The 109,978-nt window shown below is 26.1% G+C and overlaps 10 protein-coding genes and 3 long non-coding RNA genes across 22 annotated transcripts in view; 8 read left to right on the top strand and 5 right to left on the bottom strand.

Annotated features, from left to right (window-relative positions):
• LOC126905155 (hydroxymethylglutaryl-CoA lyase, mitochondrial) overlaps positions 1-6,125 on the bottom strand; it is an 8,663-nt gene extending 2,538 nt beyond the window's left edge. Inside the window, exons 1-2 of one of the 2 annotated variants that reach the window (XM_050684619.1) lie at positions 5,936-6,125; positions 3,542-3,619 (exon numbers count right to left, since the gene is read on the bottom strand). In XM_050684619.1, coding sequence (XP_050540576.1) covers positions 3,542-3,619; positions 5,936-5,959 — 102 coding nt within the window. In that variant the 5' untranslated portion in view covers positions 5,960-6,125. The remainder of the gene's footprint in view (positions 1-3,541; positions 3,620-5,935) is intronic. The other variant, XM_050684620.1, reaches the window with a different exon arrangement.
• Positions 6,126-7,056: 931 nt separating this feature from the next.
• Positions 7,057-9,294, top strand: LOC126905163 (uncharacterized). 2 transcript variants are annotated; one of them, XR_007703882.1, is made up of 3 exons: positions 7,057-7,267; positions 7,332-7,591; positions 8,617-9,294. It is a non-coding gene; the product is annotated as an uncharacterized LOC126905163 (long non-coding RNA). The 2 variants fall into 2 exon arrangements; XR_007703883.1 differs by having other exon boundaries at positions 7,057-7,591; positions 8,617-9,023; positions 9,080-9,294.
• A 4,435-nt stretch (positions 9,295-13,729) lies between these two features.
• On the bottom strand, positions 13,730-14,714 carry LOC126905158 (cofilin/actin-depolymerizing factor homolog). The gene has a single exon (XM_050684624.1). It carries the CDS (start codon positions 14,516-14,518, stop codon positions 14,072-14,074), a length of 447 nt encoding a protein of 148 aa, XP_050540581.1. The 5' UTR covers positions 14,519-14,714; the 3' UTR covers positions 13,730-14,071.
• A 1,307-nt stretch (positions 14,715-16,021) lies between these two features.
• Positions 16,022-18,465, top strand: LOC126905157 (translocon-associated protein subunit gamma). 2 transcript variants are annotated; one of them, XM_050684623.1, is made up of 6 exons: positions 16,022-16,157; positions 16,218-16,372; positions 16,456-16,583; positions 16,651-16,742; positions 17,229-17,360; positions 17,945-18,465. In XM_050684623.1, exons 2-6 carry the CDS (start codon positions 16,231-16,233, stop codon positions 18,009-18,011), a joined length of 561 nt encoding a protein of 186 aa, XP_050540580.1. In that variant the 5' UTR covers positions 16,022-16,157; positions 16,218-16,230; the 3' UTR covers positions 18,012-18,465. The 2 variants fall into 2 exon arrangements, with proteins under 2 accessions (XP_050540580.1, XP_050540579.1); XM_050684622.1 differs by having other exon boundaries at positions 16,054-16,372.
• A 1,740-nt stretch (positions 18,466-20,205) lies between these two features.
• On the top strand, positions 20,206-29,297 carry LOC126905154 (F-box/LRR-repeat protein 4). The gene is made up of 12 exons (XM_050684618.1): positions 20,206-20,666; positions 21,001-21,094; positions 21,841-22,054; positions 22,115-22,316; positions 22,375-22,485; positions 22,563-22,688; positions 22,764-22,888; positions 24,968-25,077; positions 25,183-25,341; positions 25,414-25,579; positions 25,645-25,995; positions 28,860-29,297. The coding sequence occupies exons 1-11, from the start codon at positions 20,403-20,405 to the stop codon at positions 25,985-25,987; spliced, it is 1,914 nt and encodes a 637-aa protein (XP_050540575.1). The 5' UTR covers positions 20,206-20,402; the 3' UTR covers positions 25,988-25,995; positions 28,860-29,297.
• LOC126905153 (protein white) lies at positions 27,944-40,461 on the bottom strand. The gene is made up of 13 exons (XM_050684617.1): positions 40,210-40,461; positions 34,156-34,327; positions 32,146-32,384; positions 31,910-31,981; positions 31,720-31,818; positions 31,398-31,636; positions 31,081-31,264; positions 30,872-31,021; positions 29,722-29,853; positions 29,420-29,648; positions 29,191-29,296; positions 28,854-29,025; positions 27,944-28,224 (listed from the first exon to the last, which is right to left on the bottom strand). The coding sequence occupies exons 1-13, from the start codon at positions 40,291-40,293 to the stop codon at positions 28,126-28,128; spliced, it is 1,977 nt and encodes a 658-aa protein (XP_050540574.1). The 5' UTR covers positions 40,294-40,461; the 3' UTR covers positions 27,944-28,125.
• LOC126905162 (uncharacterized) lies at positions 37,519-41,139 on the top strand. The gene is made up of 3 exons (XR_007703881.1): positions 37,519-37,847; positions 37,909-37,999; positions 40,875-41,139. It is a non-coding gene; the product is annotated as an uncharacterized LOC126905162 (long non-coding RNA).
• An 830-nt stretch (positions 41,140-41,969) lies between these two features.
• On the bottom strand, positions 41,970-74,185 carry LOC126905152 (uncharacterized). 3 transcript variants are annotated; one of them, XM_050684613.1, is made up of 18 exons: positions 73,943-74,185; positions 54,978-55,198; positions 51,515-52,913; positions 50,521-50,629; positions 50,065-50,147; positions 45,589-45,891; positions 45,393-45,531; positions 45,192-45,325; positions 44,998-45,099; positions 44,845-44,924; positions 44,584-44,761; positions 44,336-44,518; positions 44,084-44,255; positions 43,803-44,013; positions 43,311-43,576; positions 43,087-43,231; positions 42,832-43,036; positions 41,970-42,762 (listed from the first exon to the last, which is right to left on the bottom strand). In XM_050684613.1, the coding sequence occupies exons 2-18, from the start codon at positions 54,981-54,983 to the stop codon at positions 42,587-42,589; spliced, it is 3,891 nt and encodes a 1,296-aa protein (XP_050540570.1). In that variant the 5' UTR covers positions 54,984-55,198; positions 73,943-74,185; the 3' UTR covers positions 41,970-42,586. The 3 variants fall into 3 exon arrangements, with proteins under 3 accessions (XP_050540570.1, XP_050540571.1, XP_050540572.1); XM_050684614.1 differs by lacking the exon at positions 54,978-55,198; XM_050684615.1 differs by lacking the exon at positions 54,978-55,198 and having other exon boundaries at positions 74,089-74,185.
• Positions 74,186-74,864: 679 nt separating this feature from the next.
• Positions 74,865-78,510, top strand: LOC126905164 (uncharacterized). Its single transcript, XR_007703884.1, has 3 exons — positions 74,865-75,253; positions 76,612-76,637; positions 78,451-78,510. It is a non-coding gene; the product is annotated as an uncharacterized LOC126905164 (long non-coding RNA).
• LOC126905159 (uncharacterized) lies at positions 75,904-86,060 on the bottom strand. 3 transcript variants are annotated; one of them, XM_050684627.1, is made up of 4 exons: positions 80,693-80,757; positions 79,785-80,157; positions 76,356-76,487; positions 75,904-76,276 (listed from the first exon to the last, which is right to left on the bottom strand). In XM_050684627.1, exons 2-4 carry the CDS (start codon positions 79,819-79,821, stop codon positions 76,011-76,013), a joined length of 435 nt encoding a protein of 144 aa, XP_050540584.1. In that variant the 5' UTR covers positions 79,822-80,157; positions 80,693-80,757; the 3' UTR covers positions 75,904-76,010. The 3 variants fall into 3 exon arrangements, 2 of the variants coding, with proteins under 2 accessions (XP_050540584.1, XP_050540583.1); XR_007703880.1 differs by lacking the exons at positions 79,785-80,157; positions 80,693-80,757 and adding an exon at positions 85,930-86,060; XM_050684626.1 differs by lacking the exon at positions 80,693-80,757 and having other exon boundaries at positions 79,785-80,306.
• Positions 84,363-86,625, top strand: LOC126905160 (acyl-CoA-binding protein homolog). The gene is made up of 3 exons (XM_050684628.1): positions 84,363-84,506; positions 86,187-86,301; positions 86,368-86,625. The coding sequence occupies exons 1-3, from the start codon at positions 84,489-84,491 to the stop codon at positions 86,502-86,504; spliced, it is 270 nt and encodes an 89-aa protein (XP_050540585.1). The 5' UTR covers positions 84,363-84,488; the 3' UTR covers positions 86,505-86,625.
• Positions 86,626-90,469: 3,844 nt separating this feature from the next.
• LOC126905161 (putative acyl-CoA-binding protein) lies at positions 90,470-92,972 on the top strand. The gene is made up of 3 exons (XM_050684629.1): positions 90,470-90,659; positions 90,950-91,064; positions 91,651-92,972. Exons 1-3 carry the CDS (start codon positions 90,657-90,659, stop codon positions 91,791-91,793), a joined length of 261 nt encoding a protein of 86 aa, XP_050540586.1. The 5' UTR covers positions 90,470-90,656; the 3' UTR covers positions 91,794-92,972.
• Positions 92,973-102,335: 9,363 nt separating this feature from the next.
• Positions 102,336-109,978, top strand: part of LOC126905151 (probable chitinase 10) — a 20,263-nt gene continuing 12,620 nt past the window's right edge. The window contains exons 1-9 of one of the 3 annotated variants that reach the window (XM_050684611.1): positions 102,336-102,560; positions 106,321-106,477; positions 106,543-106,637; positions 107,104-107,268; positions 107,340-107,528; positions 107,591-107,868; positions 107,956-108,261; positions 108,325-108,451; positions 108,515-108,559. In XM_050684611.1, the coding sequence (XP_050540568.1) occupies positions 102,488-102,560; positions 106,321-106,477; positions 106,543-106,637; positions 107,104-107,268; positions 107,340-107,528; positions 107,591-107,868; positions 107,956-108,261; positions 108,325-108,451; positions 108,515-108,559 (1,435 nt within the window). In that variant the 5' untranslated portion in view covers positions 102,336-102,487. Of the gene's footprint in view, positions 102,561-102,766; positions 102,980-106,320; positions 106,478-106,542; positions 106,638-107,103; positions 107,269-107,339; positions 107,529-107,590; positions 107,869-107,955; positions 108,262-108,324; positions 108,452-108,514; positions 108,560-109,978 lie in introns of those variants that run through there. The other 2 variants (XM_050684610.1, XM_050684612.1) reach the window with 2 other exon arrangements.

Raw genomic sequence — 109,978 nt, 5'->3', positions numbered from 1 at the left:
AATACTGTGTTTTATTCGATTAATATACTATTACGGATTTTAAATAATTGGAAAATTAACGTAAATTAAAAATTATGATTTAATGTAAATCATTAGTGAATATACAGAATGATTGTTTTTTAACCATGACACACGCAATATCTTTAAAATATAAAACATAATATAATTTTTTTTTCTTCAGAAATTAATGGTATTAATAATATCCTACTTCAGTTTTTTAAATGGAATTAGTTATATATATATATATGTAGGTTTAAACAAACAAAAAAAAGAAAATGATATGAGAAAATGACCAGTCGTCAATAATTTTTAAACCAGTATTTTGGAAGTTATTCACACTACAATACTATGACTGGAGATGAAGCGCGGATCTGTTTATTTTTATCTCTAGACATTTATGAACCGCACAAACATTCATTGATTATTGCGTTAGCCATAGTTAAACAATCAGACTATACATAGATACTTATAAATAATACATGTATTTCTTAGCGGTTACTAAGATAATTAATTACAGAGAATTTCATGTACACTAATAGCTATTTCACCTATTGATATGTCAATGCCATAGGAATAATTAATATTTTTATATGAATAAGTAAAAATATTTTATGAAAAATAAAAGTCAGATGAAGGTTTAAGTGTTCAATAAAAAAAAAAAATTAATTCAAAATATTAAGCTCAACATATTGTTTACCGACATATTTGAAGTACTGGTTTATGCTGTCTGAAGAGTATTAAAGCTTGCGTCGACAATCTACATAATATATAAGTCAAAGAACTTTCAATAAATATAATGAAATAATAACACAGCCAAAATCACCGTAACCTCATTAAATATTATTTTAGATAAAATTTTCTGAATGAGTTTAAATTATTTGAGCTCAAAAGCTTAAAGTTCTTATTGACATATAAAACTAAATTTATCAACATTATATGCTAGTCAAAACAAAAAAAATTGAAGGGCATGGTGTTGATGTTATTTCAAATGTTTTCTATTCAATAGATAAAAATAAAGTAAATTCAACCCACATATGTATAGAGCATCACAAAACGTTTTTACAGGAAAAAACAAAACTGTTTTTTACTATTATAATGAAAATAACTGTATGACTTGATATATTTAAAATAATTACCATCTCAGTTCAAAAATGAGTATGTACTCTAAAACATTTAAAAAAATAGCTAAAACATAAACGTTACTTCATGATATTATTCATTGACATTATAAAAAACAGCTTTCAAAATTTACCATCTGACTTAAATTTATATAAAAAAAACTTGTATTTTTATACACATAGGCGAAAATCGGTGAAGAGTGGCTAGTCTACCAAATATTTAAAATTTGTATTTTATGTTCAGTAAAAAAATCTAGAGGGGGGTAATATATCTCACTCTTTTCANCTTGTATTTTTATACACATAGGCGAAAATCGGTGAAGAGGGGCTAGTCTACCAAATATTTAAAATTTGTATTTTATGTTCAGTAAAAAAATCTAGAGGGGGGTAATATATCTCACTCTTTTCAAAATTTTGTTTTATTTTCGTCTATGATTAAACAATTGAATCGTATATGATTGGTATTAGTTCATGAATATAAAATGATGTAAATTTATTTAATAAGTTAATATAATACGAATGAGTTATGATAATTATTTACCAAGTCACTATAATTTTTAATAATTAGTTAAGTTAATAATTTTAATTTACATTCATATTAAAAATTCGAACTAAAACACTATCAATTTTTTTATAGAAGTAATAAATTACCATATTTTTGACTATATTAACAATTAATTAACAATTGAACGTATAAAAAATGATAATTAATTTCTCGTAAAGACACATTACATAATTTACTAAAAGAAGTAATGATAAAAATAAAATGTATACATAAATTTATTTCAATGATATAAATATATATTTTGACTTCTGATAACCTAATTATACAATTTTTGTTTTAAACGTATGATAAAAAAAAAATTATGAATTACTAGCATCATTCCTGAGTTAATGTAATAGTCTACAATTTTTTAGTGTGTTCATCTAATTAAATATCTATTTAAATGATTGACATGGGTTAATTCATCATCTTTGATTGTTAAAGATTCTAAAAATATATATACTTTTAATTATATTTTTACATGGAATAGTCTCAGTTATTGAGAACAAATTAGTGTAATTTATTGGGTAGTATTTTACAAGCAAAGATATTAAACCATTTTTAACCGATTTTTTTCTTTTTTATAGTTATTTAAAAATTAATTGAACCTAAAGACATACGAAAGAATTTTTTCAACAAATTTTATTCGGTTATCTTAAATTTTAAATACCTCTTAATATAGATATTGCAAAACTTAACTTAATTTATTTAGCCAATTTTTTCAAATAGTTTGGTATCTTTGTCTTACACTTTATTTACTATGTAACACTTAAATTAGTTAAATGATTATTTATTATTACGCAAAAGTTCGTTAAGTTTTGGCTAATTATCAATACCTAAATATATCAATGTCACGTTGTAGGTAGGTAAGCAGCTAACAATTTTAACCTACTTGTTTGGGCAAACCTTAAGTACTTTATTAATTCTAGTTTATTTGTATTATTTATACATTTTACAAATATAAAATATATTTATATATGCATACCATCGTCTGCATGTTATATTAATATTCAACATGAAATCATCTAAATAACAATAACTTTAACACGATGTTGTAAATAATACCTCTTATTTAACCCGCTGAATCCTTGAATTAAAAAATGATGCTGTGTTAAATCATATCTAATTTGAATAACAAAATATTGACATATTTGATAATTAAAATGGTTTTTTTCATAATTAAAAACCATTTATTATTTTAAAATGTAAATTTTTTTAAATATTGAATTTAATTAATTATAATGTATTTAAAAACTAACATTTTTTCGATCGGATTTTATTTTAAGTTAGATATAGAGGGTATACGCGTAAATGCATTATGACCCTAGTTGAGAGTTTATACGCCTCATTACACATTTTTTTTACTTAAAATTAAATTAGATTTAATGTAATGGGGTAGGGATTATGTATTCAACCCCCTCCTTCACAATTTATACCTATGCCCTTGTTAAATACTACAATATTAGTTATGTTTTCAAGGTTTTTCTATAATTTGAATAGTTTTGATTATCTTTAACACAATTAATAGCATTTTAAACATAAATAAATGTCAATCCTCATAAAATTTTTAACTATCGTATTTTATATTTTATCACTATCTGCTTTTTTAAATATTGATTAATTGTCTGAAAAGTTCCATGAACTTAATAATGTTCTTTTTTTGCGTCTTTTGAAAATTATATGAGTTTTATAAATGAACAATTTGTTTTAAACCATTTATTATATTTATAGGATAGTTTACAGTTTTATTTCGTATTTAATACGACAAGTGATAGCAACAAAAATGTAGTAAATATTTTAGGCGACGAGAAGAATTAATTAATGTAAAAACATTTTCTTATCATTAAAATATTCAATATAATAATAATGAAAAACATACCCTTAGTCTGCTTGTCTCATTACTGAGACCGCCATAGAAAAATTTGGTCACATCATTGACAAAATGCATTTTCTTTCTCTAAAAAATGACAAAAGTAATGCAATCAATAACAAAACAGCAAACAAGCAAACGCGCTCGCGGAATATAACAAAACGAACTCAAATTTTACATAGAAAGATACGACCACACTACAAGGAATGCAAAGCAGTCACTGAATGAAGACTGGTGTTTATCAAAATTCATAGCCCATGTAGTTTATTACGCCTTGTAGATACTGACGGTCGACCGCCCGTGTTCCCCCAGACCGTTACCCTAACACTGAAATGGTGAAGTGCATTGTCGTCGTAAGCAACGACGTAACGTTCACAAGTACTACTTGTAAAACGACCCCTACATTGTCGTATACTTAATAACTGTAAGATGGACAGCGTGACATGGCTTTGCATATTTGTAAATATTTAAATGGTTGTCTGTTACATGATTATGCTGTTTTTGAGTAAACCACTTATAGTAATTAGACCGTATAGACGACTAGAGTAGGAAGGTGTTATTGTAAAACAGTTTTGAAATTTACAAGAAACAAGGTCGTTGTGCTCGAACAACAATCTACAGATAAACCACTAAAAGCATTATGTCTATTTATATTAGGTACCAATACACGAATAACTTTTTTTTATACAATTAGTAGTTAAAATATAATACGTTTTTTTTCCTAGTTGAATTAAACACTATCCAAAGTTAAATTAATAAAAAAAAATTGTAAATATTGATCGATTAATCATAAATAAATTGATCAAGTGCCTGATTGAAAGTCCAAAATTTATAAGGGGTACATATTTAATTAGAATAATTCTTATATTATACATTAATAGAAATTTAAATGTTTTTAGCAAACCATTAAATGAAGATTAATTTTTAAGATAGACAAAAAAATCATTTAGAAAAAAATTGTTCGTATTTTTAAAAATAATATGCGAACAATTAATTGATTTCAAATAAATTCTATTATAATTAAATAAATTTTTATAATAAATCATAAACAATAAAAGCTGTGTATAAATTTAATCCATGAAAACATTTAATCAACTAATTAACATAATTCATTATTATGGAATTTCATTTAATTATGCGGTCTTAATATATATTAGATAAATAATAATATTTCGATAAAAATAATTTTTAAATCCTACTGAAAAATAAATACAATTTTTCTGACATATAAATAACATAGCCATGTAAAACAATGTCTATCTTGATTGTTTACAGAAAAATAATATTAATCCTACATGAATCTACTCTCTTAAATCACGAGGCTTATGTGACCAATTTTGCTAAACTTATTTATTTGTTGTAGTCATAAATCTAGAGCGGAGGTTCGACTGGTATATCCTTAGCACCAAACCTGTGATTCTATACTTTCGGGCCGGCTTTTACTCATTTCAATATGTTATGTATTTTGTGATATATTTTTAAATAGTATTTTAAATAGTGTCTATACATTTATCACTGTTTTTTACATAAAATGTCTCTTTTTATGAAATTTTAGTTATAAAAATAAGTTAATATAAATTATTTTATTTTTAATAGAATTAAAAACTATAAAATTCTTTTGTAAACAAAAGTTTATAGTGAATTAAAATTTCATGCATTAAGCTATCATATTTAGTGCTTTTTAAAGTAAAATTTCTTTCGAGTGTTAGTTATCACATAAAAAGAAATGTTTTTGTTATATCATTATTATCACCTTTTAATTCAATATTTAAAATAAAAATTACAATAGTTTAGTAAAAAAACAATATGGTATTAGAATAATATAATAATCATTTATGTTAAAAATTATCATCACACACAATAAGATATCTAATAGTCATTTATACCGAAAGCAAATGAACAAATCTAGACAGGCTTAGAATTATTATCAAAATTAAAATCTAAATAAACAATGATCATACTTTTTATTTAAGAAAATTTCCTTATTTAATATGTTGAATAGCGATAATGTACTTAAAGAAAACGTTAGAATCTAATTTCTTTTCATAACTTTTTTAAATCAAAATAGAACATATTTTATTGAATTACACAACATAAATTTAAATCTTGAACTAAGTAAGAAAATCGAAACTCTAACTTGCCAAATAAACTGGACTCGGGACTTTTGTAACTTTGTGAAAAATAAGTATACAGTACCACAGGAATATTTTTTTTTGTCTGAGGGTAATTGATCCCCTAGGACCCCAAAACTAGATTTATAATTAATTTATACTGTTTGGTGTTAAAAAACATATACATGAATATATTTGTTATTAATGTTTTTGAGATAACTAAAATAAATCGTATAAATTACGTCCCTGGTAATAATAATAAAACACTGAACATAACCAATAATAAACTTACCTGATTTAGAACAATTCGTACCATCTTCAGTTTAATATCAATAACAGTTGATATAAAATTTATGTATATCTATTTTAATTTAAAGTCTATGGTTTTACTTTTAATTCTTTATAAAATAACTATTCAGACTTATGTTGTAATAAATAGCTTATCGTTTTCTTACTAACCACTAATAAACATGTCGTATTACAATATTATTTATACAGTAACAATATCTTATCTGGGATGTCTATTTGGTTAAATACTACTATTAATTTTTATCAGTATTTTTTTCATAACATAATTTTATAGTATGGTGTACAAACAAATCATCGACGTCAGAAGTTGGAAAAAGAGGTCATATATAAGTTTAATGAGTAGAAAATTCTGACGTAGTTAGTCCTAGTAAATTTTAAATCTATTGAAAGTTTATTAAAATTCTCGAAAACAGATTAAATTTAACCATCATATAATTTTTAACGAAAAACAACAATATGACAAGGTCACTTTACTAAATGTAATTTAACAATAATGATAAAAAAAACACATCATAGTAAAATTATTACCTTCTCAGCTTCGCATCTAAGCTAAAATCATGTAATATGTATTGTAATAATATATTATTATTACCTCGGGAGTTATTTTGAAATTTAGTTGCAGAAATTCGATTAGTTCCACGTGCTTTTTATCTAAAGAAAAATGAAATGTACTATTGCTGTTTAATATTACATGTAAATGAACAATATGCAATTTATTAATATGTTTATTACAAAATTTAAGAATAGACAAACGAACTATAGTATAATAACGATCTATAATTTGATCCATTACTTGCTTACAAATAACACATTAATGTATTTATATTAATATTTAATGTTAGAGTTAAACATATTTGTGGGCGAATGACATATTTATTATTTTATTGACACAACGTATTTAATATAAATTAACATTTTACAGTACAAAGACATGTATGAACCAGCAATAACAATTCTATTGGCAAAACAAAAATATTTATTTACGCAGAAATTATGACGTTTATTATTGATTAAAAACACTTGTAATACCAATTACACTTTTGATACTAACAAGTTGAATGATCTTAATAATTAATAATAACTAGATTATTATAAAAGAGAATATTTACTAAAAGATGAAATGAATTTGTCAATTGTGTGTTGATTGTTTTCTTATCCTTGACAAAAGTTTCATATTGTATGTCATTTTGTAAGTGGTTATATATGATTTACAAGTCAGCTGTCTAGAACTAATATTATTCGATTCGAATTTTTGATAGAACGTCAATAAATAATATTGATTTTCAATATGACTGTATTACTTTAAATCTGCCTGGTAATGTATGATAAAACAAAAATTAAAATATAAGAAGTTTTTAATTTTTATTACTTTGTTATAGTTTATTCATGCGTTAAATGCGTATAATTAGACGACTATATGATGAAATTCCAGCAAAACAGGTTCTTTTACAATAGACAAGAATTTAGCTTGTTTTTGTTACATTATTAATTAAGATAAGTCACTGTTAAAATAATACACGATTAAAACATTTTTATTCTCTAGCAATAAAATTATAATTAATTTCTATGAATTTAAATCAATGGGTTTTCTGTGCATCAATTCTGTGATAAATATAAGTTCATATAGGGATTATCGCAGGTAAGTACATAAAAGAATGATGAGTATCATTATTTATTATTCAATCCCTTTGAAAACAACAAATAATTTTTATTTTATGTTTTCAAGGGACAGCATATAAATAATATTTAGTTTAACAACTAAACATTATTCATAATTCCCTTAATAACGTTTTATCTTTACCGGGAATATATTATTGGCGTGGTGATAATTACTTCAATTATTTATATACATTTTTATTAATTTAATTAATATTATTAAAAAAAATATGTGATATACAATATTGTGTTGATTTTGTTTGTTTTTTTTTTTTAAAAATTGTATAATAATAAAATATCAAAATATTGTATGCTAATTAAATATTTTGGCATAATAAAGTTAATCCTTAAGAAATATTAAAAAAAATTAGACCTACAATGAGTTTTTCCAGTTTTCTTCTCTAGACTTTTTTTTACTTGTTCAACAGTTAAAAAACGAAACTTAAATTGAGTGTATATCATATTGATATTTACCATTAACTAATGATGAGCGTAATATAAGAAAAACGCATAAAATAATTATATTTTATGCCTATACCCTCAGTTCTGTATCACAGAAATTTTCACATTCCTTTTTTTGCGGCGCAGATTATACGCAACTCATTATACACAAAATCACATACAGTGCATCCAATATAATTATTATATTAATGCTTAGCGTCCAACTAATAAAACTTTTCGGCTATTAAGTTACATCTGAAGTAGTATTTTTATAATTTTTTTCAATAATATATAATTAATTGAATAATAGATGCGATTAATATGATTTATGTTGATAGCTTATTAAAAACGATTAATTTTTTAATTTCCTTACATACAGTTAAAATACACTTCCAGATTAAATTATGCAACTTTTCAATATTATCTTTAGCTATACCATTTGTTATAATTTTTTAATTATAAAAAAAAATATTTCTATGTTCAAGTTTTTTATTATAAGAAAAACTTAATATGAAAAAATTATGTGATGACAAATATAAATCTATACAGTATTTATTATTTAAACAGTTCACCAGTGGGGTTAACGGAGTTTTTCATAGAGGAGTGAATATATGTTTTAAGAACCTCGAATCATTATCCACACGACCGTCCATGGCAGTCTGTCTGTCCACAAATAAAATTCCATTTGCGTTGCTGAAACAAGGTTATTGTTGCGCAGTTTTCGAACTGCATTGGTATTGCTCATAAGTTTGTATAATTATGAACAACTGATTCATCATAGTCGAGACATAACACTTGAGTATTCTGTGACAAGGACGAATTGAAATGTTCAGAAAAGGAAATAATACTCAATTGTATAACATTAAATAGCAAGTTTACCATAAGTTAACTACACATTAGAATGAGTTCTCATTCAAGCCCTAGTCATGATCGAATAATAATATTTTGTATAGGCAGTTCATTAATACATAGAGGTGCTCTAACCTCCATGTAATATGAACTTCACATAATTGTTATTCAATTTTTTTAGACTATGCAGGAGTCAAAATATCATTTGCGGCATAAATGTTGGTTGACAGGCGGTAATCATATTTTCAGTGATTTTATTTCCAAGTCTAAGTCACATTCACAAAATTCGATACTCACACAATGTAGATCTAAATATTTTAGTAAATACCCTTAATAAGATTTTGTAAGAATAAGTTTTTTAGGTATTTCACTATTTTTATATCAGAAGTGTTTTTATAGCAAGTATTGTGTTCTTATTTTTATTGTTTTTGGATATTACATTTTCTATTTCTATTTTTACAGAGTAATAGACGTTCTCATTCAAATTGTGTTCAGAGTAAAACTTTATTTTAATTACATCATTAAACTAAAAACTACTCCCTACTTAAATACACTGATGCTTGTAAAAGTAACGCTGCTGCTCTAACATAAAACGCGATATTTATATATCGTTACTAAAATAGGTATCTAATTTTGAATACACTCTCTTCCAGCACACACATTTGCTACGCATAATACATGTGAAATAACATTCACAACTCACAAATAATTCATGCAGTATAATTGTAATAGAAAATAGAAACAAGTATTTAATTGGTTTTGCTTTTATGTAGTCAAGTAAACAAAGTTTACTTGCCAAGTTTTAAAATATAATATTTGATCGCCAAATAGACATTTTATATGATTAATTGCATTTTATCACAGTTACAAATTTTGTTTTATTTTAAACTGTCGTTTATTCGTATTTTCACACGAATAGAATATCGCGAGTAAAATGAGCGTTTGCCCTAGTAAAAAATTAAAAACTCGGGAATCTATCCAAAACTAAAGTTTCTGCAGTAACTTAGTGTTGTTTCGTTTGGTGTAAATAATTTACAGCAAAAATAAGTTAATATATACAAAATGATAACTAAAATAAAATCATTTGCATATACCAAAACTTTTTTAAAACCAATAGTATTGAATTTTTTTCTCATTACAGTACTTTTTTGTTTCAAATAATAGAAATTTGACTAATAAATAATGAACTGCCTTTCGTGTTGAAAAATAATATTTATTTCTCTTGTTATACGATGAAAACATCTCACCTATGTTGCTTATAAATGAATAGTGTCACGAGCGCAACTAATGAGGGTGTTACAGCACTCTCCAGTTCTGAATCAGCACTTTCAGAGTCATAAATCACTAAAATTATGTGAAAATAACTTTTCCTCAGTTTAGGAACGATTTTTTTGTATTAGAATTTGGCAAAAAATAATTTTTTTACTTTATTTGAAACTTTGTGGTTATTTATATAATAATAACTATTTTTAATTATAATAAAGCGAACCGACAAATTATATTAATATAATGGTTTATAAGAAATTTTTTTTTTTTTATTTGTTTACAATGACTTTGGTAAGTAATTATCTAAGGAACATTACTTAGGGGTTAATGAGGATAACATAACTTAAGCATCCCCAACATTTTTGCTTTAGTTGCATCAATGGAAAGTGTATACGTATAAATAACGAGAAACTATTTTAAATTCATTAGTATTATTATATGCTAGAGATGTTATTATTGAACAAATAACTTTATGAATATTTATACGCATAGTTATTCTTCTTAGGCTAGATTTTCAATGTAATTTCTAGTTTATTAAAGTAGTAACAACTTAATGTTGTCAACTTTAATGAACTCTTAAAAAATTAGTAACGACAATGTTTTTGCAAGTAATTAGTTTTAAAACCTTATAATAATAAAAATATTTTAACTTAATATAGTGAATACCTCGGCATTTTTTTAATATTAAGTTACGGGTGATATGTGGAATAAGATTAAATATTTTCATGAATTACTTTCAAAATAACAGTGTAATTCAGTCAAAAAATAAAAATTACCTTTCTTTCGCCTATAAACATTTAATCTAAATAATATATATATATATATATTTATTATTATATATATTATTATAGCAAAATATTATTCAATTACAATAAAACTTGATTTAATAAAAGTAAGTTAATACTTGACAGATAGTAAAATAGAAAAAAAAATTTTCATCACACATTACATAACTTTATGCTAATGTCTAAATTCGATATTACGTTATTTTTCTAATATTTTCAAGATTCTCACATAATATTTAAAAGTATAGCACAATTTTTTAGTAAAGATATTACTTAATTGAATGATTATTAGACTACACTCGTTTTTGAATTACAATTTTTGAATTAAAACATTTATCTTTAACACATGAATAGTTGGCATATTTATATTTTCATCGTTATTATAGTGCAAATGTTTTTTAAGCACAGTTGATGCAAAAAGTATATGACTAATAAATCTTTTTATAATATTCGTGGAATACTCATCAAATGTTGTAACACTTATTTCAAATGACTAATACTTATATTTTAAGAGATAATAATGTAAAAGTAGGTATAGAAAATATGTAGTGACAAAATGGTTTCATCGACATCAAACCAATACAAAATAACTGTACGCTATTCAAATAGTGTACACACAATTATACACTTGTGTCATACCAAATACGTTATAAGTAATATAGTAATATTTACTCTTAAAAAAAAAAACATTTCAGAGTTACTACAATAGAACATCCTAATTATACAAAATGAATGGTCCCTTTGCGGTCATTCTAATCAAACTTTCGTTACTAAGAAAATTATTTACTTAAAAATGAATTATTTTATCTTTTATCATTAACTGATCTAAACGTATGAAAGTTGTTCTTAGGTAACAATATAAAAATTAACATTAAAACAATTTTAAACAAAATTAATTAGTTTTAACTAAAATATTTTGTTATGCGATTATTGTTTTGAGGCGGTAAATATTTTGACATGTAAATTTTTTATTATTACTTTTTAAGCTAACAAATATTAAATTAAATTTTTTTTTTTTAAATCAATTAACATTATTTTGGAAATTAATTTTAGTACGTCACATTAAAATTATTAAAATATTATCAGGAAAATTATTGTATATAATAAGTTTTTAACAATAGGTTACCTTTTTTTTTAAATAATACTATATAATCCGTTTGAAGAGATGTAAAATCTTAATCTAATGTGTTTAATTATTCTAAATGAACTAACTTAGTTATATTAAGACGAAATACGTTTTTTGCAATTCACATACATTTATAATACCCAATGCAATTAACAACGTATAAACATTATCTACTAAAAGAAATTACTTTGTATTATATACTAAATTAGTATACAATACTTTATTAATAATACTAATAATGTTTCAATATAATTGTACTTAGTAAAACACTAAGCTTTCAAAGGTTAAATAATGCAGATAGCAACTTAATTAATTAAATTTTGTTTACACATCGGGATAATTTTGTTAAAGCTGTAGAAATTAATATACACGATTAATAAAAAGACGCAGGTAAACGATAAAATATTTATTATTTAAGTTGACAATTTTTTTTTTCAAATAGCAACACGTTAAATAGAACAACGAGTATATGACGTTGGCAGTATGAACTCATAAATTGTTTTAATAAATAATATGAAAATTAATAAATTTAATTTGTTTATTCATGAATAATTATAGCAAGCGAAACAAGTTATTTGAAAAAATTGTCGCTCTTTCATTTCTACTTATTGCTTATTGGATCAATCAATTCAGTATTAAACTTAATTTTTTTATTTTTAGCAAATAAAAATATTTTAAGTGCAGCATTTATTGAGATCATCGTATACATTTCATTAGTTAAGAATTATCTCAACTTAATTCTGTTAATATAAAATATATGTTATTTATTTCAGTTATATTTTAACTTATACGACATTTATAAAAAATAGTTTAGAATAGATAAGTTCATAATTTATATTAATAGTAGTTAATATATTTAATTTAACACACATTTATTAATTCATTATTTAATAGACCACCAAACAATCTAATTAATTAATATTTACGACGAAGAAAATTTGTTGAGAAGACACGAGTTTAATATACTGTGTCATTGAGTCCCGAAAGGCATTCTTAAAAAAAAAAAAATTATATTATATTATGTGTCGTTTCGATGTTCGTAGTGACTGGACCTCGTCCCTTAGTGTGTGGGATGCTCTTATTTTAGACTTGGTTTAATTTGAGATGCTGTGCTCGCCGCAGACTGCTTTTCCGGACCCCCATTTAAAGTGAATGTATAATAACTCATAAGATTACAAGCGAGCCGGCACACTATTAGAATATTGGTAGCACTGCGGCCGTATCATACACCGCCGTCGCAGTTACCGCTTATCAACGCGTCGCTCGGAAATCAGAACGCATCCAATTCACTCTTAATGTTTGATCTACCATTGAGGGATACAGAGGCGGCGGAAGACGGTCGGCGGGTAAAAAAAAAAATAACCAAATAAAATTAGCCAACCGTATATTATATATGTATCGGTCGGATGAGTAAACTCCGATAATAGATGGGACGGTGAAATAAATCCAAAACCAAAGTCCAAATCTAACAATGGAAATTTCAATCACAATCATATTATAAATAATAATTCACACTACACATGATTTTGCGATCGGTTCCCTAGTAATGCAGCTGGTCGAGTGACCGGCTACTTATGCAATTTAATTTAAACCATAAGGCTATTAATTTAAAGGAAAAGTTTACCACACTTGAGATGAATAAAAAAAAACGAAATAGAGAGCATAGTTTCTAATATGTATAATTTGTTCATGAAAAATTAAACACGCTTGCATTAATACTTAAAAATAATATGTAGGTATAAAATATATGTTCTTACAAGGGAACATATTGCTTAGATAAAAACAAAATGAATATTGTGATTATTTGGTTTTTATGTTAGTAAATGTATAAATTCATAATGTATGTTGTATATAGTAAACAATTACGTTGTGGAAGTACTAATTTTTTTTATTTTAATAATTTTTTAATACCAAAACGTAAAAGATGAAACCTTCACTTAAATAAATATATATTGGCGCATATATTTAGAAAAATATATATATATATTTGATATTTTTACTGCCTGTCGGTGGATCTGAGCTTTTCTTCGATTACCTCTTGGGAAGCTTCAGAATGATCGGTTGCCTGGAACGCCTTGTGAACACCGACCAATGATTTCTTGAGCGCATCGTAGCTGGACGAGTACACCATCTTCTTCTTTACTCTTGCAGTATCTGGACACCAGCACAACAAGAACAATTTTTGTTTCTTAGAGCTTTCCGATGTGCCTTGGCATTGATGAGTATATTCGAAGTCGAAAAGTCCATAACGGCACTCTTCTGGCCCGGCCTTTTGTAGGTCTTCTAGGAACTGATCATAGGTTGAGTTACGTTCACCGATCACCTCAATGTCGATTTGTTTTTCATCTTTAATATGAAAAACAACATACCTGTGTTTTTTATCTTTCTTAATTTCTTCATAGACCTTTTTGCAAGCGTCTGCAACAGTCACACCCGATGCCATATCGTCAAATGCGTTATATAACGAGCAACGTATAAACAATTGAACGGTAAACGCGTACGAGCGTAAAAAGTTAGCCGAACACTTAAATTAAACTTTTCACACGAAGCGCAGACACTCAGGAGCGGTGAGCAAAATTCTTGTCGAGTTTTTATAGTAGTACTACTTACTAGAGGATTCTTACAATATGACTCAGCTCGACTCCGATTTAAGCACACCTCAAGGAGTATATACAAAATATCATGGAGTAAAAAATCCTGAAACGACGCGTTCTTATACAATAATTTTATTATTGGTTGCACTGTGATTATAATTACAGTAGTTTGAGTTTGATAGATAAATGTAATTTTAGTTACATAATAATTTAAATATAATATTGAATAAATCCTTTAAGTAGATTAATCTTATTAAAAAATACAACTATGAGATTTAATTCAAGTACAATTTTTTTGTTGATTTTATTTCACTTTCACGACTTGATTAAATACTTATTTCACGGTTTTATAAGGGACTGTTATTATAATTGTAAATATAAAATGGTTCATTGTGATTTAATAATATAAATATATAGGAGATATTCAGATTAATAAACCACTTAATACCCATACCTGTATTAATCTATGATCAGCCTTTGATCTATTTAGGTCTGTTCGTTGGTTTAAGAAAATGCCAAGGCTTGTATAAGTCGCTTATAAAAATAAGTTATGAAATAGAAAAGTGTGTAGTATAACATGTTAAAAAGTATATATACTCTTTGTCATACACTTCATTCATTATTTATGATATATAACATTTATAAAACCGAGCTTAAGGTAGCAAAATAATGACAGTAAATGTTCTGTATATTCATATAATTTCTAAATTTTGAAGATATATTTAAGGAGGCATTTTTTAAGCAATAGGGTACTGAGTTTATACGCTTGTTGATGACCTTTAGTAAAATTAACTATAGGATAAATGATTCTCTCACACTTGTTATTTTAAAATGTTGACCCATTTATTAATCTAACAAGTTTAACTAAAGTTTTATAAGTTAATTATCCAAAAAATGTAACTTTTATAGAATTACACTTAAGTAACTATTATTCTAGGATCGAAACCAATTATTTAAAACGTTATTAGCTTACTAATTTACCAACTCAACTTGTTCTTTTACTTAATAACTTAATAGTTTACATTTTTTCTCTTTGCATATTTCATTTTAAAGAGCGGCCTTTAACTAATTATGTAATTAACATAATTAGTTAGTAAAATTAAAAACTTTCATAAATCTCACTAACCTACTTGATTTATTAGTAAAATTCTTTATCAAATAGTTGTGCGTTATAAAGATTTTTATAATATGGGAATTTTTATTTTATTTTAATTACATATTAATGCAATCCACACTTCCCATCATTTTAAAATATCGATTGAGTAACCAAGTTACAAGTAATTATTTTGATTTGGATGGTTGTATATTTATTTATATTCTGGTTACACTGTCATAACGAACACGTTGCTCTTGGTTGGTGATTTTGCGGTGAATATGTGATACGTAAACAAATCGAAAAAGTGAAAACATAACTGTTAAAATATAGCTAGACTTGCAACTTATATTGTTTCATAGGGTTACACGTCTTACGTCTGCTGTCGGGTTATAGTTAAATTTCGTTTTGTTACTGTTTTAATTTATTTGTATTATTTAATTTAATTTTTTTAGTTTTTCAAAAAACATGGGTAAAAAGGAAAAATCCGAAGAAAGCCTTTTCACTAAAGAAGAAGAACAATTGCTCTCTGATTTCAGTAGAAATGTTTCTGCAAAGTCTGCAGCTTTGTTCTACGGAAGTGCATTTATGGTTTCAGCACTCCCAATTTGTAAGTATTAAAAACTCTAAAATTTAATAAAAATCATTTACAAAACCTGCAAAAGAAGAAGACTAAAAGCTTACTCATAACAGGGCTTTACTGGAGAATACATATGATTGAAATGATGCCAGCTCTTGTTTGGTTTATTCTTGTAACTTTAGGCAGTACCTATCTTATTGCGTTTGCTTATAAAAATACCAAGTTTATTTTGAAACACAAAGTGAGTTTTAATATGAGTTAAAAATAAAATAATACAATAAATAAAAAACTGTTATTATTAATTACAGATTGCTATTAAAAGAGAAGAAGCTGTAACCCGAGAAATTACTTTAAAGTATGCTGAAGATAAAAAAATTAGCAAAAAAGAAAAAGATGAAAAGTAATATTTATTGTTATGCTAAAATAATTTACCTAATGCTATAGTTCAGTTGTCATATTAACTATATGCGTCATTTCATTTGGTAGAATTTTTTAAAAGTTATTTCAAATTCTTTGAACGTACAAATTTTTATATAAACAATTTGTTTGCAACATATTGTAGCTGTTGTCTAAACAATGACCAAGTAATTGTATTTTTCATAGCTTTTAAGAGTTTGAACAAATTAAAATAATATTTTAAAAAATGTATATTTATTTTTATTTCATTTATTTCATTCATTAGTTATTTTACTTAAAAATTAAAAATATTTAATTGTTAAAAAAATTTTTGAATATAAATAATATAAAATTATTCTTTTAAAAAAATAAATAATTTAATTATCATCTAGTCACTTTTTGCATAACAGCAACAATATTATATAATTTAATTTAATTAAGTATACATTTTTTAATATTACTAATTTTTTACTATACATGATTTTTTCAGAGCACTATTTCAGAAAAATGATGTTGCTGACTATGAAGCAACAGCATTTTCAATATTTTACAACAATGCATTGTTTTTGGTCATAGTTGTTTTATTAAGTTTTTATCTGTTGAGAGGCTTCTCAACCACAGCGTATCCTTTTAATACTTAATTCAAAAAATGAATTTTAATTATATTTATTTGAAATTGTTTATAGAAAAAAAACTATTCTATAAAATTTAAATAAAAAATAATTTTCTGCATAATGTATGGGGGGGGGGGGAAAACAAAATTCATAACTCAATTGTCTTTTCTATGAAAATGATTTTTTTTTAATATCTCTAGACATAGATTTACCACCTGTCTCAGAGTATTTACAGTTAAGAAACTTCTCCTCTGAAGAGGGTGTAATGGCCATATATAGTATTTTTAAGTAAATATGTTGTCATATTTGTGTAAAAGTTTCTATCTTGCTGTAAAAATTATGATTTTTGGCACTAAGCTAGTATTAAATAATTATCTTAACATGTTAATTATTACTTTTGATTATTAGTCACATTATGTGACTCACTAGCAGTCAAAATTACATATTATTTATATTAATAATTTATATATGGCAGTCAATGTGTTAAAAAAATCACATTTAATTAAATTTTTTTATTTGATCAGTAAAATTTTTATAATTTCACTAAATAAGAAGATATACATTTAAGTTTTCCTGAACTAGAAATTTTTAGAAATTATGTATTTTCTGTTGGTATTGCTAGTGGGCTTATTGCATTATTTTCCACTGGTACCCAGTGATCTAATTCCACTTACACTACATCAAAAAATACTGCAGTTAATCGGAATTAACTTTTCATGGAAGAAAATAAATTATTGTGCTTCATAAGATTTTTGTTTAAAATATATAAGTTACTAATGAATTATTGTTCTTGTAAAAAAAAAAAAAACAAATTTTGTGCATTATATAAATGTTAATAAGAATTAAATTAATGTTTATATTTATGTATATAAATACCATGATATTTTACCAATTATAAACAATTGTCGAATTAGAGTGTTGCATTAATAGTACACACACTGTGAAGAAATGTAAGCATTATTATTAATTATTGCTGTTAAAAGCATTTTTGTTGTAATATTGTTGTATAATAATAGTTAATTTGAAATATTAATGAGATAATAAATTTCCCTTTAAAGTCATAGTGTTAATATAAGCTTAAGTATGTAATAATAAATTTTTTTAACTATATTATTTCTATGAGAGTTATATTTCAAGGGCTACATTTTATTTAAAAAAGTAGCTTTCTATTGTTTTTATTTAAATAATTTATTTTTCCATTAAAATAAAAAAATGTTTAAAAAACCCAGCCTAGCACAGTTGGGACTTGTATAAATGTCAGAGAGTGAATAAAATCATTATCATGAAAAAATATTTCTATCCAAAAGTAACATAGACTCCAAATTCCTTAATTATAACCTGTGTACTAGTTTTATAGTATACAAGTATAATACATGAATAAATATGTATTATAGAAATTCAATTTAGTATTATATTGATATTTAATATAAACAAATAATTGAAAAGAGTAGAAATAAAAATTATATTAACATGAGATACGATGAATCTTTTAAACCAAAATAACATTTTCTTTTACTTTAGGGAAGATTTAAATATAGAAGATTAGGTGTCCGGGACTAACTGTTTAAACCTAATAATATGTAATATAAACTTTAATAAAACATATGTTTGAAGTTCGTAGTATTAACGAAACACTTTTAAAAGTTAAGTTAACTTTTCATGCAAAGTAATAATTTTGAATATTTATCAGTGAGAAGGTTAATAGTTGGACTTTCAAAAAAAAATGATTTATAAAAAAGGTTTATTTTGATTCATTTATTTTTAAAATATGACAGTGTTTTGAATGAAAAAAAAAGTAAAAAAAATATTGAAATTTACCGATTTAAAAAAATTTAGTAATTTTTGGGGGAATTTCTCTCATTTACGTGGAAAAAGGGAAAATTTTCCAATTTGTGATCAGTCGACATATCTTTTAAAAAATTGGTTCAATCATAGCTGATAAAAATTAATAACTGGCATAAAAAAAAATAATATATAAATAAACATACCGTAGTTAAATAAATTGTCAGTTTCGCATTGAAGCTAAATTTATATATTTAAAATACTGGCATAAGCTCGTCAACTTTTAGAATCTAAGATAATGTCATACTTCTTTTATATATTTTAGAGGGATGAAAAAATACCTACGGATTATCTTGCCTTAATTACCTTTTAAAAATTTTTTTAATTAACTAATGATTATCCAAGATAATTAAAAACAAAGGGACAAATAGTAACTAAGTCTTTTTTTATAAATTTCATTTTCATTTCTTAAAAGTTTATGTTGAATGGTTTTTGTTATAATGTATTTTTTCTGTTTATAAAATTCAATTTAACAAAACTTATTTAGTGAAGTATTAAGGAAAATTTCTAGATCAAAAAAAATATTTTTAGTATTTTCGGGTCTCGCAATAAAAAAACTATTAATAGAAGTTATCTGGGCACAAGGTCCATTTCATAATAGAAATAGGAAAATATTGATTTAAATTTATAATATAAAATTTTGATATATTTTAATTGTATAAAAAATAATACATATTATTATTAAGTATACTTAAAAATCTTTAAAAAAAGTAATACAAACGAAAATACAGTTGATAATTTTGGATTTTATCAACTATTGTACGCTGTCTGTTTTAAAATTTAAATTTATTTCCGTTTAAATATGAAAATATAATTAAGATTTTTAAATCATATCTTATGCAATTTATACTTGTATTTTTCAGTAATATTTTAAAAAATGAATTAAATTTTACAATTAAGTAGATAAATATAAATATAATAGTTGCATTTTCTTTAAATATTGGTAACACTTAATCGGTTATCACCAATGCAAGCTTAGTATCTTGAAAGAATTATGTGATAAAATCTTGTAAATTCTAACAAAAACATTGAATGTACAGATTAGTTTTTTTTTAAATAATAATCTTCAAATTTAATAATAGTTAATATAAGGCTGTATTATAAATATGATTTATTTTAACATAATTATTTATCATTTACATTAAAATGTGTTCTAGAAGTCCACGGTTCACTGTGATTTATTAGTTTATAAGATTCAAAAAAACGTCATGACAGAAGAACAGCTCGGTTTTAATTTAGCCGATCTAAAAAAGTTATGCAAGTCATACATTGATTATACGAGAACTTATGCCGACCAAACAAGTCAACAATGTCATGAAATGGATGGTTTTGTTTTTCAATTTGCATCTGAGGTTGTTGACTTTAGCTCGCAATATGGTAGTGATATAAGTATATCATATACTGCCAGCAACCTTACAGGAAAGCCGAGCAAATTTCCCAACTATGGAGATTTTCCACAATCCTATGTTATGGTAATCTACAGTTATATTTTCTACGTTTCATTATATCTATTAAATTTAAATAGTCATAAAAATGTACTTATTTACAATTTCACTATAAATATTATGATTTTCTTTGATTTTTGATATTAACTATTTTGCGATTACTTATAAAATTTTTGTTTCTGGTGTACAATACATTTTATACTTCATATTCAAGAATACTATGATGGTACTTTTTAATGTTTTTAAATGGTTTAATGTTATGGTTTTAAACAATAGAAAATAGATTGTAGTTAAATATTTTTTATTTATTATTGTAATGTTATTTTTATATTATCATATTATCAATTATATTCATTTTTAGAGATCTTATGGACCATGGAAAGAACATTCACCTTCCAGAAAATGTTCAATAATGCCACAAAATGCTGGCAAAATTAAAAGCGAAGATTTTATAAGTAAATTTTATGTTATTTGTTTAGTAGATTTATTTTCTCTATAATACTTGTTAGGGAGAAAATCTAACTCTTCTTCCCTCTTTAACACTAATTAAAACATTATTCTTGCATGGTGTTTTTTCTATATTTTAGGAGAAAAATCCATAACAGATTTTTGTTAGAATCATATGTGTGTGTGTGTGTTTATTTATAGTTGTAATATTAATGTTTTAATATTATATTTAATCTGATTTTATTAATATATGAATTATTTTTGATATATTGTTTCCAGTTTTATTTTGCTATCTAATAATGCTATTTAATAATCCTAAATCATAAAATGATTAATAGTTGTGTTAAAGCTTTCATAAATTGTTGAATTATTAAAATATTTACAGATATATCTATGTTTTCAATTTTATGCTGGCATTTCAAACTCGTTGTATAGTTTGAAACATCAGAATAAAACTGAAGACATGGATATATATGTAAATATTCTGAACAATAAAAGTTTAATAAACTTTATTATTATTGTATTACTAATTTAAACTATTTTGTATGTTTTGAACTAATATCAGACTAGTATAATATGTCTCCAGTATGAATTTGTTTATTTAAGGTAGGGTTCTATAGTTGATTTTTTGTTTTTTAAGCTATTTTACCTGTTATCCTTCTTTTAGTAAAAATCTAAAATAGATTAAATGGTATCATATTTCATTAGTGTAATATTTAAAATATTGTATTATTTTGAAACAAAATTTTTTTAGTTTTGTCATTTGATATTCCGGTTATACCTATGGTAGTTTCCATTTTTGAGACATATACCCCTGGATCAGTAATTCGTATATCAGGAAAAGTAGTGGACCAACCAGAAACAAAAGCATGGAAGCTGCTTTGGGAAGGTATGCCACAAAATTGCAATGGTATTCGGCAGTCTCGTTTATTTTCTCCACAAATTAAGTTTATAGGAGAGCGTATAAAGTATAAAAATTAAAATTATTTGAGCAATTAGAGTTAACTAAATAACATTTTTTAATTAAGGCAAATATGTATTGAGTTTAATCATACACAATTAGACTACTACACCGAATTAGATGCTGTTTCATTAGGTGGCATTGTAAATAATCCAGAAGATGGAATTATTAATGTAAAACGCCTTCCAATCACACCTACACTTTCAGGTTATATTTTTGATGATAATCAGCATGCATCTGAAGTCAGTGTTTCGTCAATATTGCCTAAAGTAATTTACATTTGAAGATAATTTACTTTTTATATAACGTATGGTATTATACTTTTAGATTCCGGTTTCTACAAGTTTAGATCCATTTATAAAATTGATTAAAAATATTGAAGAATTGGAAATTGAATGTCGCAAGGCTCCTAATTTTGATCTCATATCTCAATTACCGGTGTGTTATTTAATTATATTATGTAGTTTTTGATATATTGCTAAATTAAAACTAACTTAAGTTAATTTTTTTTGTAGGATGAAACATTAATGCTTATTTTTTCATTTCTGGATCTAAAATCGTTACGTAGATGTATGGCTGTGTGTAAACGGTTTAATGATATATGTAAAGATGAATTTTTATATACAGAAATTAACCTAAAAGTGAGATAATAATAAAATTTATAAACAAAATAAATATGGTATTAAATTCATTGAATTTTAAATGATAATTTGTAGCCTTATTGGTCATCATTCTCATACTTAATGTTGACTTCACTTGAGCCTTATTGTACACGTTTAACAAAATTAGATTTATCATGGTGTGGAATAACTAATGGAATATCAAGTACTGAATTTAATTTGTAAGTATTTTTGTTTATCAATTGAATTAAAGTATTAGATGCTCAATTAAACATTATGTTTCTTAAAACTATATTGTTTAATATTAAAATATTATTATAAAGACAAAATTCAATTGATTTAAAATAATTAAAAGAAATGTGTAGTTAAGTTATTATTTTTTATTATTTCCCAGGGTTAAATTGCTTAAATTTTAATTTTCTTTAATATGAATCCTTTTAGCTTTGATGCGAAGCTGAGAAGGTATTAATTTAACTACGTTGTGTCTGTTACCACTTTTTCTCAGCTCTCACTGAACCGATTTCTTTCAATAATACGTCAAAAGATCAAAAATCGTATCTAGTCGAAGACATTACCCTCAAAAATTGAAAATATTTCCCTCGTTCCCCGTAAATGGGGGAAACCTCCAAAAAAATTACAAATTTAAAAATCGCTAATTTTCGAAATTTTTTCAATTTTTTTACTTAAAACAGCCATAACTTTTTCAAAAATAAACAAATCAATATAATTTTTTTTTTTAATAGATGATTGATGTCTTTACCTATCATTTAGTATATTTTTTTTTATAAATTTTACCCTTTACCAGCCCACAGGGGGGGATTTAAAAAAAAAACTTTTTCACAAAAAATTAACTTTTTCAACTTACTTTTGAAAGTGTTCTGAAAATACTGACACTTTTATATATATCTTAAACTAAAGCTAATGTAATATACTTTATTATGGAAAAAAAAAATTTCGGACTTTATTTTGTTTTCATGGTGAAAACAGTCATCAAAGTTAATAAACAAAATTCGATTTTTGTAAAAAATTCTTTTTCATATTTTTAACTTTATAACGCTATAAATCTTTGAAAAATGTATGAATCAATACAATTTTTTTATGAGAAATATTATTCATATACCTCTTTAATTCGACATACTTTTTTTTTTTAATCGGACCATTTCCCTTAATACAGGGAGGGTTCAAAACATAAAAATGCATATAGAAAGTAGAACTTTTTCAACTTGACTTTTGAAAATGTTCCGGAAAGTCTGACACATTTATATATATCTTAAATTAAATATAATGTAATATACTTTATTATGAAAAAAAAAATTTGACCTCTGGACTTGTCTTCGTAGTAAAATGGCTACCAAATGCTATTTTCGTGTGAAAATTCTTGATTTTATTTTTTACATTTTTAACGTTATAATGCTATAACTTATTGAAAAGTGTATGAATCAACACAATTTTTTTATGAGAAATAATATTTTTTAATAATCCCTTTTTCATTCAGGATATTAATAAGAAAATAGCAGATCATGTAGCTTTTGGAATAATCCACCAATTTGTTAAAATTCAACACTATCTAAAAATTTGTATCGAAGCGTTTTTTTTTAGAGTGATTGTAATCACTGTCAGATATCATTATACTTGATCCAACTATGCCACGTCACCACTGTGCCGCGACCCCCCTGTGCTGCGTTGGGATTTTTAGTTTAACGATACAATAGAAAAAAATTTTTGTTCTTTTAATATTTTTTATACAATAAACTGTTCTTCTGTTTTTGTTTGTCAACATTTAATAATTTTTAGACCAATTTTCTATTGATAATTTGATGTTTAGCACTTCTTCATGTTATCACATAAATAAGTTTTTATTAACAATTCTTGTTATTATTTGTTACTTACGATAGTAAGAATAAATACCAATAATAATTTAAAGTCAGTTAAAAAAGATAATGATTGCCTTTGGATTTATAAAAACCAAATTATAGATGAATTTTAATTTTAAACTCAAATCTTTAAATAATGTTAAAACGCAATTGGCTGATCCAATAAAAAAAATTATTAAGACAAATTACAACTTGTAATTATTTTTTTATACATGTCATGAAACTAATAAAAATTAAAAAAAAACAGTGGTTACCATTTTTTTTCTTCAGAAAGAAAAAATAAAATAATTTAACTAAATACAATTGCTTAGTTTTTTGAATCAAATAATATTTTCCTTTATAAAAATTGAAGATATTCTATAGTTTCTGATTTAATGTTTGTTGTCTTGTCTTTAATTTATCACACTGTATATGTATTGCATTTAGATTTATTAAAAAATGTGGAAATAATTTCACAAATCTTCGTTTGGACAGTTGTGGATTTGTCAAATGTACTGTTTTAACTGCCATTAGTTTATACTGCCCAAATCTTAAAGGTACTGTTGTGAATAAATATATAAATATTCTTTACTTTAAACAAATTAAAATTAATTATATAATTAAAATAATGTTGTAAAATGTGATTTATTTTATTTTAATAGAGTTAAGTTTAAGGAATTGTACTTCAATTGAATTTGAGTTCAACTGTATGCTTAGTTTTCCAAAAATTGAACGATTTGATTTCTATAGGACTAATATCACTGTAAAAGCACTAGAATCCATATTATGTTGTACTCCTTACTTGAAGCACATAAATTTAGGTAATTATTATTATAGAAACTGAATTTAACAGCCTATCAGTTAATATAATGATAATATTTGTAAATTTTTAGGGTCTTGTAAAAAAATTGAAACAATGGATAGAGTGGCGTTTACTTTAGCATTTTGGAATACAGATCTTGTTTCTGTGGACTTTTGGAAAAGTTATACATTATCTCCTAGTGGATTGCGCTATTTGACTGCTTGTTCAAAACTTGAAGAAATTGATCTAGGCTGGTGGTTAGTATTTTTAAATATTTAAATATAAATAATAAATAAGTTGTTATTATGGTATTTATTTTTAGTTTGGGTTTAAGTATCCCTGGAGATAGTCTTGTAAGTTTAGCCAAAGCTTGTCCAAGTCTTAAAAAAATTATCATTGTATCATTACGTGGAGTTTGTGATAGAGATTTGTTAGCATTTTCTAACAATTGTCCTCTATTAGAGCAAATAGATTTAGTTGGACTAAGGGCAATTACTGCTGATGCTTGTTCAAGATTTCTACAGAATTGTAAACATCTAAAATTAATGGATGTTAATTTTTGTGAAAATATCAAAGAAATGAATATTCTTGATTGGAGATTGAATTATCCTCATGTATGTATAAAGTATACTACTTCAAACCATACAAATGTGTATCACTATTAACCATCATTGTAAGTATGAAAATATTATTCATTTTTTGTTTTAAAATCAGTATACAAGTGCAATTTTTGCTTATTAATGTTTTTATTTTAAATATAAATATTTAAATTCAAAATTTTATGCATTTGATGTAAACATATAATTTTGAAGCTTTCAAAAGCTAATAAGTTACAAAATTCATTTTTTATTCAGTTTAAACTTAATACTTAAAACTTTCCACCTCTCCAATCACATCTTCACCTATTGTCACTGATCTCATTTCTCCTACCTCGTGTTTTCCTTTGTCAAATTGGTACTCTATATACTCTGTCTTACTTCTGCATATTCTTAAACTCTTTTCTTCAAGAGCTGATTTCCACACCTCTAGCCTTTGATTAATTTCCTAATAATCGTCTAATATTTTCCATACTTCTACTGGCACTTCATTTGGTCCTTCTGCTTTATTATTTTTCATTGATGCCACAGCCTCCCATACCTCTTTCTCATTAATTAAATCTACAGGTCCCTCATTTCACAAGATATCCTCTAATGTCTCATTTGGGTACTCCTCATTCAGTAATTTTTCAAAATACTCTTTCCACCTTTTTTCACATCATCATCGCTCGAGAGTACCTTATTATCACACTTTCTATACACCTTATATAATAATAATCTTAAGAACTTTTCTCTCTTACTTTTGCAAGTCTATAGATTTCTTTCTCACCTTCCTTTGTTCCTAGCTTATCATACAACTCATCATACTTCTTAAACTTTGCCTTACTTACTGCACACTTGGTATTAACACTTTGGTGATAACACTTAGGTGGGTAAACCGAATCAAAACAATTCGGTATGAGGTGCGCACAATGGACCAACAGGTCTGAGTGCATGGGCATTATGTCCACCTCAATAATAACTAAAACTAAAACTAAAACTAAACTGCACACTTGGCTTCTTTGCACAAGCGTTTATACTCTATCCAATCTTCTTTCCTTTTGCTCTTCTACCATTTTTTTAATTGCTTTTTCTTACTTTCTATGATTTTTTGAACGTCCTCATCTTACCACCAGGTTACCTTGTTTCCAGGCATTCTTCATACTCCTACTCTCACCAATACACTCCTTTGCAGTATTTTTTACCCAACTAGCAAATCTATTCCACACATCATTTATGTCTCCCTCGACATCCACACCGTCCTCTTTTTTACTGTCTTTACAAACTCTTTTTCACTTTCCCCTTTCAATTTCCACCACCGGATCTTCGATTTCTCACCCTTGTTTTTTCTATTTTTGTATATTTTTTTTCCGGTACACTACAACTCCATTACGTTCAGTCTATGTTGTGTAGTTACACTCTTGCCTGATATAGCTTTACAATCTTTTACTTGCTTTACGCTCTCTCTCTCTTCCACATAAAATAATCAATTTGTTATCTATTCATATCATATCCTCTCCTCTCATTACCTATATGTCCATTCATATCTCCATCTATCACCACATCCTCATTGCCAGGTACCCCTTGCATCACCTCATCCATCTTTCTCCAAAACACTTATCTATTTTTTTTTCGCATCCTACTTGTGGTGCATAGGCACTTATTACATTCAGCACTTTTTCCTCGATTATCAATTTTATGACTATAATTCTGTCACTTTTCCTAGCTACTTCTACTACTTTACTTTTCATCTCCTCATCCATTATTATACATACATATATAAAACAGGGTATTCAGTAAGTTAGGAAACAGGTAAATTATTACAAACAATGAGAGCAAAATAAATTTGTTTCTTACTGAACACTCTGTATATATAAAAATTGCAATTAATAAATAAAATGTAATTAAATTGTTTTATATACTGTGCATAAAACTTTTATCCTTAGTTCAATATTTCCATAGTCTGATTTGTCGTAATTTATTTATATTTAATAAAAAATTATGAATTAATGATAAAAATACCTCAATTTATTTTTATTTTAAGTACTTTATTCACATGTGCTCTGACAGATCAATTAAATACTACTTTCTTATCAATAGAAAAATTAATTATGTATATATGTACATATAATTTATTAATAATTTTTTATAAAAAAATTGATTAAGTAGTTATGTGCATTCTTTAAGTAATTTTCTAAATTAATAGAATATGTGACATTGAAATATTGTTATTTCCTTGAGGTTCTTGCAAGAAGAGCCAAAAATGCAAGTATCCTGAATATGATAATTAAGCAAAACAGTAAAACAATATCCATGTAGAAATTTCCCTAAAATATGATTCTTATTAGTCAAATTCATATTACATTAATATTTGAATTGGTCAATTGCTTAAAGATGTATGCCCAAAAAATGTTTTTTATACAACTTAATTTTTTTTTTAATCAGCTCAAACTTTTTAAGACATTTTAGTTTGTTTGTTATTTTTTGTAACTGTATGAATCATAGATATGGTTTGGGACTTCATACATTTATAAAATTTATTTTTACTATTTCCAGTGCACCTAAGTCCAGGTAAAGCAATGGTATAAACAGATCTGTTGATATGTTATGTAATATGTAACATATCAATAAGTAATTCATAACTACACCAATTAAAATTATTTTTGTAATTTGTACTTTTAAAAAATGTAATGTTAAGTTTTAAGAAAAATTAATAAAAATATAGTCTAACCATTGATATATTCAGGATGATTTAAACAATTTTTATAAATGTATGAAGTCCCAAGTGTTGTAATAGGCCCTATTACAACACAAGCCTTTTTCATCAGTCAAATAAAAATTTAACAAAAGTTTTTTTTAAATTTTATTACTATGAAACATCAATGTAATAATTAAATTTATATAAATTTAATAATTATTTAGTTTTCAATATTAATTTTTAATATTTTTTATTTACTTCTAGAAAGTTCACTGATTCTAAAACAGCATGACCAGTCCGTGGACATGTGGTATTAACTCTGTTACATTCAATTCTATTGATATCAGCCCACTGATTAATGAGTAATCCTTCATTGGCATACTTAAACCACGAAAAGAAGCTTAGCCATCGAAAATAGGAAGGAATTGAGCTAAAAATAAAATTTGTATAAAAATACTCTCTACTGATTTGTATTTACTTAAAGCTGTACATTTAATATTAAATCGAAATTTAGATTTATTAAAGAAGCGAAGAACAAATATTTTATGTTACAATGAGTTTTTAATATAAGTGTTAATTTTATATGGTTTCTTACTTGACATTCAAAAAATATCCTCCGAAAAGTAGAAAAGGTATAACTATAGTAGGACCTATTGATAGAGCTACTGAAATGTTGCCACTAACACATGAAATTAAGTAACCTGTAAGTAATATTTTTGATGTTTTTACTGACACATTTCAAATATAAACTTTTTATGAATTTTTTCTAAATATAGTATCTCTAGAAATATGTATTAATTTATTTAATGTGAAAATTTACTTACCAAAAGAAACTGCGACAAGACTAACTAATGTTATAATTATTATGCTTATAAAAAAATGAATTAGTTTTGGATTCAAACCAATTAAATAGTATATTATTACAGTAAATAATACAGGTATAACTAGGAATATTGGTATTTCAGCAAACGTTTTGCACAAAAAATAAACATCTGTCCTATACATGCCATTGTAGTGTTCACGCATGAATACTGGGAGTTCAGAACAAAAAACCTTAAAACAGTAAATAAGTAGTTGTCTTAATGTTTTTATTTTAGATCTTATCAAAATTCCAAGTTAAGCTTACATTTATAACTGCTAACACGTTCTGGAAAGTCATGTTTGATATACACATAAATAAAGCTCCATTAATGTTCATAACACCATCCTGATCTAAACGTTGATTGTAAAATATAAAACTGATCAAACAAGCTACCATCTATAAAAAAATTGAGTAGATTTTTTATAATCTAATATAGTTATATTTTCAAATATCATCATCTCCTTAGTCTCTTCACAATTATTTGGATTCGGCTCTACCTTATTGATTTGACAGGATTTTTATGTCGAATGTCGACTTGACGCAACCTCATTATGGTTGAGGGAACCAGTAAGGTGTGTGTAACTGTTAAAGTTTTTGTATAGAAACTCATCTGGGAACCAATAGCAAGTAGCGCATCTGAACATCAGCGTTAAGGCGGCGACTAAATGATCCACTGCGCTACACCATGATCATTATATGCTTAAATTTATATCTAATTAATTTTAACTGTTAATCAATTTGTAACGTGTTTAAATTTTTTTTTGGATCGAGATAACTTTTAGAATGTCGGGAGATTCAACCTTTTACTACACCCTCCTATTTGTTCTTTTATTTCAATTGAAGGTCCGGTCTCGTGAAAATACGACACTGTGATTAACAATAGTAAACACAAGATGTTTGCTCTCTTATTTCTAGATTTGCACTTATTAAAAAAAAAAAAAGAATAGAAATAATTTAAATTTTCCTGCTAAAAATATTTACATACTTATCTTTATGTGTATTTATATATTATTAATAGATCCCAAGATCATTATTAAAAAAGGCTTTCGATTAACGAAAATAATTTAAGTAACCCTTGTATATTTTCTGAAGTTACCGTAATTGAGGCAAAGCAGGGCTAAATGATCCCTTTTTATTGATCAAAAATTAAAATACAATTTTTAATATACCAAATTAATTTCTATATTAATGTCAATACTGTGAAATAAAATTTAACATAAATAACTATTAATTGTAAAAACGAGTACCCAAAGACAGACTTTCCAACGCCTCACTATAGGAAAATATAATATTTTTTATTAATTTCCCGAAAAAACTTTTACTTACATCACTTAACCTTGCCACGTTTCAAATAACCCTTATTTTTCAAATAAACCCAAATATCCCATATTATTGAGTTTAATATTAATATTACTATTGTTTGGACCATCCTGACTTTTGTAATGGTCGGTTCTTTTTTAACACTTAACCAAGAGCGCCAGAAAACTGCTGAAAATTGTTCTAGCCACGTGGCTTTATATGGTGAACGATTTGACAATTCTTTATGATCCCATTCGATTGAATTCTATAAATAAAAGATTCAAATGAATTCAAACGAATTTTAAAATTAATTTTAAATACTACTTTTTTCATATCCATTAAGTTTCTTTGGTGAGCCATGATGTTTTGTTTGTAGATTGAATTTTCATAGGCTTCACATACTGTTTCAATAGTTTCGTGTGAAGCTACTTCTTGTGTTGGAACAATTGCCAATAATTGAATAAAGAAATCGGCGGGATTGTGATTTTTCGGACAAGTTACCCCAAGGCTTTAATTTAAAAGAGTTAACTTTAATATTCATTAAACAATAGTCAAAAAAGGCAGTACAATTGTGAAAATTGTAATATTACACTATTACAATTTTAACTATATTTATTTTTTTTCTATAATGTACAACTTACGTTTTGAAAAAATCAATGGCTTCATTAGGTGTTCCCAAGAAAGCAGTTTGACCGTTTGCTAGTAAAAGGATTTTGTCAAACATTGAATATACTTCTGAAGACGGCTGATGTATAGTACATATGATAGTTTTTCCTTTTGTAGACATTGATTTCAAAACACTTATAACATTTTGAGCCATGAATGAATCCAACCCTGATGTAGGCTCATCACAGAACATTAAAGGTGGATCAGTCAATACCTGATTTCATTTAATTAATTTCATTAGTATTTATTAAAATTTTACTAAAACATGATTAAAAACAAAATTGTTATGGTATGTACTTCTGAAGCAAATGACAACCGTTTCATTTCACCGCCTGACAATCCTTTCAATTTACCAGGTACACCAATAATTGTGTCTTCACATTTTTTTAGTGATAGCTAAGACATAACGAGACTTATAAAAAAAGGTGTTTTTAGATGAATACATTATAATTATGGGTATCAATAAAATTTTAGGTTAATTTTTTACCTCTTGTATAACTTCTTCAACGCGAGCCATTCGTTTGTGATGTGGGATGTGTCTATCCATCCGGACTAAAGCCTACAAATAATATATTTTTTTAAAAATGTACTAATCTGAAATAATTATTGGATTATATTTTTGGGATAATGTCTACATTTATCATATTAATTAAATTACTCTGTAATGAATTAAAATATTTGAAATAATTTAGGCTTAATTATTTCTATTGAATTTATATTTACTTGAAAGGTAAGATGTTCTCGAACAGTTAAAGTTCCAATGAACAAATCGTGTTGCTGAACGTACGCCGAAACAGCAGTTAACGTTTTACTGTTTATAGGTACACCATTTATAGCTCTAACACCAGTTTCTACAACGTTTCTGTCACTTCTAAATGTTAATGAATTAAGCAAGGTGGTTTTCCCTGCTCCACTGGATCCCATAAGGGCTAAAAGTTCACCTGGATGAGCAGAGCCGCTAACTGTAATTGAAACCATATCATTCGATTAAGTTTGGTTAATATTTTAAGAGAAGGCGGTATTTAAATTTTTCTAGAAGGTGTATTTCATAAAATTAGCCGTATTGACATTTAAAATTCTCAGTTAACATTTTTTCTAAATGAGGACCTTCTTTTAACAATAAAAAACGCCAAAAAACAACAGTTTTTTCTTAATTTGTCTTCTTTGAAGCTTTAATTATATTAACTATAAACGTTTTTACTCTAGTCAATGAGATCCTTCGAGTTCTAAGTAAGATAACATCAAATTATTAATTTTGCTTATAACTCCTATTTCATACAAATATGATCGCTTTAAATTGCAATTGGTCTTAGTTGAATCGGTAATTTTGGTTGGCGGTTGACCATCCTACATTATCTTTTATAGGATTGCCTCCAATTTTAAGTTTAAATATGTCCTTAAATTATATTTGTGAATTTCGATTTCAGAAAATAATTAGATACTGCTTAATTTTATGTAAAATACCCTTGAATTAGTCCATTTAATTAAAAAAATTTTCTTATTGCATACTAGATCTATATATCGTACAAAAGAGCACTTTCACAAATTTTATAAAATTTTAGATTTATTAGCGCAATTCGAACAAAATTTTTAGGAGGTACTATTTAATGTCTTCTCGTCTTAAAATATTTCTTTGTAAAAAGACATGTTATTTTCATAATTTTTAGTGGGGCTATGGCGGATTTTATGAAATCTAAGTCCCTATAAACCCTTAGATCGCACCTATGTTTGACTTGTATACGGTATCAAATTGGGCACAAAAGAAATACCATTAATAAAATTTAATAGAGAAAAAACATCTGTAGGTTTGTTAGAAAATAAATTTGAAAAATAGCTCTACGTTTGTTTGATAATAATAAAATATTACAGTTTCGCTTATTACAAGTATTATAAAAAGCTCGATGTCCGTAAACTTATATAGTTATAGGCAAAGATTATTAAAAGCTAAAATATTATACAGCTGATAATTTCATAGCTATAGATACGAATGCTTATGAAGATCTCAATCACTTTAAATTGGACCTGATGAATTTTTGTTCAGCAATTAAAATGCATAAAATACAAATTTAGTTTTTCTTCGAGCTGATTATTTATGCACTGGAAGTTTTGACTAAATAATAATTTTGTATATTGATTTAGTTTAAATCTTTCTCAAATTTTTTTATGATGAAAACCAATGGTTGTAACCTGGGGTGGTGAGTTGTGATAACTTGTTTTTTTTTTTGCTTATTCAGAAATTATTTTGTGATGCAGAGTAAAACATGTTTGATGTACAAAAAAAAAAATGTAATAAACCCTCTGGTACTCCAGGACGGATAGTTAGTTAATCGCCTGAGAGAGATGGTGACACCAATTGTGTTATAGACTTGGCCTATAGTCTTTATTATTTGTCTTTTATAAAAAAAAAAATTATAATTTTTTTTTTATTTTTAAAATTTTAATAATTATTGAAATGTATTTTAAAATTATGTATAAATTTTTTAAATAATAAAGTTTACAATAATAACTTATAATTTATATATAAACAAGATGTTCATTAACCTAGGCTATGACCCAGCCGAACTAGGGCGTAGTTGCATTTAGGTAGATCACAAAATTAAGGTGAACATTGGCATATCGTTTATTTTATAAATTAATTAATGTAATTATAAAAATATTGTTTGGGGATATAGAATCTCCATAATAAATTTTACTTGAATTTTTTTTTATTTATTATAAATAATTTGAACATACCATTTTTTAAAATTTTTTTTTTTTGCTTTTTCTGTCCTGAGCCCATTGAACATAAAGATGTTATCGATTGGTATACATTTGGACTTTTCCCATTCTTTGTATGTACATTCATATTAGTCCATGTATATGTTATTTTTTGATGATTTTCAAGACCTGAAGTTTTGGATTCCTCCTAATGAAAACGTATAAAAAGTATTTGATTTTCATTTAAACTTTAAAATTTTAATTAAGTAAAATTTATTAATATAATAATTTTATATATGTTACCTCACCAAAAACAATAAATTTATAGTTATATATAATAATAGGTAATTATAATTAATATAAAACATACATTAGTATAAATATATTTTTTAGTACTATTAAATAAGAGAGAGGAGGAGGAGTTATGCCCTAACTGGTAGTCAGAAGTTTAAAAGTTGCCCGAAACTTGGAAAATTTTGGCGATGGCACTGGCAATTATGATACCGTAAAATAGTTCAACATGGGCCAGTTAAATAATTTACAGATTTCATTACTTCATTTTCGTGAACAAAAGTTTGTTTATCTTAAAATTACATGTAAACATTTTACTAGTACTGTAATTTTATGCGACTAAAATGAAAATAGATATTTAACTGTACCAAGTTGATTCATTTGACTGTATAAATAATTAAAAAAAAAAGATAATTTTATCAAAAGATTAAAACTTTACAAAATTATTATTTTGATATTGTAAGTGTAGTTTGCAAATATTATGCAATTTATTAAAATGTATAATTGCAGTTTATTTATAGTTAAAAGTTGAACTATTCACACTATATTTATGTTCTATATATTAACAGATGCTTGTATACTGTAGAACACAGGTATACCACTTAATAATGAAATAAAATTACGTGACTACAGAAACCATTTAAGTCACTATTCAGTGTCCCTTAATATTATATGTAAAAAGTATGTTGCACAAGAGATAGCTGTTGTGCTGCTTCAGTTTTATTTCAATTGTGTAATATGATAATAAGATGGAGTTAAATATAGTTGAAAAAATAATAATACTTAGTAACAGTGGCGTAGCCAGAATTTTATAACAAAGGTGGAGGCAAAAAATTTTTTTACAAAATTCCAAATTTTGGATAATTTATTTTTTTTGCTTATCTTTTTATTTTAGATATTAATTTTGCTGTCAATAAGAAGGCTATGGCTTCTTTGTTCTGTCTGGCTATGCTACTGCTAAAGAACATAATAGGAAGTAGTATAATTTTTCATTAATGTCTTTAAATTTTGATTTGTTTACTAATAATAAGTTGGTAATAGTATAGTTCAAGTAGATTCAATTTTTGCAAAAATTCTAAGCAGTGAACCGGATATATACATATGTTCATCGTGATTTTAATTTTTGTATTGTTTTTTTAATATGTTAGGTTTTCGTCAAAGTGCTGTCACTTCAAATTTTAAAAAAAAATTCTGATGTAGCTAACTTCATTTCTCCCCTCTTTAAAAATGTTGCTAAATAAATTTACAAATAATTTATAAGGGAATGCAATAGAAATAGAGGGAGCTAAGCTCTCTCTAGACCTCTCCAGATTGCCGCAATGTATAATATCATTGTATCTCTTTAATATTTCTAAAATAAATAATAATGTAAAATAAAAGTAGAATAATATGCTACTATCTTGGGCTATATTATAATCTAACATAACAAAAACGTGACTAGACATGAAGTGATCAGCTATTGTAGATATGAAAATTTTATGTAAAACGATGTAACATGTGTGCGAGATTACCCAATGAAATCCGTGAGTCAAGCACTGTTTATCTTCACTTTCTCTGTAGATATAATATTATTATTTAGTGGAGAACTCTAAAAATGTAACATATTTCTGGAGCCTAGCGTAAATTTAACTCAGGTATTTATCAATGTGTACCATGTGCTCTAAAAGACAAAGTGTCATAGTTTAGCAGCAATAATATTAGAAAAGATGTCATTTTATTAACGAAAATTCACATTTAAATCTTTATCAATTAATGACATTTCGAAATTTTAAAAGATAACGTTATTAAATTATTTATTTATTTTAGTTTTGTGATAACTAATTACAATAAAACATTTAACGTTATTATATTATAAATATATATATATATTATATTATCAAAATTAAATCAGCATTTAAAATGATAAGTATACTCTATTTAAAAAAAACATTTAATTTACTTGTTCTTTCCCAAAAAGATATTTTTATTTTTGGTGTTTTTTTTTATATTTCTAAGACTTTAAAAAACTTTCTCATGCTTACAACACTACTAAGATAAAGGAAATACAGTCAAAAAGTTGTAGAATTCTTTTAGTCAGAGGTTTTGAATTTCTTTATACTTACTGGTGAACAGATATCCGTTTATCATAAACCACTCAATTAATCACAGAATATAAATAATCTTGAAATTTTTTTTAGGTAATTTTTAGTTACAAATTGTTCTTGAATTATTAACAATGTAATACATTTTTAGTTCGTTCCAATGTCTTGTAAAGGTGTCAATTTTATTTTTTCAAAAATGAATAAATATTTTGCATTTAATAAAATGTATTCAGGTTTTTTTAATAGTAAATGGATTTTGAATTTTTGATATAACTTCAATCGTTTATTAGATATAACACTTTAAAGTTTTTTATTTTTGAGTTAAAATAAATCTATAACATATGAGGGATTTTACTAACTGGTTGCTAATTGATCCGTTTATGACGGGTCGATTCATAATTACCCAGTGTTCATTGTCGTTATCATTTAATAGTGCTGTAATTGGCAATAATTCCATCATATCTGTAAATAGCAATACTTTAAAGAAGCAATTTATAAATATCTCGGAGAATATACATATATTTTAACTCCAAAAATCGAAACTTTAAATTGTTATAACTGATAATCGAATTAAGTTAAATAAAAATTTCCAATGCAATAGAATAAAAATAAAACATTTTTATCAATTAAAAAAATTAAAACTATAAGTTTTTTAAAAATTAATTGGTCACAAATTTGAGAAAAATATGTAACTAAAAAAATGTATGCTAAATGGATCACTCTGTATATCAATCAATTTGCCACAAGTATGTTTCAGGAATATTCTGTATCTAGTGTAGTCGAACTTAACTATTTTGATCTGTTTTGCTGGTGTTAGAAGTTAAAATATTTTATTAACACAAGGAACTCTTTTCTGCTTTACGTTTTAATTACCCGTTGGAAGGCCAAGTGCAAGAAATGTTTTTACTGTTACAATGTTTTGAGCTCCAAATAGTTGAAAGTTATCTGTATATTAATTCAGACAAAATTGTTTGATTTATCAAATAAAATGTAATTTTTCAAAAAATATTATTTTCAATTCCTAGATATTGATTAACAATATAATTAAAAATAAATTTGTATATTTGTATTAACATGAACCAATTCGAGAGGTTAACAAAGGTTCTTTTATCTATCGTTTTAAGTTCATTGCGCTATTATGAACAAACATCAACATAATTCTGTGGCGTCTAAGCTAAATTCTTTGTTTTATTTAAACTAAAATTGTTTAAATATTTTAATACAATATTCAATTAATTTTATATTGTACTTTGATCGAAGATGTTTACTCCGCATTAGAATAAATATGTGAATATATTGTATAAATTACAAACAATCTTGTCAAACTCGCCAATATATCAGTTATTTGATATTAAAGTTAGCTTATTTTTGTTATATGTATAATATAGTAAGACTAATACATTGTTTTTTTTATTAGACCAAATAGAAAATCATACTGGATGTTATGCCAAAATAAAATAATATGCAGACATTATTTTTACTGACATACAATGAATTTAATGAAGGCGGTAAGTGATATCAATATTTGATATTAGGTTATTCAGTACCATTTCTGAAATAGATTCCAATTGTTATAATTAAATATAAGAAAGTTAGATAGCTTCATTGGTAGATAGGTTATTTAATCAGATGATCCCATTTTGGCATTTGTTTTGGATAAGCTATTAAAATGTACACATATAAAATGTTCAGTAAGTAAGGAAACGGGTTTGTATTATTCTCATTGTCTGTAACAATTGATCTGTTTCCTAACTTTTTAGAGATTCTATATAAATTTTACATAAAAATCTTGTCTCCAATGTGTAATTGCACAATTATGAAACCAAGAATTTTGTGATTTAACCAATTAAATTTTCTTCAGTTTTTTTTTGTATTCAAAAGTTATTAATTTGTGTTTCATTTTAAATAAAATAATGATAAGATCTGATAGCCCTTATCGAGACATTAGATATTTTGAATTATTTTTAATTTTTCATGATAAACTGTTTATCAATTGATTAAACCTAAAAATTCATTAATTACCACAATAATATAACTTTAAAAAAAATATATATCCAACAATATAGATAAAAAGATGAGCAATGTGCTTCCTAAGGTAACTCATGTTATCATATTTTCTATCAAGTATAAATCGTGAAAAAATGTCTTGCGTATATACCAAAACGAAATCCTATTGATGCCATTGATATAAATATTTATAAAGTGAGAGATATTTGTATTTTTTGGTCCAAAAATGCCCAGAAGAGTTTGCAAAGGAGATGTTTTTGTACCTCTTAGGATTTTTCGTGGCACTAATCAAAAAACCAACGTAAAACGTACAATCATAGCTACCAAACTTTTTATTTCAATTTGATTTTTGTCAATGTAAAATAGATTTTTCGGCAACTGTTACTAACAAAATTCTAAAAACTATAAGCGTTATTAAAATAACACTCCAAATAACTTATTTGAAGGAACAAGTCGGATTTCTATAGTGTATGAAAAGGGAACTAATATATATATTTTTTGTTTATTTTTAAGCTTATACCAAATAATTAATAAAAAATTAGGTAATGTTTTAATATGATATGTGTTATGTTATCATAATCAATATACATATCAAATGCACATTAAAAGTCAATACACAGGAGGAAAAAATTATTTTCGCCCTCTTAATATTTCAAATATTTTGAACTTTTTTTTTTTTGCTCGTCAAACAAATATTTCACTTTTGCTTGAATATTTGACAAACTATTACTTTTAGTTTAATTGTAAAAAAATAACATTATTCAAATCCAATCAAATTATGATGCTACCCAAAAAAATTATTGATAAGAAAATGTAATAAAGCTTTAGAAATTTTTTATTATTTTATCAAATTATGCAAAACTACTAAAAAGAAGTTCCAACAATTTTTTTTTTTATTTTGCAACTTTTTTAACAATTTTTTTGTGTTAGGAAGATTGAACATTTTTTTTAAATTCACACAAAATTTATAATACTTTTTTTTTGATGGCCTGATATTTCTTGGTCAGAATCTTTCTATAGTACTATTTGCAAGAAAAAAAAGGATTTTCAAATTAATTCCGCGGGAGGTCACGCATTTCTAGCTCAAGAATATAGAAATAGTTTCCATGGCTAAAACTGTTATGAATAATTTTTGCACCTCCAGATGTACATTTATTTTAGAGATGGTAAATTTAAAAATAATATGTAATTGAATCACATTATAATTATTATGTAATGAATAAAAATCTGTGTGTTTGGGGGATAGAAGTCTTGTACTCTCGTTAATTTACGATTCTTACGATAACTTCTCGATAAACTGGTTATATTCTTAAGATACTTTAAATATAATTAGCTAAATACAAATAAAAAAAAACGTAACTCTTGTTCCATATCTAAAAAAATCATTTCAAAAATTAATAATCATTGAAAAATTTCAAATTAAAGCTAATAATCTATATAAATTTTTAAAAAATACTTTGATTTTTCTGTATATGTTTGTGTTTATTACTAAGAAACATGTTAAAATTAAAATATCAAATTATTTTCAGAACATTTTATAACTATAGCTATTAAATACTACGAACATGCTAAGTAATTTTCCCAGAAAAGCGTTTTCTTTGTTCTATTATATAATAAGATATATTTTAAGGGTAAATCGTTTAGTTAATTTATAAATATATATATATATAAATAAGCTACCCATTTTATTTTTAAATCAATTTTTACTTACAAGGCTCAAGTAATAGGGCTTTGATGAAGGTTCTCCATTTTTGTTTCCTACCAGTAAAGGTTTTTTTTCTTCTCGATTGCCCATTGGCTATGTGCTACTTTCCCACGTTAATATAAATCCTACGAAAATTTCAATCACTACTATTTATAGCAACACTTATTTAGTATTATATTATTGTTTTTTGCATCATTAGTGTTCTATAGCTCATGAGTAACGCCTGTCGTATAGCAACTGAGGTAGTGACTACAAGTATCAGTTGAGACCTTTACGAATGAGAGGAGGGTGAATGGAATGATAAGATTACGTAATGTTAGAATAATAATGTACTATATTGAACATTTAAGTTATATCATATTTGTATAATTTTTAGAAAATATAAATTAAAATATTAAACATTTATAGAAACGTGATCATACATTTAGCATTCGATATTTTTTAATATTAAAATAAATCATAATCATACATCACATTTATTAATTTCATTATGTTTGATCATAAGTTTTTTTTAAGGGGTATTATTTTATAAATTTCATTTTTTATTTTTTGTTCATCAAAAAAATTTCTGTGCATTAGTATTTTTTAAAATTTTGAATAAATTTCGGATGGAAAAATGATATTTTTTACTATGTTTTCTATTTTTGGTAAATATTTTTTTTTATTTTAAGGAGGTGTACGATCATGGAACGATCGAGAATCTTAGCGACAGATAGGCAACACAAAATGTATATAGCGCAAATGTTCTCGGTCGCCCCATAAAAGAATATTCTAGAACACTATACACTATAAAGCGGTGCCACATCAGTCAATCAACCAGTCAGTCATAGGTTAGTTCGCCACAAGTAGACAGTTAGTACACGTAGTGCGTGCATATATTGTAAATTTTCTAAAAGTTTTTAAATAATAAACCGTCTACCATTTTTCTCTTTTTTACGTAAATTGGTGTTTTTATTTATTGTTTAATAATTACGCGAAACACCAAAGAGGCTCTAGTAAAGATAGGTAAAGCCAAAGAAAAAAGAATCTTAGCATTCCCTTCTCTAGCAAAATTTCTATCTACGCCAACAATATTTTAAGTGTAATTTTAACTTAAATAATATTAGCCCCAAGTGGTCAATTTTTATCAAATAAAAAAATGTTATGTATATCTAGATGGTGATTGATTTATTGTTGACCACAAATAATCTTTTCAAAATAATTATAATTTTGTCTAGTTTATCAATATTTATTTTTTAATTTAAAAATTTAATATTAATAAATTATTTTAGGTTTATAATTCTTAAAAATACTACGTATGATCGTAAAAGCTCACCCTTATATTCCCAATTATATTATATTCTTATCTCAATATTTGTAAAGTTATCAACAAAGCCATATTAACCTAATTCTATAAAATCGTAATAATAAATATCTAAATTATTAAAAAAACATTCCGATTGCTCAGTCAGGCATTTAGAATGTAACTGTTATAATATTATAAAACATTTTTAGAGTTTTCAGAATTTATAACTTGTAAATTAGAAGTCCAATATAATAAGGTTTAAAACGAGAACTATTAGAATTATTAAATTCAAATTTTTTTTTTTATAAAAATGTTGAAAAATTTGTTTATTTCAAGTGGTTATTTACATTAGGTTTTTCAACATTATTGTATAATTTTCAAAATTATTAACCATTTTTTTTTAAGTCAAGTAATATCTTTGACCAAAAGCTTTCATTTTAATAAAGATTAATTTGTTTATTTAAATAGAGAACTCATAAAATAATAGTTAAAACGAATATAATAAAAATTTAACACATAAAATAATAAATAATAGTAATTTTTACATTAATTTTTAATTAAATAGTAAGTAGTAGTGTTATAAAATACTATAACAATATATATATAATCATGAACAATAATTATGTACAATTGAGAAAAAAAAAATGAAGTATATGAATCATCAAAATGAGCGAGGCTAGTCAACTAATATTTATAGAGAAGGTACATGTAGTGATAATAATAAACTTATGGCGTAACAAATTATATACATCAATGCGTGTTTTATTAAAAACAAATTAAAAACTAGATTAATTATTTGTTGAAGTTTTAAATTTATTGTTTTAATAATGATGTCTAAAGTCAATGAACGACCATGTCACATATTTTATTATAAAGTTATATTCTAATCATATGGTTATAATAATATATATGCAACATAAATAGTAAATTATAATTAACTATGCATTTGATTTTTATTAAAATAAAATCAATTAAAATATAATTTTTCTGTATAAATATTATAAAATAATTCATTATAAAAATCCTAAAGTATTATATGGAATGTATGATAATAGTTCATACAGTTTCAGAGAAGAAAAAATCAATGGAATATCACGATTACTTTTTCTTTGTTTTTTCTTGTCGCGACTGAAGGTAACTACCAGACATGGCTAAAAGGCGGTAACGCTGTTTTAAATTTTTTGCTCTTGCATGTTGAGATGCTATTTCTGACGTATAGTTTCCGGGAAACCAGCCCTTTTCGCCATCTCGAATTCTTTCACCGTGGTACCATCCTGAAATTTATTAATGAATAATTTATTTTAAAAGTACAATATGATTTTCTTAAAAAAAAAAGTACTTACCGTCATTCATTTTTGTTAAAACTTTAACTATATCACCATTTTGTAATGATAATTCGTCAGGTTGAACGGCCATGTACGCATGTTCTGCATATACCTGAGGACAATCCCATTCGTTATATAGGGTTTCGTCGGGGTTTGAGCTGATAGGAGGTGACATAGCTTCAATCCAACGTTTCTTTGATGATTCAGAATCACAGCTCATTAGCTAAAAAAAAAAGTTAGTTCTTTTTTTTAAGTAAATCTTAAATAAGTTACCATTTCAATAGTTTTCCCCTCGTGGTTTTCTAAAATTGTTAACATTAAAAGATTTTTGCACGAAGAAGTAATCACAAGTTCTGTGGCATCAGTCATTTGCACAAAATTCCTTGCGCAGTAATCGATCACTGTATAGTTTTCGTCACTAAAAAAGGATAAAATGCAGAATAGTATTACATTGTGTAGAATACATTGTGAGAATTTTAAAATGGTGGCCAACTTACCTTTTACGTTTTGCAATGAAAAACATATCGTTAAATAAAAAGAAATAGAGCTTTGTGGGTCTAATGAGCTTCCGGCTGAATGTCATTTTTGCGTCTGGACTAGTCAAATGTAACATTGAACCAGATCGCACTAACCAACGTGAGCTGGAGGCCACTGACATTGCTTTAATATCTTTTTTGCTTGAAAACTCTAATTGTTGACTTAACAATAACATTTCTTCATATCTTTCTAATTTTCTAGTGCTCTCGTTACAATTTTGTACGACCTTAAAAAATACAAACTTGTTAATAAATTGACATGAGTAATAAAGTTTTGGAACAATAATAAAAAGTATTTATAATGCAAGTAAATGAAAGTAATGTTATAGAAACATTTTTATTCGAGTATACAAATGTTGTACTAAGTTATATGTAATTCATTTTGAATGATTATTACATCGTACGAGTCAAAAGTGCGTGGTATAATAAATTAGTTTTATAGAATTAACATACCGCATTTAAGGAGGCCAAAGTGAGTTCACACATTTGATATTCAGTAGGGTTGTCCGCTGGATTCATCTGTGACAGAATGGCGTCCACAAGCAGTGGAAGCCTAGTAATTCTTTGCATGGGTAACATTAGGAACGAATGAAGGGATAGAGATTGGCACTTAGGGTCGGTTTCCAGTCTTTGTAGAGCTTCGTTAAACTTAAAATTTTTTTCTCTGTAAATGATAATGATTTTAAATAACGTATTTTAGTAATAATGTGGCATTATTTTTTATTATTATCTACCTTAATTTCTTTAACGTACGATCTATGTATATTTGATTTGAGCAGTATTTAACAAAAATATCAAAATTATCTTTGGAATGGGTATACAAAATTTCGCATAGCCCCCGAAGGAGAATGTTATCTTGCCAACATTTTTCAAGTGCCGCTAATAATTTTTCAGAACATTTTCGCACTAAAAAAAAAATAGTTATTTTTAGAATATTTTATAGAAAATAGAACATGTAGAGTATTTGGATGCTTTGTAATTTATACCTGGATTAACATTACCAAAAAGGATCTTACGATCATTTTTACAAACAATTGTTTCATCATTCATAGAATGACTATTCACAAAATGTTTTTCGAGTACGGTCAAAGATTTAAAATAAGAAGCTTCAGAAGTAATCAACTCAAATTTAGCTTCTTGTAGTTTCCGTTCTCGAGGTGTTAATGTGTCTAAATGAGTAAGATAAACAAATTAGTACACAGTAGTATTTTTTTTTCATTTTTATGTAGATTACCTAAAATGCCACTATTCTTAACTTCTGGAACTTCGCACCACAAAGATCTATGTTGACCGTGACCAGTCTGACATGGGGTAATTAATTCTAATGCTGAAGGCCTGCTAGTTACTGAGCTTATTTCTTCATATCCATCGCAATCTTCCATTAAATCTCCTGCAAATACACTTTTTGATCTCTAAAACAATAAGACATTATACTTTTAAGCTACAAAATAATGTCACTCGATTACAATTTTTTTATTTATTAAGTTATATTTACCTGAGATAAATCTGCAGCGTAAAATTGATACAGAGGTTCATCAGCAAAACGCATGTACAGTTCTGATCCCTGGTTGGAGCCTAATAACAAGTCACGAATTAAAATATATTTCAAAATAAAATTTTATTTTATTTTACTCGAAATAAAACTTACTATTTTCCGATGTAGATTCAGTGTTCGATTTATCTAACTGTATTGACGGCCGTCCTTTAGAATTAACTATTGAACGAGGAAGTGAACTATAATTGTTATCATCTAAACAAAAGTCAATTGAATACAATTTAGTTAGAAAAATTTATTTAAATATTATGGAGTTCTTAAAAAATTTTGTACATAATTTTTTTTACCCAAAGAATGTTTTTTTACTGGTGGTGGTGGAGGTGGTGAGCTAGGTCTTGCTACACTAAGCCTTCGGGAATCAATTGACGATGGTGGCTTACTAGTATTTCTAATAGGTGCTTGTATTTGTCCGTTGTTTTCCCTGTAATAAATTAAAAATGTATCAGTTAAGTTTTATAAAAACTATTGTATAAATTAAAAAAACGTACACATTGCTATACACTGGTGTATTATTAAGGTAGAATATGGACGAAGATACTCCGTTAGTAGTTTTTGATATGAGTGTACCGGATGAGCCATATTTTTTTTCATTAGATTTATCTGACAAGTTGTCAAAGATTTTGGCACCTAGAAAGAAACAGATCGCATTAAGTTTAATTAGTTGTCACAAAGAAAGTTTCATACCGGGGTAAACGGATGCCATATTGCTTATACTAAGTTTTCGAATCCGATTCAGTCCCAAGGATCCCAACGACCATCTTTTCTTCATACGATTGCCAGCTTTTTTTACCAATGGAACCAAACCGTAGATATTCTGCTGGTTTGGAGGTTCGGGTAAATCGCGGTTTTCGCATGGGTAAGGAATTCGTTTGGTTTTTTCCGTGTCCTTGCAATCATCCCACGAATCATCCGATTCAAACGAATCGTAGTCTGCATAGATTTCCTCGGGTATTTCTTGGTTTATAGTGTTGGTCTTATCTTTTGTTTCTATTAAAACAAACAAAACAGTAAAATATAATACCGAATTTAATAATTCACGTGAAAAAAATAATGGTAATAATAAAACAAATTTCTATGTGTCGTTATTAACATTATACATTAACATTATTACATTAGTAATTTCGCGCTGCATAAATTTGGTTTACAACTTACCATTGTCAAAAAACAAAGAAAGTTCTTGTGACTCAAAGGTATCGCCCAAAAATACAGTCTTGAATACTACACTTAATTGTCTATCGATATCACCAATTGGTTGGTGTAATAATTGTTTACCTTGTTGGGGGATATCTTTAACGAAGCTTATTACAGATTGAGACGAGATGGAAACTACGGAAACGCACATAAATTTTCATATGTTAACGGTCGTAAATGCAGAAAAGTTTAATTCAATGGATAGTTAAACCATTCGTACATACGCTCACAACAAGTAATTACTACATTTGTTACACGTGGGTTATTTTGGTCGAAGTGTTTGTCCGAGTTTCATCAAGATACCTCGTTCCGCCACTTGACCATTTTGAGTTTTATTAAGCTTTCCTTTTCACAGACTCTTAGACACCAGACGAACATTTAATGTATTTACGTAATTATCCGATTATTACGTTTTATAGGTGATTTTACTTTAACCATACATTTTCATAGGATTTTAATACCGTTAATTCAATTGGTTGATTATTGGAATTTCATTGTGGTAAACAAATTTATTCGTAATCTACCAAGGAATCAATAATATAACATAATTAAAATAAATTTGATGTGTCGTAATAATTATAAAAATAAAAAAAATATATTGTTCAACAGTTTTTTTTTAACAAGTTGAACACACGTCGTTTAAACCGTTGCTGTACAAATATGTATAACAATAATAACGCAAGAAGCTTTTATCATTGTTCTTGTTCCCAGTTTTTAAGCGTATAGATTTTAACGATTCAAAATAGACATTCGGTAAACTGAATAATACTATTATCTTCCTTAGGTTTCGTATAATTTCGATTAACGCACAATCGGGTTTCTTCTATACTATTGTTGATTCTGAGATCAAAACAGTGTACTCAAATGTAGTAATTATACGTGCGCGTTATGTAAGACCTTATTCAAACCTTTATCGATAAACGTGGATTTCCGACGTCTAAGAGTTCTAGTTGGCGGCAACGGCGGAGGTAGCGACAACGGCGAATTACAATAGAAAGAGGACGATGGCATGACAGACGGCGATTCGGAAAATCGATTCCTCGCCGTATAAATCACTCATTTTCGTCACTACACAACGAGCTCTTGAACAATAATCATGACTTTTGTAAAATAAACTAAAAACTAAAACTGGATCGCGAACATTTGCTGTTATGTCTACACGGTAACACAACGATCGGCTGTGTTACACGACGTCTGTTGCGCCGCACTTTCACTTTTCGATTACCAACGTACCACGGGCTGAACCGCGGTTCTGCAGGACCTTGGTGTTATGAATTTTCAGTATCGGGTGGGAGTATACATCACCGAGTAGGAGAACTTACACGACGTCAACGCCTAAGAGTAACGTTGCGCCGGCACGACTGCGGCGGGAGGGCGCACACGGTAAACTGGTTTTGTGTTGTTATTATTGTAATTTTGTTCCCTACGCTCAACAATTACCAACCGACCCACGCAGAACAGCGCCGGCAAAACACAATCGCAGTGTAATCTTCCACCGACAATAGTTACATAAATTTCGTTTCATGTCGTTGCCATTATGATGTTCATACAGCTGTAGTTAATAGTTTTTAATGTAACAGAGTTAAACGCTATAATTTCAGGACGGTCCCGAAAAACTCTCCTTACGAGTGCACTCGACCAAGTTCCGTGATTTACAAAAACACACGCTGCCGATTCTCAAAGTCGGCCAATTTACTAAATTGTCAGTATCGCAGCTTTTGATTGCTTTAGTATTATTACCAGACCAATAATAATACAATAGGTCGAGTTTAAATTTTAAAATTGTGAATCAATGATATTAGTTCACATGTTAAAAACGCTGTCAGTATTTGTCCAAAATTTAAACAATATAATAATTTATAGTTTAGGTCTCAGATAATATAGAAATATTTCTGCAATGATAAATTAATGTTACAAAAGTAATGTGCAATATTAATAAAACATAAATATTTGATTGTCAGACATTAAATAAACGTTCTGTGAACCAAAAGTTCATATCTACATAATATTGCAAACTTATCATTAAATTAACGTACTAAATTTAACATTAAAAATTAATTTAATATCACTGCACAAATATCCATATAATACTCCGAAATGATGGCTCTTGACATGCATGAAAATGTGCAGTTTTTATAACACGGCAATATTATTGAAGTATTTGTGACAATTAATTTAAGTAGTTTTTATTCGGTAATCCAATGACAGAGTATATTAAATATAAGGTGTCTAACTCTTCTTCCCTTTTACTATCACAAAAACTCTTCAACTCCATGAGATTCGCTGAAGTCGCTCTTTTTTAATATAGTTGTATGATACAAGAGGTCATATGATACGAGGAACAAGTTAAATTAGTAAAACTTTTTAGTTTTAATGACTAAAATAAAGAAATTCAAATATTTAAAAAAAAACAGTAGAATTTAATGAAAAGAAAAATAGTCCTTAGTTTAGGGGACAAACTGAAAATGTAGGGTTAAAAAACATAACTGGTTTAAATTTACAGACTTGATCGCTTTGAGGTCGAATTAAACATAATTTATTTGTAAATATAAAACATAAGGCTTCGTGTTTTCAATGAAATTTTACTACTGAGAGTAGGCTAATTATATAGAAAAAGCTATATTGTTTCTACATGGGAACCAAATTCTACGCATGATGAATAAATTCTAATAATAATTACTGTATTATAAGTCTTATTGTATGTTTATCATATAGGTTTTATCCTTTCACTAAAACAATTATTAGTTCTTTAATAATTTCTGATAGTTTTTAAATGTTTACAAAATGTATTTTATAATAAAATTTTAACTAGAAAAAAATATTGAAATTCAAACTCACTAATTACTTTTTTCTATTTAAAATAAGTCTTATAAAATTAAGTAATTGCTTACAACCATTATTTTTTATAATTATCTTATTATTTTTATCATAACATTTTATTTTGTTAACAGTATTATTGTTCTTAATATTTTACATTAAAATGAAATACGCCGGCAGAATATATCAAGTATACATCTACAGTTGTTACGATAGTTATATACATGACTTCGCCATGACCGCCTAGAATTGGATTTGATATTAGCCTTGACAGCTTTTTTTTACATTCTTTTATAATTAAAATTTAATGAAAACCAGTTTCGAGATAAAGATTAAGTAATTTTTTTTTTTAGTTAAATATCTTAAGAAAAAAAAACAAAAGTTAAAATTCTAGTTAATAAATTACAAAAGGTGCATATCAAATAAACTACATTGAAAACTTATTAAAGATTCGTCGAACGAGTTGATACTCTATTGTACCGAATATATTAAAATAATCATAATAATCTCAGAAGATAAATTAAAATTTTGTAAACATGAACATCGCTAGAAGAAACATTTAAAAATAAACTCATTTTTTGGTTTTATACTGATTTCAATTACAATAACACTTATAATGATGCAATGTATGTAATTTTGACAGTTCAGGAATTAGTCATAACATTTGGAAGATAAAATTTGATATGAAGCACTTTAATTGAACAATCTTAAGTAATAGAATTTCTGTTCTCCATTAATTATGAGTAGGTCTACGAGTTATATGCATTTTTTGATTTTGTTAAGTTATTTAACAAATTATTATTAATTATTGTGAAAGCTTAGTAATGTGTTGTTAGCCAAGTCATAGTTTAGAAGATTATAAGGGAACTATCCCCTTTATAAATATATTTCTACGTTACTACATAATGCTATAACAAAATTGCACAAACTTAAGATTCTTCAAAATGACTCAACAAAACTTATAAACGCATATAATCATAGCCCTAATTATGATTCTGAATTTCGAAAAACTTATAATTATGATTTACTAAATTTTTTAATTACGTAATGTTGGTAACTTAAAATGCTTGGACGTATATTATTTTACCGGGATCCAAATAGTAAGGCGTAGAAAATATATAACATGACTGAGCAGTAACTAATGATGCTTACCATATAGTTTGTTCAATTGTTTCCTCACTTGTATAGACCATCCACTAGTAATTTTTTCGTTAACCTTTGGTTTTTCTCGAAACCTAATCAATAAAAAATCACATTAATTTACACAAATTTCCTAATAAACAAAGTAAAAGTATATAGAGACATTAAGTTTAACATATTAAAAACTTCTTCACATTTCTATGCTTTTCTTCAGTTGTCTCATAGGAGTTCTATAGATTTTATGGTGTTATTTCTTAATGTGTTTATTCAATCATAACAAATAATGCTATGCCCTTATTTGTATTTAACCGTGTAATTGTACAGTTAATCACATGTGTGATTTATAGTTAACTCACTATCATATGTCTTTTATGTATTTGAATTTTTTTGAAAATCATTGTTTTCCCTAGAATTATGTTAAAAAGTTCCTAATAGATTTTGTTTAGGTGTAAAATTGTTTAAACTTACAGTATAATTTCTTGAAGTTCGTCAGAGTTATTGTCTACATCGACCCACTCTTCGTCCAAATCAAATTTACTGTTTCTGCCACCACTTGCGCTATCCGCTGAAGTAACACCTATAAATATATTTGTGTAAATGCCAATAAAAACGAAAGAGATTTAAGTATATCTAAGGCACAAGTAGCCAGATTGAAAATTGTAAAATGTTAACATAATATTTATAAAATGATATACTATTTATGGCATTATAACTAAAATATATAACTATAGCTGAATTAGAAAATTTACAGTATGATTATTTTATAATTATTATATCTATTCCAATTATACACAGTTAAAAACAAAAATAAATACTGTTGCATTGAAATACGAATTGTAATAGTATATTTGATATTACATCACGTTTGCTTTTATCATTAATGAACTTAGTTTACTGATGTGTATGTATTTTTATATTGTAAAGCATAATTGTATATATATTGTATAGAATCTACAATGAAGATATGACAATGTTACAATATTCGCAATCATAACTTGTACGGATGTGATGCCTTCGCAATTGAAACGCAATAAACAAATTTAATTTAATTTTAATAACTCGTTATAAAATTATTATCAGTAATTTATAAGCAATTTTGACGCTCCTTATTTTAAAATCTTATACAAATTTCACCGTTTTATAGAAATTTATATTAGGTTTAGAATATTAAATAAACTGTTCAGTAACTAAAAATTACATTTTCATGGTCACTAGAGCTCAATTTTTTTAATATCTCTTATTAAATCACGTAAAAAATAAAATATTAATTATTTTTTACTATCTAAAAAAACTACAACCCTTATTAAATTTGTTATTGAGTAATTTTTTTCATGTAAAACTAATATACCTGACTAGTAATTATACAGATTTTTTTTTATTGCTAACTGAAGAATGAAAACGCGTTTTACCGGATTATTAAGTATTTATTATGTCGAATTTGTGGAATAAACAAGACACATACCAGATGAAGTGCTTTCCGAAGGTGGATTTAGGCCGTAGATACTGTTATCAATTTCTAAGGAACTGTCAGATAATTCTTTCTTGTCCTGTTGTAGGAGTTGCTGTACATTGGAATGGTGGTTTGTTGCGGTTGGTATCAAAACGAACGGTTGCCCCGAGGGCTGTGGTGGTGGTGCTTCAACCGTTTCGTAGCTATCCTCTTGTTGAGTTTTTCCACTACTTCGGTTAAGGTTCGAGGCGGTGATCACGTCGTCGTATATATTCTGTTCACTGCCGTCAATTGTCGTGTAATGATGATCTCCCATCTCGTAATAGGAACTTTCCAAAACAACGTCCGGCAATGAAGGCCTTGGTTCAGTTTTGCCTACCAACATATCACATAATTCTTCGTAAATAGCTTGTGTCTCACCAATATAATTGTAGTCGTTTTGTTTTCCAGAAGCAATTAATTTATTTTTATAGCTATGCAAAAAGCTATTTACTATCTGTGGAATGGGTAATTCTTCTTCTTTTTCAGTTGGTTCGTCGATCTTTTGGCTTTCTTTTTCATTTTCGTTGGAAGTCAAGGGTGTTATTACAGAGATAATTGAAGAAGATGTCTCGTTTGATTCAGCATTAAGTGTACTAGGTGTTTGTTGTAGTTCGGTAGTCACGCCGGAGTCAATCGACCATTTTCGGTTATGTAAAAACGAACTATTAGGTTTGGACGTCATAAGTTGAGGTATAACATTAAGAACACTTTCCAACTGAGCGTCAGGATCTTTGGCTATCGACAGCCGTTTATGTTTGACCAGTAAAGGACCTTCCGATACGGGTAATGTGACGTCTTTGGGTGGTTGATGCCTCTTCTCTAGATTCCGCAAGTTTGGCTTAGGCAATATAACGTCGGGCTTTGGTGGCTTATCAGTCTTTTGAAATATTTCCATGCGACGCTTAACTAAAGATCGCTGCTGTTCGGCAGCTCGTCGTTGCTCTGCAGTTCTTCGGCGTTCTGAGTTGGTCCGAACCACTACCATTCGGTTGTGTTTCTTCTCAACAGATTCAAATTTTTCAACCGTTGCTCGTACCGCCGCGCCACTGGCTAGAGTCTTGTTTACTCGTTTTATAATATCTCGAGCTGTGTCTCCTTGATCCGTATCCACTACGACAGCATTGAACTTAGATGCCAATTCAGCAACCACAGTGGATGGAACCGTCACCCGGACGGCCCGATAACCGCGAATTCCATTGGTACCATGGTGATAATGAGAACCCGTACCACCTCGGGACTTGAGACTAGGTCGTTTGATTTTACCGACTCCTCCTCCGTGGGTCATGGGACTCAACGCCGTTTCTGTAGTCATCATACACGATGCATTACAGGCGTCCACACAGTGCAGTGTCTTTGTATCACAACAAATCTAAAACACAAAAACAACAATCATAGTATTAAAACCGTTACTTTTTATTGTAGTCTAAATAAAAATTCGTTGCTATTACTTTCTTTATTGTAAATTATCAGTGAAAAAATCGATTTAATTGTTATGCTCTGACTTAACAAAATTTTCAGTTTTTATCTATACAAAAACTCGGAATGTACGATGTTTTTTAAGATCACAAAATTTAACGTTATTTTACATGATATCCCAAACCAAACAAACCTACTCTTACTATGTCGAATCGCAAAATCTCAGTTTTTCGATAGCAGTCTAACATAACCGAACGTATATTAATGAATGATGATTTTAAAATTTAAAAACTAAAATTAATGCTTATTATCTTCTTTTCTAATTGATGTATTCATGTGAGGAACGAGTTTTAATTGCAAAAAAAAATTTTTTTTAAAGTAATCTCTAATACTTATCTAAATGAAAATTCAAGTTTTAAGAATGTATTTTCGAAAAAGTTTACATCTATTATGACTTAAGTTTAATTGACGAATTTGTGAGCTATTACGAGCATAACGTTCGTAAAATATTCATATAACACATATATATTTTTTAAATTAACAGATTAAATAATGTAACATAATCAGTAAATTAATGAATATTTATTTATATTTTAATTATTTGTTAATACTAATTTTTAAGTCAAATAATTATTTGAAAAATAAAACAGAGAATGCAATAATATTGACTATTTTTTTTACTGAACCACCGATCACGTATAAATTAGTAATAAGCTTATGACATTGGCATTGAAAAACAAAATTAAAAAATAATTAAAAATCACTTAATACTATACCTTTAAGTGATAAAAAAATAAAATACTGTTAAAATGTTTTGCTATAACACTTGACTAATTATTTTATTTTTGTGAAAATCTTAACGAGATTTTTAAACATCAAACGATTTTTACATTATAATTATACATATATATATATATATATATATATATATATTTGCGTGTGTGTGTATGTATAAATATAAGAAACATTTTAATTTTTAAATATTATTCTGGAATAATTCAAATAAATTAAAAATTATTTAGTGGATGATAAAGAAATTTTTTTTAAAAAAAGTTCTTGTAAGAATTTAATCTGAGTTGTAATTTCTAGAATAAAATACAATGTACTTCATAATATCGTTATGACGATACATATTTTTTTTGTTACTTAATCGATAAAACTTAAAGAAGTTATTATTATTGTTATGTAAAAATATTTCTGAATTAAAGCTTTATTTAAATGACGTCTCAAATAAAATTTAAATACTATAATATCCACAATTAATTTGGATTGTCGATTTTTTTATAATCAGTATGATTGCCTAGTCATTTATAATATGACGCTATAATTGAGACAGAATAAGAAAAATTATACTAATAATTGTACTTGATTTCAAGCTTAACAAGTTTATTAATAATATTGACTACTTTTGATAACTTAATAATCAAAAGTACCGGTCTCATATTGATAATCTACGACTCCTTTTATTTACTGGATATTAAATAAATATATTATACTTATTTTATTATTTATATTATTATTTGTTATAAATAAGGTTTCCATATTATGCTCTATAATATTATTAACAAAAGAAAATATCATTATCTGACAATTTAACTTTAAGTCGTGTCAAATTTTTCAAAATAAAAGTTTGTAATCCATAAATTGAATGTCATGATTCCTTCTTTAATAAAGTTACCGTTCCTGCTTAACTTGTGGAACGACAATTTTCAGAAAAATAAATTGAAATTGGATTACAAGTAAATGACTGAAATTCCACTAAAATCTTGGGAAATTACTAAATTTGACTGTGTTGCTAAGAGGCGTTGTCCACTCGATGGCGACGTAGGAGTGACACTGGTACATTGTATAACCTTTCGAAGGCCTCGTCGAAGTGGCAAAGACCTCGGAGAGGCAACGACGGCCGATATGTACGAATGCATGATATTTAAAGTCATCGAACTCTCCTCCTCTCGCGAAAACCGCTGATGCCCTAAAACTAGTATGTGTGTGTGTACCACATTATTACATTTATTACCATCATGTTCCTTATAGGTGTACTTGTGCAGTTCCTATTAATCCATTACACGTTTTGACCACGGTAGTAATATATAGGGAGCGCCGTGTAGTATTTATCACTGCCATCATTAGTTTTTCTGTCATCTAAGAGATGTAATAATTGTTGGCTTTAATTATATTAGCCGCTTTTCTTGGTTTTATGTCATTGTTTACAGTTTCATTCGAGTTCGACCAAAGATTCTTAACAATATTATTTTACAAGATTATTTTTGACATAAACTATCTAAACCATTCCTTGTGTACAGTTCAAATTTGTTATGATACACTTAAATCAATGTTCAGATTTAGATGTAGCCGTGTCAGTTAAAATGACCTACATTGACTTAAGCGATAGTGCAATTTTTAAATGATCATATGTTATCCTAAAATGCTTTTTCGATCATCAGTCGCCTCATTCTTTGTCAAAATATTGATATTATAGTGACGCATAAAAAATCTTATTTAAAGAACAAAAGCATTTTGATGATATTGATTTGGTAATTATCTTCAAATCAACATACTTATGTATAAATTTAGAACATATTTTAATTGTATGAACACTGTACTAGGTTAATTATTTCTTTGGCTTCTGACTAGTCGCTATACATTTATATGTGCAGCATCAATATGCTGAAAGCCTTGTAACTGCAGAGTTAAGCTTATGAATGTGTATATATATATACACTTTAACTAGCAGTCATGTCTGCCAACATTTTTTTAGTATCGTCAATGAATAAGTGAATCCTATCAAGCTACTGCAAACCAATTTTTCTTAATATTTGAATATCAAATATTAATGACATAAGAACACTTCTTGAGAGTCGACAAATTTTAGATAAACAGTCGTTGTCACGAAAATATATCAGTGTAATTATCAATGTAATTAATTATAATTTTATGTAGACCATAAAAATTAAATATTGATTATGTGTGATCAGTGAACTTAATATAACTCTCGTAGTTCATTTTATGATAAATAAATACACAATAATTTAAAAACGTTAACTAGCTAACATGATATTTTTATGATTATAGCAAATTCTAAACAAGGTAATTATACATGTCATTATTTAAAAAAATATATATAGTTAATAATCTGTAAAGGTATATGCCAGATAAGTAAATTTGAATTTTCTGATTTTATAACTTTTAAATCAAAAAAGTATAATTTGCTTAGTTATAGATATGAATATTACAAGTCAAAATTTAGTTACTTATTTTAATGTAAGAGTTTTATATTACGAGTTTACCAACTCGTAACTTTTTCATTAAGAAATGTATATTTAACTAGCGTAACAAAATAGGAATGATTTTACAAAAATTAAGCTTATTACTGTTTTAACAACACATTTTATACCAACATATTTCTCCAAAATATTTAATTACTTCTATCAATAGTTACTCGACATTAAAATCACAATTTACGTTCAAATTTGAAGGACTAAAATGTTCAAATGATTTTTATAGTTTTTTAATAAAATTTTTTTTTAAACTAGAAATTTTAATAATAGTCAATATTTCTGAAAATATTTCCAAACCAGCTGATTTGATTTAAAATAGTACAGTTAAAATATCACCATGTTAATAATGACAATTCGTTGATTCTAAATTTATAGGTTAATGTCATGTACATCGTGTTAATTACTTTACTGAGTAACATTTTGAACAATACGTCATTCGTCACATTATCATTAATTTGTTTATGAATAAATGGACCCATAAATGTAATCAGCTAAAATAATGCACAATAAAATGACACGATAATATTAATAATTTCAAAAATACTGTGTAATGATTTTACGAGCTTATAGAGGATTTACACCTCAAGTAAGATTGAAGGTAAACAGTATTCATGTACATAAGTATAATTTAACTGAGTATAACTTTGATTTAAAATATTTATTTATTATTATTATTGTTGATTTCGTTTGACAGTAAAAATATTACTTGATAACATTTTTGAAAGAACCCAGATTTCAATAGAAATTTTTGTTGACACAATTGCCTTACTGATCGATATCACTGGTAAAAAATCAAAAGAATGTTTCCTGATACAGACTTGTCATTGTGAAATTAATAATAACCTTGGAGGATCTGTTCTATAAAGATTGTTCAATTAATTATCTTAGATATCGTAAGATTGATTCTTCATTATTGTTCGTAGTCCATTCAATAAGTATAGATAGCTTACGCATTTAATAAAAATTAGTTCCATAGTTAAGGAATTATTTTGATACAGACAATCAAGAATTTATTTGAAGTGTTACGCTCTATATTTTTCGCATATCGTATTTTGAGGATTTAGTTCAATTTTTAAAGACCAAGAAATTATAACAGGATAACAATAAGAAATTTTGAAGTACAAAAATAGTAAAGATCTAATAAACACAAAAACCTGGAGGTAGTTAAATTTATTCAAACTTCATGTACTCATTTATCGACAATAATAAAACCAACAACAGCTACCTCACGCGTTTTTAGGTATTCAAATAGAGGTCATCTAAATTCTAAAGGAATTACACTTCAATTTTTCGAGATAAAGGTATTTTTTCTAGCGGAAACACGATATTAACGGATTATTATAAATTTTTGTACAGTTTTTCCATATTTTTTATTACTAATAGATTAAACGTTGTCGTTATCGCATACGCCAAGTATTATTGATATTATGTTTCTAAAAAACTTAATGAAAGAAAGAAAGAGTTAATCATAGAGAAATTAATTTAACTCGAGATTAAGTCATTCGAAGAAAATAACATTGCGTAGTGGTAATAAATCATTTTTTTTTTATTATCTTCTACACTACAATAAAACACAGCAGTTTGTAAACATTATGCTACTTCACTAATCTTTTGTTTTGGTATACGTCCAATAATTAAAAAAACTACTGCGCATAATCAAATAGGATTAGAGTTAGAAAGTTTCTAAGTCTTTCGATCAATAATTGCTATTATACCCATTCAATCGATGTATCTACAGGTGTCCGTGGAAGGATAAAACTTTAAAGAATCACTATAAACTATCATAAGATTTTCAAAATGTTTAGGACAAATGTTTATTCACTTGTAGATGCTTTACACTCACAAATATACTTCCTGTCACTTTTGTGAAATCAATGACCAATAATAACAACAATAATACATGTTAATATGTACAAAAAGAGTGAAAGTGAGTGATTTTATAACGTTAAATTGTATTTATACAAATAAATTTGAAAAGTGAAAAACATTTCGTAGTTACGTTAAGTTTTCCACTTCATCATATAATTTTTGTAATTTATCTATTATCACGAGAAACGATTTGCTTCTTGAGATTTTTTGTCTGGTTATTTTTAGGCGAAAATCAGATTATTTTTTGATTATCATAAAATATTATAAAAAAAATTTTTTTTATAATTTTCGAATAGTATAAAAATCTATAAAAAATTTAAAAAGTTTTAAACAAAACTATGATTCTTTTGTTTTAATTTAACAACTTAGACTTTTAACAACAGTTTTTATTATTAGTAAACGTGTATTTATTCAGTTACATAGATAATTCAACTTGCGTCTGCTGCAATTGAAAGTATGTTAAGTCATACTTTTAGATGGAAATTTATACCATTTTATTTAGGTATAACTCCCACATAGGTAAACACCGGAAAACCCCTAGAAGCTTCCTTTAGAATGAATATGTTGAGGTATAATATTTCACACAATTAGTATAATATTATAGTAATATTGTCCAACATATGCATCAGTAATTTTGCACTCATTGTATTACACTAAAAAAACTACTGTTACTTATACGGTTTCCATAAAAAGTATTTTTTTAAGCATATATTGTAATCCCTATGTACTATTTAGGTATACGTGTCATGAAAAATAAGTAATTGAGGTAAAGTATCTAGTTATAATGTGAACGACATAAAACATGATGCCACAATAAACTATTTTTAAATATGAACGTAGACGTTCACGATTCAATGAAGAAAAAATTACTTCATTAGTTATATCTTATCTATTAAATAGTAAACAATGATTATGGAATACATAACGCGCAACCTAAAATTTACTATTTAAGTTAAACATTTTTCTTTTCCTAAATACTTGTATTGTTTTCAACTAATATCATTTATATATCGTATCCGCGTCAAATAATTTTAGTGACGTAACAAAATATCCAAAGCCCTGAGCAATTCGTTTTATTCATGTTCAAGTAATATAAAAATGCATAGGGTTATTTAAAAATAAATAATAATTATGTCTACAATTATATAAATATAATATTAAAATAAACGGAACGCAGATTTTTTTCCAAGCGCTATATTGAAGCTTGGGCTTGAAGCTGCACAACTAGTCTTAAGCTGAGTTCCCATTACTGGTCTATTTGTAAAATTATTTTGTATTTTCTATGTTTTTATTGTTGCTGAATACTCGCTACAAAAAAACTTATTAATTTTATAAAGCTCTAATATTTCTAATATTAGTTGACACATTTATAAGATATAAGGGATGGAACTAAAAATTATTTTATAACAGGTACATAGAAACACATATGTAACTAATAAAATCCAAAAAAAATATTTTCAAATAACTCAATATTTTAAGGGTATGTTAGAGCCCCTGAATATTATTTTATAATTGAGTAAAGTATAGAATACATGGTCGTCGGACTGTCGTCGGACACAGGGATGTGCTGACCAAGGGATTTAGGACTACCACTGTAGGTACCTTACAGTCAGTCGTGGTTTAGTATGTGTTAGTTACACTCATTCTACTTTATGCTACATCATTCTATGTCATTCTATTTCATTATTCTATTCATTTGTATTATTAATATTAATAATTAACGTTGTATTGTATTATTTACTGTCCAATCAAATTATATATTCTACATTTTTATTGTAAAGTGAGTGCTTTCGTTTTTTTTATTAAGTCTAATTCCTATACCACGTGGGCCCGCACAACAGGTAATTGATTGACTAGTGTTAAAAAATCACTCTGTATAATAATATAATACAATTGAAAATTTATTTAATCAAATAATTTAACAAAAAATATTTAGTTAAATATTTTAAGTATTGATTTTGAACGAGTATTCGTTAAAATAAATAACATAGCCTAGTAGACCGTTCTTACCTATCATGTATTTGGACAAATATTTATAATCTCTTAGATTCGTATCACAAATACCGACAACCGTAGGGAAGATGACGAATAATGAATGTCGAACACTCGTACAAGTACATTATTCTCACTGCTTGATAAATATAGATAAATAACGAATATTCGGTAAATAGACGAGTGATGGAAGCCCGGCTTTATATACTCTTATTTTTATCATAAGACAATTAATTAGATAATTTAAATCTAATTTTCTTTTATTGTACCGGTGTTAAATGGTGACGAGATGTGCTCCCGCATTTAGGAAGGTTCGCAAATCTTATTAATGAGAAAAAAATATCTTTCCTTTTTAATAATTAATAACAACAATTATATCTGATAATTTTTAGAGCCTGNCGCCAATGATTAGTCCAAGCTCAAAAATAGACCCCCTGTTCTAAAAGAGTAGTACTATTTAAGAGATACATCAACGACGAGTTCAATGCTTCGCGTACACGTATTACGTTAAAAAATGAATAAACAATTATACCATAATTAACAGCATATTACTTTATCCTTTCACTGTTTTTATTGAAATCATTTAATGTAGTTAGCACTTGTATGTTTTGTCAAGCGTTAAATTTATAACTATTTGTATATGAAATTATTCAAGTAATTTTATATTATTTAATTGACCAAGCCATACATAATACATTATGCTTTTAATCAATTTTTACTATTCATGCGAACCAAGTGTATCCTTACCGTTGAAACATATTTGCGTATTGTTATCGTAAAAAAATTAATTATTGTTATTTTTTGTGTAGAACAGTAGTCGTCAGCCGGTAATGAACGTTTTCGCTGTGAGCCCAATGTCTGGTTGATAACACAATGAAATTCGTTTATTCCTTTAAGAGAAACTTCATTCACCATTGAAAATTATTGAGAAGTGTATTATTTGTGGGAAATGAGACATAAAAATTATATATGATACACTTTGTTGTATTGTATAATCATTACGCCCAGAAAATATTTAACTTCTATACGGTCGATTTGATTGCTTATATTTAAATTCAAGTAATTTTTGGTGAATGAATAAAAAGTTTCTAAAACAATAATACACGTGGGTCATAAACATTTTAATAGATATAACAGTTGTTTTCTTTAGAATTCAAAATGTAATAAAAACTATTAATTTGGTTAACGGTCAGTATTCATTAACATGTACCAAAGAAAAGAAGTAATAAAAACAATATATATGTTAACATCTATGGTAGACGTTGTATTAAGTTCATCTGCTGATATAAATCACTCATAATTAACTATCAAGAATTTTTTCTACATCTAAATTTAAAACATGACATATATTTTCACAGGTCAATTAATAATGCAATTCCGGGTCGAATTTTTTAGACAGTAATTATAAAAATCAAAAGTCTTAATTATTGTATGAATTAATCATAATAAATATTCTCATGGCGTTTGTTGTATTTATTCTTGGATATTATTTCCTCTTCTCATAGTTTTTTTTTTACTTCCGAAACTAACATGTGAGTACATATAGTGTTATACAATGGCTTTATTTTGTACGTTAGATTCAAACTGAAAATGTATAGGATCATCGTAGGCTAATAAGATATTCGCCTTATACACAGTTTTTGTATAATAATTTAATGCACATAGAGTATGATAAAATAATGTTATTTTTCAACTATAAAAAACAATAAAGTTTATCGTTGAATGGCATTGGTACTCAATAGTCGTGAGGAAAATTTTACAAGGTTTCAGAATATTTACTAATAAAATTAACAACACCTATCTTTAATTTTTTTTTTTTTTGCTGCTGATTCGTAAAATCTGTTGTTTTTATTTTTTAACAACATAGTAAAACCAATGAAATAATATTATAGTACTATGTTTATTATGTTTTATGACAATTGCTGGTTAGTCGTATAATATACACGTCGGATCACGTATTTATCGACTGCCGGCGACATTGAAGGACAAATAATATTTGTTGTATGATTGTCTTATTCTTTGCAAAGCCGTTAGCTTTCGTTTGGGCTATAGGTCAAAACACAAATTTCATTTTCTTTACGTATCATTATTTGTTTGAAAATAATTTGGTTCAGTTAAATCAATGTATGTTTAGATTTCACTGGTTAGCGTATTAGAAGGAAACATTTGGTAGAAAAGTCTAGTGTAACATGTTCCAAAAGTAAATATCTTACAACCAGTGCAGTTGGAAATTTCAAACATAACACGCCTGCCTAATTATGACGGTTCAAATATTACTGTAAGTCAAATATATAGATTATGTTAGCTTGTCGTTGTAACTATAAAAAATAATCATTGCGGTAACAAATCGTAATTTTCGGATCTTGTCGGGGAAAATTCGAAAGACCAGAACACATTGCATTTGTGTGGGCATACCTTTCTCTCTTAATGCGTTTTTGCCAAAGCAATAGATGGTGCACTGTGGAAAATGTTTCGGAGTGCTTTATACTCGCACGAAGTGGTTATTTTTTATCGTCAGCGTAGTTGTTTGATTATAAAAGATAATGGGTTCGATGAGGTATTTATTAGACTGTAAAAGTGAAAATTAAATTGTATTGTAACGTAAAATTTACTGTTGTATGCAAGTACTATACACAATGGACTTGGGCTTTATTATTAGATTATAGAAGGACGTCCATTATAAGAGGTGTCATTGTCATAAGACAATTTTTCAATTTTTATGCATTCATGAAAAAATGTCTCCTATCGAAAACAACATTAAAATATATTTATTTTGATTAGATTAAATTTTTTGTAATTTATTTATATAAGGTATTAAGTAATATTATTTTAAACGTCAATGATTTTTTAACAAAAAGGTAATGAAATGAAATTTTTAGCATTTAAAAATGAGTTTGATAATAATAATGACATAAATAAGCTCGTAAATAAGATGATGTTAAGCTATAGAATTGCACTCAAGTTCGAAAACATTATTTAAAATATTTTTATAGGCATATTTGTGAGATTCTAAAGTGATAGTTTAATGTTCTAATGAACGTCTAGTGTAGTATTTTTAATATAGTGACATTTTGTCTCACACTTTCGAGTACTGTACATAAATCAACCTATTAGGATGTCAAACATCTTTGAAAATCAATTCGAGTCTTTTGTAAAATAATAAACACTCATTATTATATGGATGACTATTATTCATATAAACTTCGTACTAAAAAGAATAACATATAGAAAGAAAAACTATCAATTTATCTGTGAAGTGGATTTGCGTAAACATAAAAAACATTTCCATCACATCTCCATTGGCCATAAATTAGACATGTTTACAACTTCTTCATATTAAATTATAAAGATGACAATCACAAGTTAATTTAGATATTGAATGTAAAACTTGATTTATTATTTTAATTATAAAATAATGTTTATATTGAAAAACAATAAGCACACTAAATAGTATTTTCATTAAAATTTCCTTTAAATATTATTGTAATGTATATTTTATTGTTATAATGAGTGGAGTAATTATTTCAAAATATTTCAATTTATAGTCATAAATTTATTACTAGACATTTCAGCGCAATGTTTCCTTGGTCATTTGTTTATGTAGTCACCTTATTTGTGACGTATAATATATTTTTACTGCGGTTGTGAATCATTTAGGAAATATCCACGTTAAAAGTGACTAAATTTTTTGTTTTAAATTTTAAACAATAAAAATTAGTTAAGGCTATATTAAAGATGTCATTCGTGTAAAATACGATTATGTGTCAGTTTGTGTTGAGTACATTAATCAACGCACATAGTTTTCATAATTCTTTACAATCAAAATAATTCGAATGCATAAAATTGGATTTTTTTTAACAGTTTGCTCTTAAAGTTATTTGGTAGTTAACAGTTCATCGCACCATAAATTGTTGCGTGCTTTTAATGCCTATAATTTACATCAAACGTTTTAGCAATAAAATCCAGTGATCATCCACTGTGGAATTCTCTAACCGGAACTATGCGTAGTTTTACTTATCGGAAGATTATACGTTTCATAAAAATCAAGAAAATAAGATCATTCAGTGTAGATTATAATTTTATTCGATACACATGATTTAGTAACACGAAGAAAACTGACTGCAAGAAAGAAAAATATTACTCATGAATTTTACATAGAGCAGTCGAATAGAACAATATTACCGGTAATTATACCCAAAAGATTAAGTTACATAAAGTAAATAAACAAGTTACTTTACAAAGTATTATCATCAATTTGACCATAACATAATCAATGACTATATTAGTTTAAATGCGCAGATAAATACTAAATTTCTCGTTAACACATTTGATCGTTAATCGTACTCAACTCTGTAAATGATCTTAAAATCTGTTAGTTAATTTTTAAACTATGAAGAATCGAATATTAACAATTCTGGATTGAAATTGTGCACTATACTATATCAATTTTTTGTAACCAAATTTAATTCAATACAATGGACGCTGTAAGATTCGGGTTCACAGGACTGTTTAATATGTATACAAGTGAACTACTTGATACATATGACGTAGATCGGTACATTTAGTATGCATGGCATTTTATAAAAATAATAAATTTAAACCAACAACATATTAATTATCACGGACCGTTAGTTATAATATTTCTGGCGGCCTCTAAATATTTTGATCATTAATTTCGAAGTTATTAACACCAAATTATGCAGTAGGAACGTTTGTGACTAAGACTCGATCAAGTGTAAAATCGTACATATTTGATATTAAGTTATGACTATCTAATAAATGTTATTATATTGTTATGTCTTAAGTTTCTTGTTTACCCAATAAATTTTATTTTCAAGCGAGTTTATTCGCTTTATGCTATAGCGCAATTCCATACTTCCGACCTTGTACTTTCTCTCTCCCATTCTAAACATTGCCTACTTCGGCATGTAAGTTTACCACTTGGGCGACAACCGATACCGTTATTAAAATATTACCTGTCCCGTGACCGCACGACAATCATCCGCACAACTTAAATTTTATTACTATACTACACACGCACATATACGTATTCGCATAGTGTAACGGTTCGAGCAGTCAATCTTTTTGTTGGCCGTTGATCGCCCGAGAGTAATCCAATACCATATAATTATCGAATGGAGAATTATTTAACATTAATAATGAAAAATGATAATAGATATTAAATCGGGGTCCCATTGAACTTATTGTTAATGATTTAGAAACGGTTGCAGGTGATGTCTATCGATAGAAAAAATTAGACAGAGAGAAAAGACAAACCGGAACGTGAGTCACGTTTGTTGCGCGATGAGGAGAACGGCCCCAAGGCGGCGACGTTGAACTTGAACCGGTCACCGGACCATCGGAACTTTTGTCTGATGTTTCTTAAGGAACAAAAACCAGTAGAATAAATGACTACAACCGGTCGACCGAGTAAAACGTAATATCATATTTTGTCTTATTAGGCCGCATAGTGAATAGTCTTGTGTTTTCAATGAACCATTTTTGCTCGCTTGCATTCTATGCGCTAATGAGTCATTTAACGCATGAATGTATCGCTTTACCTGGTCGGGTTCCCGCGAGACCCGAAGACAGCAATAGCGACGGGTAACTAGGAAATCCGGTTAGTAGTTATGACAGCATAAGTCCGTAATTTGGAGGATACTTATGACTTAAGTCCAAGGTCCCTACGGCGCCTAGATATTTTAAGAAATAATACACGATTCGATTCGCTTTCTCGGACTAAATTTATGAAAATAGACCTACGATTTTCTGTTTGAGACAGCATGGTAAAAAACAAATAAATCCAGTAAAAATATTGCCAAATTTAGAGAAATTTAATTGCCTAAAACACAGCTTACTGAAAGAAACCAACACCAGCAAGTGTACAGCGTGTGTACTTAGATTACAATAAAGTTATCGTACCAGAGAAAGGTATTACTCCTATTCAAGATAAAATATTTTTTCTGGTTTATTTCATAATATGCGTTCTACTAGAGTCACAAAATGTTTCAATTTTTTTCAGAGTACGGATAATATTTTTAGTAGATTCCAGTTATGAACCGACTATTTCCGGATGTCACATTTAGGAATTGATGATGGAACAGACGAATTCAGGTGATAAATTTTAAATTGTAGGTACATAAATATTAGTAAAAAGTTATTAAATTCATATTGAAGTTGCACAACAGTGAAATATTTAACAACTGAGAATTACCTGTTTTACACGAAGGAGAGTCCTCGAAACTCGTCAGTACACGACCGAGAGTCATTTGAAATCCATGATTAATATTTCACCGGCTAGGCTTGATGTGCATCATGAAAGGCAGTAAACATTAAAAACGGTATTTAGTAAATTTTCTCTTTCTACATTGTGACAATTAATCTGCACAATAGCAGTAGGGGTTTCGTTTGCATTCGAATTTACGCAAGACATTCAAAGATATTTGGAACTCGATATTGGCGACGTTTCATTGATAAAAATTAGACCTTCACTTGAAATCGATGTCAGAAAATACAATTTTCCAATGGAATTATGCTATAAACGATGACGTTAGCATTACTGTAATGTACAGTCGGCCATTCTACGGAAACATGTTTTGATGTAAACAGTGCGTGGTAAATACCAGAATCGATATAGTAAACGGAGGAATGCAAAAAAAAAATAACAGATTATACATCAGTAAGACTTATCGCCAGTGTTCATATTGATTTAGTACGTTTAAGTTCATTCCAAGATATTGTTCACATTTTACAGAATTAGTTTATTAAAAAAAAAATTGTTTCCACATATCGGTTAAATAATCAATTCTACCAATTACTTAACATTATATATCATGTTAAAGCTTAGTACATTTTCTTTTTTATTATGAATTAAGTTCTTAAAAAAATTAAGGGGCGAGCGCACATAACGAGTTAACAATTTATTTTACAAACTGTTTTACAGAGTAACTTTTATGGTATAAAAATACCAATATCGATTGGGACTTAGAGTCACGATTATTAATTTATTGATACTATAATTGCAAACTGATAAACCTTACGATTAGTTGAGTCACGCCGTACATTATTGAAACTTAACGTCAAGTGTTTTTTAAAGAATTATCTTTATTACAATCAGCTGTAATAAGTTTATGATAATTATCACTTTTTAATTAAAACTATTAATATGATAAGACTTCTTCAAAGTATTAGTATCGAGTAACAAAATATTTTCATGTTCAAAATAAAAAAACGAATTTATTTGAGTTCATATAACGATATAAATATTATCGCATTCTATCATCCGCTGAAGGCAGCAAGAAGTTCATAAATTTTGGTTGGCTGATTGGTTGTCCTAAATAACCCCACACTATTTGACCGTGTAATCGAGAACTTACGGGCGTTGGAATTTCAGATTATACGCATACTAAAACTGCTATATTTTTCAAGTGCGATTATCACACGGATTAATGAAAATAACTTTAAGTTCGACTTACGCCGTAAGGATAGTACCAAGTTCAATAATTAGTAGAAACATCATGTTAGGTGTTGAATGTTGTTGCATCAGACATGATGTCATTATAATTCATTTGCGTACTATCATTATAATTAATTAAAAATTTGAAGTATTGAAATATTACAAGGGTCTTGCACACAATCCGTCTTATTCCGAAATGAAAACTCAAGAGGTCTGTAATAACTTAATTGATACACACGTGTTCGGGCAGTGCTCATGTATTTTATAAAGTATTAATTCTATTGATCTATAGTTATTAAAACAAATTATATTTGTCTATGTTTCTCTTCATCAATAATCGTCCTTAATATGTATTGTACAGCAACGATTGTTATTGTTTTGTTTTTCAGTCCTACAGTTGTAACATTAATAACACTGAAACCTCTTTACAGTAATAGTGTTAGATGCAGCGATAATAATTATATATAATTTAATGTTTAGGAAAAAAGCTGACGCTGAATGACTTTCGAATCAAAAATTTAAAAAGTATTTATTCATTATATAATATTTATTTATTCAGATTTTACAAAAATAAGATAAAATTACTACAAGTGGCGTAGAAATTATACTTAGTGATAATTTATAGTTTTATAACCATAATTAATTTGTTTTAATCTACTTTTTAAAGTGAAAATTAATTATTGAAGTGACATCAAACAAAAAGAAACCTATTTATGTTTAAAAATATAACAGAATATCCATGTCAGATTTATAATGTTATTTAAATGATATTTTGGTTTCAATATGCTTGACATTAAACGTTTTATTATGATATATAAATACATCTTAAGATATGTTAAAAAAACATTTTAATTTTCTAATTATTATAAAAGCATATAATTTAGCAATATAAAAGTTAGTTGTGATGTAAACTGTTTATATTAAATTTAAGTTTACTTTCTCGTTTAATTACATTTTTTTGATAGAAAAGGTGTTTTTACTTTCCTACTTTATTTTGTTATTTTTGTAACAAAATTTCAATGATTCATCAATAATAAAATTTGCTCTTTTATTTCTCATTATGCATTACTACATCGTTCAATTTCAACATAATTAATGAAATCTTTAAGTTTTATACTTTTGTTGATGTAGATTTGGAGTGAAATTATATATCTTTCAATAGTATTGATTTATAGATTTTATATTAAAATGTAAATTAAGCTATTAATAAAACAACAAATAACACTTAACTAAGGAATAAAAATTAAAAAGTATACTTTTATTGGAATCGATGTTCTAAAAATAATATTAAATGACAGATTACTTTAAAACTTGATATAATTAATTTGTGTAAAGTAAACAAATAATTTTTTAAACTTTATTCAATAGAATGTCATTGTAATTTTAAAATTTTATTTATCAATACAAATCAATATTCGTTCATTAAACTACTAGAATAAATTTTAAATATAAAATTAGGCATTCAAAAAGTGCGAATAAAAAATAATTTGATCATGATTGTAGACTTGAACAAAAAAAAAATAGCAATAAAACTATAATATTGGCTGTACCATTATGGTATGTTGTAATAATTAAAAAATCATAATATTCAAAAAAGATCTTCAGCATATGACCAAATCGTGGGTTGAGAGAGAAAATAGAGATTTGTATTATGTAGTTCTGCTAATCCAGAGGATTTTACACACAAAGGTATGCAACTAGGTGTCATTCACCTTCTTCAAACCAAGTGATAGTTCAAACAGTTTTGCCTTTTGAATTTTGTAGTATACCTACTTGTTTAATATTTCAGTAATAACTATAAAAGCAAAAAAAAAACATAAGGAAGGTAGTACAGTTAGTTGTAGTTATTATTTGGTCACGTTTAAGGGTTGATCAGGTAGTTAGCGAACATAGCCTAACCTACCCGTATGTATATAGTCGTTGATCAAGTTAAAATACTCTAAAAAATATTATGTTAATAGTGTCGTGAGGTTGCCAAACACACGTACATATCGCACAATGATAATCGACTGGGAAATACGTCTGGCTTGAAAAGTGTTGGTGTGTACACACGCTAGGTTTTATTCGTTAGTACGTGATACTCTGTTATAATGATTTTTAGTAATGAAAAAAAAAGAAAGAATGATACTTAGTAATAAATATGAGCAAAACAGACTTTACGTGACTTAATTCACATGTATAAGGTCGGTATAGTGTGCGAACGCTTTACCAATAATAATGTATCAGCAGTAATTTCGCGGACTTTCGATGTATTTACATAAATATTCAGTATGATGTACCGACGGTAACCACAATGAAAACCAAAATATTGAAATCATGTTTAATAAAAATTCTGTTATGGCCTCAAAAAGTGAAATCGTATGTTTTGATCGCCAAATAAGAATTAAATATACTCCGAGTAAAATAATATCACATAACATCATCCACTCAGATGACGTCACAGGTATTGACCGAATTTTGGAGATTCTTAGTATGACTCATGTATTGGGCGAATAAGTTTACCACCCTCAGATGCATAACGACTATTTTGGTCCATTTTCTTCCGATTTTTAGAAATTTCAATATTAATACACACGAATTATAAAAATCCACCTAGTAAAAAAATAATTTCACATATATTATTTTAATTCAACATGGCACTGTTTTTAAATTATCTCTATACATAGAAATATATGGTAGAACTGTGAGAGATCATTCCCGTTTTTGAGTTGGTGCTAAAAAAAGGAATTGCGTGACTCATCCGGTGGGTGAAAGCGAATGCTACCCCCCAGACTTAAGTTCTATAGTTATTCAGCTTATGAGATAGAGAAACAGTCAGCACTCTCGCTTTCTATAATATATTAAATGCAAGTTTCCGTAAAATTAGATTCTGCAATATTTCTTAAGACGTTTTACTAAAAAGAACCGCTTCATTAAAAAAAATAAAGCCACCATACAACTTTTTAGTATTATCATGATTTATGCTCTTATTAGTTTTTTGGTAACCTATACATAAGTAAAATTCATTCTTATGCACTGCAAATGTTGAAAAAACAAGTCTTTGTTTTTCGATAGATGATAATTGTGTTAGACAAAAGATTTTCTTAAACAGAAAAGAAATGTTCGATTACAAATACGTATGAATCAATTTTCTATATTATTTTTCATGAACAGTTATTGTACAAAACATCATGACTTGAAGCGAGCGCATTGTTTGTGAGCTGATTCTAATCGATGGTCTTGGTGAACACGTGGAATGGAATGCGGGTTGGCTACAATTAATAATTGTCGACTTTAAGGCATTAAAAAAGAACGGGACAACTAAACAAATTAGTTGTCTAAGTTCCTGAACTGGGTTATTTAGAATATAATTGTTTACTTAGCACAAACATTTTCTTTTATTTATGCCAAAAAAAGTAATTTTTAAACTTGCGAGTAAAAATGTAACTCGTTTGTGCCGTAATTCTCAAAACCGGATCAAAAAAAAAAAAAAAAAANATAAAAAATAACAGGACAACTAAACAAATTAGTTGTCTAAGTTCCTGAACTGGGTTATTTAGAATGTAATTGTTTACTTAGCACAAACATTTTCTTTTATTTATGCCAAAAAAAGTAATTTTTAAACTTGCGAGTAAAAATGTAACCCGTTTGTGCCGTAATTCTTAAAACCGGATCAAAAAAAAATTAATAACCTTATTGTTTGTTATCTTGTCTACTACATTATCTAAGCAAGTTGACGACTCGCTTGTGTAGTGTTAACGTCCGCCGGAACACATACAGAGAGCACATTGAACGTTGTTATTAATGTATAGTCATTGGGCCTATTTATTGAAATATTGTAATTCGTTGGACTTGTTGATGGTTTCCTCTTACCGGTTGTGAATTGGGTCACCACGTAAGTTTCGATTAATACACGTACATGGTTAATTCAAATATCGAATTTTAATTAAACATATTGTATGCACAAAAATAAAACAATTTAACTATTCAAGTCTTTGCATAGTAATAAAATCAAACTCCAGATGCCTAGTTTCCAATATAGAACTATTGTGAGATGTGTTTTCATTCCAGACCCCGAGTGTTACTTAATTATAGAATCCAACATGGCATATCACCGTCCTACTTCCTAATTGTGTTAAATACATTTTTTCTCATTATCGTAAGGCACGTGCGTTAAGAAGACATTAATTAGCTTACTCAAATATCAGGTATTGAAAAAAAAAACTACCCACATTATCTTTTAAGACTTTTATTGTTTCCTCAACGAATTAGCTTAGTGGAAATGAAACGGTTTATCAAAATAATAATGAAACCAACTCCATATCATTTTAAAAAATGTTGTGTACCATAATATCTATCATTAGATCTAACGCACTTACTTCGTGAGCATAATCGTTTACACATAAAAACCAAATAAACCTTAACTTTGTTATCTCAAATGTAAAAATTATACTTATTTACGATGTCAACATTGAAAGTAGTGCATTTTTCTACACTGTTACCAAAATGTAGTACTATGATACAAGTTTGGAATGTTTTTATGTAGTGTTTGCTAAAGAATATTTCACAATCAACACAAGATATAATCAAAAATCACTTAATCTATTTATTTTTTACAAATGAGATATGTTCTTATAACAAATCAGTTTGATCTGTAGACTTATTTAAATCAAGCGAAATTGGCGGAACAGATTTTAAAGTAAAAATATTAGAATTAAATATATTACGATTAAATAATATAGTTTTTATACTTGTTTGTAATTATTTTATAATGCTTTTATATTTCTAAAAAGTATTTATAGACGTTTGTAATTTTAATTTTCTACTTCACGTTTAAATTACATACATTTACAATTGGATATTACGAATGGGATATATTTCAACTATTATTCAATAAGTTTATCATAAAAAAAAGACGTCTGACGTCTTATGCAATAAAAGAATTCCAATGAGGTTGAAAGGTAGATTAGAATTGTAATAAGGCCAGCTATGATGTATGGTTCAGAGTGTTGGGTTGGGTTGATAAGAGAGTAGAGCAGAGAATGAGTGTAGCAGAGATGAGAATTATTAGATGGATGAATGGAGTGACTAGAAAAGATAGAATAAGGAACGAGTATATGAGAGGGAGTATAGGTGTAGCATCAATTGTGGATAAGATGAGAGAAAATAGACTTAGATGGTTTGGTCATGTTATGAGGAGAGAAGGATCGGAAGCTGTAAGAACAGTTAAAGAAATGAATGTTGAAGGAAGAGGAGTTAGAGGAAGATCAAAAAAGAGATGGAGGGATGCTATTGAATGCGATTTGAGGACAGCTGATGAGAGCGTAGATGATGTGGGAGATCGTGTCAAGTGGAAGTTTAGGATAAGGGTGGCCGGCCCCAAGTAGTTGGGATTAAGGCGAGGAAGAAGAAGTAGAGTTTTTAATGTTGTTACAATTGTAATCTATGTTTTATTATGATAAGAATCCAATGAAAAATTTTTTTACTTATAGGATTGTGTTTTATTTTTGAAGTTGAAATTTATAAATGTATCATTTTACTCATAATCGAGCAAAAAACGTGTCCTCTAATTTATCAATTGTACGTAGTTTTGTAATATGATAGCGAATAAAAAAATTTAATTAAAAAGTGATCGATGACTTATGATATTTTTTTTAAATCCAGTTCATCTTTAATATATTTACACTTAAATTGACGTTCATTAAAATATAAACAAATTATTTGCTGTTCATTGAGCGTATAATACAGACATACTCAAGTGTAAGAAAGCTGTGTTTTAATTATTGATAACTGCAAATTGCGTTATGCGTAAAAATGTGTTCTTTAATTGATAGCATCTAAATTTTTAGAATTATAATGTTACATAGAAATTTGAGTACAGGTTTTATCAAACACATTTTTTTTTTCGAGTATAAAATATTGAGTTGGTAATATTGTTGAAAAAAAAACAGTTTAATTGATTTAGAACTCAATCAAAGATAATAATGTGAGTGACACATGACTCGGTTAGTAAAAATAGATATGTAGGTGAAGTTTAATAAAAATTATCCTATGCTGTTTTGATGATTACCTGTAAAAAACAAACTTTTCAAATTTTTAAGAGAATACTTAGTTTTTGTAATAATATTAGGTCAAATTACACTATAATAAATAGCCAGTGACTATTTTGAAGTCAATGAATCACTAAATCTTAAATTAAAAATAGTTATTATTACATGAATTCGGGATTGCTCTAATTTAAACTGGAAAAGAAAATTAATATAAAATACAAGGTTTCTGGTAAACGTTAACCACAACGACTATTTTCTAGTGCCCCGCAACAACTATCCACGACTAGTTCATTAGTAATTACAATTATCTATATGGAATTTAAGGTTTATAAATTATACGTTCAACGACAGTTTGTACCTGTATTTTATATTTGATGAACGACTTAAGTGTGTATATACACGTCTATCAAATGGAATCGTTATCCTTATGGTAATCCGCAGTTACAGGCATGTTTAAACACTAAATAACAAAATTTGTAACGAAAAATTGTCTAGAATTATCACCTTGATGTTTTCATAAACAAAATTCGAATCGTTCAACGCACTCGATTTACTAAACGACAACGGCACACAGTTAACACTCAACGAATCACAGCGTGTACTGAAGTGTCACACTGGTGGGAAATGGGTAGCTACGGTGATTCTCGCGCGCTTGGACCAATACTTCCCCTCCTCTTTAATCAGTCTATCTGTTCACAAGAAATATCACAAAATGTAATTAATTTTGTCAAATATGTTTAATTATTATTTATAAAAATATCAGACATATTTTTACATAAAACTTGTAAAGTATGATGTAGCGTTCATAGGCGAAAAAACGATCTGGGCACTGTCATGGCCCAGGCTAATGAGTACCTTATTTCCATATTAATTTGAAGTTATTATTGTAATCGTTACTATAAAATTGTATTTTTAAGTATAACTGAATAAATAAAAAGTTAATATGATTAAAATAAAAAAATAACTTCCTTGGCAGTTATACGATAAATAAATAAATAACTCTTTTACAGTTACCCCCTTGGTAAATTTATATAATAATTGAGTGCCTAAGCGGGATAAAATTGAAAATCCTATAGATGAAAATAATTACATGTCAAAGATACAATATACTTCAATGCAGATAATAAAAATCTTACATATTAACCCCTTCCACCATAAGTGGAATAAGAAAAATAATGGTGCTCTTGATAATTCCCCCACTTGAGAAGTTTGACTTATCGGAATTCCTTACCTCTGTAAAATCACTTCTTATCTTTGTTTGTGATAAACACAACAAAAGATTAATATCCAATATATTCCATAGAGGATATCTTAAAAATATTATTAAAAAACACAATGAAAAATTATATATAAACACAATTTTGTATTTTCGATCAATAACAACAAAAATTCAATAATGTTCCATCAATAGAACACAATACAAGTAAACTTAAAAAATATTGTGTTTTAAAACAAGTAAAAAAAAAAATTCAATCGGTGAAATAAAACTTATGATAAACACGTCATAATGTAGCAGCACCTCCGGTGTATGCTGACTCGCTCCATTTTTTCCTATGTACAATCTTCTTAATTCTTTTATAATAATGGCCTAATAAAATTTATAAATAAAATTTCTATCGCAAATTTTGGTCACTTGGAAATATTTACAAATTAGCAATTCATATTCAAGGTATTTATTATTATTTTTATTAAGCCATATTACAACATAAATATATATATATATATATATCAAAGTTTCTAGTTAAATAAAAGTATATGGTTCTATGGTAGTATAAATTAATTTTTTTTAATAAAATTTTTATATCACGATTGTGTAAAAATTTTTAATTTTATTCGAAAATTATACTTTTTAAATTAAAATTAATAACAAATAACAAATAAAAAGAGTTTTTTAAATTAAAAAATTGAACAGATTTACTATGTCAATTATTTTACTACAAGACCAAAATTTATAATGAACATAATGTAAAATATATTATCATAATGTAAAACATATAATGATAATTTAATAAACATCATTCTTGTTTCGTTGATCATCATTGTAGAATTATTGAATTGATAACGATAAGTGTTTATAAAAACATTTTGTTACAAGTTCGTGTACTTCATATTTACTATACAAACTGTATTAAATATAAAATTAATTTGATATTGTTTGTTTTATAGTATTGTTTAGTAATTAAATTTTAATACTATTTTTTAATAGAGAAATAAATTCTCTCGTTTTATATAATACTTTGAACATTAATTAGGTTTTGGATGTTATTTTTAATTATTGGTAAAATAATACAAAAAATACATATATTTTACATAACATAATTTAGTTTAAAAAAAATATGTAAATAACACTAAAAAGATGACATAGAAATTCTTACCGCTTAAGCAGCTTATGTTTTTTTAACACTAATGAAAAATCGTAATTTATATTAATCCTGTGTCTTTTGGTATATTAAAATTTTATCAACCAAGATCATGAGGCCTTCGATTTTTGTCAAAACTTCAAGATATAAAATTTCTAAATTTTTAAGAACTCCCGACGATGAATAGCAATTTTCCATACAACCACGAGTAGAAGCTTTTATAAGTTGTCTTGTTATTTTTTTATTTATGTTATGCGTTTTGAAAAGTAATTGTAATTTCATAACTCTTTCAAGCAGCTGACATGTACAGACTAATATTGATACAGTTTTTTCTATCAAAGAATAGTATAATTAGTAGGATAAAAATGAGATTAAATTTGTTGAGAGTTCAGTAAAGTTTTTTTATAATACCTTTGTTAAATTCTAAATTTAAAATAATCTGTTTAATATAAAGTTCATTAACATATGATTTTCTTAAATTAGCAATGCAGCAACATTCGTCGACTTCTTTTGAGCAGCACAAATACCATTCTTGATGCATATCTAGAGTTATTATTAAATAATATAAAAAAAATTGAATTATTTGACTGATTATATAAAATTGTTTAAATTAGTGTTCAAATGTAAATTGAAAAAATTGTTGTCTAATATCGAGAAAATATTTCAGGATAGGTCGGCCTAGCAGATAGAAACGTATGTATCGACGCACGGGCTTTAGGGTTCGATCTGCAGGCTAACGAACGAGATTATTTTCTTTTGATTTTCTCAGTGGTGGTGTCTGGTCTTAAGTCTCAGGTGCAAGCCGGCTATAATAATTGACCGTAAATATTTGGCTTTGCCAAGAAAGATCTTTGACTGTTTAACATGTGAAAGAGGGCCACAATACTCTGTTGCATGTTAAGTTCGGGAAATAGAAAGATAAAAAACTGATTATTTTTTAATCCTTAATAAATTAAACTTTAATAGTCCTTCAATTTCAACATGCTTTTCTAATGACCCTAAACATTTCAGCCGAGATCACTTCAATCACCTCACAAAATTGATTAAGTTGAATTTAAATGAGAAAATCAATATGAAATGTTAAATACAAAACATCATATGTTATACTTTCATTAAAATAAATACCTTTGAAGAATGATAACTCCCTATGATTTATAAATCATTAAATTTCCCTTACATGTTCTATCTCTCATTAATAATTAGAGATGTTTTGTTTAATAAATACCTGTACTTACAGCCCAAATAGCATTTTTTTAAATTTTTATTTTTAAACATTGTTATGTTGTAAAAATGTTTTTATAACTTTATATTTGTATTACGATTTGAGAGGGTACTGCGTAAAAATCAAGTAAAAAAATACGTACAGATAAACTATTGAGTAAAATCCGGATAGCCAAATTATCTGTATTAATGATATAAAGAGGTTACAAATATTAAAATTCTAACATTCCCTCCTCATTTAAATCAAAACCAAATTATTGGCGTAGAGTTATATCTTAAACAATATTTGTGATTCCTGGGAAGTAAAGTAACTGTAACATTTTAATCTACTCAATAGTTGAAACTTAAACGATTGTAGATAACAATAACCATAATACTACCATTATTTTTAACTAATCTAAATAAAATAATTAATAATGCTAAATTATGCAATTATATAATAATAGTATTCAATGCTCAAGAATTTTACCGGAAGTATTTTTATTATTCTAAATACCAAAATTTTAATGTAAAATTTATAATTTTAAATAAGTATTCGGTATTTTGGTACGGTTTATAATATTTAGGAATACTTTGCAAAAAAAAAGAAAATGCAAAATGTGAGTATTAATAATGTTTGGGCACCAACTTTAATTATTTTGGGCTGAATAATGTGTTTTATTTAATAAATAAAATATAAAAACATTTTTACATTTAATATAATAATTCAAAAAAATATTCCTAGGTATTCAAAAAAGTTTTTTAATTTGTTAATAATGAATAACAACAAACTATAATTAAAAATATTCTTGTATAACATACTAATTTTTTTAGGTATATTTAGGAAAAATACTCAATACTGATTAAAAAATGAATTTATTTCTTGATTTTTAATAAGTGTATAAACGTTTTTTAAGTTAGCATTAGCTTTTATAAGAGTATCAACTTTATTTTTTTAAATCGCCATGTTCATATTTCACTGCTTCATCTAAGAAAATTGCAGGTCCATTTTCTTAGTTCATCATTTTCTATTATATAAACTAGATATACAGGGTGTTAAGTACGTAAAAAAACAGGTCAATTGTTACAAACAATGAGAACAATAGATACCAGTTTTCTTACTTACTGAAGACTCTATACAGGGTGTTCAGTAAATAAGGAAACGAATTTCTATTGTACTCATTGTTTGTAACAATTTAACTGTTTCCTAACTTACTGAACACCCTGTATATGTATGTTATAATTAAAAAAAAGGTTGGTACCCTTATAATATATAAGCAAGATAACATTTTTATTTATTTTTCAGAATTTATTTTTCAGAAGTAATTTACGATAAGATTTAGTAGAACATAAAGAAATAATCAAAGTAAATAAGAAATTTAACACATTAGTGGTTTGAATAAAAAAGGGCCTCAGTTATAATATAAAATACGTTAAATATTATATTATAATATTTAACGTATTTACATATGGACATGAATAAAACTTTGAACTTTGAAATGTTTATATAAAAAATTTTGATTACCCTTAAAAGGCTAAATTGTGGAAATAAACAGTTAATATGTTAATTTTCATTTTACAGTTAAGCATCGAAACAAAAAAATTAAAAATTGGTCTGGAAAAGATCATTTGTACCAAATTATTAAAGTTAAATAAAAATTCATCATTGGTGCTAAAACAGATATATAAATATATATAATGACAACACACATGTTTAACTAGCTTATAAAATAGAAAATAATCTACAATCCTGTAATTAAGAAAATGTCTGGTCGATAACAACTTTTTGACCAGTACTTTGGAAGGTATTTTCATTTTTATACCTTGGCTGGACTAACAGTATGGCCGAGAAATTATTAGTGATAAAAATAGCAGCACGCACTCCTCTAACCAGTACTTACTTTAAATTGTTAATAACTTCTGAAATGCTGGTCCAAAAGTTTTTAAAAACAAGTCATTTTCTTAATTAAAAAATTTAAGTTGACACCCCTTGAATTTATAAGGGATGATTCTAAAAACTTATTATTAGCTGATAAATTAAAAAATATGAGTAACTATAAGAAACAAATTTTTTTTTCAATGTTGTATTAACTTTGAGAGTAATAATGCAATAATAATAACAACATACAATAATGCAATTTTACTCCTTAAATGAAAATGTGATACTTTTTACTTAGCGTTCAAGTGTATTTAATAATCAATTTCAAATAGTAGAGGAGTATTAACACATACAATTGTATGTCATGCACACATGAAATTATTTACAATTTTAATAACACATGATGCCAAATTAATATCTTGGCCCTTATTAGGAAAATCGAAAAATTTGTTTTTTTTTTACTATGAGATAACATGGATTTTTGGTTTAGGAAATACAATATATGTCCTATTTTTTTTTGTAGTCCATCTCTAAAATAACATTTTGGATATTGTATTATTACAATTATCTAGCTATTAAACATAATATATTTAAAACAGTTTTCGCAATAAAATAGTGTTATAATAAAGATTCTGTGTAAAATTAAAAAAATTTACACATTTTTTCCCAAAAACTATATTTTAAAGTTTAATTTTAAAAAGAGAAGTTTTAATTTTTAGTAATTCCAAACAGTAAAAATCTTATTCCTGTTAGTACTGTACCTAAATTCATCTCAGTAAAAAAACAAACCAACGGCATGTATTGTTCCTAAGCGGTCACCGATCCAAGTACTAACTACGCCTGATGTTGCTTAACTTCAGTGATCGGACAAAAATTGTTGTGTGTCAACGTGATATGGTCGTTGACAAGGTTGCAGTATATATATATTTTATTTAATTAGTTAATAGGTGTTGGTTCGATCCAGTGGGTAGAACCGTATGTATCCCCAGAGTAACGAACGAGATTTTCTTTTGATTTTCTCATTGATGGTGTCTGGTCTCTGGTGTAAACAGTTATAATACTTGTCCCATCTATTTTTGGCCTAGCCAAGAACCATCTATGACTCCTTAACATGTGAAAGAGGACCACAAAACTCTATAGCATGTTAAGTTCGGGAAACAGAAGGATATAAAACTTATCATTTTTTAAATTAGTTAATAGCGTATATAAAAATGAGGTATATGCGAATGGACTTAGTCCTTCAATTTCAACATGTTTTTCTAATGACCCTGAAAATTTCTCTAAAAAATTAAAAAGAGAGTGGTTAAAAGTTAATCCTGAGACTTTTTTTTATATAGTCATTTAATTGATATAATAATTATTAGATGAATTGTACTTAACAAATTTTAACTTAATGTTTACATATAAAAGACAAGAAAATTTTGTTATCAAGAAAAAAATATTTTTTTCAACTTTTAATATGTATCATAAACTTTAATTTGACATATGTTTGGAGATCGTAGTATTTCCGAAACATATTCAAAAGTGGCTACTTTGAATCTTTATGGGGAGATAAGATTTGTAATCTTTTGTCATATCGTTAAAAAAAATCGGCCAGTGAAATCTTAGAAAAAATAATGAAAGACACAAAAGAAATTTATCATAAAACACATCATGATAAAACTAATACCTTCTCGTCTTTACATGTTGTTATAATGTTACTTAATGGTGTCTTGATAATTACTTTTTAAAAACTAAATTAGTTCAAGTTCAGACATTGGTAATTTATTTTATCTTCACAAAGTTCAAAAAATTTACATTAAATATTATTCAATTTATATTATTATTTTTAAATAAACTGTAAAAAAAAAACATAAAAAGTTTATTATATTATATATTTATTATAGTTTTATTTAAATTAACTGTAACTAAAAATATTGATGTTAACGTTCAAAAATATACATTTCTTTGAAATTGGTTAGGCTTTTGGGTCGTACTCACGGGTAGATCACAGGTAAGAGTACTCAGCTACGGCGAACACAACAAGTGTTTTGCATAAAAAGCATTACTTATGTATCAGTAAAATAAAATTATAGTAAACATTTGATTATTAACATGAATAAAATTTATAAAGGGTAAATAGTAAAATGTATTAGTTTGACATTGGTTACCCGAGGTCATCATAGTAATATTTTAATTTTATATACATATTTCATTTCAACAATATTAATAATATTATGATAAAAATTATAAGTTAATAGGTTGAAATGTGTTACTATAATTTAGTATTTCAAATTAAAGAAAATGAATTTAAATGTATATTGATGTATCAGAATTTAATAGGTTAATACAATTTTTCATTATCATCTAAAAATTATTTAATACTAAGGTAATTTATAATAGATGATAAGAAAAATAAGATTATAACAATGTCTTATTTGCTAATTTTTTTTCCAAATTATGTCGCCAAAATCTTTTATTTAAAATTTTTTTTTGAAAATTGGAGATGGTTATGTAATTTTTCTAGCATTAAAAAAATGTTCAGTGTTTTATTATATAATAAGATATTAATATTGAAAGATCATACTGTAACAATTCATAATAATTTGTCAAGGTTAAGTTTTGGTTAGTATATGTGATACCATTAAATATGAACATTTAATTATAAAATTTAATTATTACATGATACATTATTTTTATTTATTATTTGTATGATAAGCCAAAAACCAATTGAATGAATATTTTCTTAATTTGGCAATTTTTGCCATTCATTAATGAGGCGAGTAAAATAAAATGAGTTTTTATAGGGTTACTATAAAAGAGGATCAAGCCTCACAGAGATTTTGGATCTCGTTTTGGGTCTATAATTATTTGAAGGACTTAAGTTAAAGCGATTTTGCTTGTTCCTTATAGTTTTGTTTACATAAAATTAAAAAAGTATATATCAGATCTTTTTTAGTAGCAGTATTAAAATAAATGACACCATGTCACTAAATATTTATTACACTGTTAATAATTTCATGAGTTACAATTATTTTTAAAAATAATTGTGATCTAACTATTTAAAATCTTAAAATAATACATCACTATTATTAACAGAAAACAAAATTATTACAAGTGAAAATAATTTAGTCAACAAACACATTACTATTTTAATGTAGCTAATTGCCATAATTTTCTATTTTTCGGAAAACCAAATTATAATGAATGTTGTTTATAAAATTCGAAATAAATAACGTAGTATAAAAACTTAATTCTTAAAATACTTAAGTAGACATTTGTTTAGAAACTAAGTTTCACCCTAATACTATAGATTAAATACATATGTCTATTTAATCTATGTTAATACTAAATAAAAAGTATTAACTTTTTTTTTCAGTTTAAAAAAGCCAAAAATCCTATAGAAAATTTTCTTGGTCCTCAATTGTTATATTTTTCAGTAAAAACCAAAAAAATGACCATTAGAAATAGAGAGTTATTTTATTGTAATTTTAGGTATTGGTTTTACTAAGATGTGTTTATTTATTTTTTTTTTGTGTCTGTTACCACTTTTTCTCAGCTCTCACCGAACGGATTTCTTTCAACGATACGTCAAAAGATCACAAATCGTATCTAGTCGAAGAAATTACCCTCAAAAATTGAAAAAATTTCCCTAGTTCCCCGTAAAGGGGGGAAATCTCCAAAAAAATTACAAATATAAAAATCGCTAATTTTCGAATTTTTTTTACTTAAAACTGCTGTAACTTTTTCAAAAATGAACATATCAATATAATTTTTTTTTTAATAGATGCTTGATGTCTTTACCTATCATTTGGTATATTTTTTTTATATAAATTTAATCCTTTACCAGCCCACAGGGGGGGATTTAAAATGACAACTTTTTCACAAAAAATTAACTTTTTCAACTTAACTTTTGAAAGTGTTCCGAAAATACTGACACTTTTATATATATCTTAAATTAAAGCTAATGTAATGTACTTTATTATGAAAAAAAAAAATTTCGGACTTTATTTTATCTTCACAGTGAAAATGGCTACCGAATGCTATTTTTGTGTGAAAATTTTCGATTTTATTTTTTACATTTTTTACTTTTTAATGCTAAACTTATTGAAATGTGTATGGATCAACACAATTTTTTTATGAAAAATAATATTTTTTAATAATCCCTTTTTCATTTGACATACTTTATCTTAATCCGGATAATAATAAAGAACTAGCAGATCATGTAACTTTTGGAATAATACACCAATTTTTTAAAATTAATCACTATCTAAAGATTTGCATCGAAGCATTTTTTTTTTATAGTGATTTTAATCACTGTCAGATATCATTATACTTGATCCAACTATGCCATGTCACCACTGTGCCGCGATCCCCCTGTGCTGGGTTTTTTTTTTGTCAATCTTTGAATTAGTTCCACATAAGTAAAATACTTCTGTGTTGTGATTACTTCAAAAGATTCCATGCTTACAATAAATTTATTTTGAAAAAAAAAAAAAAAAAATTATTCTAAAATAATGCCTAATATTAATTGCCAAACAAGTTGTCTTTTATCAAAAAAATATTAATTTTTGATAATTTTTACATTTTCTATTTTAAATGGATACAGTTTAGTAAAACATCCGGGTAAAAATGTGATATTTTATGTTATTATATTAGCAAGTTGTTAGTGATATAATTATTTTTATTTATTTTACGTGAAATAACTTTTTAATGCATTAAAATAATTAAAAAAACATCTTTTTTTCATGATTCAGATTTTTTAAATTTGGTAATAACTCAATCGTAATTTGACATACAGAATTCAAAACGAAAGTTCAAAAACGAGTTCAACCTTAATCCATGATATATTATAACATTAAAAATAACCCATTTATAATAATATATTAATAAAAATTTAATAACAATATAGTATTATTATATAATTTATGGATATTGAAGTATTATAGATAAGTATTTTTTGTGTTTATGATTATTATGTTATTTTATAAAGAATAACCTTGCAAAAATAATGAGAACGTAAAACAAAAAATGTCTTAATTTTAAAATTATTTTTAAAAATCTTATACTCTTGTTAAAAAGGTAAATGTTTTTACTTGATTGTTAACATTAAGAAAATAATTTCGTAAGACTTACATCAACATTATTTTGTAACTGAGGGTTTATATTTCAGTTTTATAAACTAAAATGAAAAGTACGTTTATTTTGAACTTTTTAACACGTACAAATATGACTTACATTTATCAATATTTTTTTATTATTCATGATTATAACTGCATTTATGTTGCTATTCTATTATACTAAAGTTAAAAAACAACCTAGAATATGATTGTCTGTATATAAAGGCAAGGATCAATTTTTTTCAAACCAGTTTTTTTTCTTTTGTCTCGCTAGTTACTACTAGAGTTTTTACTTTTAGTCTGTCAGTTGAAAATTGACGGTCATAAGAGAAACTTACTGCGTCGGAAAATAAATCACATCACATCATGACAACTTTGCAAGAAGTAAGAAATAGTTTACTAATAAAAATTATCAATTACCCTTAAAGTAAAATAGTTATTAAAACTGAAATATTGAAAGAAAATAGTTTCCAAATAATTTCATGAAAATCAAATTTTAATAATTTATTATTTGTGTTTTTTTAATAAATTATAAATAAAATATCTTGTTGTATTGATAACAAGTTAAAATCAAATAGGTATGTTATGGATATTTGTTTGGGTTAAAAATGGTTTGTATAGTTATGATTTTTATTTATGGTTTAGAGGTTAAATAATAAGAAAATAACAGAATCATTGAAAATAAAACCGTAATAGATGAATAATTTTATAACGCAAATTTGATAAATCAGACAAAAAAAAAATTGCCATTTCATTTAACAAATATAGGATAAAATATAATATTTTGATAATATAAAGTTTTAATAATTATTTAAAAAAATATCAATATTGTCTTTTTTTCTTATTTGTGATATATTAATTAATTTTATGATTGAACGATAAATTTAACATATATAATAGTAATACATTTTTTTTGACTTGTCTTAATATCAATTTGAATTTATTTTAATAAGGGTTAATATTCATTCTTTAAAAACTGTAATCGCACGCTTTAAAATGCCTTAATATTATTTTTATTTTTAGATAGTACCCAATAATTTATCAAATAATATTATTGATTTTGTACATCTCATTGGGTGGTTGTAATAAATATTTTAACCGTTATTAAATCATTATCTTAGTTATTTTAATGACTGTTGCTAAAGTGTACCTATTGTTATAGAAATTAAGTATAGAAATAGTGTGTAACAATATTCAATTCAGTAATGTATTCGTTAAAGTATGTTGAATCTGATTAATAAGAATTTCAAATTACTTTTTATCATGGATGCCAAACTAACTATATTACCCATCGATGAACAATTCATTTTTAAAACATTTTTCATATTATGAGGTTGCTAGGATAAATCAAATACAAAATTAATTTATATAAAAAAATATTACAATAACACTGATTTTTAAATCTCAATGATGTGCTCCAACTAATTTTTACGAGATAGTTATTTAGTAATATTCCTTAGTAGTTTTAAAATTTAAATTTATTAGTCGAATTAAATAAACATAAAATTCAGTTCGTCATACAAAATGATCATTTGATTAATATTGTTCAAATTATTGAATTTACAACTTAACTTTTTTTTCTGTGAATACTACAATAAATTCTCAAAAAGTGAAAACTGAATTAAATTTTCAACTAATTTAATTGATTAACGAAAATTTATAATAAAGAACTTCTATTGAAGATTTTTTTTTAATATGTAAATGAAAATTAAATAAACTAATTTACCTGTAGTTATATTTTTATTAGTATTGTATGTAAACAATATTCTTTATTATGTTATTGTTCAAAGTCAAATAAAATACTTACCTCAATGTATTACATAGCACAGCATATTAAATTGTCTAAACATTGAAAAAAAATTGTTTAACAAGGTCAAAGAATCGTTCATTAATATTTTCATTGTAGTTCTATAGTCATAAACAGTTTTATCGGTAAGTTTCAAGCGTGAAATAAACACTGCAAGGTGTTTTAAATTTAAGTACGGTTGAACTAATAGATTATAATAATTATTATTTTAAAATTACTATGATAATTTAATTCTTATTAAAACTGTTATTGTATAGAGTTTTGAGGCTGCAGCCGCTGAAGTCAAATCACTCACCAAAAGGCCTACCGATGAAGAATTATTGGAGCTTTATGGATTTTTTAAACAATCTGTAGAAGGAGATAATAATACAAGTAAGTTTGAACTTTATTTAACGTAATTATTTACGATGAAAATAACACTGGTTATACTTTTTATAGGTAAACCCAGTTTATTTGATTTGAAAGGAAAAATGAAGTGGGAATACTGGAATAAACAAAGAGGCACAACCAAAGAAGAAGCTCAAGAATCGTACATTGCAAAAGTCAATGAATTAATACATAAATATAGAGAATAACGATGTTTTAAGACTTAAAATAATTTTATAATGAACAATATGTGTTACAACATATATTATTTATTCTTGTATTTAAAAAACCAATAATGTGATATCATACAATAAATTTTATAGTAATAATTTACTTAGTATTTTTTTAAAAATTAGTTACTATAAAAATGAAATTATTTTGTATTAATTAATATTATATCGTTAATAGAAATGTTCAATACTAAACCAAAATATAATAAACTATAATCGCAAAGTTTGATTTTTGTCATAAATATTGAATATTTTGTTTGTATAAATAATACAAATAATAGATTTTTTATGCCATAGAGAAAATCAATTTAAGTGTTGACATGATAATTTCCTGTTAATGTCTTATTAATTAACTTAATTAAAAATTAGTTAATATTTATATAAAGTTTTTGTGATCACAAAAATTAATGCTCAAATCATCAAAATGTATTATATTCAAAGGGTTAAGACTATTTAAATTTGTAAAATATTTATTACAATTTCAATAAATTATTCATACATAGTTTTGTACAATATTTTGGTAATAATTACGTGATACTATGCGGTGTCATTGTCTAAATATTTGTAATGTGAAATAGTTAAAGGCAGAGGCATATTAAAAGAAGTTCTCAGGGTCAAGAGTTTAATTAAAAATATGACGTAACCTAATTTTTTGGGGGAATTATAATTTCAAATAATTATAATGACACTTTATATTTCTCTATAAACTACTAAAAATTCAAGAATGGCTTTTTATTTTAGGAAGAGGGGTAAATAAAACAAATTTTTCTATCGTCTCTAATTGAAATGTTCATAATCCCCGGAAAATTTGTTTTAAGTGTGCTACTTATTTATAGAATGTACAATTGCAATAATTTTTCATTTTTTTTGCAAATGACTCTTGTAGAAATTAATTTAGTTTTATATGTTACGAATAAGTAGTTTAAGTGTAACTCAGTGTCATAGTAAAGATTTTAAAGATTTTGTTTGAGTGGTATAACGACCTTATTTTTTGGCATATTACATAGTCTTACTATTGCTAGTCTTATAATGTTAATAGTAATAATTAAATAATATGGGGCAATAGCTTCTATAGCCTCCAACATAGCTATGCTACTGGTGAAATTCATTGTTTTATTGTTTGTAGTGAAATATAGAGAGTAGATTTATTCAAAATTAATTAGTCAAATCGAGAAAAAAATTATATATTTATGTTTAACGACAATACGAAATTTCTAATTAGGAAAAATGTGTGTATGATTACATGGCTATTGTATTATCTAAAGATTGGTCTTTATTTTTGAACCTTGGCAGGACAAGAAAGAGGGCAGTCGAGAATTGTCTAATTTATAGTCCATGTCCTACGAGTCTTTGCTTCAGTCTACATTTTAAAATCGTAATAACTTTCGAAATACTGATTCAAACGTTGTTTTCAACTAATCATTATTTATTATTTAATCTAGTTAAATATGTATAATGTTATTTAAAAAATTAAGTTGACTCTCTTATGAGATATTAGTAATGATGCAAAAAATAATTAATAACTCATAAATCAAGAAATATATGTAACTAAAAAAAATCTAATATTCTTTCTTAAAATTGTAATTATTTTGCAAATAATGAGTGAGTTATGATAAACGGTTCACTTTGTATATCATTCAGACAGTCTAAAATACCAGTTCATACACTGATACACTCTGCACAATTCTAGCTTTAGCAGCAATTATGTTATACATTTTTACTGTTATTCTTTGGTTTTGTTATTCTTTAACTAGGTCAAATGATGACACATTTTCAAGATCATTTTTATATTTTACTATTTCCTCTACCTTGTAGAGATTAACATCGAATAGATGTATAACTCTGAACTGGCTCATCAACATAAAAAATGGTATATATACATCATTTGTGTAAATATATATACAACATAACTTCAATGATAATTAAATATTTTTATGTTTTTAAATAATATGAGTTACTATATATCATGATACTAAAATTTATTTAATAATATGAATAAGTGTAATGAATTGATATATTTAGGAGGGGCAAAGAAGAGACAATCGCTCCGGGCAATATTGGATTTTTACACAGCAAAGCTTCTGCTAGTAAACAATAATAAGAATTTGTTGATTTACTTTTTTTATCCATAATATTCTATAATTGCAACACTTGACACCATGGCTATAGACAAGGTTTGTAAATAATAAAGCTCTATATTATCTATAGTCATAACTGGAACCATGCTTTTACCAGTTACTATACAAGGAGCATACTTTACATGAAAGTAATTTTTCTTTGTGAAAGTCCTTTTATATGTAAAATCCCAAGTATCGTTGTCAAGGGTGGTCAGCGAAAGTTAATTTGGGTAAGTTGCACACTTTAGTGGATAATAAGGTTATAATAACTCCCTTAAAATGATAGGTAATGTATACATTTTACAGTGTCGCGTTAACATTTTTTTGATAATCGATTTTTTTCTTAATAAGCAAAAAAAAGATTATTTAAAAAAATTGTTGTGGTGAATGACAACACATTCTGTACGCCAAATTTTTGAAACGTCTCTGGTGTAACGTCATAATTTTTTTTTTTTAATGAAGCAAAAAATAAAATATTTATTTGTGTTGGTATTTTTACATAATATTTATATAATAAAGTTATTAAAAAATAAGTTAATTACATATAAAAATAAAATGTGTATATATATTTATATTTATTTTAATGNAAGTTATAGTTTTTTAAACAAAATATCAAAAAAAAATACTGTTTATTTATGTTTTTCCCATAAATAATTATATTATTAAAATCGGTTAGTTATTGATCTATTTTTAAATAAAATATAGTATCTAGCACTGTTAATATAAAAATAAAATTTCGGCAAAAATTAAACACTTATTTAATTTTAGACAAGCTGCCTAAAAATTAAAATCCAAAATATAATTTATTGATAAAAGAACTAAACAAGTGTGAATAACTATATCTTACACATAAGATGAAGTATAAGCTTCATTCTATTTGTTTGCTTTTAAAAATTGTTCGACTTTACTTAAGTTTTTATTGATTCAATGGAGAACAAAATAAATTCTTTAGTTTCTACAAGTTGCTAATTATTTTAAACAAAATTCTATAATAATAATTTTCCTATATTTTATTATGATATCAGTGATGTACCTAAGAATGTTAATAGGGAAAACATTTTTTTAGTAATAATTTTTTTTTTTAAATATTTTTTTCTAAGATATAGATTTAGTATGGTGGATATGGAGATTTAGTTCTTTTAGCACCTTTCTGGATTCATGACTGTATCTTAGATACATTTATTTATTGTTATTGTTGAATGAGGTTTATTTGTGGATCGATGAAATAAAAGAACAACACTTTAGTTAAAATAAATGATTGTTGTTTAACTTATACATATATACTTTAAATATATTTTTAATTTAAACATTTTACTATGAAGGACAATTAAACAACTTATTAATATTTCATATTTTTTTAGTGATGAACGGGTATTTTTTATGAACATCAAAAAATATTATGAATAATTTAAAATAGCATTTAAGCAGTCCTAGCTTTAGATATGATCAAAACGTGTGACGACACTATGTACCGAAATCGAAAGAGCAAACAAACAGGATAGTGCGATATGCTATGATATTTTGGTGATTTGAAAACTTTATTTAAACATTTTTTTCTTTATCGTAATATGTAGGGAATTATATTACAAAGAAATTTAAAAACCAGCCTTTGGCAGTCTCTGGTATCGCCAGTGCATGTACCAAGTATGCATTTTTGTAACTTCTGGTGTGTATTTAGCTTTAATAATTTAAAGCATTTTACTCGTGTGTTTATTAAATAACGCCTGTGTGTAACCATAGCCTTTTTTCAATGTCACACCGCTATTGCCCCCTCTCCACAATAGTACCGTTTGAATTGCGAACATGACTTCCAAATACTCGAGTAATATTATCATTTATCAGCGTATCATACCTTGCACCGTGGCCCGGTACAACAAAACAATTTACATTCTTACGAATCATTTCAACTAGTAATTTCAGTGCTGTCTTTTACGCCTACTATCAATTTATTGGCTCTTAAAGTTCATAAGAATAAATATTTAAGTTGTCTTTCATCCCTAAAAAAATACACACTATGGTGAGTATTTTATTAATACTTAATATTCGTTTTCAATGATTTAATAATTTTATTATTTTTGAATATTTTTTAATTAATATAAGTTTTTTTTTTTTGTACTACTGGGTTTTGCCAATTATAAGCTTTATTAATATATCATTTACTAATGATGTTTAATCAAATAAGATTTTAACAATTTAAAATACAAATGGTTACTGTCTAGCTATTTAAATGGTTTGATTATAATAGAACTAAATATCAAAATAATATTATTATACATTAATTTACTATGATATTATTGTAAATTGTAGTCTTTTGACCAAGCCGTGGAACAAGTTAAAAACTTAAAGGAAACACCAAGTGATAATGATTTATTGGAGCTATATGGTTATTATAAGCAGGCTACTATGGGTGATTGTAACACTGGTAAGTAGAATTAAGATAAATTTTGTATTATGGAAGGTACACAAAAATGACAAGCTATCTTTCGGTGAAGTGTTATGAATTCCTTCAATATATTTATAAGGAGAAATACAAGCGAGACAAACTAGTCCAGGCTCTGTCTAATGAAGATCATAATAGTATATAATTTTTTTCCTGTTAATTATAGTTAATAATAAATTTCAATAAGTTTGTTTAAGTTAAGAATTTATATTTTTATTTGTAATTTAAAAATATTCATTACAACATTTTCTATTTGAATATATATTTTAATATTTTCTATTTGATTCGAATGCCTTTTAAAATAAAATAAAATAAAAATCACTGATACCTCTTAGGTGAAATGATGGAGTTAAGATTATTACTCTAAAATATATATAGATAGATAATTTTTCTATGTTTTCATTAACTTACTAGTCAACTAATTAATGAAAATAATTTTTTATAAAATATTGGTCAGTAAATAATATTTTAATTTTAATAAATTGATAAATGAAAATTTATAGACTATTTCAAAAAATTGAATTAATATTTTAAAAGTAATTAATAATATTTTGTTGTTTTATTTTAGCCAAGCCAGGATTTTTAGATTTTAAAGGAAAAGCAAAATGGGAATCATGGAATGGTAAAAAAGGTATTGATACTGATAAAGCTAAAACTCAGTATGTTGAGTTGGTTAACAAGTTGGTTGAAAGAATTGGCCTCAAAGACTAATTGATTAAATTTAAATTTAATATTTTATGAATATTTAATTGAATTACATATGACTATATATGTAATAATGTTAATATTTTTAAGTTGCCTTTTTTATTTAAACATTTTGGTTTAATTAAATATTTATTTAAAATCTTTTAAATTGTTTTACATAATATTATTATAATTGTACATCACATTAGTGGTATTAATCCAATATTTTTATTCAAACATAGTAAAAACTATAAATTTATATTCTATTACTTTGTCATTAGAAATAATTATTATTGATTGTTTGATAAAAATGTTCGCTATTATATTGAATGGGTTGAATAAATTTACTTTTTTTTCCTCTCAATTCAACTATTATTTAGTTATAACACATTTATTACTGCATCACCCTGTAACTGTAAAACAACTAATTGTTCATGCAATTTAAAATTTTTAATTTAATTTCTTTTTAAATTTCATTAAAAAATACTTTTTAATGAAGATAAATAATAAAATATGTAGAGAAAAGAGTTACCTATGTGGTACTGAAGTGACAGTCTTCATATTCAGTTTTATAAAAATGTTTGATTTCATAAAATACATTATATTTTTTGATAAGAATTAATTTTGGTTGTAGTTATGTTATTTTTAAGTTTTAGTAATATTCTGTGCTTGAAATAAAATTTATTATATAAGATTTCTTAACTTTAGAGATATTTATTTAGTTATTCTATTTCTTATGAAAAGTTCATTTCATCTATAATATCTCATTTTACTAAATTTTTATATCTTTATTCTATATATTTTTAAAAGAACTAGAAAAGCTCAAAACTATAATTTATTTTTAACTCATTTATGTTTAACTCACTATAAGACTTAAAATTGTCTTAAAATTTGATTGTCTTACATAAACAAATTATTTATTTTTATATTAATTTACTAATGTGGATCAAATAAATATAATTTATTTTAATGGTTGATAAAAATAAGAGATTTAGTAAATTTTTAATTACTATACATGAAATACTGACAAATTGCTGACAAAATTAGCTGAACATTGTAAAATGTTTAATAAAAGTTTAATTTTTATCCTATATTTAGTAAAATAAGTATGTATGTCAAGTGTGCCAATAAAAAAAATGTCTTCCGACATCCTATCTATGTACAAAAATTCTATTTTTGTAATAAAATTTTTGATTTCATATTTTATTTTTTCGACTTCTTAGTACTTTACTTTTTTAAAAAATGTAATTATAATTATCCTGTTATAAATACATGTTCTTTTCAACCGTTATACTTTTTTTAAAAATCGGACTTTTTTCCCTTATACAGAGGTGTTCAAAACTAGATATATATATATATATATATATATAAAGTAAAACTTTTTTCTCAACTATTAAAAGTGTTCAAGAAATATTCTAAACTTTTCATATATTTTAGGTTAAATTTATAATACGTACTATAAGTTAAAAAAAAATTGGCCCTTAACCTTTATCTTCTATATGTAATCAGTCCCAAATTAAAAATATTACCTTTTTTCATATTTTTATAATTTTTTATTTCAATTTTTATTTTAAATTATTTATGCTTGTATTTTAAATATCGGAATAGTCTTTTAGGATTAAGAAGTTAATAACCATATAAAGCCCTCTTCTTTTACAAAAAAATATTAGTTATAAATATTTTCAAAGAGAACTTTTGCAACGTCAATCCAATATGTATATTAAAAAGAACAATTTTTTTTAATTCATCCTTATAAATTATAAGGGTGTCAACTTTATTTTTTTTATTGACATCATACATATTTAATTATCTTATTAAATATAAAATGATCTAATTAAAAAAATGACCGATCGATAATAACTGTTCACTTAATATTTCAAAAGTTATATGTATAAAACTATATACAATATAAAGTGGAGACAGTTGTGGGCTGTGTTATTTTTAATATAAAGCATTACTCTGCCGTGCCTTCCCTACCGCCCAGGTATACAAGTATTACTAACTTCCGAAGTATTCTCTAAAAGTTGTTATCGACAAGTCATATTTTATTTTATTATCTATTATTTTATGTATATTACCATTAAAGAAATATAGTTTGACACATTTATAAGGTATAAAAAATGAATTGAAAAAAAAACTTAATTAATATATCGAGAAATATATATAATTAAAATTAATTAATATAAAATACTAAACATAACTAATAACAAAATAGTTTTTATTGTTGACGATTTTTATATGGATTTTATAAGCAATTTCGATGTTTATTTCGAATCAAATTAAATTTAACAATAATAAAAATTGTAATTTTTGGAGGACTAAGCTCTTTCTACCCTTTATAACTTAAAAATATAATCGAAAAAAAAACTTTTTTTTCTTAAAATTTTTTTTGAAATACATAGAATATGTATTTCAAATGTTATAAGAAAATATATTTTCATATTTTATTAGAGATACATAAAGGTATACCTTTATGTATATCTAATAAAATTTTTAATATTGTTAAACCAAAATATTTATAGGAAGATATTTATAAATATTTATACTTAGTAATCAGTAGCTGACTTACACGATTGTATTTTAATATAAAGTTAAATAAGGACAAACGATCATGTGTTAGCTAAGTACGTTTTCCGAATAATCAATATAATATAATAAATAATGTAATATGACGAATTTAGTTTATTGATATTATTTTTCATTTATAGTCAACCTTAACCTAAATCTACAAGTTTTGTTTTTATATTTAATCATTATTTATTATGTACTAATCGTTAAAAATGAACTGATAGTATTCAGTGGTGGATTCTGAGGGGTGTTATGACCCCAAAATAAATTTAATGTTATGATTTATTTATTAGTTTGGGATTCAATCGTCTGATCATTGTAACTATACGAATTGTGGACATTTTTGGGGTATTCTGTTATTAAATTTGGAGTTTAAAAATAAATGTCATTTCGTAGTTAAATGTAGTGATGCATGATGTCTTTACCTTTCATTTGGTATATTGTTTTTATAAATTTGACCCTTTACCTGCCTACAACGGAGGATTTAAAATGACAACTTTTTTAACTTAACTTTTGAAAGTGTTCCGGAAAGTCTGACACTTTTATATATATCTTAAATTAAAATTAATGTAATATACTTTATTATTGAAAAAAAATTTTCGGACTTTATTTTGTCTTCACGGTGAAAATCATTACCAAATGCTATTTTTGTGTGAAAATTCTGGATTTTATTTTTTACATTTTTAACTTTATAATACTTCAATTTATTGAAAAGTGTATGGATCAATACAATTTTTTTATAAGAAATAATGTTTATATCTTTCTTTCATTCGACATACTTTATCTTAATCAAGATATACAAGATCCTCATTTTTTTATAATTAAACACTATCTAAAGATTTGCATCGAAGCGTTTTTTATGATAGTGATTTTAATCACTGTCTGANGAGAAATAATGTTTATATCTTTCTTTCATTCGACATACTTTATCTTAATCAAGATATAAATAAGGAAATAGCAGATCATGTAGCTTTTGTAATAATCCTCATTTTTTTATAATTAAACACTATCTAAAGATTTGCATCGAAGCGTTTTTTATGATAGTGATTTTAATCACTGTCTGATATCATTATACTTCACCCAACTATGCCACGTCACCACTGTGTCGCGACCCCCCTGTGCTGGTTTTTTTAAAACTCCTTTTGATTATGAATCGGATTAAATTAATTTTTATTTTGAAAACATATCTGTAAACCATCTACGTAATCAATGACTTAACGGATTATTGAAAGTATTATATAATTTTCTTTCAACCCTAAAAATGTTTTTATGTCATTAACATTACTGAAATATTATATTAATGTACATACTTCTTATTTTTCTTATAGAAATTACCGACCGGTTTTTGTAAGTAATCAACATTTAAGAATTAAAAAAAAAATGTTGTTCTTGAATACTGGTTATAGGCTTTCAGAGGGTTATAAATCCCTCACTTCTTTTTTTTCTTAAGTATTGAAATAACTACTATGTAAGAGTGTACATAATATCTGGTGTAAAGTTGGAGGATATTTAACTTAGTTTTTAAATATGAACTCGTTATTTAATTTTAAAACGGCCTCTTAATTTAAACTACAGATTTTGCAATATTAGGACTATTTTCAATTAATTAAGCTGCATAGAAAATATTATAATACACAGATTTCTAGTCGAGACAGAGTAATTAGTTACATAATAAAATGTGTTTACAGAAATTGAAAAATAACTTTTTTATATTTAATATTACTATGCATAATATTAAAAAAAATTTCAAAGAACTCTGAACATTATTCATCAATTATAGTTATGGTGATTACTCTAACGATTTACGAGTTGTATGATAGCTCCATTTGTTTGTATGTGTAATTAAATGGCCATTCTTTTTTTTAAACAAGATAACCACATGTCAAACTTAGGTGACCACAAGACTCTGTGCATTATTATTCGATATTATCATGTAATGGCTGTGATCTCTGTGAGCAATAAATTAATGGAAACGAAAACCGCTAGCTTTAAAATCATTCTCAAACCAGTTGTTGTAGTTGAGACCGGACATTCTTAATCGAATGGTCGTCATTATTCGTAGTGATACGGGTGACATTTCGCGAGGTCTCTACAGGGATGACTAATACCAAACTAAATTAATAACGACTTGCGTTATAATAAATTATTATGTTAAATACCGTATTGGTAATTATTAATATGTCTGCTTGTTATTATGTCAATAATTCGTTCAAAAGATTTTTCGCAGACTTTAGAGATAGCGATATTAAGTTAAATCAATTTTGGGGTCTGTCCAAGTATAACGGTGTATTTAAGACGTTTTAAATTTAATGTATTGTTATTAATCTTATTAGTTTTTTGAAATTAGATTTTCCACAGCGATCATCTTCTTCGCGCAGAGAGGCTTAAGTTGTTGATTTCAATTTAAAAAAATAATATTTTTTTATCATATACAATTATTACAATAACTTACAACTATTTTTATTTGATTATTCGAACCGTTACTTATTAATTTTTAGATAAACTACACGTGATTTACTTCACAATGTCAATACATTCGATTCAGTCGCGCGTATGCAGCTTGTTTAGTAGTAAAGTTAATCATGTAATATAATTTTATTATAGAGCTATAAAATCCATCGAAAGGTTTCTTAAGCTACGCCTAGTGATTCATAAAAAATAATATTGAAGCATTCGGTGTAAATGCCCGTAATTTAATATATACGTCATATTCCTTTTTGTTCTTTTATTGATTAATACAAAATTACTTATAAAATATACATGAACGTCCGCGCGCTATTGCGGTGTCGTTAACCGCTTCTTACCCTAGCCAATACACTAACCCCTACAAGGAACAACGTTCCATAGTCGTTTCGCCTTAAACGTAGAATTATCTATCGATAGCGTTGTAAATGCCACTGACTTAAATTATAACCTTAAGATATTTCCTCACAGGTTGGTACAGTTACTTGCAATTTTTACACATTAAAATCTCCACTCGACATGATTTTTTTAAGTTTTATTATATAACGTTGATAGGAAGCACATCGCTTTTTTAGAATATATGTATACATCGAAAAAAATAACTTCATTGTAACTTTATTTTTTTAAATACAAATTCATATAAGGTTTAAAGAAGATAGTAGATGATTAATTAAGATGATTTATCACAAATATATGAATGCTACTTTTAAACAACAATATTATTCTATTTTAACGTTAAACTGATCTTATTACATGTACTTTAAAATCTTTATTTACATTTCAAATTTTGTGGATATTTTAATTTAACATATTCATTTAATGTATTAAATAATTAAATCAAAATAATATTTATTATTAATTTTAAATGTTTATGAAGATTTTCTCCTTATATTTTCATTATCAGAATAAAGCTATTTATTGAAGAGGCTTTTTTGGAACTTCCACCTTTGTGACTCAGCTGTACTACTAATTCAATCCTGCGTTTGTAGCAAAATTAAAAAAATAATAAAATCATGGCGATTTGAACAAAACAAATGAAATACTTAATTATGAATCATTTCATGACTTTTGGCTCGTTATTTTCACCGAGATAATTTCAAGATCATTCTTGCGGTTATGTATGAGGTCTGCGTCCGTTTCAAAATGTTAAGTGTAAACAACAATTATTATTTTAATGTCATGATCATTGGTGTAATTATTGGACACGGACCAACAGTATTTCAAATTAAACACTTTATGTATTAAAGCATTTGACGACGTTGGCTCTGTTTAAATAATATTATCGCCGTCATCACCGTCGCATAACTCAACAATCGCCACTATAAGGTTCACTGGCCACGGATACCATGACAATTGAATTATCCAGTTCTTTATTTATGCATAACGTATTTTACATTTGTCATACGCAAGAGTCTCGAGATGATTTTTTGAGACATCTCGGGACTCTTGCGTACAACTTGTAAGCTAATGATTCCATCATACAAGAGAGCAAGGCGCGTTGACAAGTGTTCTACTCTATAAAATGTCTGCATACTACTCCGATGTTAAGACAAAAGTCTTAAGTTTTCAAAAGTTTCAAAGTTATTGGATCAGCTATTTGATGTATATTATAATTTAGATATAAATTAAAATATAGACCGACCAATGTTTTAATTTGTCTCAATACCACTTTATTATTAAAATAAAACACACAATTGTTGTATATTTTATTATATATTATTAATGCCATAACTTGGTTATCACCCGAAGAATTTTAAAGCGCCCACATGTATGCTAAAAAATACATTAAGGTATCATTAACATAGAAAAATGCATGAAACAATTTAACAGTAATTGGTCTGGATCTTTTTGTTTTGAAAACTTGGCAGTTATAGAAGTTATGTTAATTTAGAAGATAATAACAATTACAAATTATTATTATTATTTTTTTGTTTAATAGGATTTCTAGAACACTTAGCTGACATTTATGTTTAAGTTGAGCTTACCGTAACAGTTATTAAGTTTTTTTTTCTTGGCTGTTATTTAAGAGATTTAATAAACGTTCCATTTATTAGTATTAATATTGTCTGATTAGCGCAACATTCAATAGAGTATTCGTAGAAAAAATCTGCGGGCATGGCAAAATATATCAAACTAAATTCCATAGATAGTTATTAACGGATATTATGATGACCACAACGACACGGTCATAATCATATAAATTTAACGTTAGGGCATGTAAGTATCCGCTGTAATCAAAACTGATGTCTCAATAAGTCGCTATTATTATTAAATAGATATTGTGTTGTTGTGCATTGTGAGTAAATAATGATCGACATGGGAAATTTTAATAGACAAAAAGTGCTTTTAAAACCTATGCAAACACTTGGATAGGTTTTTTAGACATTATTTTTTGCTTACGGTTATTTTTATTCATTATAAATTGTACTTAAATGGAAAATTGGAAAATTTAGATGTGTTTGGAACGATGACGATACTTAATTTTTCTTAATAGTGACTCGAACTCGAATTAATTAAAACACCCACTATGATAATAACTATCATTATGTATAAAATACAAATAAACAACAAAACTTGATAAAATAAAATTCTTTATATAAAAATAGTTCAAAACTAAGGCATTGGTAGTATGTTTTAATCTCCTTCCCGAAATAGAAGCAATTGTAAATGATATTCGTTTTTTGACATTCTTTTTTTTTTTATTATTCATTAGGATTATCTTAAATAATTTATATTTGTATATAAAAAGTCCAAAATCAACATATAATTTTAATTCTAGTACAAAATTCTGATTTTTAATATTAACAGCAATAAAATTTCTACATTATACAAACTAAGATTTTATAAGTGCATGTTTTAAAATTTTGAACTCATTGACTTAATTTATTATTATCACATATCCTTCTTAAAAAATGACATAAGTTTAATGCATTAAGTTGTTATCTATACTCAGTATTTTCATGGTCATCACGTTTGGTGCTAAAAAGTGCATTAAATGCACGAACAAATTTTATTATATAACTTATTTGTCTTCAAAATATCATTTTCTGAGCATTTTCTATTCTAACATGTTACATTGATGGTTTTTAAGATGTAATTACTTATTTATTATGTGATTTTTTTTAATGCATCGGTTCATTGTTTAATTTATTCTATTTAACAAATTTACTTCAGAAATGAACTTTAATGTGCGTTACATTAATTAAATAAATATTTACTTATAAATTTACTAAGTAATGTATCTACAAAGTCCTCGGGCTATCGAGTATATTGTTTTCGATTTTTATTTGATAGTTAATAATGACCATTAGTAAAAAAGTACTTTCATTTCACGTACAATTTAAAATAATATTTATTTAGTTTTTATCGTAAACATTGATATTTTCAATCAACAACTTACAGGCGTGTAAAAAAGATAAATGGTCTAGAATATTATTAAGTTGATTAATTGGAATTTCATGATTATTGTGTGATACATCTTCCAATGTGGTATTGTTCTTTATCATAATTGGTTAATATTTTTATGTTTTAAAAATCAGTATTAGTTAAAATTGTAATTTATAACACAATAGTAACAGTTTAAAACAAACTAAAAAAATTTTATTGCTCTAAAGTAAAAAATATTTTGCGTTAAAATATAGGAAATTTAAATTTCCTTATTTAGCTTGTTAATTAATTCTCAATAAAATAAAAATAATGCACCAATTTTTCACAGAATTATTTTTGTATTGTGAACAGCTTTAAATTGTTGACCATCATATGGTTAGCTAGGTTTATATTACATCTGGTATTTTGTAAAATTATATGTATAAAATAACTAAAAAAAGTATTTTTTTTGTATTCTAAAATAGAATAAGATAAAAATATTATGAAGTAAAAAAAAAAAAAATTATACATTCATAAATGTTATTTATACGAATTTTATCTGAAAAATATTCTTCCGTAATCTAAAGGAATTTAGAAATCTTTTATTTCATTGGTTAATTCATCATTATCTAGGTTTATTGTCATTCCATACTTATTAATTAATATCAAATTGATAATTAAAATGTCTTGATAATTACATAAAAATGTCTTTTAAATGTAGTCAATTGAATATTTGTTTTTTAGCTTAACATCAACTTCTCTAACTTATAAAATTAAACTAGTGAGCCCTTTAGTTTAGTCATTCAATTTTAGAACAATTAAGAAAAAAATAGTTGTATTGAATAAAAATGTTGACAGATGTTAATTTAATTTTGCTGGTCTTAAGGTATTTGAAAATTTTTTAAGACTAACATTCTTTAAATTTACCATTTTATCTTAAGTCATTTCTGTGACTACTTTTCTGATAAAATAATCTACACAAATCAAAAGTTCCCACGGTGTATAAGAGTTTATCACAATAATGGTTCACAAACTAACTTATGGATATTTCACGCAAATGTCTGCAAAAAACTCTATTGTTCAATTGTCACAGACTCTCCAGACGGACATTTTTAGTAATTATATCATGGCTATTACGATATTATGCGTTTTATGTTTTATAATAAAGTAAATACATAATTTAGAATCTCGGAGAAAATGTATTAGTATGTCTGCAATGTGTTTGTTTTTCTTTAGACCATCGACGTGTATTTGTATTTATGATAATCAAACAATGGCAGTGCTAAGGTGGACTCCATTGCAAACACTTGCACTTACAACCGACTTCACATCAAGATGCTTCTTTTACAGAAATGCTCTAATTAAATGAAGAGAAAATCGTTTGAGCCTGATTACTTACAATTTCATTATAGGAAAATTGAAATTAAGTTAAATGTTTCGTACAGAGATTCTCAAATTGCCCTTGAAAACTATTTACAGAATCACACAAATTATTCGATCTATTATCATTTACTGGTCATACTAAAAATATTCCCAAAAACAATGATCGCCTCTTTTATTTGTCGAATTGTACGATCCTTTCAAGGTTTGTCACGCTGACAGTTTCCGAAAAAAAGTGCATTATGATGATCAATGGAATCTCGTTAATTTAAAATCGAATTATAGGTTATTACCTCTTTCTACTATTTATCTATATTCGGTATTCAAGATTTTGTTTGTAGGTAGCTTCTGTATGTAGTTGTATTAAAACTTGTTATAATGTAACATTTAAGTAAACATCTTAAATCTTATTTTGAGTTTTTCAATACTTCCTTTAATAATACTACATTTAAATACGATTAACATCAACAGCATAAAAAAAAAAGAAATGTTTTAACTCCCGTTAAAGTCTCTGTGTACTAGACTTCTATAATCCTGTGAACACTTCAGGGCAGGTTATTAAATTGAAAATATTTTTATAATTTTTTTTTAGTTTCACATTAAAAATATCCACGGCTTGTAGAACAAATAGATTACTGTCACAACCTTAACAGCATAGCGTCCATAAAGTTATCGACGAAATATTGTCTTCAAAGTCTCTTAATAAGGTACCTAATAATTCCATTGCCTCCTGAACAATAATTATAGTTAGTATTGTTTATCTAACAAAAACAGTCGAGGTACCAATGATAATGAAGAATAGCGCTTACCCTTTCCAAACTGCGACCTTCGACCACATCAATATGGACGTCCCCCTAACAGCATACGGGGTGAAGATCGTCGGTCATCGCTGAAAACGTGTACTTAGCGTGTCATTCCACCGCAGTCTATCTCGTTCGCTAGACATGTTGCAACGAGTCAATCAGCACCACTGCCGTCTCCGTCACCGTCGGCATAAACATTTGAGGATCATTACAGGTACACACATTTAATTAATACTAATTTTTATTAGCTGGTAATTTTTCTCTTATTCTCATATTATGTTGATCTATACAATCAATACGAATGGGTTTTTTACTGTCTCATTGACAGTAGCTGTCAGTCATCAGCGTAGAGAATATACGTGACATAAAAATTAAAAACATGCACACGAAAAATAATTGACATACTCGCATATACTGATCGGGTGAGGTTTAGTATACCGTTGGTAATTGATGGGTCAAGATAGGTAATAATATGCTGTGCAAATAGATAAACGTGCACGTGCTCGTCAGTTACCGGGTGCATAGAATTTTTAGGTGAATGACTTTTTTCATAATTTTTAAAGTTCATAATATTTTTCAATAAGTTCTCATAATTTACAATTGAAACAATGGTTAAAAATTCAATAAATCAAGGTAGGTGATTATTTGTTTGTTTGCTTTAATATCTAATAGTTTTGAATCATAAACCATATTATACATTGCCAACACAATTAAAAACTTGTCAAATAATTTATTTTTATATGTTAGGAAATATTGGCCACTGTTCAAAAAATCAAATTGAAGTTATTAAAGATTATCTTTTTATGTAAAAATTGTCTTACTTTTGTTATAAGATTTTTATTTATCGATAAATTGTAAATTTCTTGAAAAATGAAAAAGATTAATGTTATTCAAATACAATCATTTAACATTAAACTTATAATTATTTTTATAACTATTATAATAATTTAATATTCCTTGTTCCAAGTGGCTACTCCAAAAACTACTCGGAAAATATAAAAAAATAAAGTTTTTCAAACACACTTTCAAATTTTTCCATGAAGATTACTTAAACTATAGAGTACTGCTTATTTTTTTTATTCCTATTGATATAAATTCTGTTAAACATTTTTCTTTCTTATAAACAAATTTTATTTGGTTTAAAAATAATCATATTTTTAATCATTTATTAATATTTTTAAAAGTAATTGTAAAAACTTTTCAAACTCCATTATCAGTTTCAACTATTATAATTAAAAACGTCAAAATTTGAAAATATGTAAAATTCCACACTTAAAACAAGGATTGCTGTTGTTTTAGCGTCAGTAATGAGTTATTAATATTTTTTATTTGAAATGTTCGTCTTAGGTTGTTGACTTATTGATAAATCATTATATTTTAAACTTTTAATGATGACAATAATGCTTGGAGGTAGGAGATAAGTTCCAATTTTTCATGACCATTATTTCAATTTCTACTTTTTTTTTCTTATCTAGTGAGTTCATCGGGCTAACGTTAACTTCTTACATATTTTTGTTAAAAAAATTTCTGTGTACAAATACAAGTATAAAATTTACTGTTAAGTATTTTTAAAATGTTTTGATAAGAGTAACAGACAACTTAAATTAACAAAATTATAAATAAAGAGACTTTTCATCATTTAATTTTGGATAGTAATGTAAAAAATAATGTTTAAATAATATATTAAGATATACATAACAAATATCACATATCTTATAATATCGTAAAATAAACATATTAATATTATTTTGTTTAATACTATGTGGTTTAATATTATACATTGTGTATTGATATCACTTAATTTTGTTTGTTACTTTAGTGGTTGAAAATACACTACAATAGACTAAGAACGATAAACTCCATATATACGTTATTAATATTATTGTACTGTTTATTTAGTTTTGAATAATTGCATTTGCACAAATAAAAAATAATGCTATTATAATGACACATTTTTTTATTGTTTTTATAAACAAGAAACTGACACGGTTAGGCATAAAAATAAAGCACACGCCTTGTTAAAGAGATCGCACGTCTTTGTGATGAGCACGATATCCCGTCAATTGCCATTGTCAATCGAAGAGCATTGTTAGATACCTGACGGGCTTGAAAAACGCCGATCCATATGTTATTAATTACTTAAATAATAACGAACACACCTAATTACTAGATCTTTTTAAAGTACAGTAGTGAATTTGTAATTATAGCAGTTTCGCTCCTGAGCTAAGTAATTCGATAATATTATTGTGCGATTTTTCATGAATGGTAAACAGTCACATTATTGCCAAGTAATTTAAATCATACTAGTCATAGTATACACAATGCACTTAATATACTCATAACAATAGTTATTATATTATGGTGATATTGATAATTGCGAGTACAGTATTAGTATAATATAATAAGCCGATGACCGGTTTACGAATGTCACATCACAACAACGTATGTCCATATAAACATTTAGTAGAGAAGTAAAATGACTTTGGAAGCTAAGGGAATTATGTACAATAAATAAAATGAAAAATATCCTGTAATATTTAACAAATTTGTTTATTAGTCTTTATTTATTTGACACATTGAGTTTTCACTTATTAACTTTTAATTTTAAATTACTAATAAATTTCTTGTATTAAAAAATTATTCATCATAAATATCTGCATATTTTATATTTCATAATACTGATAATATAATTTCGCTTTGTTTTAATTCAAAATACATAATGGCGTATACATTAAATTAAGCAAGTTGTGAATTAATAAATAAATAAATTATCAATAATTATTTAAATAATTTGTTTCTATTCTGTATGTACAAAAAGAGTATTCTTGACAAATTATGTATTATGAGTCTAATTTCAATTTGAGTTACTTTCAATATAAGGGTCTGTGGTTTGAGAGATTTTTTACTAAATAAAGTTTAAGAAAACAATCATTATATATACAGAGTGATTCATTTATTACGAACGACTTAATTAATCATCAAATAAACATAGAAATAAGATATTTTTTCATTTATTTTAGGCACATTTCTCAACTTATAAATCATAGTGTATTATTATGTTCATCATAAGAGAAATACAGTTTTACATAATTAACTAGTTTATTAAATCTAAAATGATCTAATTAAAAAAAATAACTGGTGGATAACATCTTTTGGGTTAGTATTTTGGAAGCTATTGTCATTTTTATAACTAGGCGGGAGGAAGAGTATAACCGGAAAATTACTAGTCATAAAAAAACACCCGAGTCTCGCCTCCAGCTATCACTATAAAATGTTAATAACTTCCATAATACTGGTTCGAAAATTGTTATTCAGCTTCATTTTCTTAATAAATAATTATGTAATAAATAAGCTAGTAAATTATATATGTTACTATTTAAAAAATTTAAGTTGACACTTATAGAGTATAAGAGATGACAAAAAAAATACTCCATAGTTGATAAATTAAGAAAAACTAATACCTAAAAGAAATTAAAAAAATGTTCAATATTATTTTTTGATTATTAAGTTCTTGATAAATGAATTACGCTTTATTTAAACATACCTGAATTTACTAAGAATACATGGTAATAACAACCATTTAATTGTATCTAATGAGAAATTTTTATTGGCAAATTATAAATCCCTTAATTTATTGTATTAATTATTAAATTTGATAAACAACTAACATAGATTAGAATTAAAAGATATTTGTTATAAAAATAATATATTTACAAAATTTAATTAACGTTTGTCGTTAATGTTATCTTACTTTATTTATTGACAAAAAAATAATACTATATTTAAGTTAATTATTATTTATTTATTTTTAGTATTGTAAAATTGTCTGAGGTATTTTTCGAATTAAATGTGTTGACATTACGATAAAAAATATCGAGATTACAATGTTTTTGTAAAAATATATGTAATAAATATATTTAGATAAAATATTGTTGGAAAAAAAAAAATTAACTAATAATTTAAAATATTTTCAGCCATAAATATGCTAACTACGTTGTTAACCGTTATCTTTTTGTCTGTTCCATCACGAGGCCAGCCATTTTTTAGCGATTTTAACGTTCAAAAAGATGGGTATTCTAGTAACTTGCCATCCAGGGCTGCAGTTGAACGAATACCAGACTTTTTTGATAGGTAATTAACTTAATTATTTTAATAAAGTGTAAAATCATTTTTTATAAAATAATTTTTCATTTTAGGTATAAAGCTCATAGTCCTATAAGAGATGCCGTAGAAAAGTTACCGTCAAAGTTTAGCACTTCGGGGGTCGCGAGATATCGATCATCATCTGAAGGTAAGGTTGTTAACATACAGACCATTTTCACGGGTTATATTGGAGAAGCTGCAACGGGGGGAGAGGTGCTTGGCTCTTTCATTTTTTCCTAGCCACTCTTATTTACAAAAATTTTATATTAAATGTTATATAAAACATTAGTTTTTAATTTTGAAAAATAATTTTACCCTTTCAAAATATCTCCCATTTATTATATTACTTTAATTGTGACTTTATAGTATATAACCTTAATAATTGAATTTTGTAAATTTTGCAAAAGTAATGCCCAGATTGCTAACTCAATCATATGAAAATTTAAATAAATTTTATGTAAATATAAAAAACTATGAAACTAATTGATCGATAAAAAGTATTGTAAAACAGACTAATTTACTGTTTGTTTACATTCTATAAACAATTTTTATTCAAATAAAAATACCAACTTATGATAAGTTTTTATTTTAATTAATTATTATTTTTTGTATAGGTGATAATGTTATATGTCACGTAGATGTTACACAATACTTCATGAATAAAATTCCTCAAAAGTTAGAACGCATAATCCTATCGTCCTGTACACATATATTGTATAGTTCTGAAAGTATAAATTTCGATAATATAGCAAACCATCGTTTTAGCAGTCAGTCTAATGGTACGTCATTTAATAATGAAAACACAATATTTTTATTTTAAAATACTTTAAATTATTTTTATTTACTTTAGGTACACTAGCATCAGTATTGCGCTTAAAAAAAAAAAATCCTTCGATACGTGTTTTGTTATACGTCAATGATATTACACCAGAGAGTATATCGGTGGCCCGAAGAGATTTCATTATTTCTGCAAACGATATGTTGAAGACAAATGGTTTCGATGGTATAGTTTTAACTGAAGTTCTACCGAGATCAACGAGTAAGATAACATAAAATTAATTCCTATTCAATTCCTAAATAGTGTACATGTTTTGTATATAGATGAACTATTTATCGACCATTCAGCAAAAGAAGAATTTCCATTATTAGTAGAAGAGTTGGCAAGTGTTCTAAAAACTAAAGGATACTTGTTGGGTCTAGTTGTTGGACCTTACGATCATATTGTGAATAATTACGATACTGCAAGAATAATTCCCAACATAGATTTATTTATACTAAAAAGTTTTGATTTCCGTAAAGATGGCGATGAAATAATTAGCCACCATTCGCCATTATACAGTTCGGTTGAAATAGATCCGTCTTCGAAGTATCGCAATGTTGTAAGTAAAAAATTGATAATTTGTTTATAGTATATTTTTGTTGATATAAAACTAGATCTTTGTAAAACATCTTATAATATTCTTTAGGATCACATGGTAAAGTACTGGTTGCACAAAGGTGTTGCGCCTAACCAATTGATAGTTGGTATAGCTTTTTTTGGGAGAAGTTTCACATTAGCTGATCCTAAAAACTATCAACCTGGATCTCGTTCCATAGGTAACGGTTATGCTGGTCAATGGACTAGAACTCCAGGATTTTTATCTTTTTATGAAATATGTGAGCGTATGAAACGAGACGATTGGGAACAATATTCAGATATTATGGGATCACCATTTCTTGTAAGAGATGACCAATGGATCAGTTATGAAAACTCTAATAGTTTGATTAGAAAAGTAAGCCTCGTGGAAAGTATATTAGTATAATAATGACTAATTCTTATCTTTTATATATTTCAGTTAGGATATGTAGAAAAACAGGGTCTAAGAGGTGTCATGTTATGGTCAATAGATTCAGATGATTTTAATGGGGTTTGTGGATCAACATGGCCACTTATAAAAACAATATCAAATTTTAAAAATGAAGGTAGATCTAATTTTTTTTTTTTTTTTTTTGGTTTGAGAAATGTGAACACTATTATGTTTTTAGGATTAGATGATCATGAAACAGAGCTACGCGAAGCGCCAAACGACAGTGAGTGTTAAAAATGTTTTTATTTACAGAAATATCATTTTAGCTTCGATGCGAAGCTGAGAAGGTATTAATTTTACTATAATGTGTTTTTTTTTGTGACTGTATACGCTCAATCTCAGCTCTCACTGAACCGATTTTGATGAAAAATTTGTCAAAAGATCACAAATCGTATCTAGTTGAAGACATTACCCTCAAAAATTAAAAAAAAATTCCTCGTTCCCCGTAAACGGGGGAAATCCCCCAAAAAATTACAAAATTAAAAATCGCTAATTTTCGATATTTTTTCATTTTTTTTTACTTAAAATTGCCATAACTTTTTTAAAAATGATTGAATCAATATAATTTTTTTTTTTATAGATATCTTAGATATTTACCTATCATTTTATATATTTTTTTTTATAAATTTGACTCTTTCCCTGCCCACGGAAGGGGATTCAAAATGACAAATTTTTCACAAAAAATTAACTTTTTCAACATAACTTTTGAAAATGTTCCGGAAAGACTGACACTTTTATATATATCTTAAATTAAAGCTTATGTAATATACTTTAATTTGAAAAAAAAAAATTTGACCTCTGGACTTGTCTTCATGGTAAAAATTACTACCGTATGCAAAAATATGCTATTTTTTTGAAAAAATTCTTGATATTATATTTTACATTTTAGCTTCGATGCGAAGCTGAACTTTTTAAAAAATGCATGAATCAACTTTATTCTTTAATGATAAATACTTTATATATACTTCTTTCATTCGACATACTTTTTTTTAAAATCGGACCATTTCCCTTTATACAGGGGGGGTGCAAACCTTTTAAAATGCGTATAGAAAGTAGAACTTTTTCAACTTAACTTTTGAAAATGTTCCGGAAAGACTGACACTTTTATATATATCTTAAATTAAAGCTTATGTAATATACTTTNCCAAAAAAATTACAAATTTAAAAATCGCTAATTTTCGAAATTTTTTCAATTTTTTTTACTAAAAACTGCCGTAACTTTTTCAAAAATGAACATATGAACATAATTTTTTTTTTTTATAGATGCTTGATGTCTTTACTTATCATTTGGTATATTTTTTTTGTAAATTTGACACTTAACCTGCCCACAGGGGGGGATTTAAAATGACAACTTTTTCACAAAAAATTAACTTTTTCAACATAACTTTTGAAAATGTTCCTGAAGGTCTGACACATTTATATATATCTTAAATTAAAGCTAATGTAATGTACTTTAATTTGAAAAAAAAAAATTTGACCTCTGGACTTGTCTTCATGGTGAAAACGGCTACCGAATGATAATTTTGTGTGAAAATTTTCGATTTTATAATTTACATTTTTTACTTTAAAGTGCTATAACTTTTTAAAAAATGTATGGATCAATACAATTTTTTCATGAGAAGTAGTATTTATATACATCTTT

Source organism: Daktulosphaira vitifoliae, unplaced genomic scaffold (assembly GCF_025091365.1).
Source record: "Daktulosphaira vitifoliae isolate Bord-2020 unplaced genomic scaffold, ASM2509136v1 Scaffold_4, whole genome shotgun sequence".
Classification (NCBI taxonomy): Eukaryota; Metazoa; Arthropoda; class Insecta; order Hemiptera; family Phylloxeridae; genus Daktulosphaira; species Daktulosphaira vitifoliae.
This window is presented reverse-complemented; position numbering and strand designations above follow the sequence as displayed.

Bases quoted from the DNA above. Each gene is read 5' to 3' on its own strand.
- LOC126905153 (XM_050684617.1), bottom strand. From the start codon at position 40,293: ATGGGCAATCGAGAAGAAAAAAAACCTTTACTGGTAGGAAACAAAAAT. The intron at 31,022-31,080 runs GTAGTATTTAAA...TTTTATTTATAG, and splicing joins ACTTAATGGATATGAAAAAA to AATTCAATCGAATGGGATCA. The intron at 29,026-29,190 runs GTAAGAAACCAT...TTTTATTTTTAG, and splicing joins GGATATTTTTTGAATGTCAA to CTCAATTCCTTCCTATTTTC.
- LOC126905152 (XM_050684613.1), bottom strand. The intron at 44,762-44,844 runs GTAAATATAACT...TTATTGTTTTAG, and splicing joins ACGCTGCAGATTTATCTCAG to AGATCAAAAAGTGTATTTGC. The intron at 44,014-44,083 runs GTAGATAATAAT...TATCATTTACAG, and splicing joins CGTACGTTAAAGAAATTAAG to AGAAAAAAATTTTAAGTTTA.
- LOC126905161 (XM_050684629.1), top strand. The intron at 91,065-91,650 runs GTAAGTAGAATT...GTTTTATTTTAG, and splicing joins TATGGGTGATTGTAACACTG to CCAAGCCAGGATTTTTAGAT.
- LOC126905157 (XM_050684623.1), top strand. From the start codon at position 16,231: ATGGGTAAAAAGGAAAAATCCGAAGAAAGCCTTTTCACTAAAGAAGAA. The intron at 16,584-16,650 runs GTGAGTTTTAAT...TATTAATTACAG, and splicing joins AGTTTATTTTGAAACACAAA to ATTGCTATTAAAAGAGAAGA. The intron at 17,361-17,944 runs GTATCCTTTTAA...AGAAATTTTTAG, and splicing joins AGAGGCTTCTCAACCACAGC to AAATTATGTATTTTCTGTTG.
- LOC126905158 (XM_050684624.1), bottom strand. From the start codon at position 14,518: ATGGCATCGGGTGTGACTGTTGCAGACGCTTGCAAAAAGGTCTATGAA.
- LOC126905160 (XM_050684628.1), top strand. The intron at 86,302-86,367 runs GTAAGTTTGAAC...TACTTTTTATAG, and splicing joins AGAAGGAGATAATAATACAA to GTAAACCCAGTTTATTTGAT.
- LOC126905154 (XM_050684618.1), top strand. From the start codon at position 20,403: ATGACAGAAGAACAGCTCGGTTTTAATTTAGCCGATCTAAAAAAGTTA. The intron at 22,689-22,763 runs GTGAGATAATAA...GATAATTTGTAG, and splicing joins ATACAGAAATTAACCTAAAA to CCTTATTGGTCATCATTCTC. The intron at 22,889-24,967 runs GTAAGTATTTTT...TATTGCATTTAG, and splicing joins TCAAGTACTGAATTTAATTT to ATTTATTAAAAAATGTGGAA.
- LOC126905159 (XM_050684627.1), bottom strand. From the start codon at position 79,821: ATGCCGTTGGTTTGTTTTTTTACTGAGATGAATTTAG. The intron at 76,488-79,784 runs GTACAGTACTAA...TAATAACTCTAG, and splicing joins TTTTACTGAGATGAATTTAG to ATATGCATCAAGAATGGTAT. The intron at 76,277-76,355 runs GTATTATAAAAA...ATTCTTTGATAG, and splicing joins AAATTTAGAATTTAACAAAG to AAAAAACTGTATCAATATTA.